The sequence below is a fragment of the Genypterus blacodes genome, unplaced genomic scaffold, assembly GCF_046128005.1.
Source record: "Genypterus blacodes isolate CSIRO-AG114 ecotype Tasmania unplaced genomic scaffold, CSIRO-AGI_Gbla_v1 ptg000156l_1, whole genome shotgun sequence".
Taxonomy (NCBI): Eukaryota; Metazoa; Chordata; class Actinopteri; order Ophidiiformes; family Ophidiidae; genus Genypterus; species Genypterus blacodes.
This window is the reverse complement of record NW_027466957.1, coordinates 491474-598650: the sequence shown is the minus strand read 5'-3', so window position 1 is coordinate 598650 and position 107177 is coordinate 491474. Positions and strand designations below refer to the sequence as shown.

The 107177-nt window shown below is 44.6% G+C and overlaps 7 protein-coding genes across 11 annotated transcripts in view; 4 read left to right on the top strand and 3 right to left on the bottom strand.

The window, feature by feature from the left end:
• The first annotated feature begins 971 nt into the window (after positions 1–971).
• On the top strand, positions 972–33446 carry spryd3 (SPRY domain containing 3). The gene is made up of 11 exons (XM_076167158.1): positions 972–1094; positions 2504–2625; positions 3721–3796; positions 6067–6191; positions 6595–6730; positions 6947–7135; positions 15229–15378; positions 22003–22060; positions 28409–28528; positions 29131–29270; positions 30750–33446. The coding sequence occupies exons 2-11, from the start codon at positions 2504–2506 to the stop codon at positions 30882–30884; spliced, it is 1251 nt and encodes a 416-aa protein (XP_076023273.1). The 5' UTR covers positions 972–1094; the 3' UTR covers positions 30885–33446.
• A 189-nt stretch (positions 33447–33635) lies between these two features.
• Positions 33636–46751, bottom strand: lima1a (LIM domain and actin binding 1a). 3 transcript variants are annotated; one of them, XM_076167157.1, is made up of 11 exons: positions 46513–46751; positions 45236–45420; positions 43832–43877; positions 41142–41603; positions 36972–37026; positions 36157–36251; positions 35638–35700; positions 35477–35531; positions 35294–35346; positions 35074–35207; positions 33636–34964 (listed from the first exon to the last, which is right to left on the bottom strand). In XM_076167157.1, exons 2-11 carry the CDS (start codon positions 45358–45360, stop codon positions 33917–33919), a joined length of 2136 nt encoding a protein of 711 aa, XP_076023272.1. In that variant the 5' UTR covers positions 45361–45420; positions 46513–46751; the 3' UTR covers positions 33636–33916. The 3 variants fall into 3 exon arrangements, with proteins under 3 accessions (XP_076023272.1, XP_076023270.1, XP_076023271.1); XM_076167155.1 differs by having other exon boundaries at positions 35294–35349; positions 46513–46750; XM_076167156.1 differs by having other exon boundaries at positions 35294–35349; positions 45236–45398; positions 46513–46750.
• A 7714-nt stretch (positions 46752–54465) lies between these two features.
• On the top strand, positions 54466–70944 carry LOC143013445 (monocarboxylate transporter 1-like). 3 transcript variants are annotated; one of them, XR_012965138.1, is made up of 6 exons: positions 54466–54657; positions 61773–62054; positions 66641–66784; positions 66922–67725; positions 67840–70565; positions 70646–70944. XR_012965138.1 is itself a non-coding variant. In XM_076167078.1 (5 exons), the coding sequence occupies exons 1-5, from the start codon at positions 54495–54497 to the stop codon at positions 68115–68117; spliced, it is 1671 nt and encodes a 556-aa protein (XP_076023193.1). In that variant the 5' UTR covers positions 54466–54494; the 3' UTR covers positions 68118–70944. The 3 variants fall into 3 exon arrangements, 1 of the variants encoding a protein (XP_076023193.1); XR_012965139.1 differs by lacking the exon at positions 54466–54657 and adding an exon at positions 54906–55111; XM_076167078.1 differs by having other exon boundaries at positions 67840–70944.
• A 60-nt stretch (positions 70945–71004) lies between these two features.
• On the bottom strand, positions 71005–75993 carry LOC143013446 (vasopressin V2 receptor-like). Its single transcript, XM_076167080.1, has 7 exons — positions 75831–75993; positions 73021–73297; positions 72698–72943; positions 72343–72489; positions 71958–72246; positions 71494–71715; positions 71005–71334 (listed from the first exon to the last, which is right to left on the bottom strand). The coding sequence occupies exons 1-7, from the start codon at positions 75881–75883 to the stop codon at positions 71150–71152; spliced, it is 1419 nt and encodes a 472-aa protein (XP_076023195.1). The 5' UTR covers positions 75884–75993; the 3' UTR covers positions 71005–71149.
• Positions 75994–78824: 2831 nt separating this feature from the next.
• On the bottom strand, positions 78825–82665 carry LOC143012855 (isocitrate dehydrogenase [NAD] subunit gamma, mitochondrial-like). The gene is made up of 10 exons (XM_076166184.1): positions 82597–82665; positions 81405–81502; positions 81167–81282; positions 80988–81048; positions 80618–80750; positions 80263–80396; positions 79922–80024; positions 79618–79764; positions 79222–79377; positions 78825–78997 (listed from the first exon to the last, which is right to left on the bottom strand). Exons 1-10 carry the CDS (start codon positions 82663–82665, stop codon positions 78896–78898), a joined length of 1119 nt encoding a protein of 372 aa, XP_076022299.1. The 3' UTR covers positions 78825–78895.
• Positions 82666–83435: 770 nt separating this feature from the next.
• On the top strand, positions 83436–102059 carry fam120c (family with sequence similarity 120 member C). Its single transcript, XM_076167207.1, has 17 exons — positions 83436–84994; positions 86582–86828; positions 86982–87064; positions 87568–87696; positions 89316–89418; positions 89564–89637; positions 90005–90279; positions 90581–90743; positions 90825–90908; positions 91665–91836; positions 92306–92555; positions 93276–93390; positions 94003–94212; positions 95175–95418; positions 95568–95703; positions 96118–96181; positions 96342–102059. The coding sequence occupies exons 1-17, from the start codon at positions 84479–84481 to the stop codon at positions 96597–96599; spliced, it is 3123 nt and encodes a 1040-aa protein (XP_076023322.1). The 5' UTR covers positions 83436–84478; the 3' UTR covers positions 96600–102059.
• A 3226-nt stretch (positions 102060–105285) lies between these two features.
• Positions 105286–107177, top strand: part of hsd17b10 (hydroxysteroid (17-beta) dehydrogenase 10) — a 2082-nt gene continuing 190 nt past the window's right edge. Inside the window, exons 1-6 of the mRNA XM_076166614.1 lie at positions 105286–105395; positions 105715–105879; positions 106083–106247; positions 106335–106463; positions 106553–106661; positions 106876–107177. The exon at positions 106876–107177 is cut by the window's right edge and continues 190 nt beyond it. Coding sequence (XP_076022729.1) covers positions 105372–105395; positions 105715–105879; positions 106083–106247; positions 106335–106463; positions 106553–106661; positions 106876–107066 — 783 coding nt within the window. The 5' untranslated portion in view covers positions 105286–105371 and the 3' untranslated portion in view covers positions 107067–107177. The remainder of the gene's footprint in view (positions 105396–105714; positions 105880–106082; positions 106248–106334; positions 106464–106552; positions 106662–106875) is intronic.

The window sequence follows — 107177 nt, the reverse complement described above, 5'->3', positions numbered from 1 at the left end:
GGGTAGTATAATCATCATGTACTTTTGAAAAGTTTGCCTGGATCCCCTGCTACGCCAGTACAGGCCTGACACAGCACACAGACACAAACCCACTTGGCCTGTACTTGCTGCAATCCAAGGCCACATGAGTCCAAAATCTGCCATGCCATCAACAGCCTGTTGTTCTGATTAATCTTGGCAAGGAGAGTCGAAATCACCTGCCGTCTTGTGTTCCCATCAGCTTGCGAGCTACAGCAGCGGTCCCACTAGTCTGATTCCACATAACAGGAGAATGTTCCAAAACACACGGCAAGCCAGCAGGGGCTCTTGTTTCCACATTCCCCTGGATTATTCATTTTAACTCCTCGATTACACACAATTTCTTCTTCCACCCCTCCGACCCCCCACCCCTTGCTCAGCTTTATCCCAACAGGCTCTGTCCATGTAAACGGTTAATGGACTGTTCTTATATAGTGCTTTTATCCAGAGCGCTTTACAATGACCTCACATTCACCTATTCCTACACCTATGGCAGGGGCATACCATAAGCAACTTGCAGGAGCAGTTAGGGGTTTAGTGCCTTGCTCAGGAACACATTTGGAGTACAGAATCAAACCAAGAACCTTCCAATCCTGACTGCTCTACCATTTCCTGAGCAATGGCCCCCATGTGTACTAGAATCCACATCATTCCTGTAATAACAGTATTGTAGTATAGTGATATGTCAGTTGAACATTAGGAAAACAATACTGGGAGATTGTGGTACTTACCAGTCACATGCTTGTTGCTTGGTGCTCCTTAAATTGGTCCTGAGGCTCGGTCCCAATCACATTATGCACAAACACCTTTATTAGGCACCAACGTTGGGTTTCTGACAAGGGAGAGATGACGCACACACGCGCACACACGCGCACATACACACACAAATTCGAGCGATAGGATTGGCCGAAGCTTTGTCAACGGTTTGTCAGAGTTCGCTGTGATTGGTTATTGCGGGGAACTGGCTATGGCGTCACTGGGAAGCGCCGAGCTCCAGTTTCCTAAAGTTTTATGTGAACCCATGGATAGCTGATAATCAAAAGTGACTTTTGTATAATTAGCCGTCTAGATAACAGGTAAGCTTTTGAGATATCGACACCGACACGTAAGATAAGTTAATTTGTGGTAGCTACTTTGTATAAACATGACAGAAGGCTTTTGCTAACTATTAGCTAGGTGGAAACGAATCGGCTAGCCGCTAAGGAAGCTAAACATGTCGCTTTGTGGCTCTATTATCGTCAGCGAGGAAACTAAGATAAACACAAACAGTCAAAATAACCGCCATGTTCATCTATTGTATCCTGTAGTGGAAGTCGGCAGGTTGCTTTCGCAACAAATTCGCTTCAGTTAGCTGGTATGTGAGAGTTGCTGGTGGTCGTGAATTTTGACAACGTTAGCTGTAAACACCGGAACGCCCTCTCCTGCTCAGCTGCGTTAAGCTCTATACTTTGAAAATACTCACTAACTACCAATATTAGGACAAGATAATAATCGTACGTAGTGTTTGTCATTCATTCAAACGAGCCGACAGCAGCTTAGTGTGATATTGCAATTAGTAATATTATAGGAAACAGATATTGACCGTGAAGGCTTTATTATTATTGAAATCGCTCAATTCGGTGTCATTAGTAAGAATGAGGCCAGTAGAATAAAATATGAAAAATAGTTACGGGGTTATGGTTATAGAAACATGGCGGAACTGGAAACATGTTGCGGAGTCGTACATGTTAGTGCTGTTCAAAAGTCAACTTTAGAGAGGTAGAATCAAATGAAAGGAAGCAATGTAATGTATTAGTAGCATGAAGTAGATGATGGTAACTTTAAACACTTCATAGTATAGTTATTTAAGATGTCGGCATTTATAATTCATCTTTGCATGCAAACCGAATTTAAGAAAAACAACAACAATTGAACAATAATTTGACTTGAGTGAGCAAAGAATACATATACCAGTCTCATTATTAGTGAAGTAACTCCTGTTTGAATGGGATACGTATGTAATGACTGAATACTGTGGTTTATTTGCAAATGCTTGAGGATGAAAACTAAACAGTCCTTTTGTTTTGCATTTCCAAAATCGCATTCAGCATTAATGCCAGAAATCTAAAAATCTGAAACAGCTGTGTTTTTCTCAGCATAGTGTGATAGTTGGAGATGAGAATACGTCCAAACCTCTCTCTGATATTCAATATGCAAGCAAGCATTTGTATTTTTTTCATTATGTGAATGGATCTGAGCAGGGAAAGTGTTGAATTGAGAATAAACATATCTGAAACTTTAAATGCAACTAACTGATGTCATTTCAGAGCACATGTGTTTTAAAAGGATGAAAAGGTTTGTCTTTACAACACGGGCTCTGAATGCACCACCAGGCTGACCAGTTGTCTGAGACCTGGGCTGTTTGGAGGAGAAGAATCCTTGCACAGCCTGTTGAACCTAATCAGTAAAATACCAGATTTTCCACTGTTCCATTTTCTTCTTTCAGATGGATGACATCAACCTACACCACAGATATTTGAATTGGAGGCGTAGAATCCGAGAGATGGGGGAAGGGCGGCCAGCACAGGAGCGCTACATGAGGTTGCTAAAGGATGGAGACACTCTCAGGTGAAGCTCTTCTTCCACATGGCTGGATGGGGAGAGCTAAAGTAATAGTCATGTCAGCCTTTTACCCGACCGTCTTCCTGCAGCCATCAGCCAGATGTGTGTGCATTCATTTAGCCGCCTCCCCATTACTGAATTGAAACAGCTTTGCTTCTTTTCTCAGAAACACTTTGAAACATTAATATTTTCAAGGATTGTCAGTACAGGCTGATTTCCAGTGCAGCATAACAAAAGCCCCTTTCAGACATCCACTTCATTACGTAAATCCGCTGGCAAGTTTACCTGTTGGTACGACCAACCTTGTGACATTTTCATAACTCTTCCTTTTTAGCTCAAGTCTGAATTTAATGTTTTCAGGTTAATAGAAATAACACAAACACTTTTCCACCATGGAGACCCGTGTTTGAAAGCTGAAAAGGAGCTACTCAAACTGCAATGTTACAGATTCCATATTTTAAAGAGGCTGTAAATGGTATAGCATTTACCCCGAAATCTAGGCCAGCCTTCCTGGAAAATGTGGCTCTCTATAAGTATGTTTGATTGACCTTAGAAAGCCTTAGCGGTCTGTACCATGTAATTATCTTACACAGTGATTACAAGTAAATAAATAGTTGTGGTTCCTTATCGTAGAGTTGCTGTGTTTGATTCAGCACTTTAATGTTGTCCTATGCTTTCAGTACACCGGTATTGATAAAGGGCTCCATCAAGTTACACATTGGAGTCTTTTATGGATAAACTTATGTTTGTTATGTGCATGCATCTCCAGTTTTCACATGCTTCCTAGATCACCATGGAACTGTGTGGCATCATATGTTTAGAACGAATAATAAGCAGTAATTATCTGCTTGTTATTTGACATCCCTGGTTCTCACAGAGTAGCTGTATAGTTTCAAAGCGGATGTAACATTCTTGTGATTTTTTAAAATAACGCCACGCTTTTTGTCTCATTTCTCACTCACTGGCACGCTTAATCTGTCTTGCTGATCTCTCTATCAAAAGACGAACTCCGCGTCGCTCTGTTTTCTCTGTCGTGATCCAGGTTTGTGCTTGTGAAGCCACCTAATCTTAACCTGTCATCTCTATCTTTCTTTTTTATAGTTACCAAGGGAACTCCGATGAAGTAGGTTGCTATGTGGCTCCCCATCCTTTATCAAAGGGAAATTGCTACTTTGAGGTACGGCTCATGATGGTGATGCCTATTATGTTGTACATCATCTTGCGTAATTATCATAACTATCTCTCTGATTGTGTGTCTGATTTCTGTTTTCTTTGGTGCATTATTAGTGAAATGATAACTAACTGACCTTGCTTCCCCCTCTTTGTTCTTTACCATACATTTAGGGGTAGACAGACACTCATTAGAAAATAACATGACGATTGGTACTTTGCACAATTATTCATTCTGAAATGTTGGGGTGAATTATTCACAATATGATAGGCTGCCCACATACCACTTCCCCGGTTGTGCCCAAGATTGCTTTTCCATTCAGCCAGCAATTTTAGCCTCTGGAATCTTATTGCTGACAATTTTCTGAACTTCATATTAAATTCTGTGTGCCCCCCCACAGTCCCAGTTCACCAGTGCAAAACCACTACCTCAAAAATGTCCTTGTTGCGTCGGAATGAGAGTTAGGGTGTGGGTTAGGTGGTATCTCCCAGCTCAAAGATTAATCTAACACACAGAGTTTTTCAGCAGACATGCAGGCAGACTGGCAGCAGGAGAGAGTTTGGGACATTGCACACAGGGCTGCTGTGTGTCTGTGCATCAGGCTTGTCTAATAGTTTTTCTTACGTACAGCAGAGCATGAAGAAAAAGTGTCTGGGTGATTTAGTACAGGAAACCCTGCAAGAGACCAATCATAAATTAGGGCCTGAGCACAGGGCTGCGGTGTGTTATTTAGGAGCCTGAGCAGTCAGAGCAAGCGAGGTGATGTGTAGTCGAGGAATGCCAGGTGAGGAAGGATGGCTGGACTTCCTTTTTCTGCATTTTTAGACTTTAACAAAACATTTGGCCTATACATTAGCCTGTTAACTACGTCTCAGGGCCTGATGGGATAATGCAGCATCCACCTGGTGTAGCCAAAAGGCACTGTGACGTTAACTTAATGCTCCATGTTTGTCATGTGTCCCTGCTTTGCGCCAGATGTGACATTTTCCTTTAAACGAGAGCTCCATCTCTTTCACTCTCTGTCCCGACTGATGACATTTAAACAAGAGGAGTTAAGAGTGATATCATAACCGTTGCTTCAAAGCAATATATTTCTCCACACTGACGCACATGCTGTCAGTTTCCCAGATATCTTGAAACTTTGTGAGCTTTTGTTCCATTAAAGGTCAGACTTTTGTCAAAGTATGCGTCACTGCGATCCTCGTGTTTCCTCGTAATACTTGTCCAATGCACCTTTTGTCAGTATGGCTGTACACTCTCCAGTGTTTTCTACATCTGTCTTCTTCAAACCCAGCTGGACATTTATAACATTCACATCATTTCAGCAGATTTATGAGAAAAATCCATTCATTCATCAATGTATCATGATGGCTCATCAGTTAGCACATTCCTGCTGTGTCCTCATCCGCGTCACTCACCTCTCACTTCTTTCAAAGCTTTATCAGGACACACACACAGCCATTCATACTAAATGATGTTTTAATGTCATTGAACACAAAGGTTAACCTGCCAGGAAGTTAGTTGTTTAACTAAGCAAGGTTTTGGTATTATCCCCTTGAAATGTGGCAGAGTTTAGCCAAGAGGAATCGGGCCTGGCTTTTTGCTCAGGGAAACCCAAGACGTTTGCTTTCAGATGTGCTGATAGTCGCCATGCAAGAGCGGCGATTTGCCTGTCAGCAGTGAAGAGTGAATGAGTAGAATGAGACAGAAAGACATACAACGGAGTGGTACAGAGGAAGAAGTGTTCCAAACCAGTTATAGATGACTTTAAGAGGTCACCAACAAAGAAAGGGAACAAATACTGACGGAAACGGGGCTATTCTCTTCTACTTGCATCACCTCTCACCTACATTTGTTTGCCAGCTTGCGTCATCTTGTCCTGATTTGCCTTCGCTTGGCTGGATGGATGGCTGGCTGTCTGAGGTGGTGTGGGTGGGATCGTTGTGGAGGTTCTCCTTATGCTGCCAGTGGGTCTCTGGATGGCTGTATACCCATGCTGGGATATAAACACACAGCATTTTGTAGACAGTCTGGGGCTAGGATAAAAAAAAATAAGCAAAAACTTTAAAGCAGCCTTCTTTTATGGACTCAAGGTTTCCAATGAAAGTGTGACTCATTGAAGTTTGGGACAGTAAAATATACGACTTGCTTTTAAATGTTTTAATTGAAAAATGTTGTAGTAATTTGGCCGGCAACAAGTGTACAAGCAGTGGGGTTAATGTACATTTTGGTATTTTGTCTAAATTAACTGTGTGTGTGTGTGTGTGTGTGTTTAGGTGACAATAGTGGACACGGGGGTCAGGGGGACCATTGCTGTGGGCCTGGTGCCTAAATTCTACAGACTGGATCACCAGCCTGGTTGGCTCCCATTCTCTGTGGCCTATCATGCTGACAATGGCAAGTAAGTTAAAGCGCAGCCATCTACGCTTTCACGACAGAGCAGGATGTGTTGGTGCTGGAGCTACACGCATTAACAGTACAGCTCAATCACTTTTGTCAAGCACAAAACCACTTTTGTCGATAATTGGTGACACATTGCCTTAGAACCCCGAGCTATCTGTTTTAGTTTAGAAAATTAATAGATAACTGCATCGTTTAGATGACAAAATGAAAGTCAAATATTTCTTAGATAGACCAGAATTGGGGTCGTAATATAGAAACTTAGTATCTTGTTCACTGATCCCTCACATGTAGTTTGTAGATTGAGAACACTCGCGTCACTTCACCATTACAGTTATAAAGGGAATGATGGCCCAGCGTTCAGGAATCCAGTAGTTGTATGAAAATACTGTCTCTCCTTCTAGGTTGTACAACGGCAATCCTATGGGTCGACAATTTGGTCCAAAATGTGTTCGCGGTGACCGCATTGGTTGTGGAATACACTCAGAGAATATTGAAGCAGGCTTTACCACAGTGTTTTTCACTAAAAATGGCAAAGAGGTAGGTTTTTTTTTTTTTTTTCCCATCTTTGAGCCAACAAAGATTTTTTTTATTGTCTTTTTTTTTTTTTTTTAATCAAAGAGCTACAAAATAACAGGTGAACCTAACATATCAATCCGGCAGGTCAGTGAAGTGGAAGTGCCGTTGTCTCTGTTTTCATTTTGTATTGATGATGTGATCTATTCATTCTTAACACATTCCTTGTCTCCTCTCCAGGTCGGTTCGGTAGAGGTCCCTGTGTCGGCTGAGGGGCTGTTCCCTGCTATAGGGATGCACTCCATGGGAGAGGAAGTGAAGGTTGACTTGCAGGCTGAGTGGCTCATGGAGGAAGATGACAGCGTGATGATGGTGGATAGCCATGAAGATGACTGGGGACGGCTTTATGATGTACGAGTGAGCGGCACGGTAAGACGGCCCAAATCTACAAAGTCTCTGTTGATGGTGGAGTTATGGTGAGCAACAGCAGTTTCCATGCTCCCCAAACACAGTAGAAAAGGCCAAAGTGTTAGTGTGTTGGTGTCGTGTGGGTAATGCTGGCCGACCGAGGGCATAGGAGCAGGGTTTTGTGTACGAGAACTATGAGGGTAAGTATGAGGCTGCTCATGACACAGAACATTTAGAGTAAAGCCAAGGACCTGACAGTCCACTGGTAAATCTTTTTCCTCTTTCTCATGTGGGAGGAGGTATTCACAGCCGGGGTGCCTGGCTGCAGGGTCTGCTTAACAGTCCAGAAGTGATTTCTATGTTTTTCATCTCCACTCTCTCGCTCTCTTTCTTGTTTTTTTTCTCTTGAGAAACATACCGTCAGCCTTCAGCTGCTTGGATTAAGAGGGCGACGCTCCTCAGACTGATAAGGGTGTACAGTTTTCTTAAAGTTTATTTCTGTTTCCAGCCATAGCTGTAATGAGGAGTTTGGTTTGGGCTGGTATAGAAACAAAAGAGAAAACTAAGGGGAAATAAGAGGTTTGTTTTGAAGGCTGTAAAACTTTAAGTATCAGGATTAGTACAATGTAAGACTCCTTTAATGGCAGCATATTATGTCAACCGCGAGGTGGTCTCACTCCATCTTTTTGTAGGTTTTGACCTCTAATTCACTTCATTGGGTTTGATTAACCAATGCAGAAACTGTCTCAGTTTGCCTCCACTTTTCCAAGTGTCTATTATGGATCTATTTTAATGACAGAACTCTGTCTCCTCTGACATACTTCAGTTTTCTCCATCCAAACTAAAGTCGTGGATTTCAATAGTGGTTTAGCTGTCAGGCTTGTGCATGTGATGTATATTCTGAGGGATATGAAAATATTTTTCCTCCTGTTACGTATTGCTGTGCAACAGATATTTCCAGTCTTAGTGGTTTCCGATAAGTTGGGGATCTATCGTTGAGTTGCCACAGCTGAACTCCACCTCTCCGGCTGTGTGTGGTTTGAAACTCAAGATGTGGTTTCACCCGGCATCACCTTGCTAACATTTGGTTAAAACATTGGAATATTTCTGAATTAGTGTGGATAATCATTGTTTCTACTGTTCATTATAAAGGGAGGGGGGTTACAGTCAACGTAAAGATTGCTGGAACACAAACTTTCTTTATGAAGCAGATTGAAGGATTGCAACGCTGCAGAATGCAGGACACACTTGTGATGGTGGTGGTGGTGACTTCTTCATGGCCAAATCTTTGCCTTCTATTCTTTAAAAAAAGAAAACCACTCATATGAAGGCCATTTGTACAGGGTAATGAATACTCTTTCTTCATGCTCATATTTGAGGGGAAAAGTGAAGTAAATGGGTGAATTTTAATTTAATGCCTGTGCCCTTGGGAGCTCTGTTTTGCTCATAAAGAGTTCCGCTGGCAGCTTGATATGTGGTGAAAGCAAGTGTGTTATTATATAAAATGTAAACATAAAATTGCAAAGTCTGCCAGAACAGTAGATGTCCTCAGTGTTTCTAACTTTAATGAAAATGCGTCTCCAGTGTGATCACAACAATGCATACAGTGTTCTATGGGCCCGGGGCTGAACAGTATTAAGGAAGAAAGATACTAATAAATTGACGGTAATTAAGGGCAGACGGTTGAAAATGTACAGCTACTGCAAAAATACAAGAGGCCTTTTAAATGTCAAAAACATCACAAAATGTGTTTTAACAATTATGTTTTATAAATATTCACTCTTGGATTGTAAGAAAGCTGGCTGAATCTGTGGACTTATACACAATCCTCTCTGTGTTGTGGCTGGGATTGGCCTATGTGTAGCATCTTTAAGAAAATAATTTGGTCGATTACATAATACGGCGAAACGGCTTCTTGGAATCTGAGCTCTTTTAAACGAAGCCACTCAGACTGTTCAAAGATTTGAATAACATGTTACTTTACTCTCCCGTCAAGGCTTTTGTTCAACACCAATAAAATCGCTGTCCCCAGCCGCTTAACTTGTTTGTTTGCTTAAGATTTCCCAATGATTGCTTTGCTGCGTACACGTTAGGGAAGATTAATTCTCTTTACCTTTGTCACGACTGCGGGTAAAATGTGTCTTTGGCAAACAGAACATATTTGATCATCTATCCATACTCCTGCTCCGCTGTTTTTCTTCAGGGGAGACATTTGGCCGGCACCTCGACTGCATATCTGATAACCAGCCTCCAACCCTCTGTCTCCTTTTGTCACAGCAGTCGTTATGCCCACCAACGTAATCCCCTCAACTGCGGATGAGCGGGTGGGCACGTAAATGGATGGCGCCTGAGTCTCTTGTTAGCACTTTATCCCAAGTACACCGACACGCCCTCTTTGCCTGTATCTTGAGTTTCTGCCCCCTTCTCTCTCCACCAGTGCACTTGAATTCCCCCATGAAGGTTTGGAATTGTTTTGAAATGTTTGTTTTTCCTGTGGTTTAGTTCTATTCTGTTATCCTTAAGATTTGAGTTCAAATTGATGTGCTAGTACCATGTAATCTACAGTGTCTCCTAGTTGTCCCATTTTATGTGAAGTTATGTGTGTTGGCACCACATCACTGTCATTATCAAGATTGTAATAGTCATCATGGCCCTGTTCTCATTGTACCTTTTTCCAATTTAGAGACAGCTGCAGTACCAACGCCCCTCTAAGGTTGCCTGCTTCCTTCCTTCCTTTGAGAACAATAGTCTAATGACTTCCAACATAACACTGCTCTTGCATCTAATGGATAAAAGTTCACAACTTTCCCATCAAGCCGTAGTTGCAACCAGCCAAGTCTGACAGCGTCCCCATAACCATCACCTCGACCTCTGAACCCAAGAGCTTGAGAAAAAAGGAAGTCAGGTCAGACTTCTTCCAACAGAGTTGACAGTCTTCCTGGAAGCAGCTGTGCCACAAAGGGGAGTCCATGTGGGAAACCTTTTGTTCAAATTTGACCAAACGTTTCATGTTGTCCAATTATCTCCAAACTCACACCAGTGAGTGAGTGAGTGAGTGATTAGTGAGCTCTCCATACATGGTGTCCATACTACTGAGAGCCTCTTGTTTACAACCTTTGGCAAGATATGGTATGAACGTTAAGGATGGAATCTGTTGGGTCCAAACTCACACCAGTGACTTGAAGTACTAGGCTGTCCTAGAAATGATAGTTTTGTTTGACCTTGGCTCAGATTGAGGAAGTTCAAGAGAAATTTCTGGTCCATGGTGGCACAGCTGTTGTTTTTTTTATTTAATCATACTTTAAGCATTGTCCAACTACTCAAAGTTCACATTAGGGCTTTGAAGCAGTACATGTTGCTTTTTACAGAGTGTCCATATGTGAAGCCTTTTGTAAGAGGTGAGCAAAGAGTGTGTTGTCATTGAGGTGTGTTGTGAATGATGTGTTTCTGTGTGAGTGTGTGCACGTGTTGGGACATTTTCTGTATGCAGCTCAATATAACATCAGCAGGACAATAGAGGAATTTTATCTAGGTCATGTAAGTTTATAGAAACCTGTTCGATTTCTTTGAACCAACGTGCAAAGCTAGTTTCTCTGTTTCGTAGGTCCCGATACTTTGAGAGTAGACGAAGAACTGCGAGGAAACTGATTCCTGGTGGATTCTGTTGCTTGATATGTTTGGACCTTGGATGAGGACAGATGGGTTTTCCTCAAAGTCCCTGCTGAAGTTTGACCTGCTTGAGAATGCTGCTTCTAAATAGTTTCTGATCCTTAATCAGCACCCTGCCAGGAGACTCTTTTCTCTGTTTTACATGGTTTGCTTCTAGTGTTTGTCCACACTTCACATTTTCCGAAATTGTTAGACAAACCTTGCAGCTGCCAGCTTGTACCCAGTGTTCTCTGTTTTATAGAGATTTGTAATATAGTGAAAATCCTAGTGTGTGTGTAATGTGGCCTTTCCAGATATTGCACATTTGGCCTGGGTGGAAGCAATTTGTGGTTACAGTATTTCGGGGCTTAGTTACTGGACATAGGTGTTAGTTTGGATTGTCATGGAGACGTGGATTGCTTTAAAACCCAACACCTTCACATTCCCTGAGTACCGCACTTGTTTCAACAAGAACTGACATAGAATAATTAAGCACCACGAAGCATAATAATTGAATGCTCTCTTCTATACGTCTCTATGGTACCATTCCGCTCATACCCAATACAAACAAAGCTTATACTTTCTCTGAAACCAGAAACCTCTCTGTAAAACTAAGTCTTATGCCTTTATAAATCAGTAGTTGTAACAGTCTGTGTGCTTATTCATATGAGCCACACTTTCCTTTTGGCAACATTATCCAGGTAGTAGTGATCCTAATATGGTTTCAGATATAGATTGTGTTTGTTTGTACTTTGTTGGTCTTGGGAAAACTTCTTGAGTTCCTTGCAAGAGGTGTGTGTGAAAGTGGTGAATACAGTAAGCAGTTGTTGTTGTTGTGCAAGTTATACTCATAGCCACTTAGGATGCATCAGGAAGGGATGAAGCCATCGATGGGACATTTCAGGATATAGTGGAGAAGGACCATCATTCTGGGGGTGTATTTGCTGCCTTAGCTGTTGTCCTCCATTGTGGTTAACCAGAAATCATTGAAGCATGCCACAATAGAATCCAGACTAAATCTCAGAGCCCATTGTGAGATGGTACAAGAACCACACACTCTTGATGTGTTTTGTAGCTTTGTATTCACTGACCTTGAGAAGCATTTCCCATCATCAGGGGAATGGCAATTGCAGAAGACCTGTGCATAGCACGGGTAGATGCTGCTAGTGGGGATAATAAGTAGAGTGTATTAAAAGGTGATGAAAAGCGGCAAGTGATGAGGTGTCAGTGGAAGTGAGTGACTCAGAAGGCAAAGTAAATGCTGTCTGTTGTTTTTTGGATGTTGTTTAGCAAAATAAGATGCGGTTGCATAGTATTCAGATGTTATTAAAGTTATTACCTAGTTTGTCATACCAATTGAATCACTGTCGGAACACAAACACACAGTGTCTCGCAGAATTGTAAATACATAGTTGCTGGTGGGTGGGGCTGTTTCCTTAAGGCATGCCTCAGGTATCCAGGCTACTATCATCTTGTCTCCAAACCATAAATACTCACTCACCTGACTCCACCCCACTTACGGTGTCAGTGCCATGGGAATTACAGGTTGTGTTTTGGTTTTTGCACTTTGTTTGGACGCTTAGTCCTTCTTTGAACTTCCAAACCCAGTTAAACAAAGTCAATCCTCCAACAAGAGCTTGTAAAATCACATGCCATATTACATGCTTAAACAAGACAGACAAGACTTTGTCATGAGTGATGATTTGCTCTGGGTGCAGTTCCTCAGAATCACACGAACATACATTCAGGCACAAATAGTAACTGTAACTACAAATATGGGAATGTGGTGCTTGAGGTGTAACTTAAGGTTGTGACCTTAAGCTTATTTTAATTGCTTAAGTGAAAGGGCCATTGTAGTGTTGTCATTGTAATAACAACAAAACTGAGAGAAGACATTCAGTACAATCATCACCTGTGAGTGGATGGCCAATAAAAAGGCAGCAATGACAGAGTGGCTGCAAACAACTGTCCCGTTCTGGCAATGGTGTTGTATCACTCCATCAAGATATTGGTTTTGGACAAGGCTGCAAGAAAATGTGGCTGAAGTGTGATTTAGCTACTTGGAGATGAATTACAAGGTACAGATCAACTAATTTAATTCAGTCATAAGTCGATGAATTGGATTGATCTTTCTTCACACTGTAAAGTGCGATGGTAAACAAGAAGGGCCACTCTCTGGATGTTACATCCGTTTCCTGGGCAGCAGCTCAACAAAACATGGTCTTTAGCACCACCATTACTATTCTCCCCACTCAGAATCATGAGGAGGAGCAACAGAGATTGTCAGCAATCTCAGTGAAGCATGTCTTGCTCAAGGCAATGTCTCTATTTATCTGCTTCATGTCTCTGCCTCTCCATTACTCAGCAGCACAAATAAAGGTATGCATTAATCATCTCTTTAAAACTCTTTCCTCTTTTTCCTAAAAGAAACGAATGCAAATAGAGTTGGCGAAAGAGACCTAAGAAACATGAAGAAGGCAGGAGCCAACAGGTCGAAGGGCAAGGGGGACACCGGGGTACTTATGGATGAGCTGCATCCTTTTTCCCTGCTAATAGGTCTCTGTTTCTGCAAACAAGGAGTGGTACAGCACCTCAGAGTAGCCACTGTTACTTGCAGGTGATGAATGATGGTTGCAGATGTTTTGCAACAGGAATAAACTGCTCACCTCTAAACACGCTGAAATTCATTTGATTGTGGTAATCAAAAGCGTCGGTCATTTGAAACGGAGATTGCCTTTTGGAGTAAGTGCGTACAATACTGGTATTCTGGTGTAATCAAGCCTGGGTCTTGATATATGATTAGACCCATGACTGGTGTTCAATGTTGTAATTTGATTGTAAACGATGCAAAGTATAACGCCTCTGCAGATTTGATTGGAGCTTTTGTTCGGTCAGTAAGCTTGTTGCTGTGCAAGTTATTCTCAAGCTGTGCAAAGTATTCCCAACACTGTTACTGACATTCTACACGCTCTTGTGTTAACCCTCTCATACAGGCTGAAAGTTTTCACCATATGATGAATTGATTTGTAATTGGAGGTGGTTGGTCTTGAGGCGGCTGTAGTTTGTGGAAATCTCTGGTGTGCCATCTTAAAATGTTTCGAGTTAACTGTGGTTTGTTTCAGTGAAGGTTTTTCATCACTCAGAAAAACGCTTTTTTAACATTTCTGCAAAACATCTTGGAAAAAGACTCATTTCAAATAAATGAGCATTACCAGTAATAACAGAGATTCATCTAAATCATTTAGTTGTTACAAAATCATATAGATACTCGCTGTGTCTATCTGCAAGCAAAGGATTGTGTGATGAATTAATCCATTGGGAGCCCCGAGGCTTCATCTGCACCTATTTATAACAAACACAACCTCTAATGGTTGTGTTTTTCTTTGTGTAATCATGTCTAATAGAGTTGCACAGGTTGTAAACAAGTAGCTACTTTTCTATGCAACTAGTGTGCTCCTTCATCAAGCTCCTAATCTGAAGTGAAACTTTTCACCGGCCTCAGCTGCATTTCCAGTTATTTCCAGTCTGATGGATCACCAGGCAACAGGCAATAACAAAAAGCGAAAAATGGTAATAACTTAATTGAGACACTTGACTTTGTTTTATTTCGATGTTGAATAGCTGCTCCCACCAGGTGTGCCCTTCATGTGCCTAGCTACTGGAACATAGCATACCCAGGTGGTGTTACACACACACACTCTCATGCAAACACGCATGCACACAAAGGCTTTATACCGATGTAATTATGTCCACCCCCACCTTGTCTTTCATCCTAGCCTTTCAACCTGGGGGTGTAGTATTCTCCATTACAAATATATGCACACATCCACACACGTGCACTCACATGGCGTGGAAACTCTGCGTAGCCTAAAGGCTTTGTGGTTGCCTAGCTGCCCACCTACTCACCTGGACCCACCCATCTTCACTTGTTTGGATGCCTAAGACCAAAATAGACTTTAAAAGATTGCAATATAATCATGCACATGCAATCTCCGGCAGCTGTTCCTGCTTGTAAGGAAGTCACTTTGGGTGGTTCAAAGTGGTTCTTACTGGGTTTGAACCGTCAATCTATCATTGTGCCCACTTGCTGAGGACGCACTTGCAAAACTTGCGTGGTTAAGTCTGGAGCAACATGAACCCTAAGATCCTGCCTGAGCTTGATCTACTGCATCCCCCCTCTTAGTCTTTGTCTAAACTTTTCTACTGTGTAACTAAAGATTCTGACTATGGATAGCGTGTCATGGGCTTGAGAATCAAACAACAAACGGTAGCATGGCATACTAATCACACTGTTTACCACCTTATTAGTGTAAGGTGATAGTGGCTCTCACCCTTACACATCTCGGCTGGGTGAGCTGTACATCAGCAGTGATTGTCTCCAGTTAGTAGGACCATAGATCTTTATAAACATGTGAAGCTTCATCAATTTCTCTCTCTCTCCCTCCTCTCTTTATCCCTCTCTCCAGCTCTTAGAGTACGTCGGCAAGGGAAAGAGCATCATGGACGTAGGTTTGGCCCAGGCCCGCCTGCCACTCACCACTCGATGTCACTACTATGAAGTGGAGATTGTTGACGCTGGGGAGAAGTGCTACATTGCCCTGGGCCTGGCAAGAAGGGTGAGTTTCCTAAGAAAAGACAACACTGATTAAAAAATTACATTTCTTTTGTATGGACTGTTACTGTCTGCGTTCCAATTTGTAACCTTACCCGTATGTGTCCGGCATAACAGGTTGCATTCGCCTCACAATGCATTTTACAAGGTGTAAGGGAATCCTTGAGGGTCATACAATAAATGCTTTATAATGTCATTGGCCTAATTTTGAAGTAGCATCACTGTTGTCCTTCAAGCAGTCTCCCCAGGATTTCACTTTTTTCTTACCATCGAAACCAATGAGTTTGCTGCGATACTTACCTGAATTTTGCAGCAGGTTTTGACTTTTTTTTCTCCACTTTTACACTTTTTATATAAAATCCCAGAATTTAAATCAATGTACATGACAAACACAAACAATATGGATAGAATAACCCTTATTTTCTTTACTAGGCATTACAATTTCCGACACATCATCAGCATTCCAATCATCGACGTTTGCTAGTTTAAACAAAAAGATTTAACTAGATCTATTGGTAAGCCAATGTTAACAAAAGCTAGCCGTAGTTAAACATTCCAGTACAGCATCATAATCAGTTTATACAACGGGGAAGAAACCCCCAGGTATCACAATAATGCGGTGAATATGCAGTTAAATGGGGGATTATGCAGAATCACAGAAAAATGTGGCGTTGCGTTCGAATTTGCATTGAATTTTGCTATTGTGTGATCCAGAAGAGCTGGAGGGACCATTGTGACTGTATATATCAAAGATCACATCCTGATTGGCTGAGCACATGCATGCATTTTTCAGTGTGTCAGCCAATAGGCCTTTGTAGTGGCAAAGCCTGTGTGAAGTACTGGTAGTAAGTATAATGTCATTAGCTTTGTTTTCTTTGCCATTATCCAGAAGCTTAGCCTCTCTCTTTGGATCTAATGGCCTACTTTAGGTAGATGAAACACCACCAAGAGGAAAAAACAATTAGAGGAATTTTTAACACCTCTCATTTCTTTTTCCAAAGAATGCACATGCGGTTCCCATTTCAACTTTATCACTACAACAGACTATTAGCATTTTAACCTGCTTTGAGGAATGAAGCTGAAAAACAACCGAGCTGAGTGGGTGACCAATGAGACTGAAGAGATGAGTAAAGGGAATGGCAGCGGTATCGGGAAGAACGTTTTAAGATACTTTTGAAAAGGGCATAGAAGTATAGGTTGCGATAATGAAGGTTGAAGCAGCTGGTGAGGCCAGATGTACAGCATTTTGAATCCTAGTTACTGAGCCTACAAAGAACATAATACAGCCTTTATGAACTCTTTACACTCTGATACCTGGATTGTCGCAGAAGGTCAGTTTAACCAAAATGTATTCTTTTCTTTGACTTCCAAAAACATTTCTCCGACCGTATGGGTTTAATGTTCTCATACTCATAAATTTAGCCCTGAAAGTGTTATGAATGTGAAATATTAGTTACTGCCAAAGCCAAGGCCCATGGAGAGCAGCCAGCTCTCTCGCTCTCTCTCTCTCTCTCTCTCTCCCCCTCCCTCCCTCCCTCCCTCTCCCAGGGTCAAAATAAAAGATTCAACTCCTTTCGGCACTTCGTAGAACATGAACATAGGAATGCACGGCCACACAAGGTTCACTCACATTAGGTATGATGTCTTCTGTTTGTCTCACACAGGACTGTTTCAGTGTTATAGAACCATGCAAGTATCAAATGGAGATCCGAGCAACAGCAAGAACACTTTGTCCTATTCACTGTTACTCTTTTCTTTTTTTTCCCACTTTTTATTTTCACTGAATATAGATTGCAAGGTCACTGTTAAAGCCTTTTCACCATGACATCGTTTACGGTCATTTACTAACACGACTACAACAATAGCCTGTGACGGAGGGAAATGAGGCGACGCATGTGTACACACATGTGTGCCAGGGAATCAGACACACTCGCAGAGACAGTGCTCCCACGGGTGCGGAAGACGCTGAGTGGTGATGACTTGAGTCTTATTACCTCCCCCTCAGTCAGAATTCTTGTCTCCTTTCTTTTGCGCCACTATTCCCCTCACTGCATCTGGGATTCATTATAAAGACATTAAGCTAAAGGCCAGGAGAGGTGATAAAGCAGCAAATTGAAGGCCTTGGGTAATGACTGTTTACTTAACAGCAGTCTCAAGTTTGCATGCTGGTCTTTTTTCGTGTAGCATCCCGTAGTCAGAAAGCAGGCCTGGATAAAAACACAAATCCACTCATTAATATCCTGCAGTTCCATGCAGACTGAAGGAACCGTCTCTCCCTCTCGGTTTCTGTTTGTTATGATTGACGCAACTGTGTCTTCTAGTTTTCAAGATTTTGTAACAAAACAAATCTCATTGATGTGTCTCTCCTCCCCTCTGCCTGCTGTTCTGTGTATGATAGTCGTAGTGGTGGCAACATCACAGGTCACTTGTTGACATTAGTCTTTGTATCCTTCTTTATTATAGTCATGTTTTTTGATGTAGCATAAATTGTTGTGCTTCACATAATTGGAAACCATAGCAGCTGATATTTTTCTGAATCAGTATCCTCCATAACACACTGGAACAGTACAAACCCCTGTTGTTCAACCAAACGTCATTTCAGTCCATTCAACTTATCCAAAGATACTAAATATACCAGGCTGGATTTTGGGGGAAGTGTATATAAAAGATTACAGGGCATGTAGACTGTTTTCTGTTTGACGTCACGATGTGACCATTCAAAATGTCACACGGGGAAATGAAGGTTAAAAATAATTGAGCTGGTAAAAAGTTGAAAACAACAAATACATTTTGAATGCCCCCAGGACGCTGTGGCCTGTATCCTGTGCCACAGAGGAGTCCGGAAAAATGCACGCTATGTGTTTGCGGGCTTGTTTCCGTAAGGTAAATAATGTTGTGGCTGTGTGTGTATATATGTAATCTTAGATCTGTTATGACCCCACTGTCATTCCAAGGCCTGATATGACCTCTCGCTTTCCATGTTATTCCTGTGAAGATAAGTGATGAATGTACAGCATGTATATGCTTGGTAGCACAGCTGTTTTGCATCCTGTACACACAGCGGTTGCTAGGATGTAGGACAAAGGAAGATCTCGACTTAGTTTGAAACAGAGCGGGTTGGGCGGGGGAGATTTAGAAGCATAATGTGGGCATATCGAGGGTTGAACAGTAGTAAAGGTAGATGTAGGTAGATGGGAATGCGGAAGGGGAGATGTTGAAATAACACAGGAAAGAAATTCAGGGAAAGAAAGGGAAACATTTAAATGGAAGCATGATAAACACAGGGAGGATGGTGAAGTGGAGGACAGGGGAATTGGAGGGATTTCTTCTTTTTTAAGATAGATTGGTGTGATGGGGGAGTGAACCGATGGACGTTTGCACCAGCAGTGTCTCTGAATCAATTACTAAATGGTGATCTTCTAGGGTCTCTGTCGTGCTCGTGTAAAATGGACAAAGTCACAGAGCTACACACGCATATCGGCACAAACTCGCACACATGAAAGAAAAACACCCTGGAGAAAAGAATGGTAGTATTTCCTCTGTTCTGTTCTGGACCAGGTCCTGGGAACGGCTCCCTTCCTCTTCCTCCAGTGATGCAGCAGTCTCAGCGACTTGGAGACTGTGAACATGTTTATTCTAACTACATTTAGGATTTAACAAAGAACATGTCCCTGTGCCAAGCCCTCGAAAGAAGCCATAAAATGCACAGTAGCGCACAAACAATGCTGCAAGAACGACACGTAACATGGAGCTCTTCCTCATCTTGTCACTCTGTTCAATAACCAAAGAAAGGTTTTAGACATTCGTGTCAAGAAAGGTCATGTTGATCCACGAATAATGTAATGAACATGCACAAACACATGCATGCAGATAGGCAACTCTCATTCCAGCCAGATCAACAGCTAATGTCAGACGGTTGTGGTTTCGTGTCAGGAGCTTGTGGTTTCAGCCCGATGACACCAGGTTAGACAAACAGACCTGCATTATTCCCCCACATAGTCCCTGCCCAGCCCCTATAGGTGAGGTTTTGTGGGCACGCACAGACACACAACTTTCCCTCCCTTCTTGGCCTCTTCCATGCAGTACCTTCAACACACACCCATGCATGCACATCTGTAGTAATCCGCAGCTTTAGTATTATTTTTAGACAGATCTGTGATATGCCAGAGAGATAGATGATGGGTATCTGCCTCCACAGGGTTATCCTCTTAGCCCGCACCTTTCTTGTCTTACTCCTTCAGACTTGTTTACTCTGCCACAGTGTGGAAATGCAGGCTGCTCTGATGACACCGATGTAGCAGCTGCAGATCTGATATTGCAGGCCTCTGCTCTGCTCTGCTGTGCTGTGGACACAACACCACAGTTTGTTGTGCTTGGAAGCAGCTTGAATTGTACTGATAGCTTCTGCAGGCCGGCAGCCTAGTGACCATGTTTCAGACGTTTTACATGTGGTATGCTGAAGAGGTGATGATGATGATGATGAAGGCAGAAGAGTGTGGGTATGATTTAGTCACTCCACCACTAATTGAAGAGCGGGATCATGGTGTTACTTCTTAGGTTAAGGTTGTGTTTAGTGTGATAGTGATAGTGTATCCTGCCTCTCACTCGATGCCCCTGTGAGGTTGTCTCCAGGCCCCCATGACCCGGCTCAGGATCAGTGTGTATAGAGAATGGACAGATGGATGGATGGCTAGACTCTGTAGGTGCAGTTTGGTCCAGATGCTTCTCTTCTCTTAAGTGACACATGCCAGCACAGTTTAGGCTGTAAGAAATCACCTTGGCAGTGAGAGAAGTGTAAGGATTAACAATATATTTTACACCTCTAAAGTGTTGAGTCAGAGGTGTAGACATGGAGACTATTCCCTTCCCCTGTGTGCCGCAATTGATGTTAAATGAGTGCAGTGAATTAGCTGTCATGTTTTACCATTACTGCATGTAGAAGTGGCAGGATGACATTGGACAGGAACACACACAGTCTTCATTATTATTCATTAATGAACACCCAAAATGATTGGCAAAGCATAGAATCCCAATCCCTCTCTTCTCTTTGTGAACATTTGCACAAATGTTCTGAAATATGTCCTTAAGTAAAACTGTCAGATGAAGCTTCTAACTCTTAACAAGAGAAGCCAATGATTGTACTTATGAGGTTATTGTATGTTGTGTTAAGTATGATCGGCCTGCCTCTTTCTTTCTCTCTGACTGTTGAGTAAATGTTTTGAATTAGAGATGATGGACACAACAATTATCAAGAACACGGCTATGAAAATAGGCAAACAGTTTGATACATATATCAGACACAAGTCTGCGGTTACATGGAAGCGCTATAAATCCAGCCTCATCTCTGTAGTTATTCTTAATATTGTCTTATTGCAGTGTGTACCACTAAACTGATCAGATCAGTGTCTGGGAATCATCAATCAGGGAGCTAACCCCAAGACTTTCCTCTTGTCTTGGTGGGGATGCAGCCCACATCATGCCAGTCAGCCAGAGGAATCCTCAGGCTTGTGGTTGAGACGAGGGGAGAGAGGAGCAGACTTGGCGGATCAACGGGTTTTAGGCTTGGAGCAGTAGCTGCATTCCTCCATGTCTTTCTGTCTTCCTCTGCTACTGTCTCACTCTGTCCTTTTCCCTCTCCCTCTTTCCCTCCATCCATCTCTATTTCCTGTTCCTCGTGCCCCAATGGGGTTGTCAGACAGGAATTCTGATGTTTCCCTGATGACCTGGCCTCAGACGCTGCACTCTTGTCTGCCTGGCCTGACCCAGCTGCCTGTCTGAAGCGTTCCTATCCATTACTCATTCCTCTTCTTAACACAGGTGCTAATAGCGAAAATTCCATCAATGTTGTTTTCTTTTTGAGTCATGTTTTGTCTCTGGTGTCAGTGTGGGTCATCCACACTGGCAACTCTTTTGTTTGACTGGAGACCCATTTCTTTTCACAGTGACTCACAGTGACGTAGTTTCCTGACAGATGAAAGAGGAGCACACTGTCATTGCCCCTTTCCTTCTTCCTCTATTGTTCAGTACTGTATTCTGTTGCAATGGAGGTGTAGCCAGGAGGACAGATAAAACTGTCTGGTAATTATCACTGAGTCAGGCTCTGATCTTATTCTAATGTTGGCACCGTGTTTATTTCTGTTGGCATGGTGAAAGAACCTCAATAAGAAATCCTTGCACGTCTTCATATGGGTAACAGGATACAGCACATACATTCTTTTGACATTGCACCATCATATTGCTCTGGCCTGATACATGGCTTTGCTCCACACATGTCAGGATGTGACTTAGCTGGGTGTGAGGACGTGTCGTGACATTGTGTTCTGTCTTGACATTAATTTTCAGAATTATACAGATCTTGGGGGAATGGACATTTAGTGCCATCTCTTGATTATTGAGTTGAACTGCCAGGACTGTTTATGGGAGACTGATCGCCCAATTTGATTCAATGCTATGCAAAACTATGTGCTATGGATTTTGTGCCTGATTTCACTCAGCCCTACAGGCCATTATAGATGTGGATAGGTTTTCTTTATTTTGCAACCAGTGGAATTGCCATCTATCTTGACGGTTGTACTCAATCTGTTAATCAGAGAACATGTATGTGAAACCTGGGTTTGTGTCTGTGCAGGACTACCCCAAGAACAGACACCCGGGCTGGAGCCGAGGATCCGTGGCCTACCATGCAGGTGAGACCACACAGACCCTCTTGTTTTCACCTTCTTCTGGCCTCTCCCTTCCCTTATTCATTGTTAAGAGTTTTCATCACTTTCTGATCTATCTAACCAGAATTTCTCAACTTTTGTCCCCCGATTGCAAGTGGACTTCTCCCTGTAGTTTACATGACATAAGTGACTGATCTACTTCCTGTATAATAATCTATCTGCTGCTTTTAGACAACAACATGCCTGTTTACCATCTTAGCTGGATGTTGAGGTGCCTAACCCAGACAGAGATCAAGGAGATGTAATAGATAAAATAGAGAAAAGGCAGATGAAACGGTGACAGGGAGGGTTCATATCTTCATCTCTCATTCTGCGGTGGTTTCGGTTATCTAAACTTCTCTTAAACTGATGGAGCAAGCAAACAAAAACACAAGAAAGTGGAGTCAAAGTTATCTCTTTATGCGTCCATGCACGTTCAGCCCTTGTTGTTTGTGACGACAGGCCCGTGGACATTATCTCTACAGGCATCTTCGCAAAAACCCCCACAGTTCCCGTTCCGGGTCTCAGCACCCCGGCACTATCGGTGCTTAGAGATTAGCTATCAAATGCTTGCAGCCCTGATATGAGATCAGCAGGAGCTACGTATGACACCGCTGCTAGTGCAAGCTACAAAAGGAGGCTGGCTCTTATTCTGACAGTCTATTATCCTACTGTCACTGATAGGATCTTAGTTCTTATCTGACTCAGGCCGTTACCAGCAAATTGGCTTATAGTGGTATTATTTAGCTGTGTTATTCTTTCTCATGAGGGATTTCAATTGTGCTCGCTGAATGATCCACACATCATAAACGGCACATTTTGTCAGTGTGATCTTTGTTTGTTCGCCATGATGTCTACAGTTTTTGTTTTCAGAGCAAAGTCTGTGTGTGTTCTTCAAGGTGACCTCCCAATCAGCTATGAAAACACATTTCCCTGGTCCCTATGCACATTCCATTCATGTTTGGAGTTGATGTTTATAGTCCTAAATCCTCACATCCCAGTACAGAGTCCACCTATACTTAGGATAGATTAATAATTATAATAACAGTTGATGCTGTGCGGCCTGCTGGGGTCTGTGGATGATACCTCATTGCTGAGTGACAGGCCCGGCCAGTCATTCACAAAGGCTCACCATAGCAGTCCCAGAGGTCTAGCGCTGTGGTCTGCCTGGTTTGGCTGCCGTATGCTGGACACCACAGAAATGTGCACGCCCCAGCACAGCTCCCATTAATCTTATTTGTTAGAGACTAAAATGATGTATGTGGTTTTCCATGCTGTGCGTATGAGGTTTGCCTTCCCATGCTTGGGTTAAGGCGCAGGCTCTCATCCAGCCCCTTAAAATCAACAGCCAAGGTTTCTTCTTCATGTCTCCCCCTCACTCCTCCACACATCAGTTTTTTGTTTTTTTTCACAGTACAGCTCAAGAACCTAAAGAATTGCACGCAGATGCACTTTGGCAGGTTGACAAAGGCCCTAATGTATACACACTATTATTTACATTAAGTCACATAACCACAGCAGAATTTGCTTAAAGGGTCAGTTCCCCCAAATAAACATTTTCCCACTTAACCCCCAGTGGTATGGAGCCATGCAGATAGTTTTATGAGCTGAGGTTTACAGATACTTGCCACTGACGCTCGTGAAGTGAAGACAGCCGACAGTTGGGCCTGAGACGCTGCAAACACACGTTGCTGTTCAAATGTAAATGTTCACCGCTTTGTGCACCGACACTGAAATTCCGTTCACTTTCATTCTGTCAGCTTTGTGAAAGGTGTTAGTGTGGCGGAGATTTCAAAACCTCAGCAAATAAAACCTGAAATACCTGCATGACTAGGAGTAAGGGTGGGGGGGGGGGTGTTTCTCTTTGTGGTGCTTCTCCCTCCGACCCTGAACAGGAGAAGCAGGTATAGAGGATGGGTTGGTGGACTGTTGACCCTTGTGACCACTAAGTTAAACTTCAGTGGTTGCTTTTTGTATTTGACCTCGACACGTTCAGGTTTTCTCTGGAGTCTTTCCTCGTCTTCCTAGAGAGCTTTTGGGCGGGTGGGGAATGTTCCGGATGTTGTGGGCCTGTAAAGCCCTTTGACACTTTGGCTCTGATATTGGACTATACAAACAAAGTTGACTTGACTTCACTCAGGTCAAACGGGCGCCATGATATCCTTGTTTGGTCTTGGTTCAGTATAAGCTCATTGATATGTTTTTCCCTTAGTGTTTGTAATGATTGCAATGTGTTTTGTAAAAGCTTTCCAAGCAACCAGTTAATGTAGTTGACATTTTAATGGCAAATGCGTTCGGATAAGGATTAGGAATTTTCTTATTTGATCATTGAACTCATTTTGTGTTAGTCCTTTTTATATGGATTAGTAGTTCCACTTTAATGGAAAGGAAGCACAAAAGCACACCAAGGAATTCTCTACAGCTGTACAAGAGGAGGGGGGGGCAGACTGCAGTAGACAGGTATCAGTTTATTTGTGTTTGCATTGTGAACTGGCCCATTGTGGTCCTCCATCCAGGTGTGTCAGCTTGGTTCAGCTCTGCAGGCCAAAGGGCCAAGAGGCTCTCTGGGTGCCTGTGGGTCCCATCAGGAGCACCCAGTCATTCAGCCAGTGAGTGCTCCTCAGCAGGCCTCATTAACCCCGTCACACCTATAAAACCAGTGAGTCACACGTGCTCTGACTCAACACCCGCAGCCCAACGCTCCACCTTACCACCACGGCCACCATCCATCCATCCATCCATCCCTCCCTCACCGCCATGCCGGAGATAATCGGTCTCAATCTAACTACTGTACTGTGTAGAATTGGCATGGCTTAATCTGATCTCATCTGAGATTCTTTAAATTCCTAGGAAATGAGGAAAAAGTATTTGGGTGACATAATCTCCGACAGAAAAAGAGGAGCCTGTGGAAAGCACTAGACCCTTAGATGTCAGCAGCATGGAGGCGGGCTGTGAGTGTGTAAGTGCCGTACCACGGATGTCGCCATACACAAAGGGGATTGTTTACTAAATCTAACACAAGTTACTCTCAGGGCCACTTAAGTTTGTCGCTCAGTTCTTTTGAATGCAGCGTCTGGAATGATGAGCTGCTGCCGTGTTGTTATTAAACACGACTACACACACACACACACACACACGTATCTGGTAGGAAATGTAGTGCAAAAGTGTTTCTGCGACTGACATGAGCTATTGGCTGAAGACAATGTTTTGGAACCACAATGACAGACTGATCCAACAAGAAGAATGCGTAAGCCAGGAAATATTAGTGAACTGAACATTTGCTGACATCTGACAGCAGCATTAGTTAAGACTTCTTGGAATTATGAAAGATCAATTTGAGATGTTTGGATCATTCTAATACAATCCTGTATGACCAGATACTTAAACAATCCAATATTATTTAGTATATAATAAGCTGTTTCCACTATAACGTACAGATTTACTGTGACTGCTGAAAACCTACAAATACATGTTGAAGGCAGGAGGAGCCGGTAAGAAAAACCTCCAAAAATGAAACCTTGGTTTTCACAAAGAAGTGAACTTAATTCACTGCAAGTCTTTTTTTAAATGGAATCTTTTGTTCTGATCTTCCCTCTGCTGCACTCTTTCCAACTCTAGGTCACTCAGATGTAATCCCTTGAAGCTTCTGTCTGTCCCAAGGATGCATCTGAAGCTAGAATGGGTCCTTGCTTTTGCTGTTGCTGCTCCTAAACTATGGGAGGTTTTGCCTCTTTATTAGGAGAATCATTGACTTCACAGCTCCAAGGGCCTGCGTGACTGAAAACCTTCACAGATTTAACACGTGCGATTGCAATAACACAACACTAGGGGGCTTAATAAGTTACCAAGTGCTGCTTTTGATATATAGCACATAAACCCATGAATATTCATAATGGGATTTCCCACAGTGGATTCCCCCAAGGGCCTAATCTCTGAGTAAATGCTTTATATGTTCTAATGCTAACATTGTATAATTTGTTTAGTCATTGTTTCAGTTCAGGTGTAAATTATGGATCTCAGGATATTGTTTCAAATGAATAATAATCACAGTCTTTGTTTATTACACCTGTAAAGGCCGGTGTGTGTGTGAGTGATAAGGAAGATTAGAATGAACATGGTTACAACTTAAAACCTTTTTACCTCAACTGTAAAGCACTTGATCTAAACCTGGCTCTGAGCTTGCAGGCTGTCGGTAATCGTAAATCAGTTCCACCATCCATTTGTATGAATTAGTGATGTTTTTCCAGGGCAGTGCTCATATCGGTGCCAGCAGATTGAGGTTGGCACACGCTCCATATTTTTAGCAAAGTGCCGCGCCTCCGTGCAGATCTCCATCTTCACATTGGAAATTCCTTCATCACAGCACTTTTTGACAAGTAGAAGCTTATTGTATTCTGTTGTTATTGTAGTATCACCTCTAGGCCCAGCATACCAGGCTTTCCCGGTGTGTGTGTGTGTGTGTGTGTGTGTGTGTGTGTGTGTGTGTGTGTGTGTGTCTGCCTTATTGTAAAGCGTACATCAGTGCCACCATAGAACCTCAACACAGTAACTTCACCACCATAGGTTAACTGCAACAAAGAAGCCTTGCCTGGGTCGCAGCCCAGCGAAGCCAAACCACCGCTTAAGCTGCTCTTCTTCACTGTGAAGCCGGTATAACAAGAGATTATAGAAATGTATCGTTCATATACATAACAGCCGGGGCCTCACAGACAAATGGGCCCTGGAAGTTTATTATCCATCAGCAGCTCAGCACTTTTTTTGCCATGAAATCACGTTGGCAGCTGCAAATGGAATTTATAGTAAACTTTTTAAGCCCATGTGCCAAACTGTCTGTCAAATAGTCTGTGTAAGTCTGTGTCTCTTTCATGTCTGAGGAGTGAGTGAAGTCGGTCCTCCCACACAGATTCTCACCGTGTAGAAGCGTTCTTTCTGTTTTTGTCATTCCTCACCCAGCTGCTCTGAGCGCCGCTATTCCCCTCCCGCCGCCTCACACTCGATCGTACGGCACGTGTTGCTCCAAGGATCGACCTCAGACCGGCTTAGTGGCAGTCACATTAGCCGATGTTATTATCAGCACCTCAGTGTTACCAGCCACCCCTTCCTCCATGAGCTTTATTCAAGCACCAATGCTGCCACACAACTATACACACAACTATTCAGGCCTTGTTACTTGTTTTATGTGGATAAACCTGTGCTACTTTCCCCTTTTTGATATGAGCACAAATTTAACCTTCCCTTCATTTTCAGCCTTTATTCACTTTGCATTCTCATTTCCAATTGATTTGTCAACAAAAACAGATTGATTGCTTGAAACAGAAGTAGTCTCACGCATTTGCCCGCCAGAATGGAGAACGTCCCATTCTACTGTAACAAACACACGGTCATGTGTGTGCTTTGTGTCGTTACAAATGAAATCCATAGGAAATGAGGAAAAAATACGAATGCCAAAATAATAATGGGTGTTTGTTTGATGGATAATTAAAGGTTTATCTCATTGTTTGTATCTAAAATTGTCCAGGTACTTAGGTAAAGTCGCTTCCTGTGTATAGTCGCAGACGCATCTTCCTCTGAGCCTAACTGAAGACTACCCGCCCTTCCTTTGTCAGGTCTGGCTTACCTTTACCATCCTCATCTTCAACTAGTTCAACCCTCCCACCCTTACCTGGTCTTCCACAGCCCATCTTACCTCTTAACTCCAGCCCTTGTCACTCTCCACAGCCTTTCCTTTGCTATTCTTAGTGGTGCCTGTGCCTGCTCGTGTGTCGTCGTGGCTCCTCTTGTTTGCCTAGTGTGTGGTGTTGTGACAAGGGCCCGCACGGGAGCCGTAATGATACAGTGTCTCCGTCTCCCTCCCGATGTTCAGATAGAGATTGTTTAAACAGTATCCTGAGCCGGGGACGGGTCCCATGACAACTCCATAAATATTTACCAGCAGCAGCCACGCCACTGTGCTTAAGGAGAGCCTGTCTGCAGGCTACATCTGCACTGTTTTTCTTTGCTTTTTTTCCCTTTTTTTTCTCTTTAATGGTTGTCTCTTGCAACTGTTGTACGTGTTGTTGTGCTGATTTCCTTTGGTCGGTGTTGATGACTTACTTTGTTTTTACTATAACTACTCTCCCCTTTTTGCATGTCAGGAAATGACAGGTTGTATGTTAGCACTACGGTTTATAACACGTGTAGCACACTGTGGTGAACATGCACTGTGTGTGTGTGTGTGTGTGTGTGTGTGTGTGTGTATGTATGATCATCTGGTGTGTCAGAGCAAACTCAGACTGTAAGAAATGAAGAATGTAATCGTCGATACGCTGAAACCTCCTCTTACTCTCTTGACAGACGACGGGAAGATCTTTCACGGCAGCGGGGTCGGAGATGCTTTTGGCCCTCGGTGCTTCAAAGGTGACATCATGGGCTGCGGCATCATGTTCCCACGAGACTACATCCTGGATGGAGAAGGTGAGGGTACAGGGTTCAGCGCTCCAATTACATTGTCACTCATTAAAGTCTTAAACCTGGCACGACCTGCAGGTCCGTGGGAGGTTTCGCTCTCAGACCTACTTATTGCTAAGCATCAGCCGGTTGCTGCAACGTTCCGTCTTAACAGCGTGTTGTCTTGTGTGGGAAAGAAACGGGACGTGGGCCAAAGTCCCCTGCTCGGAAATGGAGCAGCCAGTGACGGGGTTCTTGTTCCTCTTTTCATGAGAGACAAATCTGGGCTTTCCTGTTCTCAAGTGGTCTTACTTACTTTGAGAACTGCTTTAGGGTCAAACGCCACATCACTGCATCTGAAGTCCGGTAGCATCGGAACTGTCACAATAACAGGAGAACATGTGTCTGAAGCGACCTTCATAAGACCATAAGAGGAAACCAACAGTAGGAACAAACTTCTCAGGATGTGTTGCTGAACCTGAACAGCTGCAAACTGTTTTCCTCTTGTCCGTTCAACATGTGTTCAACCCTGCGCTGCGTTCCACAACACGTTAACGACATCAGGCGGCCGCCCCGCTCACACTAAGGCCTCCTTTCTCACACACACTTTTGCTCTCTGTGGGCCTCAGGTGATTTGGATGACTGGGATCGGCTGGACGTTCATCCAAGACAAGCGGGTGTCCAGAACATTCTGTACCTGAACGACGAAGAGGAGGACGAGGAGGAGGGGGACGAGGCGGAGCAGGGACAGGAGGGCAGGAAGGTCACGGTGAGTCAGAGTGCAGATTTGGACTGAGGAGCCGTTTGAGCCACGCGAGGCGGTGAGAGCTGCAGGTCGGGACAGGTTTCCTGGTCTGCAGCACGGAGAGCAAATCACAGCGGACACACAAGGCAAACATAAATTACCATCAGATGTAGAATGAAGGAAAAACAAATCAACATAAGACAAATGGGCTACGGTGTGACGCGTAGGCCGTACAGATCCAATTGATGAGTTATGACTTTAATTACAGGCTATAAATCTGTCCTTTGAGTAGATATTGTTAATGTGCGTGTTTGAAGAGGGGGAGAAGAGGAGAGATACCACGAGGAATCTTCTTCCCTTCCTCGGTGCCTGTGAGGTACGTAAGCTCTGGTCCTGCATTCCTGCCGGCTTGTTTTGGCAGCGGATCACTTAACTGAAGGGACCTGCTTGTTTTGGAGCGCAGGGTGAAGCTCGGTGGCCGGATAAAGGCTAATGGAAGGTGGAGGCATTAGGCGTGCAGGAGATGGCAGCAGATAATCGGCCCTGGCAGCTCTGCTCTGGTCTGAGGCCTCATCACGTTCGGCTCGGTGAGAAGCCGTATGAAGACGTGCCTCCAACACGCTCAGGACATTTGAACCGTCAATATGTCCGTGAACACAGGGATGTAAATATTACCACCATGGCCACAGTGACAATGATGGGACATAGAGAGAGGTTTTGACCTTAAACATACAAATGTTTTCACGACTCATAGCCGTACTTGAAACTCTCGCAGGAGCTGGGGGGTCAGTGTGTGAGCGAGTGTGTGAGCGAGTGCGAGCCGCCAATCCAAAGATTTGTCAATATTTGTTCAGTTGGGACACGTTGCCCTCAGAGCCGAGCGTGTGTGTGTGTGCGTGTGCGCGCGTGTGCGTGTGTACGTTTACATGCACCGAATCCATACGACAAGATGCCAAAGCTGTACAAACTCCTAAAGCCGGCTGCAGTTTCACTCTGCTGTGTAATTGAATACCAGCTAAGCCTCTCTTCTTCTTCTTCGTCTTTAGAGTGGGTGGTACAGCAAATGTTTGATATGTGACTCAGTCTGATCTATGCAAGATACACACTCCACAGTACTTCACTTGTTGTTTCAGTGTGAAGGTATTTGCTCTCAGACTTGGAGAGAAGCCTTTGGTATTAAGGTTGAAAAGCTGGTCGGTGTTCTCTGGCTGCTCTGCACACGTCTCTTTAGAACAGCTGGATAATGTTTGATCACGCGTTGACTTAGTAGAGACATGTACTGTAAACATCAACTAAGCAGACAGACGCTATCATCTATTTGTTTAATATGATTTCCTAACTACACATTATTCCTGTACCCAGCGAGTGCTCTCACACTGAAGTTTGTGTTGTATAAGTTTTTTTTGTTGCCTGCAGTAATTGTTCTCCTCCCGTGTGTCTGTGGCTTTGCTATTAGCAGCATGTCCGTGTTTGACTCACTGTCACCCCCCTGTGGTCCTGCAGGTGTTCTTCACCAGGAACGGGAAGCTGATGGGTCGCAGGGAGATGGCCGTCCCCCCCGGCGGCCTTTACCCCACCGTGGGGATGCTGAGCAACGGAGAGAAGGTCAAGGTGGATCTGCATCCGCTCAGTGGATGAGCTAAGAACCTGGACTGGAGGTGGGACGCGTTCCGCCCCGGACACCGCTGACCCACGGTAGCCTAAGCATGCTGCTATAAAGCCTCACTCAGTGGAGCAGAACACACTCCGCCCCTCCTGCGCCCCCGTAACCTCATCTTCCTTGACGACGCCGCCGCCGCCCTTGGATTCATTTTTACTCATGGCAACACACAGAAAATGTCTTCCTGGTTGTTTAAACATTGCAGAAGCAGCAGCAGAGCAAAGTGACCCACGGCCCCGCGTAGGTCACAGTGTAGTGTGCCATGTATCTGAAACTCACGGGACACATTTAGAGTCTATGCAATCTGTAACGCCTGTAATCGTCCCTCATCCGTCCGTCCGTCCGTCATCCTCGCTGTCCGGCTCTGAAACCCCTGAGCTCCGGCTTCCACGGCTCTCATGAGCGCTGGCACACTTTCTCCTCTCTCATTCGTCCTGACCGCAGAGCGAAAGCAGAGCGGAGGGCCGACAGTTGTGCCGAGTCACCGTTTATGTTTCAGGGAACAATCTTTCACTCTCACACACACACACACACACGCACACACTTTCTCAATCTCCAACCGTGGGAGAGACTGCCCTCCTGTGAGCCATGTGGGAAACCCCCCCCCCCACACACACACACACACACGTCTCCCGGAGCTGGCCGGGAGCAAACAATGGATCTGGTTTTCCCTTCTTTATTTCTAATCCCCACACATTGGACAGAACTGCTAAAACAATCCGATCGGGATAGCAAACGGACAGATGAATGACTTTTAGTGTGTGTGTGTGTGTGTGTGTGTGTGTGTGTGTGTGTGTGTGTGTGTGTGTGTGTGTGTGTGTGTGTGTGTGTGTGTGTGTGTGTGCGTCAGATATATTTTCTACAAAGGAATTAGGGGGAAAACAGATGCGTATGAATCTTCTACTCGTAAACTTCAGGGAACGTGTGTTTTTTGTACTTGGCACTTTGTAACAGGCGATGTCGGCGTGTGAGGGCGACTTTGAGACTTAAAGGCGGCGGAGAGAATAAGAGGAAGACCTAGGCGGAGTAAAGAACGACCGTCGGGTGAAACAAACACCTCTAACCCAGTCGGCCTCAGACGCAGCAGTAATGGCAGGTGTGTGAGGTCTTATACTGTAACGCATCTTCATCCTTTGTCTTCCCCGCCTTCGTACATCGTTGGTTTTAGTTCATTACTCAAAGTACTGTTTAGATTTGTAACATGAAGGATGATTTTAGGTGGGATTTGTCTTTTTTTTTGCTTCCTTTGCTTTTGTTTCCTCTCTGGATGCTTTCCTCTCGGAAGATGAAGACAACGATGTCGCGTTGCCATGTTTGCTGTCTTGTTTGTGTGTGTGTGTGTGTGTGTGCCTGTCGGTGTGCGTGTTTGCCACACACACACACACACACACACACACACACACACACACACACACACACACACACACACACACACACACACACACACACACACACACACACACACACACACACACACACACCTGTATATGGGATTGCACGCGACTATTCCCAAAAGGATTGATTTGTTATGTCTTGTTGATGGGAGCTGGTTTTCCTCACCAAATTGATTGATTGTGTCTGATTATTGCCTTCACTCTGAGAATGATTGTCTCATCATACTGTATCAGCTAAATCCTCTGGTTGAACACTTTACACATTTTATTTTTCCATTGAAACACACACACACACATATATATATTGTGTACAATCCTTCCAGCTGGTTCTTGGCATGTAGACCAACTGCATCATGACATCACTAGCATACTGCAGACGGTAACGCTAGACGTGCCACCATGTAAACTTTAAAGATCACACACAGGGTTACTAATATATATATATATATGTATATATATATATAAGATATATCCCAAGTCTGCTGGATTGTTTTGTTTTAGCCGTCGTCTTCCTGTAAAACATTTTGCTAGACAGAGCAAAGACTTTTCCTTCTTCCTTATATGGCACTGATGTGATGTCAGCCATGTCTAAGATCAGATCAGGGTATTATTATTATAACGGTCACCTTGACGAACATTTACTCAAGTCTGTCAGTTTACAAAAGATCAGAGCTGAATCTGGTTCAATGTTTGGTAGCTTGCCTCAATCAATCAATCAACCAACCAGGGACTCTTGTAATGTTCTTGCCTTGTTGACTTGCAGCACTGCAATGGCCTTGTTGTTCTTGTATGATCACCAATAAAGATTTGCCATTATGTAGCAAATTTGGCAGCGTTTGTTTGAAAACCCCTACAAAGGCTCATATCACCGCCTTGCTCAATGGCCATGGCAGGAACATTCATTCATTTCACATTGGATCAGAATCAGTAGCCGTCATGTTTTCCCCTAAATGAACACAAACACACACACACACACACTGATGAGGCGTTTTGTATACAATTTATTTCAACAGTAGTAAAGATATTTGGTCCCCTTATAAAACCAACAGGACAACATTCAGATGAAACCCAAACTACAGGAACATACGAGGGAACGTGTGCAGCCGGCTCATTTACATACAAATAGTTTTTAAAAAGTGACGAGATTTATTCTAACTAAATTGTGCCTAACTTAAGTAAAAGCCTTTTTGTAGAAATGGTAAAAAGGATTAAACAGTCTTAACCATGTTTCACACACACACACACACATCTGGGTGATACGACTCTAAACCTGGTGGTTCACATAAGCAGCCCTTTCTTTTCCTTTACAAATACACGCGTTTTTGTGAAAAGAGACAATCTCACGCCTCATTGTACAGAACGGGACGTTTCTCATCGTCCTGGTTTAAATGTTGTACATTTAAAAACGTGTATAAAATCTTGAGATGTTACTTTGTAAGAATGGCTTAAAACAAAAAGGTTTTCTTGGTTCAGAGGCACAAAGAGTTCACACACACACTGCAGCAAGTGAGAGGAGAGGAAGAAGAAGAAGAGGAGGAAACCACATCTAAACAGTAGAAGGAAAGGCGAGAGGTCCCCAAAGTGTCCATGGCTGTCATCTTCTTGGCTTGGTCCATTCATGCATCTTCCTCATCTTCGTCTTCATAATATCGGTTCCGCTTGATCAGCTCCTCCACCGTCAGCGCCTCCTGCTCCGGTTGCTGCGCCTCCTCTCGCTCCTCCTCTGCCTCCTCGCTGTCCCAGAAGCCCACATCCTGTGACGATCGGCCGGCCTCCGCTTCGCCGTCGGGGGACGACATGGCCCTGGGCTCCGTTGGCGTCTCCTGTCGTGTCAGAGGGTGTGTGCCTTCCTCTTCCTCCATCTGCTCCTCCTCTTCTTCTTCTTCCTGTCCTGGAATGTCCCCATACTTTTCCTCCTGATGCTCTGGCGTGTTTCCATTCTTCATCTCCACCTCGTGCTCCTCCTCCCCTGAGCTGGTGTGGATGTCTTCAGTGGGGGTCAGGCTGTCTGAGGTCTGGCCGCCCGGCTGCAGCTCCATGCTCATGGACTCGGGGCTGAGCTCGTCATCGTACATCGGGGCTGGGCTACGCTTTCTGGTCTCAGAAGCAGGACTGGTGCCGCCTTGGCACGCCAGTGTGAAGGTCCTGCTGCGCTCCTTCAGCGAGGAGGTGCGGCGCAGGTTAGACAGCTCTCTGGTCTGTTCAGGAGGGGACGAGGCGGAGTCTTCCCCTGGGGGCCACTTGGCTTTCATGATGGACTTGGAGGTGGGGCTCTCCCCCGCAGACGTCGCTCCGGCGGGATTGCTTCCGTCCCCTGGCTCGGTTCTTGGGGGCCATGAGATCTTCAGTCTGCGGGTCTCTGTGGGCCGGTCTGCCTTTCCTGCTGACCCTTGACCCAGAGCTTCCATTGTAGCCATCAAGACATTGACTTTGGCCAGTGGGGAGTCCTCCACACTGGGACTTGCCTGGTCTGAGGCTGGGGTCAGATCCGTGGCCTCGGCGTTGGTCTGTGGCGAAGTCTCTCCGCCCTCACCTTTAGTTTCCCACAGGTCCTTGTGGGGCCGGTGGCCGAAGCCTTCGTCGTAGTTTCCTTTGGCCTTGAAGAGCTGGGAGAAGTGAGGCTTGCAGTAAACGTTGTTGTGGAGGGAGGCGTAGTTCCCCAAACTAGCCAGCAGGGGGAGACAAAGAGACAATAAGAAAATGCACTTCTAAAGCATCAAGTATTTCAGTTTTACCTGTGTGTGTGCGTGCGTGTGTGTGCGCGCCCCCTCACCTGAGCTTAGTGTTGCAGTGTGCACAGCGGAAGCAGCTGGTGTGATACACTTGCTGGCCGGCTACCAGTTTTTCCAGAGGATAAACCGTCTTCATACACGACACACAGGTTTCCTTCACAGGATGGCGGAAACCCTGCACACACACACACCAAAGGTAAATCCACTAATACACATAAACCACCGACATGATGTGTGTGTGTGTGATCTATGAGGACTCACCCTGGGGGTCTTAGGCTGAGGAGAGTCCTTTTGATTGGATGATGCCGGGGTGCCTGCTGGGGGACAAAATGATAGGCATTGACACAATCTGAACACTAGAGGGAGCCGTTTTACACCTTTAACAAAAGTTCTTCTGCACAAACTACAATTTAGCCATTTGTTCAGTGTAAGAATAAAACTCACTGCTGATCTCTGGAGTAAAACTTTTCCTGCCGTTTGACTCCGGCTCTGGATTGGACTGGAGTGAAGAGAACGAAGGGGGGAAAATTAGTTTAGAATTTTGTGCTCGTCACACAAAGCACCTCATATTCTTACACATCATAATATGGAAAATTAATTCTCACCAGATCCAGAGTGCAGGGTGGAACGTTCTCCTTCTGTTTCCCACTGTAAGCGTCCTGCTCACCCTGAGACACACACACACACACACACGGTGACGAGTTTATGCCAGGAAATAAACATTGCATCATAATTTTTCTAAGAAATTCAACGACAAACTGGAATTCCTCTGCCCCCCTCCTTCTCTTTTTTCCTTTTCATTGGTTTCTACACCACAATGTTGCCATCTGCTGGATACATTCTGTCGTGGCAGTAGTTGGTAGTTAAGAGGCTCAGTCCAGTTACGAGACATTCTGAAGATGTTCATTTTACAATTATTATGTCCGTTTCATTGCTGTTTCTAAGTACACCACATGTTGTTTGTTTTCTGTTTTAACGATTAGATCAGGGGCCTTTTATGGTCAAATATGTTGAAATCTGGTGCTTGTTTGGGTGGTTGATCTTTGGTCCGTGTGACAGAACGGCGGTGTAGAAAATGTTGAGCGGAATGAACTCAGGTGTTTTGTTGCACTTGGAGCACTCACGTTGACCGGGGCAGGAAGGACGTCCTGTTTGGAGATGGCAGCTTGGTACAGGGCCATCCTGTCCCGTAGAGGAGTGGACTCTGCTAGACTTCCATCTGGTACAACACACACACACACACACTTTGATGTCAGTTTCATTTGCTGGAGGTTTAACTTTTGGTGAACTTCATGTTTTTCACCCCCTGCAAATTCTCCATTACAAGTCGATCATTAATGTTTATTAACCTCAGACTCGGTGCAGAATGTGCCATTATGTCATGCAGGCTGCGGATGAGAACATGAGGTCAGGAGGACAGGGCTGGAGTTTGAAACAGCGTTGGTCTCTTGCTGTGCTTCCTGAAACAGTCAGCTGATCACAATAGTTCTGGGGGGTGGGGGGAGGTTGTGTCGTCACTTCTGAGCATTTGGCCTCTAGGAAGGATGTAATTCATCCAGAGGAAGGCAGGACAGGAGGACATTGTTTGTCACCGACTGAATCAGGACGCAGTAATGGAGAAAAGGGAACAATGCAGGGGAGGACGTCTGAGAACACGAGAGGGTCGAGTTTTATCTTCTTCTAATCACATCTCTGACGGAAACTAATCAAAGTAAATCTAAGCGCTACGGCGTTATAAGAGTGTACAAATGATTTAGGAAGGGGAAACTCGGGGCGAAGATGATGTCATACCCTGCAGATATGACAGAGGCATTTTTATGATCTAATTTGGTCGCAGCGCTCTGGGAAACCTGCAGTGGAGCCATGAAGAGTTTTTTATTTTTTTTCTCTCCTCTCTTCCACTTAATGGCATTTTCAGTAAAAACACAGAAACATGTACCTCCCAGTATCTGCTCCATGTTGGTAGGGTTACTGCCCGTCCTCTCCCTGGACACCTGTTAAACAGAGATGAAAAAAAAACTTTAAGCAATAGTAAAGACAAGACAACAACAAGTGAAATAAAAGACAGAACGGCAGAGTTTAGGAGGGAAGTGTGTGTGCGTGTGTGTGTTGTGTCCCGTCCACTGTAAGCCACTTATGAGCTCAGTGGGCATGAGCTTGAGACAGACACACAGTCTGTCCACAGATGGTGCCAGGACACAGTTACACAGCCACACACACACCTGATCATTCATCTACTCAGTTTTATGATCACAGTCAGCAGGCCTCTGGGTAAAATTTAACTATTCCTTCTGGAATGATGACTTGGGACCAAAATGGAGTCACAGGTGTGTTTCCGTTTGGTCGCTTTGTTAGTCTCAAATAATCTGCTCCCATTGATCAAACATGAGGGCACAAGTCATGTCAGGAGGAGGCGCAACATCAGGTCACACAGCGGCGACGGTCCTTCATCCAGAGGGAACCGTCTTTCCATTTAGCTACAGACGAGTCTCCTCTCTCTGCTGCTGCACCTGAGACATCCTGATCCTTCATTTTGGATTCACTGTCACACACACACTGCCATTGTTCCACACCCACCGTTTCCCCCAAAGCCTCTTAAAGTTAAGAAGATCTTAGTCCACAGATTTACAACGGCACTAAGATCACCGTGGCCTTAAGATGATTTTAGGAAACGTGACCCAAGTCGGGCGTCACTGAGCTGCTCACTGAGTCCCGACAGGTTCAGTCCTCAGTCGGCGGGTGTGTAGGCCTCAGTCAGAATGGGATTCACAGCCGATTGCGCAACAGAAATTTAAGCAACACCAGAGGAGGATCCATGTCTTTGCCCAGACAGGTTTATGTTCAGTTTTCTTCACTTTCAGCCATTTTAAACTCCACCCAGCACTCCATCTGTCTCTGTATCCAATCAATAGCATCTAATGATCCGAGTGCAGGTCGTTGCCGAATCGTATGTGACTAGGAGCCTGACGGAGGAGACAGTTGGACATAATTTGGCCCGCAAACATGAACGCACACGTTTGGTAACACAAACGCAGTGCGAGGAAGTATTACAGACAAGACACAAAGAGTTCCCAAAAGCATTATTGCCATCATAATGGATCAATCCTCGAGGGGGGATTAACTCCCAGAGAACCGGAGGTGAAGCTTTTGGAAGGGGTGGCTGAGACTGATGAAAGCTCACTCTGCTGTGTGTGTGTGTGTGCGAGTGTGTGTGTGTTGTGGGGGTGTACACAAGCAGCCGGTCCCGTGCAAGTCCAGGCTGAGTCCCAGGAGGCTGGATCAGTGGACTAGACAAAGAATCTGCTGCTAATCCTGATACTATTAAAGCTCTCACACAGACAGACTGACTTGCAGTTCCCCCAGTGACCCCACACACACACACACACACCCAAGACAATACTCTGCCCTTGTATTAGGTCTTCCCAAAACAAAGACAGAGGAGGAAGTCTGCCTTTCTGCTCCTACAGCCTCTAAGAGTCTGATGACCTTTAAACACGGCCGTATACCCAGCGTGACACACACAATGACACAGTTAACGCAAATTGACATAGTTAAAAAGGAGTAAGTGACCAAGTTAGTCCATGAAGTGGCCTTTGAGACGCCGTTAACATTACAGGCAGTGAGCAGCCGTGTCATCCAGAGGCCTCATTCAGCTGCAATCAAAACATTCTAATCCAACAAAGGACAACAAAAACAGAGTAAATAGGCCACAGGCAACAAAACAGGTCTCGATCAAAGGAGGCAGCCAAACAAATAATGCAGCACATGGCCACAAACACACAGGCACACACACACAGACAGATGCACACATACACACACAGATACCTCGCGTGAAGAGCAGCAGGGCGCAGGATAGATGAAAGAACCAAGTGGAGGAGTGGAGGAGGCAGAGAGAGAAAGGTTAGCAGTGTTTGAGTTAGTCCAGGTCCCAGTCACAGCCAAGAAGGAGAGGGAGGGAGGCACACACACACACGCACAGACGGAGACACACACACGCAGGGCAGCAGAACCCAATGTGGCTCATGAAACGAAGGCAAGGGGCGATATGGGGAAGGGCCTCTGGAGATGGTTTAGGGGTGTGTGCGTTTGTGTGTACGGGCCAGAGGGAGGGGGAGAGGCGGTAGGGAGCAGGTGTTCATGGGGTGTGTGTGTGTGTGTGTGTGTGTGTGAGTGTGGGTGGGGTCAAGGGGGTGTGGCCGGAAGAAGGTGGAGATAAAGACTCAACCAGAGAGAGAGAGTAGAGGCACAGTGTGGCATATGTGCGTGTTTTAGTGTGTATGTAAATGTGAGGAATATGGGGGGTAAACGTGTGTGGGTGGGTGTGTGTGTGTGCGCATCACAGTTACCAAGCCTCAGTCTACAGAGAGAGGCGAGGAGGAGCAGCTGGTGAAAACCGGTAACTAGAGGAGCAAAGGAGGAGGGGCAGGAGGAGAGGGGGGATGGGTGGGGCTGAGCTGAGCTGAGCCTGGATCTGGAAGGGGGAGCACGTGTGTGTGTGTGTGTGTGTGTGTGTGTGTGTGTGTGTGTGTGTGTGTGTGTGTGTGTGTGTGTGTGTGTGTGTGTGTGTGTGTGTGTGTGTGTGTGTGTGTGTGTGTGTGTGTGTGTGTGTGTGTGTGTGTGTGTGTGTGTGTGTGTGTGTGTGTGTGTGTGTGTGTGTGTGTGTGCCTTTGTGAGGGTCAATTAATTTCAGAGTGTGTCTGCCTCATGACTGTACGCTTTCTGTGAGAGGGGAGTGGAGAGAAAGGGGGTGTGTGTAGACAAGGGGTGTGTGTGTGTGTGTGGGAGGGGGGTGAGAGAGAGAGGACAAGGCAGATGATTGATGAGGTGGTGTGTGTGTGTGTGGGGGGGTCTATCTCTCTGATGGCCTTAGGGGAGACGGTCTGAGTGTAGATCAGCTGTCTGCAGTCATGAGTCTGCCAGCCTGCACCATTACATCATCTGAAGGATTGGAGGGGGGCCTCAACAAAGAGGAGCAGAGGGTCTGGGCTCTACAGTGGACGCTATTGTACCAAACATTACTGTGTGCAGACCTGTACTCATGTTGCGTTTCTGCTCGAGGAGTCGCCCCCCCCCCCCCCTCAAAAAAAGAAAAGGGCCAAGGAGGAGCAGGCAGGAATCAGAGCTCTAAATCCCTCCACTTCCTTGATGGAGGCCCTGGATCTCTCTTTCAAAAGCCAACACAGGAGGCCATGAGTTGGGTCTCACAGAGATCAGAATATGGCCACGTTGTCCAACCTCATTCATTTCTTTGTTTCCTGTGGAGGTTTCAATAGATTCAATCCCAACAAATACCATCTTGTTTGGGAACTTGACCCGGTTATCTAAACTCGGGAGATTATGTGTGACTGTAGAGGTCTGCTACCTTAATTATGAGGACACGGACACACACACACACTTTTGAAGGAACTAACTTCTGTGACATAACAGGTTACTTCCAGGTGGTGCATGTTTCAAAAGCTTTTCTTCTAAGTTGGGTGTACTTAAGTCACTATATATATATATATATATATATATATATATATATATATATATATATATATATATATATATATATATATATATATATATATATATATATATATATATAAATAAAGGTCTAGACTTGCTTAGATGCTCTGAATGGCTCTCATAATGTATGTGCAGTATTTATAGCTTCATTAAATGGACGCTGTGTGCAGAGGAAGGATGGTGGTTGTTAGTGTGTCTGTAGTGTTGATGACCTGAGGACACACATGACTGTAATTCCTCCACTTCTGTGCTTTGACAAAAACAAAAGAAACAATTAGCTGTGTACAGAGCATGAAGTGCAGATCGACTCACTGATGTGCAAATATCAAGTCAGCTGAGTGTGCGTGTGTGTGTGCGATGTGTGTTTGGAGATGAGGGATAGTGAGGCGAGGCTGCTGCATGTGATCAGCAGCATGACAGCACTGCAGGGATCTGACCTCTTACAGAACAAGCAGACATTCTTTATTCAAACTACAGTTAATTACAAGCCGGAACTAACGACTGTTGAATTTACTCCTCATTCTTGATTGGGAACATCAAACTAAACCAGTTTCATGAAAATACACACAGGTCTGAATGTCAGACTGAAGAGGAGACTTGCCTTGTCAGTCGGGCTCCCTCCCTTTTCAAACATCATCTTGAGGCTGTTCAGAGGAACGCTGGGCCTTTCGGTGTCCGGCACTTCAGCTGCTGCCGCCGCCTCTGGCCTCTCCGAATCTCTCCTGAACTCCATGTCTTCCAGGTCCTCCAAGATGCAGCTAGATCGGGCTGACTGGGTTTGGCCTGAATGGGATTCGCTGGTCTGTGTGTTCTCCTCAGACTGGCTTTGGCTGCTGGTGGGGATATCCTGGTCCTGAGGCAGTGAGTCAGTCTGGCTCTGGAGCTGTGGTGTGGCTTCAGGTTTAGGACCTGCAGAGTGACTGCTGCAGGTCTGAGGCGTGGTGGAGGTGGAGGGTGTGGCCTGAGTTTGAGCTTTGCAGCTAGACGGCTGCTGCTGTTCCCAACGTTTCCTTAAGACACTCAGATTCCCACTGCGCAGGGTGCCAGGTAAAGGCTGTGCTGCCTACAGAGACAGAGGAAGAGAAGGTAAACACCAAAACACATTTTAATCCTGGGCCCCAGGTTTTGAAGAGGAGGTTACATTTTAATTTCTGTCCATCAAACTTGGTGCAGGTTCTCCATGATCCAGGCAGGAATCTATTGTATTTTGGTGGCAGTCAGCCTGAAGGTGCTGCTGTCTTTGTTTTGGTTTGCAACTTCTGAGCCGCAGGATTCCTCGGGGGTCTATCCACATCCATCCATATAGGCCACGCCCATTTACCCCAAACTAGATTTCCTGCCATTTCCACTGTTTGAATTTTGTGTGGCGAACAAAAGTTTTTAGCTTCTCTAAAGTGCCGTTTCTGTTAAAGTCAACATGTGCATTCACTATGTGTGGTAAAAAAAAGATCAAGCATCAATGGACCCAACAATGGCACAGTCACAATTGGAGGACTACACAGCCTTGGCAGAGGTATGCCCTAGTTGGCGGCCTTCTAGCACCAACTCTGGTAAACTAAGAGCTGAACAGTGTTTGTTTCAGTAACAGATGGTTGGAGTTTATGCATCAGGACCATTCAGAAGTTGGTGCCACGTGATGAAGCCATGTAAAGTGAATGATCCTTCTTTTCCAGCTCATCTGGCTCAGAGAACCAAACATTCCATTTTCAATATTTGCATATGCAATTGGGTCACGAGCTGATCGGTGTTATACAAATGATACAGTCTCATGATTTTGTCAAGAGAGCAGCAACTTTGAAGGAAACGGACACAAAGTAATGAGGAGGCAGAGCAGAGAACAACACTTCACATAAGGTGAGTCACTCTTTCTGAGGCTTTTGGAGACAATGAGGGATGCTAACCACTCTCTGAATCTGTTCCTAATTTGCTCCACATTGGACCCAAACCACTCCAGCACTGCTCCAACTACTGCATGAAGCTACAGACACTTAAACTAAAACTCACAAGGTAAATGCAGGTTGCCAAATAACAGAATGTTCCTATTCGTGAAGAGGAGAGAGAGAGAGAGAGAGAGGGAGAGAGAGAGAGAGAGCAAAGACACGTAGGAGTAACTTCACATGAGACAAAGACCAGTAAGACAGTTACAGCATGCACATCTAGAGAGAGGATGAGGAGAGAGAGAGGGACAAAAAGGAGCGTATAAAAACCTGAGAGAAGCTGATGACCTGGCTGTCCAGTCTGCGACGTTGCTCTGTGTGCGTCTGCGAGTGTGTGTGTGTGTGTGTGAGAGAATGTGAGTGTGTCTGCTGGCCGGCTGGAAAGGCTACAAGCTGTCCCAGATGTGAGCCTTGAGAGGAAGAAGTGATCAGGGCAGCATGAAGTAACTAGCCCACCCCCCTACACCAGGAGAGGGAAGGAAGGAGGGAAGGAAACAGAGAAGGGGGGGGGGGAGTGAGGGAGGGAGGGAGGGCGAGGGGGAGGGAGAGAAAATCAGAAACAGAGACGGTCAGTGAGAGAAAGAGGGAAAATAAGTCCAGGAAATGAGAGGAAGGTAGAAGGAGAGAGTGCAGGAACCAAACCGCCTCCTTCTAAGAGTGTTTTCACAAAGAACTGAGCTGTGACTAAACCAGAGTGAACAAAACTCCTCTGGTGAGCAAAACCTAGGAGCCATCTGACATTTCTTTGAGAGGTGAGGGGCTGGAATGCGCAGCCCAGCCCTGGACTCATAGACCCACTTCACATTCTCCCTTGAAATGCCAGATTCGTTCATTTACTGATGACAGAAGAGAACCATTGAAAAATAAGAGATCTCGGTGACGTTCTTGCGTTTGTGGACGAAAACATTCACATGAGAACCGATGGCACGAATGTTAGAATGCATTTGGCAGGAAAATGCATTCAAACTTGTGGGAATTTACACTGAATGATCGCTAATAACAGGGAGACGCAAATCACTAGAGGAGGTCTGAATTCAGTCTCAAACTGAAAGCTGAGCCACATACCTGAGATTACCCATCCACCCCTCTGCTGAGCTCCCTCGCCACAGACCACTAACAAGTCTGCCCACACAGATCGGGTGGGATGGAGGCGTCTTATTACCGCCACAACGTAACAGCAGATAGCAGCGAGGCTCGTCTACTGACTGGTGCTCTCACGCTGCACCAACCAGCAGCTGTGTTACCACCTTTACTGGTGTGACAGGAGAGGGAGTACCTGTGTGTGTGTGTGTCGAAAGAATGCAAGCAACAGAGGCCAGTATGAGCATAATTCATACTGAATGTGCTAACTTACCGTTTTCTTCTTCTCTGAGCTGCCCTCCTCTGCTGCCATTTGGTACCTGAGGAGGAGGAGGAGGATAATGACACAACCATTACAGCTCTGAGATTCAAAGTAAGAAACAAAAACATCTGGTGTTGCCCTTCCCTCACACACACACCCAGGAAACTACAATCAACTGTCCCTGCTTGTTGCACGACGTGAAATGATTTTTCTGGGTGGGAAATCTTCAGCCCACACGCAGAGGAGGAACAGGAAATGGATTCAACTTTGGCCTTCGTCTCCCTCTAAAGGCGACCTAGACCATCTCCAAGTCACTCAGACTTTACCTCAAGAATAGAATAGTAACGTAGTGGAAGGGTGAGACGTGATCCAGGGGAGAGATCATTACATTTCTGTGCAGAATCCAAGGCCAGAACCAGGAATATTCAAAAAATAATTCCTATAAACATTGAGAGATGGGGCTCATATCTATACTTAGTTTGATTCTAGTCTAAATCACAAACTCAGTGAAATCTGTATTTATTTTACAGGTGGAGTTTGAGCTGTATACATTTTTGTTACAGTAAAAAAATAAAATAAGTATGTTGTATTGTACTTCAATGGGCTTCTTCCACTTGTCTATATATTCTAAACTTAATATAAGTAATCAGCAGGTGTATTCAAATCATCTGCACTCATGCCCAACTTTCCTGGAGGATGTTTTCCATACAAGACAAGTCACAGTTGAATGACAGCTCTGCTTTGATGGAGAGCTATAATGTCTCACACACACACACACACACACACACACACACACACACACACACACACACACACACACACACACACACACACACACACACACACACACACACACACACACACACACACACACACACACACACACACACACACACACACACACACACACACACACACACACACACACACACACACACACACACACACACACACACACACACACACACACACACACACACACACACACACACACACACACACACACACACACACACACACACACACACACACACACCAGAGAGAGCAAATGCATAGAACCTAAATTCATAAAATTAGTAACTTGACACGGTGTGTGTGTACAGGTAAGGGGATGCCTCGGTGCTTCCACAGCGAGCTCACCTCAGATCAAGTCAGTAAAAAAGAAAGTGTCACCTTGGAAACTGCACCAGCATAAACAGAGCGGGGCTGATGACACAGATGATTACAATTTACTGGAAGAGGAAACTGAAAATAGCTGAGTGGTAAGAAAGTGTTGCAAGAGAAACTCTGTGGCCTCACTGAGAGATAAAAACTGACGGGGATTTTGCCGACTGGCTACTTGTGAATTATTAATCTCACGGTGGAGGCAGAGAGATAAGGAGAGGAGTGAGGAGAGGAGTGAAGATGGATTCTTACTTGGAGAAGCGCTCTGCGATGGCGTTGTTTTTACCCCTGGCAGAGACGATGGACATCTCTTTGGCAGTGACCCTCAGTGACTGGGACGTCCACTGTCTGCGGCTGAAGGGAGCAAGGGAGGCCATCTTTGCTGTCCGTCTGAGCGATCAATCTCTCTATCAGCCTGCCAGGAGCACACAGGGCAACTGTGAGGGAGGAGGGAGACAACGAGGACGCTCGCATTTAAACAAATTAAAAACAAACAAAAGCAAGCAGGCAAATGAGGACGAGGGTTCGTCCAGATCCTGTTTCCTGAAGGTCCTCTCACTCACACACACACATTTGGTGTCACATCTCATAGACGACCTTTGAGCCATTATACAAGTAGGCCCAAAGGTCAAAGCCTTAAAAAACAAAGAAAAAAAACTATCTGTGAAAGTGCAGGGACAACACATTTGTGGTCTGGCTCTGGTGTGTGTGTGTGTGTGTGTATGTATGTGAGTCAGTCAGCCAACAGAGCGAGTCAGGCAGCCACTCACCATCTGTTCCCTCTGTGATGCTGCCTTTGCTGTGCCTTCAGGGCGACTACCGGCAGACAAGACAACTGATACGCCTGCATGTCACAAAAACGCTCACACACACACCTCCACAACACACACACACTCGCCTCTACCTGTCCTCCTATTCTTTGTGACTCCACAGCTTGGAGGCCGAGGGCAAGCAGACACATGCAGCAGCAGCAGCGTCATGTCTGAGTTACACACGCTTCAGCTAAACTAAACAATGACAGCACCGGGCTCAGAGGAGACTCATTCATCTCAACACGCACGTGAAACTGGGGATCTTTGAGAGTACCACATGTAGCATGAACCCAACTTCAAATGACCACTGGTCATCGTGACCTTCAAGGCCAATTACAAATGAAGGGTGGTGGTGACGGCACGTAATCCAGACTCCAGAGGATAAACAAACCAACATGTAAAACTAAGCTAGCCTATGCAAAGCTACATTCAGAAGGATTATGTCAATGCCACAAATCACATGCCAACAAGCACAATGTCACCCATCGATCCTGAGGGCAAACAAACATTTGCACTGATGTTTGAAACCTTGGAGAATAAGAGAATGATTTCACACTTCAGATAAACATCAGCTGACTCAGAGTAAAGACGCTCAACATTTCAAACAGCTTCACCTGACATTTCTCTCCCCCTTCCCCCCCATTATTGATTCAAAGGGGATCATAAAACATCAAAACAACAAACACTCAGCCCTCCTCTCCCAATAACATCACTTACCTGTGAATTTCTCTGCTGTATTTACCTCCTGCAGCGTGTGTGTGTGTGTGTGTTTCACTTGGCTGTCTATGTTTCCTTCTCTTACTCCCCAGCTGCTTCCAACACTGCTTTTGAGTAGACAGGGAAGTGGGAGGAGCCCGGTCACTCCCATTTGAACTACTCCAGCCAATGAGAATGCAGGATTCGCCCCTACCTGCCAGGTATGAGCTGTTGCTGTCCAATCAGGGGCACTGATTGTTTAAACAACCTGAAGGTATTTGGGGATGAGTAGCTTGTGCCTGGTGTGTCGTTCAACACGGCAGAGGCAGACAAACAGCAGTGAATGGGGAGGGGGGGAGATTCCCACAGTGGTTCCCTGGAAGTTGAGTGAATTGCAAACTCCTGACTGCCTACTTTCTCATAAGGTCAAAGGTTTCCAGGATGTGACTCATCCACGACCCTGAGTGAATGCGCAGAGGGGAGGAGTGGGTGGTAGCTGGAGAGGAGGAGATGCTGCTAACAGATAAGTCACTTTTATTGCAAAAGAGACCATCTTTCACGAAAAGTCGTGGCAGACTTGCTGGCTGCTTTAAAGCCACATCTTCCCTGTATTCTCCCATGTTGCCACCATACCTGAGGTGCCACCGTGAGACCCTGTGGGATAATCCACTGACTCCCACTCTGTAGTGTCGTAGGCTTTAAGACTCTCGGCTCCATCGGTATGTCATCGCTTTGGTGATTCAGTCTAATCCCAAACACATGATGGCTGTGATTCTTTGGTTGCAGAGAAAGCCTGACCTCACCTTAACGTACTCCAGAATCACGATGTCTCACTCAGCCCGACTCTGAGGGGGGAATGCAGGGGGGAACAGCACATAGGGGAGCAGTTTCAGGTATCAAGTCACACCTAAAATGAACGCTGTCTTTATTGCGCCATCACTGCATCTACGTGTGTGTGCCTGTACTCAATAACACACAATTCATCAGGCCCATTCGTTTACATGACAGAGCTCTGTGCTCGAGCCAGACAACAAACTACAAGACAAATACATGAGCAGGAAGAAGCATGTTCAGCATCTCCAGTATGAGATCAGCGTCTGTTATGACTCACGGTGTCATTTTGAAACAGAAAGGAGGTGATTTCTGATAACAAATGTGTAAGCAGAGTATGCTGCTGGAAACAGGAAGGTCCAAGCTAAATGATGATAAATTGCATTCATTCCAATCACGTGTACTGTATATCCTGTATATTATTATTGATTCTGAACTGCCATCTGTTAATGTATCCTGCCTCCTGAGATGAAACAGATGTAACTTTCTATACTGGCTAATGTGATCCTGATAGACAACATGACCATAATAGGTCATAATAATAGGTCACACGTTTTCAAGAACAAACAGCAAACAGAACGAGACAAGGTGCATAATTCAGGTAAAAGCTGACTCATCCTCTTGTCTCAGCAAGCCGATTAAGCCATGATGTGTGTTCTTCAGGCATATTCCCAGCTGAGACAGCATTGCGTCATCATCACTAAATGCTCTTAACCCCCTGATGTACAACATGGTTCAAACCTGGCCCTACTGTTTTTTTTGTTTTTATATCTTTACAATTAATTCATTTTATTACTCTTTATTTTCGTGCTGTTTCTGAAAAAACATTTTTTAATGAACTTGGACCTGGACTTGGAAATGGGTCAAAGCTTATCTACAATCATTTCCATTCCTACATTAATTGATAAACAGCTGCATGAGTCACACACACACACACACACACACACGCACACGCACATGCACACACACACACAAACACACGCTCATCATATGTTTGAGGCCCATGCCCATAGATGTTCATTTACACTCATCATGTCATTTACTGATTTGTGATTTGATTGTTATTCTTCCTCTGTGGTCAGGGGTCAGGGGTCAGGGTATGGTTTGTTTTGGCTTTCATTGTTCTCCAGCATGGTCTCCACCCTATGTTTCTGCCCACTTTGGCGGTGGAAGGAAGATGAAGCAGCGTGCATCCAAGTATACATTTTGTCCAGCGGGTGGCGCTTCAGCACCGAACTCGTTTAGAAACCCGTCAGCCCTGCAATGTATGCAGATTTCCACTAGATGACAGTCAACAACCACTAATATGGAAGAGCCTCATCTGTGATTATAGTTTATTCATTACTGTATGCATTGGTGTCCTACAGAGCGTGATTCTATAACGCTTCATTGGCTTTTTAAAGATACAGTAATAACAATAATAATATTAATAAGATCAAATGTTTGTTTAACACAGCAGGAATAAACCTTCTACTGCATTTCATCGCAGCAGAATGACGCGCTTTCAGTTTGACAGACAGCCGAGAACAAACAGTCGAGGTCAAAGCACACACAGTCTGAACCTTTTCAACTAACACACTCACAGCAATACATGAGGCATCATTCAAAGTGAAGTGCAAAGAGCAATAAACTGTTAGAAAAAAGAACAGTTCAAAGTTCACATGTCTCCACTAAAACATGCCTGTGCAGACACATCACTATGCATATATACAATATCAGTTGTGGATGTGGCATGCGTGTGCCTTATTGATCTGTCTATCTTTGGCCAAATCCCTCATTAATTAAGGACATTTCCCTCACATTTTCCTCAGACAATAAATGACCAGTATGCTATGTCACTCCAAACACCTGATAATCTACAGCCTCATGTGAGAATCTGTCCTGCTCCACTTTATTTATCCTGTTGGACAAAGAGGCAAAATGTCCAAAATTGCAAAGAATAGAAGTGATACAACTAACAGTAACAGTAACACTAACTAAGTAACGGTGACAGAGTGGGTCAGAGAGATCTCAGATGGCCTGAATAAACTCTTTCTCTCCCTACTCTATCATCACGGCATCCACGAAGGCAATAAAACAAAACAAAATGACCGCAGCATTCCTTCCTCGCCCAGATGTTTACATGTTTGTCTTTTCCCACTCATGACAAGAGGAATAACAAATTCTGCGCAATTATGCCCAGCAGAACAGACTGCTACATCAAACGTCACACGCGGAAAATGTATCTGAAAGTTGCCGTGTGTGTTGCAGTCGTGCAGCGAAGAGTGAGGGCTCACATGAACGTGAAAAGGGAAAAGTGGGATTGAATGGAGAGTGTGAAAAAACAACACAGAGATTTGGGAGGAGGGTCAATGGGGCCTGTGGTCTCTGTTATCTTTCCTCTCCTGGGCCTCAGCTCAGTTCCTGTTTGACGCATGAGCAACATGTCATTCATCTGGTATGGCGTGAGATAATACGGCAGTAAATTGGTTGAGATGACACCGTTTTTTAGTGGAGGTCAGATATTCATCGTAGCGCATGGTGGCCGTCAGACACGTACCTGCCATGCACTCATATCTGTTTGCAGTGTAACCAGTGTAAGCAGTGCTGAGACAGATTACCAAGGTACATTTTACAAACTCAGCTGAATGGAGTCACATGACCGGAGTGGTATGTGATCTTCTCTGCAAAAAACAATAAATGAGTGCAAAACAAATGTATCCAAACAAGATGAACTAGTTACCCCGAGGGAACAAACTGTAGCCTACAAGGATTCTCACAGAAAACAATCTCAGCCTGCATTAGATTAGCCATCAGTCTGAAGTTCACCGTAACTTTAAAACCATGTTTTCTCCCCCTGTACCCTGAAAAAAAGACCCTCAAACTCCAAATTGGGGCCATGTGTTGATTCCACCCATGGTTTCCTCCAATCACAGCAGACATGGAGCTGTACATTCCCATCCCCCCACAAACGAAGGGTGAAAAATGACTTTTTCCTGCTCTTTTTCAGCCTTTCTTTGTTCAAGCACATGCACGTCTGCCTGTGTGTTGCCTGTCCTACATATTCTCACGTGGACACAAAGTTCTGCTCTTTGATGTCAAAGAGCTCAGCTCCAACTGCTCGTGCACTATGGAGACTTTTTGTCTTCAGTAGAAAATTACTTTCCAGATGTGTTTGTGTATTCTCACGCAATCACAATACAACTGTGTCGTAGGTCAATACAAGCTCCAAAATAAGACACATATTGCTTGCTTCATTACTTTCACCGTCATCAAATGTTCACTGATCATTTGGGTGCAAGATGTGCAAAGTACTTTGTGCCCATGACTTCAATATGTTGTTGACATGCTGATAAATGAGGTAATATATGAGCGGAGGGGGAAAGGAAAGGGCTGGGATGTGGCAGTAAAATAAGCATCAGATGTGTTCTCCAGCACAGGAATGTGACATGTGTGGTCGTAAAGTCACACAAACTGGAGAAACGCACGTGGCCACTCGGATGCATTATTCTTTGCTTTTTCAAAGCAAAGTGTTGTCTCCATTTACTCAGTAACACACAACAATTCCCTCTCACCAGCTGTCTGTGATCATAAATTGGACAGGATAAAGGCTTGGAACATGCACACACGTCCGTTATTTACTGCTGTGTCAGCACACTCAGATTAGCAGAGATGGGAAAGGTTTGGAAACTTGCACAATATTTCAGAAATCTCTCCTCCCTCAGCTCAGAGTTGATTTCATCACAGGTTGGAGAGTGAGAGTGCACGTCTTGTTGCTCTGTTTCACCAGGATAATCTATTGCAAAACTGCTTCCCAGGAGGTTCTGGCTACACATATTTCAATAGGACACAAACTCAAATCTAAACATCCTCATTATCCTCCCATTCTTTAGTTTACATTTTTATTATTTGGTGCCAATAGGACCATCTTTGGGCAATATGAAACTATATTATAACCTTGAGTTAACCTGGCATATCTCGCATCATATCATACATATAGAACAACTTGTCCTTTTCACAAATATACATTCTAGTGCAAATGTATTTTCTAACGATTCATAGGAAAATATTGAGCATATTAAATTTGCGGTGGAAAATGTTTTTGCATGGAAAAACAAAAATCCTTCTTTCTCGTGACGCTACACTGAGCAGATCTGTTACACGTGTTGCCACTATCTATGTGCAGTATACATTATATAACAGTGTATGCACTTGCTGACCTGTACATTGCAGATATAAGAGCAGTGGGGAGGTAAATCTATATACCTTCCATTCTGGATACTTCAAAGCAAGATTGCCTGTGAAAGTTACCAATCCTCGCTAAATATTTGAGAATAACAACTTTTTGTGCTGACTTTATGACCCAAAACAGTGAAAAAAGTTTTGTCTGTACTCTAAGAAGGTACTCTAAGTATGAGACAGGGACATAGGAGAATAGGGAAAGGGTTAAGAACTAAAGAGTAACACAGAAGGTTGAAAGTGGACAGTGACAGACAGGATAATGGAGAGGGAGACAAAGGTAAATGGGTCAAAGAGAAGAGGTCTTTGAGAACGCAATGTTTGGGGATTATCTTTAGGACAAAGGTAAGGGAAGCCAAAGAGTTTATCAGCACAGTGTGATGGGTAAATAGATCAATACTGGGAGTTTGACCAGTTTCCCCTGCAGTGAACCGAGCTGGCTGACCTACAACGTCAAGTTCTCTTGAATTTCACCGGGTGGATGTCACACAGAGCCGGACGCCTTTTGTACAAACAGAAAAAGTAGACAGAACACTCTGTTTTGCCCTGATAGACGAGTGCCTGTTACATTGCAGGGTGACGTAAAATAAAGAATAAAAAAACAAGCGTAAATAAGCCTATTTCATCAACATTTAACGGACGGGACGGTTTGGAATTTTTCAGTCTATCCGAGTTCCACTAAATACTCATTTCATTGGTATTAATCCCGGTCATGCTGCTCCACCTTTCTGCCAATTTCAGACATTAAAATCATTTCAGTGGTCTTGAGCAGCACTATTCTGCCTTGAAAATGGCAATTGCGTCTCCAGCTGTGGACAGAGCTGTGCAAAGTAGGGTAAATTTACCTCAGTGGTAAATGATGGTTGTGTTATTTTAGCTCAAAACTGCAATTCAGTTCATTTGAATGTTGCATTTTCTGTTTTCGGATGAGTGCGTCAGAAGCAGAGCTTAACACTCAGCTTAACACTACACATGCAAGAGGTGTCAACACAAGTTAACACACCAACAAAGAAAGTCCTGGAAAGGCAATGGACAGACTGTCACAACCATATAACAGAAAGAATTTACACACATGCAGGGCAGCAGGGATCTTATCTTTTGTAGTTATTTTGATAGAGGCATGTGTGCTGTGCTCTGGTGGACTCTGCACATTGGCAGTGTTTATGATGTCAGGGTTTGTCTGGCCAGTATACTAATGTTAACCAAGTCCTTCTCAGGGTACTGAAATGACTGAAACCCTCTCGTGTGAGAGGAGAAGCTTATGGAAACAAAACCAGATCGCTGTTTTTGCTCACAGCGTGCATCCCCAAACCCCCAAAAAAGTGTGCAAATCTGTTTCTCATTTTCACATCTTCCTGAAGTTCCATCCCCCTATCCGTTCCGTTGGTCTTTTAAGATGTCCCCTGTTGCTTTGTTGGTTTTTTTCTACCCCTTGTCTGGGTCTGCACTGTTGTGAAGCATCGAAGCAGAAGTGTGTGTCTCCATCCAAAATGACTTGTTTATTGTCTTTGAGAGCCCTGTGAACAGGCAGACACCCATTAGGCAAACAGTCTTAGCCTCAGTCTGCCCCAGGTTTGGGGCTAATATAAATATTATGGGAAAATCAGCTGGTTGGTAGGAGAGAGGTCAACAACAACTGCTGGTGGACTGTGAGGGTTAAACCACGGTGGTCTGGACACTGATCATCTGTGAATCGTGTTTTATTTAAGGACAAATTGATCTCCAAAAGTGACGCACATGAATGTTTTCATTCATTTATTTCAGCCATCCATACTCAATGACCCACTCCCTTTCTTCCTCCTCCTCATTGGCTGAAACACAATGAATATTCTAGTGAGGGACAATCCCATCACTGTGCCAAAAGCACCCACACAGGCTCAGTCCAACACTTGACAAAAGATGTCGGCTGCTTAATGGCTGACACATTTACATCAGGGCAAATTATAGAGGTTGAGCCAGCCGTGACACTTGGATGACTTCCCAGCTTAAGAGTTCAGTCTCTCTCTGCCCTGGTCTTGATGGTTGACAGGATATCTTGCTTGGGCAGATCTGATTACACTTTCTGTTACAAGGTCAAATCGGTACACGTGATATCTTTTTTTAGTGAGACAAAGGGGATGGAATGTTAATTTAATGAACTGTGCCTGAGCTGCAGAGTGATAGGGAGTTGTGAGGCTTTGGAGTGCAGAGCAGTGGCAAGAGGAGGAAGAGATATCTGAGAAATGATATAGAAATCATTCTTAACCAGATACAAATAATCAAATGATCTTTTAGTATTGTCTTGATGCTTAGTATCGGTGTCCTTTGGGTAAATTGTACACAACTATTTTGTAATAAAATAGATAATAAATCCATCCTAAGAGCCAGAGATAAACTGGGTGACTGGTATTTCATAATGTATACATGTGACATCATTGTTGTACATAAAGGTCCATAGTGAACACAGAAGAGTTACATCTGTACAAATATTGAGCATATTTAGAGCATATGGATGAATACTATTGTGTATATGGGTAAATTCTATGTACAAATGTGTATAGATTGTCCGTGCCGAAAATAAGCCACTTTAAGGAAAATGCATATAACAATAAAGAGAACAGTAACTAAAGACATTTCTAACTGAAACTCGTTTTGCCACAATAATGGAAATCTCCATAGACTTGTTCAGATTGTGACTGAGTGATAGGTGAACCTCAGCTTGAGAACCACCTACCTAAAAAGTTTATTTGAACACCTCTTTGAAATTTATACTTTAAATACATGTGTAATATATAATAACGCCACCCTATGATGTGCCTTGTGTGATTCCAAAAATGGATCCCCGCAGTGAAGCTTCTTTGGAGTGCCGTGGATGGTTTCCACTTTCCAGCACACTGAGCTTGCTCCTCTCCTCCACGTGTGCTTTGGCAGATTCCTTCACTCTGTGTTCGAGTGGGAGGAGGGCGCTCGTACGCATGCGCAGTAGCCGTCAAGTCATCAAGTTGCTCAGTCCGGTGTGGTACCCTGAGCCGCGCGCTGCACATTACGCCCCGACTGTGAGGCAAGGACGCCGGCGGGACGCTCACATAAGGGACACCCAAGCCTGGCGGATACAAGCGGAAACACACAGTACCTCCGGTGAGTTGGGGCGGCCGACTGGCGGGACGAGCTGTGACAGGGTGCTGCGGGGAGACAAAGAGGGTGCTGAATGAAACGCACCCCTTCATTTTTAAACCTCAACTTGTGTTCAGTGAGCCGCTAAGTGTTGGTGAAGCTAATTAGCCCTGCCGCTGTATTAGCTTGTCGCCTCGCGCGCGCCAGTTTGTTCCGTTTCCGCAGTTATCATCATCATCATCATCATCAATGTAAGCAGCAGCGCAGTGTGGCACACACACTGACGTAGAGGCGTGATGCTGCCGGCGAAGCGTCTGCGTGAGCTTGTTACTGCGTGTCTGTCCTACGTGACACGGTGATGTGGTTCAATCAGAGGCTGGCTGCACGGAGCCAAGCCGCGGTTTTTAACGTTTAGACTCACAGCTGATACAGGGAGGAGAGAAGGTGGTGACCGATCTTCATGCTTAGGAATCAACGGGTAAACTCACAGCACACACACACGCTCGCATAGCCATCGTCACTTAACAGCTGCTTGTTGTCAATGACAAGAGTGTAGCCAGGAAATGTTCACTCCTACTACTACTGAATATTTAGAGTGTAAATATGGATGTAAAAGCATTGCTGTGAGTACTTTGCTGAATAGGTCAGTCACCAAAATGGATGACTGTACCAGGCAACCTTGACCTTTGCCCTCTAGAGGGGACAGAGGTTGAAGTTTCTCAATAGGTTCAGGGAAAGATCACATGATTGATTTTTTTGTTCGGTAACAAATAGTTTGGGCAGTGCGTTATATTCAATGCTTGTTGGCATTGCAAAATTATCTAATTTTCTGTAACAATTCCATGTGTTTTAGGTTCAGTTTTCTTTCTTTCTTTCTTTTTCTTTTCCCAAGAAGTCTTCAGATTACTCTTCCTGCTTTAAGAACCAACCTAACCAGCTTGGCTAATTACAGTAAGCTCTGGCATTCATACGTGGTTGACATCATACGAATGCCACAACTTGCCGGATCAAAAGTACCACGTTGTGTAATCTTGACTGTTAACGTTTATGTTTATGGTTGAAGATATGTCATGAAAAGTTCAAATTCTGCTAGAGGCGAGAGTGGCTTCATCAGGTGGGATCCCGATTCGTTGCATGTCTGCTTCATTGTGAGAGATTGTTGGCAGGTATCCATGGTGTGAGTGTGTTGACTTGGGGGAGGAGTAGCTGTGTCACTGTGAGAGTTGTCATTCCTGTGCCATACACATACATTTGATCAGGGAACAAAGTTTATAGTTTCAGATAAGCACATTGGCAGTAGGTCAACTCTGGAGAATGATTATAGAAGGGTGTGAAAATTTGGGAAAAACGTTAAAGATGGGGCAGAGAACATGCCCATTCTGTGTGTGTGTGTGTGTGTGTGTGTGTGTGTGTGTGTGTGTGTGTGTGTGTGTGTGTGTGTGTGTGTGTGTGTGTGTGTGTGTGTGTGTGTGTGTGTGTGTGTGTGTGTGTGTGTGTGTGTGTGTGTGTGTGTGTGTGTGTGTGTGTGTGTGTGTGGAAGCGGAAGCGTGGTATTGATTAAGAGGCAAAGCCAACAACCAGATGTAGGCAGAGCTTGAAGTTTATGCTTTCAGGGTCATTCCACTTGCACATAAAGATTTTCAGTTCCAAATTTGCAAGCCATATGTAAGATTTTTAATGAATGAATCTGAAGTGATCGCCTCCTCAATAGTCTGAAGGCATACAGAATGTGGGGCAATGGGGCAGTTAACATTAATAAGTGCTAATATAGGAAGTATTATACAGGCTTTTGGTTGTAGAGAACACATTTATAATGGATATAGCAGGCTAGCAGATGTTGAGAAAAAGTTGGATGTCTCCATTTATGTGGACTTAATTTTTTTGGAAATAAAGTGATTTCACAGAGTCATGATGACTCTGTGAAATTACATTCACTCATGGATGGAATGAAAAATCATCTGCCCAGTCCCTCCGCCCCCCTCCTCTCCGCTCCCCTCCCTCTGCTCACCGGTTTACTGTGGAAGAGTTCCGTCTGTTCCATCCTGTTTTTCCTCTGTATGACTTTGGGAATTTGGGAAATGTTGCCAGCCAAACTGACAGGGATGAATCATCTTCATTCATCGTGTTCATTGTGAATAGTTTTCCTGAGCTTAACCTTCCTTTGGTCATTCAGCTCCCTCAGAAACATTGCAAACTACAGATAAATACATTTTTGTCATTAAATGTTGTAGTAGTTAAGCTGCTGTAAACGATTACTTGTTGTTCGATGATTTCAGATAGCTCCAGCCCTATAGTGCTTTGGTAAAGAGTATGTTTGTTAACACAGAGCTGAATGGCCTCATTGAGAACTCCTTGAGGAGTTGTCCTGCTTCATTGGCACACACACACACACACACACACACACACACACACACCTCTAGTGCGCCCTCAGATACCTGAGAGACAGCAGCATAAATCCCCTCTGGTGACAGCTGTTTTCTATTAGAGGAGAGGAGAGGAGAGCCCCCAGACTTCAGATGTGTTTTTCTTTTATCTGCTAGTTTCAGTGATGTGAGTTGTACCTGTGTTTTGTTATTCAGGCACAAAAGGTTTCTAGCCCATACAGGATTACATGATAACCACGATAGAAACATATTTGAAGCACAGGCATGTTTGAGTTTGAGAGTTTCCTACTTACGTCTTAAATTTCAAATTACACAAGAGAGAAAGGAATTTCCTGTTGCTCAACCATATTTCAGTAGATCATTCTGTAATAATATCATGAAAAGGCTTTCTTTATTTAATGGTTTCCAAAATATCATCCACAGCACAACTCAGCAATACGTAATTGGCTATTGTACCCCCTCCCCCTTTTTTTAATTTTTGCTTTGCCCTTCCCCATGAACCCTAATTTGACCAGCTTGTCTGTTCCGGCTTTGTCCTTGGATGACCATCCTGTTTTTTTCTTTCTCTGAAAATCTGAGTCATTGTCTGTGACCTGGGTGACTGAGAGCTTTCATAAATGTGTAGTCATACCCTGTCGTCCACTATAGGCAGAGTTTTGTGAAAGAGGCATCTGAAACTTGGCTGCATTCCTATTGGTTTAATGCTGCGCCTTCTACTGCCTCTACAGTTTGATTAGAGTTGAGTCCCATAGGTATAGATAAGCCATTGTCCCAGAATGGGGTGAAACGCTAAAGGATACAACCCAGGCTGTTTAAAGTTATGGCAGGATGTCAGTTGTTGCCACCCTAAGTTGGTAAACTAGCTCATATAAATGCAATAATATCCACATCAAAAGAAACGACAGCTCAAACCATTTGTTGCTTGGGTGTTTCTGTGTCAACCTCATAAACCAGCCTGCCCCCCTATGATGGATCCATCCATCTATCCATGTTCTGTAACCGCTTATCCTTTGCCCCAATTTTTATTACCACACATGCAGTAAAGTTGTTGCCCTGTGGCACTTTACCTGTGAATCTGTCCGGAAGTAAGGCATCCAACATCCTGTGTTTGATTCATGTTTTGTAAAGTGATATAAAACCATATCGAAGTGATGAACTATGGATGTTACCCTATATTTAATAGATGCTGCTTCTAAAATACATTCTAACCTTGACATTAACACAATCTGGAATTTGTCCTTAGCAGCTTATGTCTGACCTTAAGGAGAACTAGCTGTAGTCAGCACATTCCTCATGAGTACAGGAAGGAGGTGCTGCTGCTGAGGTCGGGGACTTACTGCTTATCACACTGCTGCTTTAGTTTGCACTGGTGAGTCTGATGCAACTCTGGGCCTTCATGCGCTCTGTGAAGGATATGTACAGTAGGTGAGTCAGTGCTGAGTCAGTGTTGGGCAGTTCTGAGTCCTTCATTTCAAGCTGCAACATGACTTTATGACTAAATCTTTGAAATGTCATACTAGCTCATAATGCTTGAACCAGTGTGTCATTCTTAGTTATGAAGAAAAAAACGGTTTAGGTTGGTCTAGACTTGCCATTTGGCTCGGTAGGTAAGTAAACTATGAATCTTTCGTAATCGCCACCAGAGCAGATTGTAATGATACAGAGGAAGTGAAACTGTGTGCTCGTGCACATTTCCGACTTCAGTTGCTGTTTGTTTTCTGACACCTGTATGACTCTTTCGATTCAGTGTTTTTCCGTGGTTCATTCAAGTGTGACACACATCTGTATTTGTTGGCATTTAGTCACAGGTGTCTGACCCATTTTCTGGGAATGTAGAAAATGTAGTGTGACATTTGTTTTACAGAAGAAATCACTGAAAAAGTTATGCTCAAACTGTAATGACCTCCCAGAGCTGCATTCATATTTAATGTAGTGACTCTATTAATAGGATATTATAGTCAGCTGATCTAATTGCCTCCAGCAAGCATCTTGTTTCTGCCTGCAACTGTCGGTTTGTTTGTTAGCAAGATAATTTCATGATTCCATTCATGTCTCACACTTAGCAAGCTATAATTTGGTAAATCTTGTCCAAATGCAGTAAGATTCCAAAAAACTAAGAATCAGAGGAGGGCAAAAAGAATTCAACTTAAAGCCTTTATCAACATTGCTATGAGCTGAACCTGTTGGCCCTTCTGTTCTCTTGTTTAGCAGATTGAAAGGAGGTACTGTCATGCAACACAAGTCACTGGAAAGTGATTAAATGATTTCCCCCCTGGGGTGCGGGAGGCCTTGTTACACGCTGCCTCCATGAGAGAAGATGTGCCGCTCACATGTGGCAGCCCTACAGAGAGTACAGGGACATGTTCAGGCTTTGCCTCGGCCTCAGGTCCCTCTCCTGATCAACTATGACTTTAAGTGGAGCCAGAGGCAGCAATGATTTATGAAATGAAGCTCTCACTATGCTGTTATAGCACCAAGAGTTTATTGATAATTTTCACACACTTTACTCTGACACTTAAAGCATCATCAGCAGCAGGCAGGTAGCCACTAACTAAATCACCAAGTTTACTGTTGAGCATTTTTTTAATAAACGGATGCAGGTCCAATGAAGGATGCTCTTCACATCCCAGCTGATCAATTAATTGGATCAACAACAACACAAATAAGGATGTGGACTCAAGAGTATTGCATTGGAAGTGTGGCAGTGTGGACTGAGTGTTAAATCCTCAACTTCTTTTCTATGTGGCAGTTTGCCTCAAAGGAAGAAACAATGATCACAATAATTAATAATAATCAGTTTTACCTTAATTTGATTTGACTCAAAGTTTGAACATGGATGCAAATTGGATCCTTCTCTAACCAAGCAATGTAAGCTCCTGTAATGTAATCAAGAACCCTTTGACACAAAACCTGCTTTGTGCTGCAGAACGATAGGACATACAACACAACATACAATGGGGAGGCATACGTGTCCAACAAGCTGTCCACTTGTTGGACATGTATTCAATCTGTAATGGGCCTATAGCTGGAGCTGTGTGGCTACCCTGTGACCTCATCTGCCCTGTGAGCTAACCAGTTACAGCAGTAGCCTGAAAGAGTAGTGAGTGGAGGAATATGGTTGTTTACAACATGATCTCGGCTGAATGCCATGTAAGAGCTAGATGCTTGGCTGTTCATTACCTGCTGTTAGGCTCCATAAGGTTTAAGTATTGGCTTCACAAGAAACCAAACTTTTCCGTGTTGAGTGGAGGTATAGTATGTGCTCTTGAAGTCCAATACTGGAGTCCACTGCCTGTAGTTTCAGACCTTTCAATCCAGCATTACTTAGCTGAAGTCCCTAAGTGGTTTAAATATTTGTAACATGGAGACTATTTGAGGCAAATGACCTAAACAGTAGCAGGGCCGACCATAAATATCTGGGATATATCTGTCCCAGAAAAGAGGTCAATTAGATGGAGAGATTCATTCTGAGGAACCCATGGGAGTTCTCGCCATGTTTGGCATCTGAATGCAGGAGCTAAATACAGGGCATTACACACAAGAAAGAGTAAATAATAGTTGATTGTTGTGGTTCTGATTTCCAAATTAAATACGAGGCCATGATTTGTTTATAACAGACGGCACAAATTCAACCAATTCCCAGTAAACGCATCAGAGAAAAAACTGCCTTAAAACAGCATCATTGTGTTTGCTCAGCTCCTCCATCCAAATCCACTGACTCACACCCATTCTGATCCATTATCACACAGTATTTGTTTACATTTGCCATGTGCTGGGAAATGAAGGCCAGTTTTAGACTTGGGAGAACAGTGACAGCTATTTCCAATATTTCTCTACAAGATGTGCTCATATTGCTACTCTGTGTGGATCTTTGTGCAACTTGTACAAGGACAAATCTCAATGGATACTTGCCGTCTTGGCCAGTTCATCAGGGGTTCGGAATCTGTTGGTAAAGTTCCATGTGAATCGGTAGAGGACAAATGTGACAGATGTTTGAACCCACCTCCGTGTGGGTAATGTTCTCTTATACATTGGCTATGTATACCAATTGAGCAACATGTTCTCATGGCTAATTGCCTGCTTAGTGTATAATTCACAATTTCCTCACATTAGCACATACTGTAGTAGATAAGCGGGTTACTTGATGATGGATAAGGAAGCAAAGGGAGTTCAAGCACTCTGCTCTCTGCCACACTCTTCAGTGGTACCTTGTGTTTGTGCAGTGTGTTTTCCCCAACATATGGACTTTACTTATTAATTTATAATTTAAATATTCTGTCACAGCAGCATTACAGTTAAACACGCAACAACATGATGCCTTTGATATTTATAACAACAAAGGTTGGTCATATTGCAGTTTCACCTTTTGGGAAAACTCTGCAGGCTACATTTCTGTTGCTCACAACTCTAAAGCAACAGGTCTTTGAAACTAAATCTTTCAGAGCTGAGTTGAGTTATGATCTAATCTTCTCAGAATGATCGAGTAATGGTTGCGCAATCCTTCTGTTGGCATATTGTTGATGTGTGTGTTTTGGAATGTGTGTTGGCATATGTTTGGAATAGGCCCCTTTCACTGAGCCTATTCCAAACATATTTCAGTGTCCAATTGAATACATCTTAGACTCTGTGCCGTTCACTGTCTTGCACTATCTCCAGTCTGTATCCATTTCCACATGCTCTCTGCTGTGCTCCTCCACAGGTCCTGTTGGCTGTTCTCCTCCTGCTCACCCAGTCTATCTCTTCTCCTCTGAACAGGCGCTGTTAGACATCAGCTGCATTTGACTCCATTTCCAGTCCCTTCACCATCTTGGTACGCAGACATGCCTCCAGCTGTGGGTGGACCTGTGGGGTCCCCCCCCCCTGAGGGTGGTTGGGGCTGGGCAGTGGTGGTGGGTGCTTTCATCTCCATCGGCTTCTCCTACGCCTTCCCCAAGTCCATCACTGTCTTCTTCAAGGAGATAGAGGTCATCTTCGATGCCACCCCTAGCCAGGTGTCATGGATCTCATCCATCATGCTGGCTGTCATGTATGCTGGAGGTGAGCTGTGTGTGTGTGTGTGTGTGTGTGTGTGTGTGTGTGTGTGTGTGTGTGTGTGTGTGTGTGTGTGTGTGTGTGTGTGTGTGTGTGTGTGTGTGTGTGTGTGTGTGTGTGTGTGTGTGTGTGTGTGTGTGTGTGTGTGTGTGTGTGTGTGTGTGAAAATGTACTGTACATTTACAATGATTTGGTGTCAGCAGTCCGGAAACATGTCATTTCACTTAGTATGCATCTTGTTTGGAAAAAGTCTAGATTTCAGAAGTGCAGTAAGATCATTTGTGAGGGGGCACATGTGACAACGCCAGTTAGAATTAGATTTGTTTTGGTTAAAGCTGCTTCTACAAAGGCTGCAGTGTCTGCTGGATTACTTGGCCTGTACACAGAACATGTGCTCTGGTGATGTCTCCTCAAAAACTGCAGGCCTCAAAGGTCACATATCAGTGCACAAATGATGTTTTCAGAGGTTATGACTTGTTTCATATCTGGCACCTTGAATACAAATGAAGAATGCTGAAATGTACAGACACTTCATATTTTACTACACAGTGTGTGTTATTCCATATTTCTCCTTTGTTTTTGAACCTTTTCCCCACACACACCCATCTACACAGAAACACACAATTCCTACTACTTCTGCTACTGTGCCCATATTTGAATTTGAGGTAGGAGTTTTGTGACTGAGCCTGTGTTTGTCAGAGAATGTGACAGTATTGATAAAGAAGGTTGTGTTGCTATTTATAGTTGTGTTTCTGGCAGTATCTTCAGCCCGTGTCCCTGTGTACTTGTATGAGAGATAAGGTCGGGGCATTTGCATGCCCTCTTGGGTTTCCTCTGAGGCTGTCCCTTTATCTTTACCCCATCACTGAAGCAAAACAAAAACAAACATAAGCCTCTTTTCTCTTTTCCTCTTTTGTTTATAAATGCTCCCACCTTGCCCTCGCCCCTCTCCTCTCCCTTCAGTCAACTCATTCTCATAGCTTTAATAACACTTCTTGCATATGAATAAGAGCAATTTGCCCGTATCTGTCTGGAGAAGGAACTAGGAAACCTTAGTATATATGCACATACTAGGACATACTAGGACTTCACTATGATGACTTGCTCAACGTGTAAATACCCATAAACTATGTAGAGGGACATGCCATGTTTCTGTAGCAGCTGTGCAAACAAATGTATATACATGAAGGAACTACCAGAGAACTTGTGGAGTAGGAAAAAAATGTGCTTCAGGATCCACAATTGCGTGACTGTAATGTTTCCTGTAGTGCAAAATGATCTAATGTTTCTAGGGATTTGAAGAGGTTATAGGTTTTTGGAAAAGTGAACTGTAGACTTGCCGGCATAAGCGTTCCTGCCAAGGATCTCAGGCTGAGCTCTAGCTTGGAGGAAACACAGAGGAGCTTATCTGCCAGAATACAGATGATACACTTCCAAAGTGATCCAGAGAAACAGTTTAAATACTTTGTAGTCTTTCCCATGGCATGTTAAAGCAGGACTAAGGAAGGAAGACACTGATCCAGTTTTAGGTTAGGTTATTCCCACACCCTGCCCCAACTCACACTCACACTCATTCACTTTAATGACTGTTATCGCTGAGTACAGTGAGAAGGACTGTAAACGGCTCGAGATGAGACAAGCTGATAATTCAGCAGAACAGTGCGACTCTTGTTTCTAGGTGCTCAAATACGCTCCCCTCCGTCCTGTATGTTACAATCCAAGTCTATTGCTACAGTATAGCAAATAATATTTTTCAGCATTCATCATCATATTCATGTAACCTGTTGAGAGCTGCATGGAGCTGGAGGGTTGGAGGCCCAGCTGAGGCCCCCTTTGACAGCTACTCAGGTCTGATTAGAAAAGAGAGGACTTCCAAAGGGGCAGGAGTCGACTTACTGACACCAGAGGATCCAGATGTGTCAGTTATATATTCCTCCCCATTTTGTCATTGCTCCTCCCTTATACTTGATCGTAGTTTCAGTAAGGTTAGAAATGATTTGGTGCCATCAGGATCAGCAGACTAACTGTGTGAACTCAGGGCCTTCTGCACAGATATTTTAGAGAGCTGACAAAGAGATGTGGAAATGTAGACCAAGTCAGTTACTGGAGACTTAAAATTGGTTCTCAGGCATTCATTCATTACTGTCTAAATCAGATTAATGCTTTTCAGACACACAGGCTGCTGCCGCAGGTCTCAGTGAATAAGACTGAAAGCAGTGAGTACCAGTAAGAGTGAGTCAGCATTTTTCATTTAAGACAGTCTTACCTGTCCAAGAAGAAAGGCGCCGTCACATGAGCCATTCTTAATCATTTTACCTCCACCTGGTTCCAGTTTTTATTAATTGTCGTTGCTCCTTCCTGCTCCAGTCTTGCTGACTAAGGTCGTTCTTTTACATGGAACTATGGGAATAGGGTTTACAATGCCACCTCTTTTTAAACACACCCAACTACTGCAAGAGGAAGTGAATCTTCTAAACAAAAGGAAGTAGTATTTCTTTATCTGTTTATGATTTTTCGATCAACAGGATTAAGGATTAAAATCATGCAAATTCATTGCAAAGCATCGTTGCATTCTGGTTGTGTATCACCTCAGCTGTACATCAGCGGTAGTTGCAGGTGTTGTAGGTGTTTCTAGCCTTAGAGCAGCAGTCTGTGAGCTTGTGGAGTTGAGCTGACTTCCTCCTTCACCCTCCTACCTGCTGCACCTGAGTGCTGCCTCCACATCTCCCCCACCCAAGAACACGAGCCCCTTCGGCAGAGATAACGAGGCTTTATTTCATAGAGCGCACTATTGTGCTTGAGCTATAAGAAAGGGAGAAAAGGAGGAACCTGAAACTGAAGACTCAGCACAGATGGAGTGGTATTTTTCAGTAATGTGACTGCATTGCTGCTACGGCCGATCTAATCAGCTGCTTCAGAGGGAGAGGAAGAGTCATAGCACCTGATGTGCCATCCCTGTTCTATTTGGTGAGACTGACTCATCACAGCTGATATGTGGTATTTGTTTCCATGCACTCTAAGTGGCTGATAGATCTGAGAACATGCTGAAATATGGAAATGTGTTTGTGTGCCATTGATACTAGAATAAACATAAACTCAAGGTTTGAAGGTTACTGAGTTGAAACCTTTTATCCATCACTGTGCTAAACTACAAATGGATATCTTGTTGCAGCTGGATTCATTCTTCACATTATTCACTTCCCTCCCTTTTTCTTTGAAATCTGTGTTTTCTTTACGTCTTTGACCCGTGGTTTTGTTCCGTCCCCACAGAGAGAGAGCAAATGATGGCAGGAGGAGAAGGCATAGCTTATGTAATACCTCTGGGACATCACTCACTGGCCTCTTTGTTTAAGCAGCAAAGACTCACAATACTGATTTGTGTGCGGGTCCATGTATGTGTGCGCCTGAGTGTGTGTGTGTGTGTGTGTGTGTGTGTGTGTGCATGCGCCTGAGTCTGCAGACTCATTCCTGGCCTTGTACAGGTTGACTTTTGTTTTGATCTTGGCACTGACCGACTCAGAAGGAATGCCGTAGTGCCGTGTGTGTGCTCTGTTGTGTAGCATGTGACATCACACCCACACAACGCCACCTTAATCTCTTGTTTGTCCGCAACATGGAAACCCACCACCCCAAACATGGCAGCCTATCAAGCTGGGCTTTGTACGAGGCAGCGGCACTCGCAGCACAGTAACAAGGTGTCCGAGAGGTATTTAGTGAGTGTGTGTGTGCGTGCCCGGAGCCTTGTGCCTACACAGTGCCCCTTGCCATCGTGGTCATTTGCCAGTTTTCAAGGTCAAAATCACCACGGCCATGGTGCAGAGGCCTGGCTGAAAATGGATCCTGCACTGGTGAATAGGAACGAAACATGAACGGTGTCAGAGAATGTGACCTTTTTTGGAGAGCAGGGCCTTTGGGCCTTTGTGTCCTCATCAATTTTTCTGTTTCCCTGCCTCCTGTGGCTCTTTCTCTTTATATAACAGCTAAACACATGTAAACACACTTAACAGGCCGCCCACAGTTAAGACAGAGGAATGGAATATCATTACTTTTGGTCTCGCTCTTCCTCACGGTCATTCATGCAGAACAGTTTGATGCTGGGATATATTTTGTCCAGACATAGACTTTGTATTCATACCCAGCAGAGCCGCTGTCAGCCTGAATAAGGCCCATTCACAGGACGCTTGGCACGTACACTGAGGCACGTGGAATGCCTTCAGCCTTTTTCTCTTCTCTTCTCTTCTCTTCTCTTCTCTTCTCTTCTCTTCTCTTCTCTTCTCTTCTCCTCTCTCTCTTTTTCATGCTTCTCTTATTTTATCTCCCTCATGTAACATCCTTGCAACCACATTTTGTTACGCAATGGTTCCTCTTTTATTATGCCACCCTAGCACCCCCTGTTGGACAGAGGTTATAATGAGGGTAATGATGTAATTACATTGTATTTGCTGTAATGACAGCGCGTGTCTCGATACATGCTGGTTCCATTTATGAAATATGACACAAGTCACTAGCACACTTAGTCACAGTCAGTTAGTCATTTTATTTGCATTATATATCCTGTATACATTCTTCTTCCTTCCTTTTGACCACTCCAGGTCCAATCAGCAGCATCCTCGTGAACAAGTATGGCAGCCGACCGATCATCTTAGTTGGAGGATGTCTGGCAGGGACCGGCCTGGTCTGTGCCTCCTTCTGCGAGACCGTAGCGCAGCTTTACTTCTTCATCGGAGTGGTGGGAGGTCAGTAGCCTAAACGTATCGGCCTTTGAATGTGATCCTGTGTGAGTTGTTTGCATGTTCATTGGTTTATACCTGGTACTACATTTATATTTTACATGTATATTCTTTTCCCTTATTCCCGCCATTTCCCTCTCCAGGTTTGGGACTTGCATTCAACTTGAATCCCGCCCTCACCATGATCGGTAAATACTTTTACAAGCGTCGACCCATCGCCAACGGCATCGCTATGGCGGGCAGCCCCGTCTTTCTGTCAACCCTGGCTCCTCTTAATTCATGGCTGTTTGATCAGTTTGGATGGCGAGGCAGCTTTCTCATACTAGGGGGGCTTTTACTTAACTGCTGCGTGGCCGGCTCCCTCATGCGCCCCCTCAAACCCAATCCCCCGCCACCAAAGCCCGACCCGGAGCCTGAGAAGGTAGCGGACACTGTGCAGCCGAAGAAGACGGTGCTGCAGACCATCAACTCCTTCATTGACCTGACGTTGTTCAAACACAGAGGTTTCCTGCTGTACCTGATGGGTAATGTTGTCATGTTCTTTGGCCTCTTCGCGCCGCTCGTCTTCCTCTCCAACTATGCCAAGAGCAAGGACATCAGCAAGGAAAAGGCGGCATTCCTTCTGTCTGTGCTGGCGTTCGTCGACATGTTCGCTCGGCCCTCGATGGGCCTGCTGGCCAACACCAAGTGGGTCCGACCCAGGATTCAGTACTTCTTTGCCGGTGCTGTCCTCTACAACGGAGTGTGTCACGTACTGGCACCGCTGTCAGTGGACTACACTGGATTTGTGATCTATGCCATCTTCTTTGGCTTTGCGTTTGGTTGGCTTAGTGCAGTGCTGTTTGAGACGCTGATGGACCTGGTCGGCGCCCAGAGGTTCTCTTCAGCTGTAGGACTGGTCACTATTGTGGAGTGCGGACCGGTGCTGCTGGGCCCACCGCTTACAGGTAAGAAAACACACATGAACTTTAAGATCAGGCAGGTTTGTTGCTATTAATGTGGACCGTCATTAGGACATGGCAAGTCTACAACCCATGAATGTGTGTGTTGCCCCCCTGCAGGTAGCTTCTACAACTACTATCATCACTACGACTACACGTACATCTCCTCTGGGATCATCCTCATAGTCGCAAGCTTCATCCTCTTCTTGGGGATGGGCATCAACTATCGTCTCCTAGATAAAGAGAAGAAAGCGGAGGAGAAGAAAGAGCGGGAGGAGCCCAAGGAGGAGTGTGCGGCCATGCTGGCTCCTCCCTCGCCCTCTAAAGCAGAGGAGGGCCACGCACCAGACGCCGTGGCGCTGGAAGAGGTGGCAAAGATGGACGAGGATACGGTGTAGTGAACCAAAACGGACTCAAGAAAGACACACACACTGTATCGCACACAAATACACACGCACAACTTCAAGTCTAGCTTTTACTCAAATGACCGCACCGTCTTTAGAGAGAGAGAGAGAAAGAGAGAGATGAGTCTTTGTAGTCTTGTGCATCAACCCTGAAGCCATAAAATGATCAAACACTTTTATCAGGGGAGGCTGAGACCTGTGTGTGTGTGTGTGTGTGTGTGTGTGTGTGTGTGTGTGTGTGTGTGTGTGTGTGTGTGTGATGCACAACAAAGCTTAGCTGACTGCAGAGCTCATGACACAAAGTTCACTGCTCACATAATTGGATGTGCCTTTGGTAAACGCGAGTCCTCCAGTAGCACACACACACACACACACACACACACACACACACACACACACACACACACACACACACACACACACTGGCTGTAAGACAGCTTAGTAAACTGTTGAAGACTTCACTCTCAGGGTTTCACAGCTGCCGTAATGTTTCCAAACCTTGTCCACATACTGTACACACACATACTTAGGCATACACACATTCTAACTATTCACCCTCAGCATCTGCCTTGTCAATGTGAGGTTGGTTCTGAATACAGTTTGTTCGATAAACACGTGCATACAGTCACTCTCTAAGGGCTAAGAACACATTCATCTGAGGTGGAGTTATCTGAGCCCAGCTGGTGTGTGAGAGCCAGGAGTCCAATATGTTACCACGTGTTTAAGAGTGTGTGTGGGGGGGGGGGGGTACTAATGTGGGGAAAGAGAATCTGGACGTTCACTATCACGCTAGGGAAAGTAATATTTCTGACTTTGTCAAGAACAAAATTAACAAAGGAATGAACAGCTTTTAAAAATGTAGGAAAGAATCTAAACATGGAAAGTTTAGGCATTAGAGGTTTTTAGAGGAGCAGTGGTTGGTGGTTCTGATGGAGACCCGGTTATTTTTGTACTTGTACATACAGGGTGAGTACATCAAATGTGAGTAGTTTTGTATCGTACATCCTTCAGCCAGTACAGCTCATTGCACACTAGATAGTGTGTAGATAAAGGTGAGAGTTTCCACCAAAACACAGTTGCACTCTTTTACGCTGCTGTGTAACCAGCAGAGTCTAACTTCCCACAGTATTAGATGACACCGCATACAGTTCATGGAGAATAACAGGCGGTGGTCGTGCCACACACACACAGACGGATGGGTTTACTGGGTGTGTGTGTGTGTGTGTGTGTGTGTGTGTGTGTGTGTGCACGACTTGCGCTGTGGTGCCAATGTAGGAAAAAATTCTCACTTTAGATGATCACACACCATCCTGATTCCACTTGTTCTGGATGAAAGGAGTCACCACACTGGTGTTTGAATAGCAGTGTAGTTTACAGTTGTACTAGGAACACGTTTTAAAGAATAAAATCTATTTTCAGCTCCCTTTTTAAAATGACAATCTTAAGTACAGGTACTCTTTTTAATGGATTTGGATTTATGGATGAATTGTGTGCTTGTGTTTGTGTGAGAGAGAGAGAGAGAGAGGGATGTGTATTACATCGATACGACCTAATCTGTTACCAGGATTTGTCATTTCACTCATCAGACTCTGAAATTGTGTCTTTACTTTACAAACCTTGTCTTGTACATTGTGTCATATCTGAGTCTTGTTTGACTGATAGTCAATGTACGTTTTTACCTGCAGCCAGCAGTAGAGGGCAGCATCTCCATGGAGACCAGAGGCTTTACGAGACAATAGATGATGAGTTTATGATCCCTGCAAAGCCTGAATATGAGCTTCACTAATATGTTTTCTTTTCTTTTGGGGAAATGAATGGAGGTTTGAAATATTTCTGTTTCTGGTTTTGAAGTCTTCATTCATGGGGCCACGCCTTCCAGTAACCACAATTAACAGATTTGAAGTGGATGTTTGCTTGAGTTTTATCCAGGGTTTTTTATAATAATAACTTCTGTGCCCCATTCGTCCCAACATCACATCATGTTTCACTTTATACATGGAAGAAAATCAAATTAAAAAATGCATCACAATGTAATATTCTGCAACAAAACACTACTTTGATATTTTATTATCCTATGAAGGGAGATTTGTAGTGAGTAATATCTTCTCATGGGATCTGTGTGAATTGCTTTGGTCTTTCTTAATGAGAGAAGAAGCTCAGTCAGACAGGTGAACTCCATTTGGTATCACATGTTGCATTTCATTAGACATTTAAATGACCAAGCATCAACAGTACATTATGTTGCATTAACTACATTTCTTTCTTTAGATATGTTTTTTTTGTTTGGTAGTTTATTGGAAAATGGCTTGGGGTTTGTTTTTGTTTGACCTTGGAGAACAGAACAGAACTGAAGGTATTGTTCTCTTGAAATATCCTCTTGTCCATGGTTTGCAAAGCTCTGCCTGTCTCTACCTAGAGTAGTTCAGCATAATGGACAGGTGTGTGTGTGTGTGTGTGTGTGTGTGTGTGTGCTGCAGGGCAAAGGGTCTCCGATGTGTCCACACTCACGGGCCACACCACAGCTCCAAAACTTGATTATTCTCCTGTGACTGAAGACGATATGAATATTCTAGCCAACTGGTGTGTTGTGAGAAATATCAAATCCATGTCGCAGAAGCACAGAATGTCGGTGTATTCCAGTGCCGTGTTTCTAGGATGGGCACTTTGCTGCAGCACCTTTTGTCGTTTCATAAAGAACAAATCAACATATTCAATGTAACCAGTGTACTAAGTTTGGAATATATCATTGTGATGTTTTTACGTTTGTATGTGTGAACTGTTTTTGAGTGATGAGAGAATGAATAAACGTTTTTAAAATAAACTGGCTTGCATTTATTCAATCGGTGGCAAAGATCGGGAAAAAACAAATCAGCTTTCATGAAGACAAACATACAAACACGTGTTGACGGTCACTCATCCTTAGCAGCTGTGTCTAATCTGTGTTGTGGTTGATTATATGTTGGGACAACCCTGCATTAGTTTGGAACATTCTACATACACAAAAGGCTATATACACGTTTTTTTGTTCAGTACTTGGAGGTGTGTGTGGTTGTAGAATCGTTCGCTAAGGAGCCTCGGTGCTGTGTGTGTGTGCGACAGAGCAGCAGCAGTCGGAGCTCCGGAGAGACGCTGCTGGAGAAGGCAGAGTAGATCCAGGGGTTGGTGCACGAGTTCAGACTGGCCAGCAGCATGAGCAGGGTGAACACAGTGCCTGCACACACACACACACACACACACACATTTCACAATTATTATTATTTTTTTCAATCTTGCAGACAAATTAAGCTTTTCATAGTCAATAATCTCAGTTAAAAGTGTGTGTGCATATAGTATGTGTGCATTGTGTGTGTGTGTGTGTTTGGGGTTGCACCATTCTGAGGTGGATCAGGGTCCCAGGCCGCCCACAGCTGGACGCTGAAGTAAGGGGCCCAGCAGAGTGTGTAGACCAGCACTATGACCAGCGTCATCTTCACCGTCTTGGACATGGCAGCTGACACCTCTCCTCCCCGGGCAGCGGGGGCTTTGGCCGGTGCAGGAGAGTAGACAGTAGATGGCACTGCAGGGTCAAGCAGCACATCAGGCTGCAGCTCAGCTGAGATTCAGTATACAAACAGAGGCTATGAAATTTTAAAAGGCCGTGTTTATGACCAATCTAGGCCATTTATGAAAATCACATATACTTAACAATAATACCAGCTATTTTCCACAGCATTCCATAGTAACAGCAGCACAGATTTGTCCTCCTGTACATGTAGCTAATGTCTTTACAGTACAGCGTGAAAAATGCAGACTGGTATCTTCATTATAGCACAGAAAGAATGTGTTGAGGCTTACCAGGGCAAAGAGTGGTGTGGGTGTGAGCATCACAGTGTGAAGCGCTGCTGTTGGACCTGAGTGGGCCCATGGGCAGGTGCTGCTGGGTGAATCCAGACTCAAAGCCTGTGTGACTCCCATTGTTATTGTACAGGAGGCGGGGAGCATGAAGGGAAAGGCTGCATCTCCCCCCGCCGGCTCCTTCTCCTGCTCTCTGGATGTCCCGCTGCGATGGAGGGAGGGAGGCGGGGGAGAGGCGGCCCTTTGACTTCAGGTATAGATTGTTGTGGATCTCCATGAAGATTCGGACCTGAGCAGGAAGAGCACAAGGCCAGTGAGTGTGTAAATAAAAATGTCCTTAAATCATCCGTACGCAGTTTAAAGGTGCTAGTTCCCTCCTCTCTACCTGGCAAACAGTGATGACGAGCACAGGGAGGATGAAGACAGCCAGGGTCATCCAGGTCACGTAGGCCTTGAGTCCCCAGGATCCAGCAAAGTTGCCCCAACATTCATACACACCTGGGTCCATTTCTGATCGAGAGAAGATGAATACCTGGAGGAAGAGAGGAGTGAAGGGGTTCAAAGGTGTGTTACAGAGGGAGTTCTGTATTTGATCTGAGTAAAGGAAGAAGAAAAGGAAGGACACAAGGAAGGATAGAGAACTGAAGGAAGAAGATAAAGGAAAAAGAACAAATAGGAGAAGAAAGGACAAGAAATTGAGGCAAAGGATGGTGTGTGTGTGCTTGTGTGTGTGTGTGTACCTGAGGCAGGCTGAGCAGCAGTGAGAGTCCCCAGGCCAGCAGGATGAAGGTGTTCCAGCGCTGTGTGGCACCACTGCGGTGCGCCTGAAGGGGGCAGCAGATGGCGTAGTGGCGGTCCACCGTCATGGCCACGATCATGTAGGAAGAGGCGAACATTCCGAGGACTTGGAGGTATTTCACCATGCGACACAGGAAGTCAGGGCCAGGAAAGCGACCCCTGACATCCCACACCAGCTGGGGCAACACCTCAGAGAGGGAGAGGAAGGGTTAATGAGGGGCTCTAATCCAGAAATGATTGTATGATGTGTTTGTGTAACAAGTACCTGGAACAGCGCCACCACCAGGTCAGCGAGACAGAGGTTGAGCATGAACTGGTGCAGCGGGTTTTGGTGTTGCCTCCTCCTTAGCAACACCACCAACACAAGCCCGTTGCCGAGCAGCGCCATCACCAAGATGATGGACAGCACCACCACCTCGGCCACGGCGAGCAGGGCGTCGCGCTCTTGCTTGGTAACGTTGGTGACGTCGGCCGGGGTCACTGAGACTGCTGACCAATTGATGGAGGAATAGTAGTCTGTTACCAAGGAGACTGACATCTTGCTGAGAGAATAGACGAGAGGGGAAGAGTAAATGTGAAAGAAGGAAACCTATGCGCTGCTAAAATCAATAATGTTCTGCAATGTGAACCTTTGATGGTTCACTTAGCAGCAAATCCCATCCAGTGTTTCCCCCTGGACATAAATTACTTGGTAACTGGAAATGTTGTTGTGGGGGTGGGGGGATGAGGTTGGGGGTGGGGGGGTGGGGGGGTGCTACTGTAAGAGGAGCTTACACTAGTGACCAATTAGTGGGCAGCGTCCTGAGATTAGTGTGCGGGTCACTTGGTAATTTCTATAGCAACCCTGAGGTCCTAATGAAGCTTAGTGAAAGTTCCAACAGGAAGACAACCATTCCTATGCTCTCTCTCTCTCTCTCTCCCTCTCTCTCTCCCTCTCTCTCTCTCTCTCTCTCTCTCTCTCTCTCTCTCTCTCTCTCTCTCTCTCTCTCTCTCTCTCCCTCTCTCTCCCCCCCCTCCCTCTGTTTATACATACATCCAGAATGTCAAATTGATAAGCTGATCGTGTCCAGACTCCATCTGGGAACATTCTTTTATGGCTCCATGGACTGAAAGCCACTGTACTGATGGAGTCTATTCACCGAAATATCATTATTATTAGATTATTATTATTCATCACTATTACTACATATAACTGCCTTCCTTTCTAATTGTCTAACTTATTATTCAAGTCATTACTTTCACTTCAGGGCACAGCGTTTATCACTTTTGCCTCACAGCAAGTTCAGTTTGAGAGTTTTCTTGATGTGTGCGCGTTAAGTTAACGCTCCTGCCGATTGTAAGTTTGGACGAAAATCCCTACAGAAGTGTGGCATCATTACAAAAACAAGACAATGGTTCAGCCATGGCGGAGGTATGTGGTAATGAGTGCCCTTCTGGTTTTGCAGTGTGGGCTGTGTACCTTTGACACTAACTATCTCTCCTCCTGGTCATTAACCACCTGCACCATGCAGCATTGATCTCCACAGAGCAGCGGTGACCTGGACAGCAGAGGGTAAACAGTCCCACACAGGCTCCCTCTTCACCACACTGTGATTGTGTGCTGAAGTGAAAAGTGTGTGAGCTACTGAAAACATGCATTGGATTTCATTGTCTCCCAATTACAGCGCTCACACAAGCTCCGGCCTGCGCATAAACTCCAATTAACTTCAGTTGTGTACGTGTGTGTGTGTGTGTGTGTGTGTGTGTGTGTGTGTGTGTGTGTGTGTGTTTATGTGTGTGTGTGTGCGCGTGCTACCAAGCATAGCAAAGAAGAAGCAGGCAAAACACTGTTTCACATTCCAGTATTGATACTTTGGGGAACTTTGGCTGTATGATGATGATGATAGTGATGATGATGATGATGATTACGGTTATGACCTGACTGATGCTCATGATCATTAAGGCCAAGATACAGCCCATGACCGTCACTAATTACTAATCACAAATCACTAATTGGGTGTCTCTAATTGGGATAACTGGAGTGCAATCAATGAGCAACCGAGAAGGAAATCCAGCTGCTGACCTCCATTTATAGTTTCTGAGCTTTAATCTGCAGATTCATGAGGCCACTAACTCATTTCCTTTCAACGCAAAACTGGAAACAGCAGTTTAAGATAAGATAAAAGTTTATTATCCCGAGGGTAATTACTGATTTTCCCAAAAAAGAGAGATTCACGTCATGTAAAAAGTGTCCCATCAGAAAACATACCTCTACCAAGGCCGAACAAGACCAAACAATGCATTTCCATCCTCCAGATCTGGATCCAGATGGGAACCAGGAGCTGGAAAGTATTTGGATCCATGTGAATTTTGAATGACAGTCTTTCCTCTGATGTGTCTGATGTTCTCATTTATATTGCTGTCTTACTTTTGAAGAACAAGAAATCTCTCAGTTCCTGCATCTGGATCCACCGCTAAATGTATCTGTCTCTACCCTGGATTGTGCATCAGCCTTCCGACAAAGTTTCATCAAAATCAGATCAGAAGTTTTCAGTCATTCTAAATCCTCCTCGACCTCCTGGGTGGAGTGATTTGGAAGCCAAGACTTTTCTCTTTAAAATAGATGCCAGGTCTGTTTATGAATATTTTTGTATCTTGGACTCTGCTGCGCTCCACAGCCAGGGCGGTGATGAAGCACTCGACTGTCCTCTGACTCTGAATCGTCCTTCACGCAGTCACGTCTGTTGACATCTTTTGCCTTTGGTAATCCGGTTAGAACAGGAGACACCTGCTGTCCTCCGGACTCTTTCCTCTTCATCGCTTCATCCTTGCTGTCCCTCTCTCTGTGACTGAGTCAGGCTGCGTTCTCTTCTGCTTAACCACTTTGTGTTACTTGACTTCAAAACAGAGAATATTGTTGCCTGTGCTGGTTGGTTTCCTTCCTGTCCGCAGTGGTCTCACATCTATCTTCCTCTCTAACCTCATCATCACCGACTCCAGTCACCCTACACACCACGTCTTTGTTTCACTTGTGCGCCCACAGCTGAGACACAAACATCAGAAGTAAAATGAAGTGACGGAGGACTACTTACTCACATCGTCCTCGTCCTCAGCGTCCCGTGAAGCATCTGTAGGAAGCAGCACAACATGATCTGCTGTTGCACACACTAGCCGCATCCATGCTGTGTGAGTGTGTGTGTGTGTTTTTTCCACTCGCGGTGAGCGTGGCCTCTGCCAACTCATGCTGCTCACTTCTGCTTCACCATCTCTCCCCTTCTTCCACTCTCATGCTCTTTATTCATGTTGGTACTATTCCCTCCTCTTCTACATTCTCATCCCCTCCCTCCTCTCAGCTCTATTGGATTTATGAGAAGAAGAAAAAAGGAGAAAAGAAGGAGCAAGTGGGAGAAAAACAGGGGAAAAAAATAAGGGTTACCCGAGTGGAAAGCGGATGTGGTGATCAAAGAGGTGATGCTAAGAACTGCATTGCTGATTAATCTAATTTCCTGTTGATTAGGTAGATAGCGGCCATGTTACTGTTGATCCTACTTTGATCCTCGGCCACATTCAGAGTGGACAGGCAGCACACACACACACACACACACACACACAAACAAATGGAAAAAACACATAAGAGCCATATGCCAGCAGATCAAATGAGATTTCTGGTATTACCCTCCCCGAATGATCAAAGACCTTTCATACGCTCTCACATAAGCGCAACACTAAACTAATATGGTGGCTACGTGTGATTTTGCAGGGAGGGTGAAGAAGATACAGGGAGGAGGAGGAGGAGGAGGAGCAAGGTGTTGTGACAGATGTTGCACCGGGTGTTTTGGAGAGAGGATGAGAATCTAAGAACAGTGCTGTAATTTGTTTGTTTCCCCTCAATTACTCCGTCATTGGGATTGGCCTCTAATTACTGAGGGGCCCACTGAGGAGCCTGAAACAAACACATAAAGACATGAGCACACACACGCGCACACACACACACACACAATCCATTCTCATTCTGACATACAAAAGTATCTTTCCACATGAGGCTGTCCACTGTTTCTCCCTTTATCATGGCTGGAGCCAAGCATCCTTTCATGACAACGCTCACTCTGCTGGCTCTCTTTCCCCTGGAGCAGGCTGTGTGTGAGCGAGCACAGGCTGAGCAAGGTAGCTGCCAACTCGCTCATTCTCTTGACCCCTGACCGTAAATAATGAATTCTGTGAAAGCCAACCTGAGAGGGAGCTGCTGCCTGACCAAGGTGAAGGGAAGCTCATCATTTCTGTTAGAGGCGATTGTTGGAATTCAACCCCCTTCATCACTAAACTCCGCCTAATGTTAAACAGGATTAACAGCATTAACATTAGGTAATTGGGACTTTTGTAGAGAGTTGTTTTGTGGTGATTTGCATTGTGGCTGACAGTGATGCTCCGCTGCTTCTTCTTCTGGGATGATGCAAATGGTTTATTGGAAAGCAACAGGGCTTGTTCTCAAAACATGTAGTAAAGTAGTGCGTCAACTATAATATCATCATGTCATGTGTCAACTGTGACATCAATCATGATGTCATTAACAACTGACAACATACACGACTCCATTCATGTCTTCTATTACTATAATTGGTAATGAAACTGCTATGCAAATGCCGGACCCCTGAACAATGTGTCTCATTCTCATGTCACACACACACACACATACACACGCACGGGGAAAGATACTATACTATATGGAGGACATTTCTCATCTTTGGGCAGGATGACACTCAAGAAGCCCAAATTTGTACCGAGAAGAAACACTAGACACTGGCGTGAGGGACGACAAGGAACTTAAAAGAACATAAAGGGAACTCGCGTCAGAAAGAGGAACAGGAAACAAGAGATGGAACTTTCAACAGGGTGGATCCGTGTTTCGAAACACGCCGACAAAATTAGAATACAGATGTGTTACGCAATTAGTAAAACTTGTTGGCTACCATGGCATCAGTGTGATACAAACAAGTAAACAAGCACCGCATCCCATCACATACAGCATAAAAGACCTCAATCATATAGAAGAATTATACGATTATATAAACAAACAGAAGAAGAAACAAGAAGAAGAGAAAGTGATGGTTTGTGTCTGCATGAAAGCAGCTTTTAGAACGGGGAGCATGCGGGAAAGGTCTGCAATTCCTACTTCCGCCAATAGATGGTAGTGTTGGTCGAGAGATTTGGAAATGTTAAAAATAACGTTTAAAAACAAAAGGTATTGAAAGCGTCGACACGTTTCAACGCCTCAATATTGCCGTCAGGAAACATTTCAGACAGCTCAGGAAGTTGGCAGTCAACAGAGGAGCACGTGCTGGTTATTACAGAGGGAGGCTAAGGGGAAAATGGAGATCAGGTGTGTGGCGCTGGGAACAGAGGGGTAAACTGACAGGGTGATGGGTGGCATGTGACAGGCAGGAGATGGAAAGTGGAACAAAGGGGAGACACACCCAGCCATACACACACACACACACACACACACAGACGAGCAGACAGAAAAGACATGGGAAACACACTTACTATACAGGAAATTGTGTTTCAATGTCATCAAACAACAATAATACAATGTCAACATTAAAGGATCCGTTGTTTGTCCTGAAATACTTCTAGATTATTGTTTGTTGGAGTGGTTTGTTCAATCTCAACTGTGGTAATTTGTCTTTATTCAGAACATTGTGCCCCCTTGTGGTTGGGTCGAGCTACTGCATGATTGTGTGTGCGTGAGAGAGAGAACGAACCTGAAGACAACAGACTTTATTAGCAGTACAGGAGTGAACAGCCCTGAGTCACACTATAAACATTCAAACTTTAAAACATTTCAGTCAATAATAGTAAAGATCCATAATAATAATAACTTAACAAGATGAGCAAATCTAGTCAATACAAGTCTACACAAATAATATGACAGCAGGGGTTCATGGTTACACGTGAACACACTCAATGAGACAAGAGGGATGCATAGAGGAGGAGAATTGTAAATGTACTAAAGCATATAAAGAAATAAAGTAATTGTTGTAACATTAATTTGTGTGTACAGTATAACTTCATTATTACTATCAAACAACTGCTGCGGTGGAACTGCATAGAGAAGCTATTGAAGAGAGGTAGAATACTGCTGTGTGTGCGTGTGTATGTGTGTTCTAGGTTTTCAGGGTCAGGGGCCCAGTGCTCTGGATGGCATTCATGATGGACTGGACCACTTCAGAGGTGGAGCCTCGGCCTCCCAGGTCAGCAGTGTGCAGCTAGAAAACAAAGCAGAGGACACAGTCCCACTTTGTTGCTTCGTCGACTGTCAAAACAGAGTAAACATCTTTGAATGTGGTTTGTCTGGGTTAGGGTTAGGGTTACATAGTCCCATAACAAACCAGGGTGTGTGATCAGAAGTCAAAGGTCACATCAAAGCAGCTCATTGGCTAGATTTGGTGACATGTGGTGGGTTTGAGCGTGTGCTGTGTAGTGTGCATACCCCAGTCTCAGTGACAGTGGACAGGATGGCTCTGCGGATCATGCTGGCGTAGGCGTGGAGCTTCAGGTGATCCAGCAGCAGGCAGGAAGCCAGCAGCATGGCCGTGGGGTTCGCGGTGTTCCGGTTAGCAATACTCTTCCCTGTGTTCCTGGTGCCCTGCATGCATGTGGAGAAAAAGGTACATCATCTAAAAGATATTCATCGTGTGAGGGATCATCAATGATGCATTCAGTGGACTAAAATATATATACACTTCATATACTTGGACATCAGGGGCCTTAATAGGATTATTGTACAGTAGTGGTTACTTTAGTCATGTTTCAGTTGTCCCCCTCTCTGTCTTTGGCTGCTGCTCATCACCTTACAGTCAGTACGTTCAGGCTGTGTATCATTTACCGTCTCAAACACAGCGTAGTCCTCTCCAAAGTTCGCTCCAGGTACCAGACCAGGTCCACCGACCAACCCTGCACACACGTTACTCACGACATTCCCATACAGATTGGGCATCACCATCACATCAAACTGCTGGGGCCTGGAAACCAACTAACACACACACACACACACACACACACACACACACATTCAATGCATTGCATAGTCTACCAGTTGAAAAATGAAAGCAATACAAGAAGTGTGTAGATGTGGATTTAATAAAATGGTAGAACTGATGACCATATGATGAAAGGAGTGTCATTGCTACCTGCATTGTGGTGTTGTCCACAATCATGCTGTCAAAGTTGATCTCAGGGTAACCACTGGCAACCTCCTTACAGCACTCCAGGAAGAGGCCGTCAGCCAGCTTCCTGCTCCCATGGAAATAAAAAGCTTAGTACCAAGTTAAAAGAGAATCCCAAATTAAACCAATGTGAAGAGATAACACATGCACACACACACACACACACACACACACACACACACACACACACACACACACACACACACACACACACACACACACACACACACACACACACACACACACACACACACACACACACAAACACAAGCCAAACATGGAGCTCCGTGCCCTCACACACTGACATGATATTAGCTTTGTGTACAGCGGTGACTCGACTGCGTCCTTTCTCCCGAGCTGTTCTGAAAGCAAAGTCAGCAATGCGCAACGATTTAGTCCTGGTAATGATCTTCAGACATTCAACAACCCCCGGTACATTCTGAGAGAGTGAGAGAGAGAGACAGAGAGAGAGAGAGTGATTATCTAAAAGTGATTAAGGGATTTTTAAACACACACACACACACACACACACACACACACACACACACACACACACACACACACACACACACACACACACACACACACACACACACACACACACACACACACACACACACACACACACACACACACACACACACACACACACACACACACCTCATGCTCCAGGCTGCTGTACTCTCCCTCAGTGTTCTCCCTGATGATCATGATGTCGATATTCTTGTGGCGTGTCCTCACCCCTGGCACAGAGCGGCAGTGCATCACATTGGCATACAGATCCAGAGTGGTGCTGTGGGGGGAGAGAGAGAGAGAGAGAGCGAGAGAGAGAGAGAGAGAGAGAGAGAGAGAGAGAGAGAGAGAGAGAGAGAGAGAGAGAGAGAGAGAGAGAGAGAAAAGAGAGATATAAATAGACGGGGACGGGAGTGTAAAGGTCAAAGGACGGATGAAAAGAAAGTCTGGGACACAGGGATGGAGGATGGAGGTGTTTAGAGGAGAGCAGCTCCAGGAGAGAAGGTGCTGGACTCACCGCAACAGGTTGTTTCTGGACTTAAAGGAGGGTGGCAAGTTGTGGTTGGTCTCAATGTTGCCTGAATAGATAAAGAAATGAAGGAAATCAGAATGCGTACATGTGTGAGAAGCAATTTCACACACACACACACACACACACACACAGACACACACACACACACACACACACACACTAACCTTTCAGTGCAACTCCATTGCGTCTGATAGCCATGATGGCGTTGTTGATGTCGTCCTCCGAGTCCATAGTCGAGTCCACAGCGACGACCTCGAAATCCACCGGCACACAGCAGAACCTGAGAGAGAAAGCCAAGGCAAAGACTCACCATGTAGAGCTGCAACACGTATATAACTGAATGAGTGGGACTTAATTCAAACACTGTATATACGTGTGGAAACAGGATGTGTGCAAACTCACCGGAATAACTCAGAGACATGGCTGACCAGCTCAGGTCCGATGCCGTCTCCAGGAATCAGAGTCACAGTGTGGCGTCCTCCGTACCGTGCAGGCGGAGGCTGGAATGCAAAGACAAAGAAACCATCAAACTCCACCTGATATAATCTAGTAAATCAGAATTCTAACAGATCATTTAAACAACACACCAATCTGGTTTTATATGTGTGTGCGCCTCACAGCTACAGAGGCACGAGTAGCCATACTCACTATGCGCTGGTGTGGGTCGATCAAGGCAGAAGCGATAACAGGGATGATTGGGTGGAGGAAGAAGAGGAGAAGATACAGAGACAGAGACAAACACAGATGAGAATCAACTTCATTTGTACTCCTGCACACACACAATAAAACACACATCAGCATGTTTTCTCAGGTCAGTGGGGGTCAGTCTTTATCCATAAGCCTACATCACTATTTTTGAGCTTTTGTATCCTTGACAACTCACAGTGTAAGTGGACTTCTCCCTCTGATTCCACTGAGCTGCACCACAAACCTGTGGATACTGAAGAAAGTAGTTAGACAAACAAATTAAACTTCAGATGAAACATCACATGGTAATGCCTCCGGATTCAGTTTTTTAACCTCACAATGTGTTTTTGCACTTAAAACGACTTTATAGTAACATAATTCTAATTTTCATTTTAAAAACATGCGAAAATAGAATAACATTTTCTTTGTAAAAACGTTTCACCTATGATGACATTAAGGATAACTTCACAATACATCAATGTCTTGTGGTGGAACTTGAGTAGCGCCTCGATAAAAGACTTGTTACCATGACTTTGTTAACCCCTTACTTCGTCGACACATTGACACCCGTGTAGTCACTGAATCATTGATAACTCTGCAGGCAGCGGGACAGGGATACGTTTACGGTCTCGTGTTGTTTGTTAGTAAAAGCTGATTCTGATCGAGAAGCTAATAAATCTTCTCCGCATTCACTCAAGTGGTCAGCAAAGTGTGGAGGCGCAGTGGTGCTGCAGGGACGGAGGTATTAACCCAGCTAGCTCCGTTAGCCAATTTACCAAACAACTAGATAATCAGCTTAGCTACTTTTTTGCGCTGTCTGGATAAACTAACCAGGTAAAACTCCTCTTCACACGACTAAACAAAGTCTGTTTAATTGTCTATTGTCACACTCGGGGGCTGATCCTACCCTGATGTGCCGGGCGTCTAACCCGGGCTTCAGAGCTCGGGACAGAGAGCGCACAGATCGGATCGACATCATCACTCTCTCTCTCTCTCTCTCTCTCTCTCTCTCCGCGGATGGATGGATGGACGACACGGGAGCGAGCTGCGCGTTCACCACTAATCTCGCTCTGTAGTCTATGCCCCTGCGTGTGTGTGCGTGCGCGCGTGTGTGTTGAGCTCCTTCACACTACTTTCGTTTCACCATGGCAACTCAAACACAGAGCCTGTTGGCCTTGTTACGTCCCAAATATTTCCCAAAGCACCTTTTCTTATCTAGAGTGCTTTACTGATAACGACCACACGGGGGAGACATACACACAATACATTGAAGCAGAACGGTTTTTTTCTACCTGTTACACCAATGTGGATTATCATCGGAACATCTTATTCTTACTTTATGATTAATGTTTGATTGATTCATTGCCTTCTTCTGTTTCTGTATGGCGTCATATTTATGTCATACTTTAAAAAGGTGTAAATATTGCTCTTATTTTGCTTTATTGTAACAGTCCTCCTCAAACCACATGTAGTTATTGTACGAATATGACATAATTGTCAGTAGGAGGGACTGTCATCAATCAGGTAAAGCAATCTACAAATTGCGGCGTTTGTACTAGAAATTATTTGTAAACCAAAGCGACTCTCCAGTTTTTTTGCTCATCCAAACTAGTCTTTATCCTTATGTCGGTAATTGTAGTTCTTCATATTTTTTTATCCAAAGTCTCCCTTTATAAGCCGATACAGTTATCAAACTACATTTCCCAGCACGCCTCAGTTGGCTCCTCCCTCCCGAACTCCCTCCGCCTTCCCTCCCACTCCAACTGGGCCGCGAGGAAGTCGCAAGATGGCTGATGTCGCTTGGAAGTAATGTTCCCCTCTGCAACATGAAGCCGTGAGTGTGGAAGAAAGCGAGGGAGGCACCATCGGGCTTTTATTTTTCTTTTCTTTTCTTTACTTTTCTTTTATTTCGTCAAACATCCATCTCATTCCGCGTCGTGTCCGCCCCGGACTTGTCTACGGGAGTTGACGCGTCAAATCACGCCGGGGACCCTGCCAGCAGCTAACAGCAGCTAGCCACACAGTTAGCAAATATTAGTCCAGCTAGCCAGTCAGCCACACCGCTTGTTAGTTTGTTTGAATTGATATTCTGACACTTGCGAGCCAACAGGTTCCAGCTACACGTGGACTGAAATTTACCTACGATAGTTGAAATTTCTGCCAGACATTTCAAGCTGTCAGATAGAAATAAGGATTTTTTTTCAAGCTGTTCGGTTTAACATCATGTCCGCGAAACTGGCCAGCTCGTCTCTGCGTTGCTAACTAATGCGCAGTATTACATCTGTCTCATGTGCACAAACCAACAGAAATATTATTTAGCAGGCGTCGCTCAGTAAAACCTGCCAGCTAACTACATCTCCGTTATTTAGTTGCCAAATATATTCTGGAAGCTGGTTCGTTTAAAGCCAAATTATGGGGGCAGGAAATATGGTGAACTTTTTCTGGCTCTAGTTAGCATCACTGGCCTCGCTGGCTTCTCACCAAAACCCCACCGGGATGGACACTAAACTCATTTACGACCAAAACTGAGAGATTGATATTGAATATCCCGGAAGAAATACCGTTAGCTTGCATACTTTTACCGGAGTGCACGGTGACTCATTTCTCGAGTCTGTGCAACAGATAAGTTGATTTGCAGGTTAAACTCATACAGTTACTCTCTACACCGGAGACTAGTTAGCTTGTCTAAAGCTAGCTACAGTCTCGCCCAACATTACTTTGCAAACACGGCGTACAGGACGTATTCAGAGCCCGCTCCCGGCCAGACGCACCGGCTTAACAACACCGTCATGGGAGTGCAGGGTTTCCAAGAGTATTTAGAAAAGCGGTGTCCCGGGGCCGCGGTCCCGGTGGACCTCCTCAAGCTTGCACGTACCGTGGCCCGCCAGCCCCCTCACCACCATCACCCACACCACCACCCACATCACCCCGGGCCCATGCCTCCCCCGCCCCCGCCTGCACGGATCCTCATTGACGCGGACTCCGGCCTGCAGCGCCTCTACGGCGGCTACCAGACAGACTGGGTATGCGGCGGCGAGTGGAACGCCATGCTCGGCTACCTGGCCGCCCTCTCACAAGCCTGCCTGTACCAGGGTGGCCTGGAGCTGGTCGTGGTTTTCAACGGCACTCTGGGGAAGGAGCGTTGGCCCGAGTGGGCGCGGCGAGCTCAGGGCCAGCGACAGACGGCGCAGCTGATAGTCAACCACGTCGGCAGCAAGGCCACCCCGCCTCCCCGGGCATGGTTCCTGCCCCCGGCCTGCCTCAGCCACTGTGTTCGCCTCGCCATGTTCCGCTTCAGAGTTCGGGTGAGCAAATCCGATCGAGGCTGTCAAGTTTTCCAAAATGTATTGTGGATACTGCACTCGTAATTTAACACTTTTAAACACCTGTGGCACACCACTTGGCCATACACACCCCAGTGCTGATGTAACTGTCGTAGTTTATAACCAAGTGCATTTTGTCGCCTGCTGTATGATGTTTACATTCTCGGAGACAGTTTCTAGTCCATACAATCAGTTGGTCTCATCTGTGGACTCCGTTGTGCATCGTTCACCTCTTAAGGATGTGTGTGACATGTGCTCATACACAGTCATATAATCTCTCTGCAGCCTAACCTGTTTGCATCCTATATGAAAGTGGTTGCAAGCCTTTTGCCCCAGCCTAGCCTATATATTACATAACATGAACTCAGTGAACCTTTACACATTGTTGAACAATTGCTGAGTAGTTGGACTATTTATAGGCAGCCCATGTCTGACAGTAGTTTTTGTAATGATTTATTTTGTGCATTACCGGTGCCAGGTGGCTGGGGATTGAGTTTTACTCAAAGTAAAATTGTGTCTTTTTTGTTACGCCTCTCATATGTTGATACAGTAACACGTGAATAAGCATAAGATGACAGGCCGAGGGTGGGAAATGAAATATATTTAATTTAATCCAACAGTCTACAGCAGGGATCTCATTACAGGGCAGAGAATAACTTGGCATGAGGTGTTTGATAGAGGGAATGTGATTATTTTGCTTGTGTCTAAGTCCTGTCATGAATGGAACCGAAGCTTACCTGCCTGTCTCTTTGTGCCTTCAGACGTCACTGTCCATATTCTGAATGTATCTTAAAGGAATATGTTATAATATAAAGCAATATTAAAAAGTCATATCTTTTGTACTTGTGCAGCCACATTGCTCGCTGCTGCATTGTGTACTTACTTGTCATACCTGTATTATGAGAATCACCTTTATTGCTGTAGTATCAAATATCTTGCCTTTGTTGGAATTAGGGCTTCATTAAATGCATTGCTGTTCTTTGCCATGCAGACTGCCAGACGTTTTTATAGGAAATGATTTGATGCTGGCTGTTACACACACAGGTGGTTAGGTCGTATTTTCTTTTTCCCAGTGACAACAGGCATACCCAATGTATGCTTTAATCGTCTCTGGGTCATGAAAATGGCAGGCCCATTGTTGGCCACCTCCCCATGTCCTATATTTTGTAAACTAGAAGGTGATTTGATTACCCAGCTCATGAAATCGATTTTTTATTCCCTAAGTAAATGTAATTATTTAGTTTTCACACATGTAACACATTAGCAAGACTAACATAATTAAGGCCTGATTTGATCCTCTCCTACACCTACCACCTACCAGCTACTACTCATGACTTTTATGTAGCCGCAACAGTCCAATTCTACAGGGAAACCCACCTGTGGTTTAGATGTGTAACTGTAAACAGAAAATGGAAAGGCTTTAAGTGCCTTAGCATTTGTTTGACTTTATCTTCAGTCTTTAAAAGGATAGAGGCTTGAGTTGAGTCCTGGAACTGTTAATTTATAAATTAATTTGTCATGTAACAGCATCCTAAAATGAGGCTTATCTCCCTCAACTTGGATCTACAGGTTGTCCAGACTCTGGAGGATCACCATCAGGAGGTGCTGTCTCTCTACAGGGACTACGGATTTGCTGGCCTGATCGCTCAGGACTCTGAGTTTGCCCTCTGCAACGTACCAGCCTACTTTTCTTCACACGCACTTAAACTGAGCTGGAATGGCAAGAATCTGACCACACACCAGTACCTGCTGTCTGAGGCTGCCAGGCAGCTTGGGCTGAAAACACAGCATCTACCCTGCTTTGCTGCTCTGCTGGGTAAGGAGCACATCTTTGCAGACACACACAAATCTTACTCATCTCCATCTTACCTTTGCACTTACAATCAAACTCATAATTGTGGAAAGTATTTGTGTTGCCCTTTTGTTATGTGTTGTCTTGTTCATTGACACAGTAAATACTCTGTTGTAGGAAATCATATTCTGCCTGATGAAGACCTGGCTGCCTTCCACTGGAGTTTGTTGGGACCAGAACACCCACTAGCTTCTCTCAAGGTACAAAAACCTCCTTGCACAAAGTCAAACTATACAGTTGTAGTATTGTAGCTCTAATTTTGCCTCCAATATGTCCCAGGGAACAGAAAAGTAAACCAACTCTGTTACATGTGCTGCCCAAAATGTATGAAGCACAGGCAAATATATTGGTTTGTACATTGTGCCTCACTTGCATATGTGCCTCATCTATCTGGTAAATAATATGAGCCCGCTGCTTGTGTTATCTTACATTTGCATTGAATCATACCTCATACTTCTAAGCTGCCCGTGACTGAGCCTTTTGTCTCCAGCTGGAAAAAAACTTGTTTCTGTTTTTGGTCAATAGCTGTCATCTACTTTCTAGAGCTGTGATGTCTGTCTTAGTTTGTTTGCACACTGATGAACCATAGTAGTAAAATAATGATGGTAATAGTATTAGTGAATCTCATCTGCTTGAGGCCTTTTCAGTTTGATTCCACATACTGGATTTAGCCATCCAAACCTTTGTACTGTTGCTGCTGCAGGTGCGAGCCCATCAGTTGGTGCTGCCACCCTGTGAGGTGGTGATCAAGGCCGTCTCAGAGTACGTCTCCTCCATCAAAGACCTGGGAAACCTCGACGCCATTGCCAGAGATGTCTTCAAACAGTCACAGGTAGCTCACATGCAAAAAGTTTTTACCCAGTCCAACTTTTTATTTTTGTCTTCATAGAAAATTCTGGTCCGTTTGGGTCAGATGGGCTGATATCAGAATCCGCTTCGGCAATGGCCTTGTATTCCTGAACATGATTTGTATGCTGCAGAAGCTATTCAGGTGGTTTTCTACCAAACCAGAGAGAACCAGTTTTCTTTGTAGTTAATTCTGTTCAATTGATACATTAAAAAGAAAGCAGCTAATAAAATATGTGTAGTAATTTGCCATTCAATTTTCCAGTTCTATTTAATAAATGGGTTCAAAATAACTCGTCTCTTTGTTAAAGCATAACAGAGACTGACACAGCAGCAGTAAACTATGGTCAGGTGCAGACAAATTCTGTTGACAACAAACAAAGCTGCAAAGCAGGTTCACTGAGTTTTCTTGGTAACTTTGAGTAAAACCAGGAAACTTGACAAATCTGTAAAACATCTTGTGCCAAGTTTTACTCAGCTTTTATCGAGCCATCTCTAACCTGGGATTTATCTTGGAAAAGCAGGACTTACTTAGTAAAGGCCAAGTTCAGTTTCCCTTTAGAGACATCATAAACAAGCTAATTCAATCCTGGTTCAAACACCCTAACTGTGGCTCTGCAGACGTGCTTTTCCCCCTGTAGGATGGCACTTGAAGCCATCTATAGAAATCAACTGTACAAAGGTGACCTTGTTTTCTATTCCAGCAGGATCCTCCTCAGTGCATGCAGCGCTGCACTAAAATGCCTGCTACTAGCAGTATGTCAAAAATGTAGTCAAACTTCTCAACTTTATTCAAAATGGCACAAGAAAATTGAGTACCTCCTAATAAATGCCTGCAGTGTGGACAGAGCATTACTGGAGGGGAAGTGAGAGTGCCTGTGTGTTCCGCTCAGAGAAAGAAAATGAGTGGCCTTCTTCACTGCTATGTTAAAGCAAAGAATTAGTGAAGTGAAATGCCTGCATGGATATTTTATGATTAGACCCCTTCACAGGTGTTTGTGAATGACTGACCTCTTGGTGTTCATCACAGGTTTGTATCACGAGGACACCTTACGCCTACATGTATTTTGAGAGTTGAGTGTTTTCCCCCAATCCCCAGCATAGCAACATTATCAACCTCGAATCTGAACAATCAGCAAAACTGAAAACACATGAATGTTGGTTTGCAGGACCCGTTAAACACAGCAGACCTGAGATGTCAACACAGATCACAACAATTCAATATAAGAGGAGATGTAAACAGTTGGCTGCCGCATCTATGACCACAAAGCTGCATGTACTCTATACAAAACACAACATTAATGTCAAATCAGAAACTAATATTCACTTATGGACTGTGGATCAGTAGCAACAACCTACAGGGCAAAGTCAAGTACAGAATGTCTATTTCAATCAGTGTAATGACTCGCCTGACATTAAAGTATGGGTCTGAAGTTAAGCAACAGCAAAACCGATCATGTTGTAGGCATTAGAATCTAGAAAAAACATATTTAAGCATGTAATTCAGTCTATGCTACATGGTAGGAAGCTCCTGTAATCAAATGCTTTTATAATCCATAATCCCAGTTTAATCAAATAGCCCGCACAATGTTGTTTCCCCTGCAGTCTCGTATGGAGGACAAGGTGGAGCGTTTTAAGAAGGCTGTGGAATATTTCTCAGCTGCCTCCAAACCTCGCCAACCCAACATGGGGCCCCCCGCTTTCATATGTGAGTAGTAAACTGTTGATCCAACTGTGTCCAGAAAACACAAACAAATGAATATTGTTTTACGAAATCTTTATTGATATGTCATTTTTTTACTCAACCTGCTTCTCTGTTGCCCTCATCCTTGTTTTTGCCTCTGCATGTTCAGTACCTGGGTTTGGACCGACACCGTTTGGGGGACCACCCGGCCACATGGGACCGATGCATCCTGGAAAGAATCAGGTAGGTTTCTTGGCTTGATTGTTTTCAAATATGTAGGTCGATATATACTTTATATATGGAGCTATATTCCGCTGTATACAAGTCAACATGTAACAGTGGATGAATATTTCACCCTTTGACATCCCTTTGTGGCATGTGCTCATTTAGAGAAGCTGGCTGGAGAATAAAGGTGCCTTTCTCTCCATCCCAAATCCTCCCACCAGCCTTCATTATATTCTGCTAGTTTGACCTAAAACATATTTCCATAAAATTACTTCCTGTTCATTTGACATCTCCTCTTTCCCTTGCCTCTTCTTCCTTTGTCTTGTTTGGTTTTTGTTGCTTCTATTTTTGACCTCTCCCCTCCTCTCCTCTCCTTCCCTCACAGTTCCCACCTCCCCAGATACCAGGGGTAAAGCCACCTTTTCAAAATGCTCCGTATGGACCTGGCTCCACCCCTCTGTTCCAGAACCCACCACCACCATCACAGGACTGCAATGATTCACTGGCCGGCAAGATGGGCTTCTCTGATTGGTCAGCTCCATATGATTCCACTCAGGGCGGAAATCGATTACCCAATCATCACGCCGTCACTCAATCTGGTACCTCTCCTTCTCCTTCCTCATCCTCGGACGAGAATGAAACCAACGACAGCAACGCAAAGTAAGAAACAGTTTTTGGCTCTGATCAAACTGGCAGCACCGTCCTCGCATGAACTGAATCTGGGACTTCATGTGTTTAGGTAGAGCAAAGCAATTCTCTCAAGTAAAGATCCCTACATCAGCACAAAATGTGTTTCAGATAAAAGCCTTGCTGCATAAAATCCAGGACATTGTAAACACATAATACTACACACAAATACCAGATTAGCTCAGCGTTTCACTTAATATGCCTGTTTTAGGAAATTTAGGCAACAAATTTCTATACAAGTAACTTAAACATTCCATCGACCCTCTCTCTTCAGCCATTTGACGGACAAGCCCTCCCGGTGGGAGGATCCTGTTGGAAGGGGGGGCTCCGCCTCTGGGGACGGTTCCCAAGGTAACGGGAGCGTGTCGAACATTCCGTCACTGCTGTCTATGGCGACACGGAGTCACATGGACATTACCACACCCCCTCTGCCTCAGGTGATTTGACGGACTGTTTTTATTGGTTTTGAAAACTTAGTTCCATTGCTTAACAATCGTCTCTACCTTGGTCTCTTTCAGGTCAGTGCTGAGGTGCTTCGTGTAGCTGAACACAGACACCGCAGAGGACTTATGTACCCCCAGATTTACCACATACTGACCAAGGTACAAAACCACATCTGTAGTATATAAATACTTTTTTTCAATCCCCATTCCTGTTCAAAATTACTTAAATTACCCTTGTTTGAAGAATTCGAGCTGCTAAAGTACACAGAGAGCACACGACACACCGTTGGTTGTTGGACATTGGGGTTGAAAGATACATTTGAATGTGCTATACTCACAGTTCACAGCTCAGACTTAAAAACTTCACCAGGGTAGCATACAAATGTTTTTTGTTTAAATGGTGATGGTGCTTTGTGATTTTTGGATTAAATGCTGCCAGCTGGCCAAAGTTACATTCTGTTCAACTTTTGTAGAGCAGCGAGACTCACCGGTGTCTGTTTCAAAAATGGGCAAGCAAACATGATAAAGGACTGCATCAATATTTAATTTGATTGCCCCTATTTGAAGATATGTGACGAGAAGCTACGCAAAGCCGTATGATCTTCTGAAACATTTTGATTAGAATATTGTCATCAAAAATGGTGCTTGGAGGTGCTTGTGTTTTCTTAAGTGCATGATTGAAGTTGTATGGCTCTTACCGTGCTTGAGGTACTTTCCCTTTCTTTACAAAACTATTTAAAACATCTTTTCCAAATTTCTTTTTAAATTGTAACTTCAGCAAATCAGCTTTGGGTGTTTTGTTTGTAAGAAGAAATCTTGACATCCATGTTTTGCTACTGTACCGTGTCGTAGCACCTCAGTTGTACTAATCCAAATTCCTCCTTTGCTCTCCATTCTCTACACCCCAACCCTCAGGGAGAGATGAAAATGCCAGTGTGTATAGAAGATGAGTGTAACTCTGAGCTGCCTCCTGCCTCTCTGCTGTTCCGTGCTGCCAGACAGTATGCCTATGGAGTCCTCTTCAGCCTGGCTGAAACACACCGCCGCCTGGAGAGGCTCGCCCTCCGCAAGAGGGCACCCCTCGAGGGTAAGACAGAGTGATTATTTATTTTTTTGAATATACGGGCTACTCACCTACAGTGTAACAGCAAGATCACCGGCCAGATATCGGCCTACCTTGGATTTTAGATCAGCTTCTACTCCACTAAAACATTAAGATTGAGTTACCATCCCAGTGAAACATCACTTGCCTTGATGCATTGATGTTACTTCTCAGTTTTCTTCAGTAATGGGAAGTGGATTTGTCATGTCATGTCTGCTGACTTGACAGAATGGGCCCTCAAAGTTCTTTAAAGGGTTTAAAAGATTTTCATGCTGCTCCTGGGTGAGCACCAAACCACATTACATGTTTCACAGAAGCCAGTAAATTGCCCGGTATTAAAAATCAACAGCTCAAATATTATGACATTGACAAAATTGAATCAGTTCTTGTAAATGAAACCACACACCTACAGTATACCTGTACTGACACAGCTCCTCCTGCCTTTGTGTCACAGTTCCTCCAGTGATTGTTAAAGAGTGGAGCAGTGGCAAGGCCAAGTCAGCCCTGACTCCAGAGCTGGTTCCGGCTCTGTGTTTCCGGGAGTGGACCTGCCCCAACCTGCGACGGCTATGGTTGGGCCGAGCCAGTGAGGACCGCTCCAGGAGAACCAGGGCCTTCCTGGCCTGCCTGCGCTCTGACTGCCCTGCCCTACTCAACCCAGCACAGGTCCCACAACATCTGCTGCTCATGTGCTGTGTGCTCAGGTATTAACAACATTCTCTCCACAACGTTTCATAGTTTGGTGTCTTCTTGATGCTCCACATGACGCAAAACATTCCGTTAAGAGAAGAGCAGATTGAGATGGAATTCTGAATCATGTTACCCTATATTAACTTTGGTATTAAATTGCTGATATGTTTTATTATTTAAAACTTACTGATCTACACGGGGTATGTGAAGTGTTGGTAAGACAGGCCAGTGAAAGTCAGCAGTAATGAGGGGTGTTTCTGATGTGAACATGCTTTTATTGTCCGGATGTATGACAGCAGGCTAAAGGATGACGGCAGTAAATGACTGTAAAACTGACAGTTGTCTTTTAGGGAATTGTTTTATCAGGTGATTTAACAAGCACGTTTTAGATCTTGTCATGGTGTCTTCTGTGTATTATATGTGAAAACCTCTTTTGTGTGTGTGTGTGTGTGTGTGTGTGTGTGTGTGTGTGTGTGTGTGTGTGTGTGTGTGTGTGTGTGTGTGTGTGTGTGTGTGTGTGTGTGTGTGTGTGTGTGTGTGTGTGTGTGTGTGTGTGTGTGTGTGTGTGTGTGTGTGTGTGTGTGTGTGTGTGTGTGTGTAACTGTATGCTAGTACCTATAAACAAAGTCAAATTTCAGATATAAGCGGATTCGGGTTAGTGAGTTGATCTGACCTTATTATTGTATTGTAGTTCTGTGTTCCTGCTTGTCAGCTTAAGTTTGTTTCTTCCTCAGGTATATGATGCAGTGGCCGGGAGGAAGGATCCTACAGAGGCATGAGTTAGATGCTTTCCTGGCTCAGGCTGTTTCCAGCCAGCTCTACGAACCTGACCAGCTACAGGAGCTGAAGGTAAGTTTGTCCTCACTGATCATTTCTTTCTTTTTTTAGGTATTTCTTTTTATTGAAGCAAACATTTCACATGACAGAGCGCATACAGACATTTTGGAAATCATTTTTATACAGAAAGAGGGGGGAAAGGAGAGAGAGATAGAGAGAAAGAAAGAAGGTTGTATTATCATTATTATTGTTGTTGCTTAACTTTTTACGTCAACCCTGAGGTACAATAGGCAATGTGAGGTAGAAGTAGATTGAAATTGAAATAGCAGGAAGCCATGGCTGCTGGAGGTTGTGAGAACATGGCACAGTAGTGTGTACGCAGAGTCCAGGATGGCATCAAAAGTTCTTTCCATTTTCTGAACAGTATTCCCATTTATTTCTTGCTCTGTGCTCTAAAATCTATCCTATTGAGTTTTACTATGGTATTGTTGTAAATTTTAAGTATAATTTAGGTTGATTGATTGGCACAAATGACAGATTTAGTTTGATATAGGCTGCACAATCCCTTTGGATTCAAGAGAACCTATTTTGGGAAGTGTAGCCTCATGGATCATAACAGGTCACATGCTGTGTATGCAAGACTTCATGATTCAGACCATCCCTAATTTCTTTGTTGATCATCAGGTGGAGAAGGTGGATGCCCGTGGTGTGCAGCTGGCTGCTATTTTTATGGCCGGCGTTGACACAGCGCTGTTCATCAATGATGTGTGTGGCCAGCCATTACCATGGGAACACTGCTGTCCCTGGGGCTTCTTTGATGGCAAATTATTCCAGAGCAAACTGGCCCGGGCTGGCCGTGACCGGGCCGCCCTGCTGGACATGTGTGAGGGCCAGGTATGGTGTGTGTGTGTGTGTGTGTGTGTGTGTGTGTGTGGGCGGGCTTGTGCACGCACATTTGCTGATGTATGTTTGTTTATGTGTGTGCGCGCATGTGTACTATGCATGCATGAGTATGTAGTGCTGTGAGCGCAGGATTTCATTAAGATTGGAAGTATGTCCACCAATCTGCTTTCATGCTATGTTAAATAAATTGGAAAAAAACACAGACAAGCTAACTTTACTGAAATGAGTGCCAATGTAGGACATGTACTTCATCTGATCCCAGAGGTTGACCATCTGTTCCTGAAGGCAGATGTTAAACCAAGCCAGTCGTGCAATGCTAACCTGCCTACTCGCTTCAAGGCTTTTTTCAAGTCATTTAACCTCTGCATTTATTGTAGCTGGTGAAGCATGAACATGGCTCTCAAAAAATCTGTTACACTGGAGTTCAGTGGCACCTCCACCTCCAGTCTCTGCTTCTTTTTTGCATTTGAAATTTTTGCATGGAATGCATCTAATCATCTGCACAAAAGTTGTATCTCACACGGTGACATTTGACCGAGATTTCTGAGGTTCCTCCAAATTCCACCTCAGACTGCCCACAGCCTCCCCTTTCCCAAACTATTTGAATTCAAATAGTCCCATAATTATTTAAATGGTGTTGTGGATTTACAGTGTGGTTAATGCGGTAGGCAGCCTACGTTCAGCCTACGTCTAAAATAAATCACCTTTTAGTGAGGAATCGTTACTTAGGTAAGTTACATTAAAATGTCCCTTGTGTCATAAATGTGTATTCAGTGTCCAGGGGTGACTGATCTATTCATATCTCATGGCATTTAAGAACAAAGCCGTTATGCTGTGATTGCACTGTTTACTGGCTATGCAGGGTTTTGAAACCAGCCACTATTATATAAGAAATTTGTGTCTCAAACCTTCATTGTACCACCATGCGAGTGAGCCTTTCTTATGCTCTGCAGGAGGAGCTCATGTCCAAGGTCGAAAAGATGCGACAGGCTATTCTTGAGGGCATCAATCTCTCCCGTCCCCCTCCTCCTCCTCCTCCTCTTCCACCTCCTGCCTTCCTAACTCAGGCCATGGTGCCCCCTTTCTACCCAATGCCTCCCCTTTATCCACCTCGCCCCATGGGCAGCATGCCACCTCATCATCACCCACACCATCAGCATCATCACCCCGCCCAGCACAGACCCAGAGCCTTCCCAGGTAGAGTGTTCTCTTTATTGTATACATAGACACACAAAACCTCAACACTCAAATCAAACCTCTCTCAAAGTCAGTTTCTTGTAGACTCATCGGGCTCCGTTCACTTTTGCACTGATAGTCTCTATAATAACTTCTTTTCATCCTTTCAGGCATTCAGTCTATTCCCCCACAGGGAGGGAAATTGGAGATAGCTGGCATGGTTGTTGGCCAGTGGGCTGGGAACAAACCAATCCGTGGGAGAGGGGGGTTCAACATGCAAGTGGTGTCAGTGGGAGCAGGGAAAGGGTAAGATTATATTTCAGTCAACAGGAAGTACGTGTTTGCTGCTATATTTTTGGGTTACTGCAGCACTCGGGCACGCCCCTCCCATTTGTGATTCCCCCACAAAGATGTTCTCTTTTGTGGTTTAAGTTTCTGTAGATCATCATTGGTCACAGAAATGTTGTGGTGCAACCATTATCTGCAGTAATAAAGGATGCATACTTTTGTTGCGTACTCAACACACCGAAGTCGTACCCCACACACTCATCGCATTATTCGAAGTTGAGTTTATTGAGTTTAAAACTCTTATTGCTCTTTGTAGTGACTGCCAGAGGTTATGAGCATTATTATTATTTGTGATTTACACAAATTTCAATTTATACAATTTTCCACAAACTGAGGTAGGCTGATCCTGGTTTTGTTCTGTGTGTGTTACAGGAGGGGTAAAGAGATTCCAGTAAAAGTAAGGGGAACGAAAAAGGCACCTGCCAACAGACCACAGGTATTCATGACAACGAGCCAAACTTCTAAACAAGTCTTTCTCATCCTGCAGTGTTGCCTTTAATTGAATACTGAGAGCAGAAAAGTATGCAATGAAGTTTTTCTTTTTGCTTCTCCTAACTTCTCCTTCCTGCCCTCCCCGTGTGTCCTCCACCCTCTAGTCATCATCGTCCCCTCCATCCAGCAGTCCCCCAAAGACCTCAGAGGAGGTGGGTTCTACGCCAGAGGTCTTGACTCAACAGCTGAACGGCAGCCCAGCAGCCACCGCCATCAGCCAGGCCCTGGACCTGGCCCCTTTGGCCCAGCCAATCCCGTGTGCCTTAGCCAGCAGAGACAACCAATCAGAGGGGGTGGAAGTGGAGGCCCCCCGTTGCCTTGACGACTGCCCGTCAGACGGAGCGTTACAGAAGGAGGAGTGATGCCATCCCTCCTGGGATGCACGACTCTTGAGAGTTATCTGTGTTCGACTGCCTTTCCCGATTTTTGTAGCCCAGTCAGTTAGCTGTGCCCCATATCTCATGGAGCAGGAAGTGAAGGAGGTGTCATGAGCTCCGCCGACACTCCTCCATGTGATATGCCAACGCAGTTAGCTGTTACTCCCAATTTAGTTTCCTCATGTGGTTTTACATTGTTTTATGAAGAGAGGTTTCCTCCATTAGTCTGTATTCGCCTGGCCCAGAAAAAGAAAAAATCCTAATTTCCTCCCTCTTTCACTCCCAGTAAAATAAGCTTGAAGCCTGCGACCCCCCCCCCCCCGCCGTAAGCGAGCCCCCTGTAACACACGGGCATCTGCACAGAGTGAGTTTCTTGTTTTCTGTTGTTGATGGTCCTAGTTTTTGAATCTCTGCACAGAAATGTTGGAGGTCGAGGTCATGGTGACCGATTGGGATGTGGTTTCCATAGTAACAACATGTTGGCTTGTTCACTGGCTGTTTTTGCAGTTTGATGCCATAGCCATCTCATTCAGAGAGATGCTCAGAGTTTAGATGTGTGGTGAATGCTGGGAAATGTTTTTAATTGAATGAGGAAATGTCTCATTTCTGTGCAGTGTCCCGTGTTCCCCGTGTTCCCGCAGGCTCGCCACACTGCTTACCACAGTGTTGGGGTACCTGCTAGCAACAAACCCTAAAGAATGATTGGTTATTATTATCACTGGAGCACTTCTGCGCCACCATGGTATTAGTGTAATCTAATTTGCTTTGACCAATGTAGCATAGCCTAGTGCTTAGCTGTGCTAAGAGACCCCTTACATGTATGCACCTTAAGCCCTAAAGTATGCAAGGTTGTACCCCACCCCTCCAAAAAAAAGTGCATTACTATATTATCTTCCCAACCCCTTTGCCCCTTTCTCCAAAAGCTTTGATTGTATTTGCCCAACACAAGCACTTAATGTTGTATTTAAATATATTGAATTGAAAGAAGCCCCTATATGGTCATGATGAAGTGGAGTTGTCCCCTCCACCTAACTAAATCATTCAAACATGTAGAACTACATGTTCAGGTCGAGATCTATTTGAGAGACGTCAGAATGTGAACAGAGTGGTTTCAGACAAAGAAGCACTTTGTTTTAAATATGTTAAACCACACTGGACAGTCATCTACCAGGTAAAAAAAAGAAATAGAAAAAACTCTGTGGCACCTTCTGGAGTTTAGGCCAAAAAGAATGAATAATGCTGCCCAACAAAGGATGGGAATGAGTGGTGAGGGCGTAGGAAAGCTCTGCGTGGCAGGGCTCCCCTCACTCACTCATACTCTACTATGAATCTGAAAGGATTTGTGATCCCTCACGTCGACAGTGACTGGGAACGCATTCAGATTTCAATGAAATTACTTCCAAAGTATATTTTAATAAGGCTAGTCAGTAAAGCCAGACATGAATAGAAAAGGGTGTGGCAGCATAGCCTCAAAGATCCCTCCACCCTCAGGTGGTGATTGAGCGACTGTTGTCACAACAATAGCCCAACACCATGAGCTCTAGCCCTGCAGAGCTCTTGCGTGTCACTTTCGACCAGCAGGAAGCACTTACCTTCCCTTAAGTGCCTCGGCCTAGCGTGGCCAGAGGCTTTACGGGTTGGAATATACGTATGTCACATGACGGGAGAGGGAGGGAGGCCCCGATGCAGACTTTACTGTTTTGGTCACAATCTGAGACTTCTATGATTCTGAGTTGTTTTATTAGAGCACTTATGTACGTTAAATGAAATGGGTCCCCCAGAGTACGTTTCATCTGGCTACGGAAAATCTAAGTCTTTACGTCTTACCAGTTGTTGGCAGCACAACTGCAAGTTTAAAAGTAGTAGACGTATACTACATGAGAGATGCTGGCCAAAAACATTGTCATTTTTGGAAAACTTCTTATCAGAGAGAGAGAGATGTTGGAATAAGCTCATGACATTACAAAAGGCAAGTCAACAAGAAGCACCTTATTTTCTTACTATGTTGATGACTTATGCTCTATATCATGTGCCACAAAATTGATATAGATTAAAAACCTATGATATGCCGTTTTGAAGGAATAAACCCTGACTATATGTAAGTGTTAATGTAGTCGCGTCAGACATCCCCTCTGTTATGAACTCACCATTACAGTGAAATGCTGACAGTTGACCCAGCGATGAGCGTAGGCCTACGCTCATCACAACGCTGGGCCCGGCCGCCGTCTCTTATACCAACACCAAATGAAATCCGAGGTTTGGAATTGTTAGCCGTTATTGGTAGGGAATATGGATATGATATGGAGTGTTGTAGGTGTTTCTAGGTTAAGAGTAGGTAACAGCGTCAGGCTTACAAAGGACCGTAAATACATGGACACCAAGACCAGGCTAGAGAATATAGCTCCACTGGCCGAAATACTAAGTCTAGAATTACTAGGAGTCATACTTAACTGCTTTCAACTTTTGACATTAGTACAAATATGTGTATTTCAACAGTACATTGTTAGAAGATGGCTTTTTTGCGGCGAGCCAGAGTGTGATCCGGTATACGATGCCCTCTCTTGATTCGCTCGCCAGTTAACACGATCACAGATACACACACACACACACACACGCGCGCTTACGAAACACACCGACGACGCATACACACGACAGGTATTCAGTTGCATTTGTTACCAGCAGCATTCTCTCTGCTTTGTGCTGAAGTGATTTTTGTGCAGTTTCAGGTCCCAGTGGAGTGGTTTGTCAGTCCATCAGAGATTATTTGGTAACACTTTCTACTGACTATGAAATCCCACAGTCAAGTTTGCATGGACAGAGAAAAATACATTTTTAGAGGTGTCATTTAAGTGGGCACAGAAGTAATCATCTATACACAGAGAAACACACGCATACACTGATATACAGTAACATAGATGTTAAACCCTGAGTTACACAGTAGCTAGTATGGAAAAGTCAACACCGTACATGATGTAGTGTCCCTCTTTTGTCCTTGTCTGTTTTAGTTTGTTAGATATTTGATCAGTGATTATGCTTGTTATCCTAACGCCCTGCAATGCCACTTTTTTCTCGCCTCCCCTCCTCTACTCCCAACTTGTTCATTCACCTCTTCTCTCTGCTCTACATTGTTTCACCAGTCCCCGTCCCTCAACGCACATTCAGTCAGTGACATACACGCACACACACACTCACACGGACCCTAAAGTCTAATCCAAGCCTATTTAGTCAGTCTCACGCTAAACAGTCACACACATAAACTCACTTTTATACACAGATAATCCTGACGCCAAACCCCCTGTATTTCCGTTCTCGCTCATTCTCAACGTCCCCTCTCTGCCTCTCCTTCAGCCCTACAAACGTTTCTATTGGCCGTTTTCTCTCTTTGGGCTGCCCTGCCCTTTAATAAACCCAACTAACAGTAAAAAAAAAAAAGTTATATTAACGTTGATAATCAGTTTCTGTATGTATCTAGCCAGAGTCTGGAAAAAAAATTCAGAAAAAATCAAAACTGTTTTGTTCAATCGTGCAAATGTGTTTTCTTACTATTTTTAATGTTATTACATCTTCTAATCTAATCCTTCTACCATCGCTTCAGTTAGTACTGAAATACGCTTAGCCAACCTAGAGATTTGAACTGTAATGATTGCGATTTTCCTTACCTGTATTTTATATGGCATCTTTAGACCACTTCACCATTTATTATCTATATATAAGTAAATATTGCCCGTTTCGAATTGAAGATCGTCGTCTGCACTATGTTTGATTTCCATATTACCCCTGAAGACAATTTTGTGGTTGACTCATAATCGATTGAAGCTGAACTCTGCGCCCGTGCACAAAGCAGCTAAACATCTTGTAAACACCTGAGAACCAAAGTACACCTAGCGTCCCCCCCCACCCCCCCATAAAGCCTTTTAGTCCCCCTCAACACTGATGGTCTGCCCCAAGTAACGAGTTTGATTATATATAGATATATATATATATAATGACATAACAGCACGTGTGGTTTATCTGGCAAGTCTGTGAGGTTCCAGTACATGTGTGTTTACACTGTGGTTTTCGTGAAGACGCAGACAGACATGTGGACAGTGAGCAACACAATGAGCAGGCATGAAAAGTGAGAGGTCATGTGGCGTCGGTGTCAGGTCAGCTGTGAAACGCATCGTGAGTGAATTCATCACTCTTGCTCTTTGGTAGGTACTCGATTAACTGACTACAAGCCGTGTGAATCACTGAATACATTTAACAGGAAAGGATGACACCCGATAATAAACATGCTTTCAGTCATACTGTGGGTTTGGAACCCTCTTTTGCATTCATCTTACATGTGATGTTCTCCACTCAAACTTGCCTTTTCTCTTCAGGCTGTGTGACATGCAAGGCTTTTGATTGTGAGAAAACAAAGTGGCTAATTTTCCTCCAAACTCAGATGTGAGATTGATTGACCTTGTAGACGCTTTCGCATCAAATGTGGAATGCCGTCAAGAAATAATCCACCCAAGAGTGTAGAAATGTGTTTGAAATCCAGATTGATATGTATGAGAATCTACAAATGATTGCTTAGCACTTTTTTACCACCCATCTAATATTTCTTGCTAGTCAGTCTGTGTGTACGAATATGGATTATTATAACTGTTGATGAGTCTCAGCTTTGTGCTTGGGGAAAATTAAACCTCTTGATGACAATGTTGCAGTAATGAGAGATGTGTCCGGTGGATGAAAACACACTGCCTACACAAAGAGGAGCATTTTGTGAGAACTTAACAATGTTAAGAGAACTAAATATCAGAAAACAGTCATGTACTATATTGTACTGCAAAAGAAGTTAGAAGTATTAATGTCTGTCATACAGAATGTGGAATGGAATAGATCTGTGCTGTAACTGCAGGTTTCTCACAGCATTATGTCCTGTTAAAGTAAAGCTCCCTATCCTTGTCTGTCTCTCTCTTCACTGCCACTCCCCCCCCCCCCCCCCCCCAACAGCCCCCCAAGCTCCTCTATAACTCCTTTCCTCCTGGCTGTGCCCCATTAAGGGGGTCAAGTTAATCGTTGTGAGCCATTTCTTGTAATGTTGGTCCATCATGCCTTCAACATGTTTATTGATGCATGTACTTCAGTACCAAGGGCCATCCAAAAGTACCTGTGCAGCGAAAAGGGTTCAATTCATCCATGAAATTATAGAATTCTCATCATTATTGCTGTTATAGTTATGGTTGGTATAATTTGTCCATCATCATTAGCATTATGGAAGCACCAGACAGTTTGTGGAAAGACAAGAAAAGGAAGCTCTTTTTTTATTTGTCTGGCTGTTGGTGGTCTGATCTCACAGAGGGAGGGGAGGAATGGTTAAGAAAGAGACAAAGATGGCAGTCATGTTTGTACTGGTTGGGAAATGACTTACAGTGCTGAAATAAAATTTATTCTTTTAGTAAAAAAAGTATTAAATAGTGTCTCGCATTTTTATTTTCTGGTTATTTATCAGAAGAGATTTGGCACCGGTGAGTTCTATCAGTCATGCGACGCTTCATTGAAAGTATTTGCCGTCACCCTAATTACAATGTGTAACGCTTAAACTCATAAGATTGAACTTCAATATACGCTGTTAATTTCCAAGTTCACGCGATGTTTCCAGTGTTTGTGATCGTCGGTGTTACAGCACATTTGTGGGTTTGCTCCATAGCTGAACAAGTCTCGTTCTGAGCGCGCCTCACGTACGTGTCGGTCTCGCGATACTTGCATATCTCAGCAGCCAGCAGGGACCACTAAACCCGCTCTGGCAGTGAAGATGGCGAGGATGCTAGGCGGAGCCACCTGGGCTACAGGGGGGGCTGAGGTATACCGCAGTGACTCGTTTTGGCGTTCTGGGCATGGGGGTGAGGAGACGTTCACGATGCCGGGCGGAGCTGGGAGCTGCCTGTCCGGGTGCGGGCGGCTCTCAGCGGACAGACACAGAGGGTGAGAACCGCCAATTCCAGCTAGTTGTCAGCTAGCACTTTTGGCTAGCTGGCTCACCCACTTCAATGGCAACCTGCTGATCCTGCAGTGCTCGCTCAAGCTTCAATGCTAAATTAGCCTCCCACCTCGCATGGACAGCAGACCTCTGTCTTATTGAGGTGTTAAATAAAGCTGCGAGGACTTTGATATTTGTCTAAACTAAGTATCTTACGCCACTAGTTCGGATGTCTGACTCAATGCCGATGTTAGCATTGGACTAACCCGAGGTAAGACACGAGCTAGCAGCAGTTTGTTAAGCGGTCGGTGACAGATCGGTGATTGATTGATTGTGTAGCTAATGTGGCCAATCCATCATGTCCTGTCCCCACATTACCTGCTTTTTTTTTTAAACTAGGGACTTCATTGGTGGAGGATTTCTGTGGGCTCCATGATGGTCATCTGTTCTGTTACCTCTGTGGACACTTCTCTTCTCAGTTCTGTTCTGGCCTGCACTCGGTCCAGTTCTGGTCATTGCGGCCATCTCCTACCAGGCATCCAGACTCAGCCAAGGGATTGAGGGTTCGGATGTCCTTGGTGTCATCTAATGATGGTATGGTGGGGTGTGTGGGTGGGTGGGGCGGCAGTAGCTCAGTCGGTAGGGGGTAGTCCCTGCCGAGGTGCCCCTGAGCAAGGCACCGACCCCCAACTGCTCCCCCCTCTGTAATGGGTGGTAATGTAATGTAAGTCACTTTGGATAAAAGCGTCTGCTAAATGACCGTAATGTAATGTGTGGGTTATTGTTCACTAAACACTGGGGTACTGATGAGGGAGTGAGCCGTGGTGGAGAGCCCCTTTCCACGGGTCACTTCAGGGGATGGCGTCCATCTTCACCAGCCACACCTGCATCACACGGCAGCGGCGGTCCACTTGTTGGGCAGCGGTTCTGTCAAGCTCCTCCTTTTCTTTCCCACACACTATCCTGAACACACTTATTGGAAGTCGCTTTGGATAAAAGCGTCTGCTAAATGACCGTAATGTAATGTATCCTGAAAATGACGTTGAGAGAGATTACAAAAATGCAAAGTAAACTCAGAATCCCTGGTCCCTTCTGATTTTTGACAGATGTATCCAGATGTTGTGGCCTTCAGACCCGCTCAGCATCTGTGTTGCAGTCAAATAGAGAGGAGTAGATGTGTGTGTGTGCCACCGGGGGGGCTGTGGGATGAGGTAGTAGTTTGTATAGTTTTAGGATCACACCAGATCTGGGAGATAACTATACAGCCTACTGTCTTTCCCACGGCAACCAAACCTTCACCGACGGGACTTAAGACTGCCGGCCTGACTACATCGTGCCTTTGGTTGCCAAGGTGACTGAAGTCTGTTGCCGTTGGTGACCAGCAGAGCTTCAAAATTTCATCAAGTGCTCGGAAGAACATCAGATTATATTGAGTTTTGCTTTGTTTGTGTGATAGGCATTTCCTTACCTCTGTTACAATTTCATCCATCTGCACCGTCAGAAGACAATGCATGACTCACTGACATATTATTGGTAATATTGGTGATTTTCCATTTTTTTCATCTCAACTGTGGTTTCACACCCTCGGAGCTGAAACGCATCAAATGCCAGTATCGGCTCTTTGTGTTTGTTTGTAACCCTAACCCACTTTTAATTATCACATCTGATCACATTAATGTCTAAACTCTGCATGTAACACTTGATGTCCATGTTGTGACTGTGGGCCCAAAGCAGACGCATTTGTGGCCGTGCTGTGGTGAGGTAGTAAGTTGTGTTGTTGTGGGGTGGGATGTTGCAAACCCCTGTTTTGGAGATACAACTATACAACTTACTGCCTTCCACAGTGTGGCAGTATAGAGCTCCACCATGCTGCTGGGCCATGAAACTTGTGTCCTATTTATCTGTCGTCGGCTGTCTAGAAAGAATTAAAATATCAGATATGCAATGTTTCAACACTTATCTGTTCATGTCATTTATTACAGTAATAAAGATAATTTCTACATAAAAATGTTTGCGGTGTAATGTTGTCAAGAAAATGTCTCATGAAGCACAAAATGTAACAGCCAAATGAAAACCATGGACCTATTAGAAAGCAGATAGATGTATGGTGGTAAAGAACGTTAGGTTCAAGGTTCCAACTTGATTTTTCTCCTACGTATCAGCTGCTTCCGTCGCTTCCGCCAGTCAGACAGGAAGCATCAGGTGGTTGCCTGAGCTGACCTTGGTTTGCTCTACGGCTCCTGTGATTGGACAGAATCCCCCCACGCGCACTCTGCACGTGGCAGTAACGGGCTTTTCTCACAGCGCTCACCCATTGGTCAGATCGGAGTAGGCGGGGTTTAGTTTCCCTCTGAGTGTCTACAAATCAAAGACGGGAAGCAGGAGCGCTCACTCTGTACAGACACGTTATCTAATATTTAGATTGTCCACAAACGGCCAACTGTGATCTTTTAACACATAATCTAATATACATTTACACAAATCTCAGGCGCTGTTGAAAGAAAATAATTATTTCAATATTAATTACACACTTTCGTGTTGTTTAGCTCGTGGTCGTGCTCTACAACACGAAACAGAACAGATCGTGTGTTGGGTTTTCTTCTCCGACACTTTGGGATTATTTGTATACCTTTTTCCCTTTCATTTTTAAGATAAATGTAATAATACTAACTATTCTTTTCGAGTTACGCGGTTGCAATAGTTTCTCACCGCTTCTCGGCCCATCCTCTATTGCGTGTGAGGAGTGGCTCTCCTCTATTAAATACACGATCTTTGACGTGACGTATACACAGCCGCTCTGCGTGAACATGGCGAACATTCGATGTGTCAAGGTGAGAATTTAGAAAGAAAACTCCTTTCTCTCCTCATCGCATTTATAAATATGAACTGAGTCGAGTGCATTTGATGCCCAAGAGTTTAAATTGTCTTCTGCGGTGACGACAGTGAGGTTTTCTGTGGCTTTTCTGATTTCCAGCGGCTAAATGCATAAGTTTCATTGTGCCGTGGTGTTCGTTTCCCAGCATGCCGTGTGGCATTTCTGACATTGGGACAGCAGAGAGTGTATTTGAGAATGTTTAGATGTTTGTTATGCAATATCCAAATCTCTCTCTCTCTCTCTTTCTCCCTCTCTCTGTCTCCCTGTGTCTCCAGGGCATGGTTGGCCTGGTGACAGGTGGTGCCTCTGGTTTGGGTCGAGCCACAGTTGAGCGGCTGGTGAAGCATGGAGCCTCTGCTGTGATCCTGGACCTCCCCTCCTCTGATGGCCCCGCTCTGGCAGCCAGCCTGGGGGAGCGCTGTGCCTTTGCTCCTGCAGACGTGAGGCCATTAAACATCGGCACACACTGAACACTGGATTTACACACTTTCAGGCATCCATACACTTATACATCCATTTTGTAAATTGTGCCGATATAATGTAAATAATATGAGCATCCTCATTAGCTGTTTCATCAGTTTGATGTATGTTATTAGGGTGGAAATGGTTGTTGGTCTATAACTGGTGACCCCTCGTTGCCTAGGTAACATCTGAAGCCGATGTGCTCTCAGCAGTGACCCTGGCCAGAGAGAAGTTCGGAAAGTTGGACCTGGCCGTTAATTGTGCCGGCATCGCTGTGGCGTTAAAGACGTACAACCTAAATAAGGACCTCCCTCACAACCTGGAGGACTTCCAACGCGTCATCAATGTGAACCGTGCACACAGATAAAAGGATAAAGTGCCACTCGTGTATACACAGCGCCCCGTGTGTTAATCTTGTGTCTTTGCCCTCCAGGTGAACATCGCAGGAACGTTTAACGTGATCCGCCTCGCCGTAACTCAGATGGCGAAGAACGAGCCTGATGCAGACGGACACAGAGGCTGCATCATCAACACTGCCAGCGTGGCAGCCTTTGATGGACAGGTACATCAAAAAACACACAAGCACACACAGGCTTAGTGGTCAATGAAGCATGTCTCAGTTTTGAAAGAATGTTCTCTCTTTTGCTTTAGGTTGGCCAGGCAGCATATTCTGCATCCAAGGGTGGCATTGTGGGAATGACCCTCCCCATTGCCAGAGATCTGGCACCCATCGGCATCAGAGTTGTCACCATAGCTCCTGGTTGGTATAGACAGAATACTAAACGCTGCTCTCTTTCCATTTGAACATACATTTGACATACACAAGTTAAGGCTGCATCACCTGTCACACTCTGCCTGTGTGTCCCGTGGTCCGATGGATCCCGGTTCATCCCTTCTTTGGTCTTAACTTAGTAATCTAAACATTTGTGTCAAAGTGTCCAAAGTGAAATGTACCTGTGTTTGTCCTCCTGCAGGCCTGTTCTCCACGCCTCTCCTGGCTGGGCTTCCAGAGAAGGTGCGCTCCTTTCTTGCCCGTCAGGTTCCCTTCCCCTCGCGCTTGGGAGAACCAGCCGAGTTTGCCCACCTGGTGACATCGCTGGCCGAGAACCCCATGATTAACGGCGAGGTCATTAGACTGGACGGAGCCTTGCGCATGCAGCCCTGAGACCGATATGGTGTGTGTTTGGACTTAAGAACGGCAACATTAGAGATGGAATGTGTACAGGAATTGAAATGTGATGCATATGTTGAGGAGAAAACGTCCTGATCTCTCTGT

Excerpts from the sequence above, each read along its gene's own strand:
- fam120c (XM_076167207.1), top strand. The coding sequence starts at position 84,479 with ATGGGAGTGCAGGGTTTCCAAGAGTATTTAGAAAAGCGGTGTCCCGGG. Across the intron at positions 87,065-87,567 it reads ACCCACTAGCTTCTCTCAAG|GTGCGAGCCCATCAGTTGGT; the intron begins GTACAAAAACCT and ends TTGCTGCTGCAG. Across the intron at positions 91,837-92,305 it reads CAAGAGGGCACCCCTCGAGG|TTCCTCCAGTGATTGTTAAA; the intron begins GTAAGACAGAGT and ends TTTGTGTCACAG.
- LOC143012855 (XM_076166184.1), bottom strand. The coding sequence starts at position 82,665 with ATGTCGATCCGATCTGTGCGCTCTCTGTCCCGAGCTCTGAAGCCCGGG. Across the intron at positions 81,049-81,166 it reads CAATGGAGTTGCACTGAAAG|GCAACATTGAGACCAACCAC; the intron begins GTTAGTGTGTGT and ends TTATCTATTCAG. Across the intron at positions 79,765-79,921 it reads TGGACAACACCACAATGCAG|TTGGTTTCCAGGCCCCAGCA; the intron begins GTAGCAATGACA and ends TGTGTGTGTTAG.
- lima1a (XM_076167155.1), bottom strand. The coding sequence starts at position 45,360 with ATGGCCTCCCTTGCTCCCTTCAGCCGCAGACAGTGGACGTCCCAGTCA. Across the intron at positions 37,027-41,141 it reads GAGGGAGCCCGACTGACAAG|GTGTCCAGGGAGAGGACGGG; the intron begins GCAAGTCTCCTC and ends TCTGTTTAACAG. Across the intron at positions 35,532-35,637 it reads CACCCTGCACTCTGGATCTG|TCCAATCCAGAGCCGGAGTC; the intron begins GTGAGAATTAAT and ends TCTTCACTCCAG.
- spryd3 (XM_076167158.1), top strand. The coding sequence starts at position 2,504 with ATGGATGACATCAACCTACACCACAGATATTTGAATTGGAGGCGTAGA. Across the intron at positions 2,626-3,720 it reads AAGGATGGAGACACTCTCAG|TTACCAAGGGAACTCCGATG; the intron begins GTGAAGCTCTTC and ends TCTTTTTTATAG. Across the intron at positions 6,731-6,946 it reads TCACTAAAAATGGCAAAGAG|GTCGGTTCGGTAGAGGTCCC; the intron begins GTAGGTTTTTTT and ends TCTCCTCTCCAG.
- LOC143013446 (XM_076167080.1), bottom strand. The coding sequence starts at position 75,883 with ATGTTGTGCTGCTTCCTACAGATGCTTCACGGGACGCTGAGGACGAGG. Across the intron at positions 73,298-75,830 it reads ACGCTGAGGACGAGGACGAT|CAAGATGTCAGTCTCCTTGG; the intron begins GTGAGTAAGTAG and ends CTATTCTCTCAG. Across the intron at positions 72,247-72,342 it reads TCGTCATCACTGTTTGCCAG|GTCCGAATCTTCATGGAGAT; the intron begins GTAGAGAGGAGG and ends CTTCCTGCTCAG.
- LOC143013445 (XM_076167078.1), top strand. The coding sequence starts at position 54,495 with ATGCGCAGTAGCCGTCAAGTCATCAAGTTGCTCAGTCCGGTGTGGTAC. Across the intron at positions 62,055-66,640 it reads GGCTGTCATGTATGCTGGAG|GTCCAATCAGCAGCATCCTC; the intron begins GTGAGCTGTGTG and ends TGACCACTCCAG. Across the intron at positions 67,726-67,839 it reads GCTGGGCCCACCGCTTACAG|GTAGCTTCTACAACTACTAT; the intron begins GTAAGAAAACAC and ends GCCCCCCTGCAG.